Source organism: Canis aureus, chromosome 8, assembly GCF_053574225.1.
Source record: "Canis aureus isolate CA01 chromosome 8, VMU_Caureus_v.1.0, whole genome shotgun sequence".
NCBI lineage: Eukaryota > Metazoa > Chordata > Mammalia > Carnivora > Canidae > Canis > Canis aureus.
In genome coordinates, this window is record NC_135618.1 from 36,421,774 (window position 1) to 36,541,294 (window position 119,521).

General features: G+C 40.1%; 1 protein-coding gene and 2 pseudogenes across 1 annotated transcript; 2 read left to right on the forward strand and 1 right to left on the reverse strand.

Annotated features, from left to right (window-relative positions):
• Positions 1–1,365: 1,365 nt before the first annotated feature.
• On the forward strand, positions 1,366–2,017 carry LOC144319172 (FXYD domain-containing ion transport regulator 4 pseudogene; annotated as a pseudogene).
• Positions 2,018–38,580: 36,563 nt separating this feature from the next.
• On the forward strand, positions 38,581–91,761 carry LOC144318680 (olfactory receptor 11A1-like). The gene is made up of 3 exons (XM_077905826.1): positions 38,581–38,895; positions 86,946–87,050; positions 89,038–91,761. The coding sequence occupies exon 3, from the start codon at positions 89,201–89,203 to the stop codon at positions 90,152–90,154; it is 954 nt and encodes a 317-aa protein (XP_077761952.1). The 5' UTR covers positions 38,581–38,895; positions 86,946–87,050; positions 89,038–89,200; the 3' UTR covers positions 90,155–91,761.
• On the reverse strand, positions 73,492–75,047 carry LOC144318679 (mediator of RNA polymerase II transcription subunit 4 pseudogene; annotated as a pseudogene).
• Positions 91,762–119,521: the final 27,760 nt, after the last annotated feature.

Sequence of the window (119,521 nt, forward strand, 5' to 3'; positions counted from 1 at the left end):
ATCTATAGTTAAATTATGAGAACTAAAATATGAGCTCAGCCAAATTTCTGGTATAGTAAATACATAAAATCAACTTTGTATCTGTATATCAGGGCAAAGAAAATAATAATATATTATACTTAAAATAGCTTAAACATATAGCACCTAGGGACAAATCTCCAAAAATGCACAAGACCTCTATGAAGACAACTATAAAACACTAGTGAGGTAAATTAATAAAAAAATCTGAATAAGTGGAAAGAAATAATACTCATTATTCATAAAACTCAATTAAAAATCCCACTCTTTGTGATGTGTATGTGCACACACGTCTGTGGACCATAACAATTTGATTATAGAATTTCTACAAAAATGAAATGATAAAGAATAGCACTTCTCAGCTAGAAAGAGTTCTTCTCACCAGGAAAGCAATAATGAATGGGGCGACTGGGTGACGAGCACTGAGGGGAGCACTTGATGAGCCCTGGGTGTTATACTATATGTTGGCAAATCGAACTCCAATAAAAAATATACAAAAACCCCAATTAATATCTCTGGGAGACCTCCAAAGTCCACTTAAGAAGTTTAAGCAACAGGGGATCCCTGGGTGGTGCAGCGGCTTAGCGCCTGCCTTTGGCCCAGGGCGCAATCCTGGAGACCCGGGATCGAATCCCACGTTCGGGCTCCCGGTGCGTGGAGTCTGCCTCTCTCTGTGACTATCTTGAATAAATAAAAACAGAAAGGATTTATTTCAAAATATTAAAAAAAAAAGTTTAAGCAACACAATGGAACAAAAAATCTTGAAAAGAGAAAGAAGGCAGCTTCATTCTGTCTTCATGATCCTATTGCACAAGCCACCATTATTCAGCACCAAGAACTAACCTCAGCTAGAAAAAATTCTTCTTACCAGGAAAGCAATACTGAAGTGAGGGACCAGCTTCTCTTCTCTCACGGCACTGTGCAAAGGTTTCCCTTTGTTTTCACCCCACCCAGACTGGCAAAGCTGAGATACAGACAGCTGGTTAGGAAGAAGGAAGACAAGCAGAGGCTATTACTAACAAGTCACAGTGAGAATAATTGCAGTTCTGACAGAACTACTTTGCAGACAAACTCAGTACATTTTGCTACCAAGAAAGCCAATAGCCAGTGCAACCACTACAGACCCCCTGCAGATTTTGCCAGCTTTCTGTCCCACAGGTATCCATGTTCACTAAAACCAGCCACCTGAGTCCCTTCTTGCTTCCTCCCCACTTTTTCACTCTACCTCAGGAACCACGTCAGAAATCATCCAAGCCCTCTATGGCTACATGAGTAGAAGATGCCACGTGAGATTCCCCCCATAAATCCTCACTGCCAAGCTCATGCTTACAGCCCCTCTGGCTGTGCATGTCCACCCACTGGTGTAACCCACCTCTACAACAGCACATATGCCCCAGGGAGAAGTGCACATACAGCCATGGGTGAGTATACCAACACAGGCCCTCACAGTTGCTTGTGGGCCCAAATTAGTTCTGCCTTCTGTCACTGGCCAGCCTCACTGTGCCCACCTGTCACTAGTCCCTCCAGTTGTGCATCTGCATGACCCCAGACCAGCCCCTCATCATCAACATCTGCTACAGTATGCACACCCAGGGGAGCTACAAGAGGGCATGTGAGCATCCAGGGCCTCTGCAGCTACCAATAAGTCCATAGTTGACCTTGGCCTTTGCCACCTGCTTTGGCCTCCATCACTATGTGTGTGCAGCCTTTCCAGACTGCGTTCTGCTCTCAGTCCCCCTCTGCAGCTGTATCATGAAGAGAGTGATGCAGGACCTGCTCTTCACACTTGCAGGCCTGCCTTGGAAGCCAGTGACCTGGTTGATAAAGACAGTCCCTTATACTATGACTGGGAAAGCCTGCAGCTGGGTGGGATGATTTTTGGAGGACTCCTGTGCATCGCTGGAATCTTGATAGCCCTGAGTGGAAAATGCAAATGCAAATACCCTTACCGGAGAAAGCCACTCCACTCATCACTCCAGGCTCTGTCAGTACCTGCTGAGCACAGGCACTCCTGGTACCATCTCCCATGCTGTTCCCTCCCCACTTGGTGGCCTTAGCTTCCATAATGGCCTTTTACCCCAAGAAAGGCTCTCTTCTGATCAGGAGGCTGTCCAAAGCTTATTTCTCAATTAAACTGTCTCATCCCTCCCTCCCCCCAAAAGAAAACTATCCCCTGCCACTACATGGATACCTGAAGCTGGCCCCTCCAGCCAAGTGTGTGCACACCACTGGCCCTGGCCACCACTGCTGCTTACTCTGGTCCCTAGCTACTGGACTGGAGGTGCTTCTGAGGACCCCAAGCAAACCTCCTGCAAACCTCCTCCAGTGCTAACCAAGGACCACACAGTTGTCAATGCTGTGAAGGCCATTGGCCTGAGCCAAAGAGATCATATCCCCCAGAACCCAGTGCCACCATATGACCACACACTTGGCACCCTGTACCACCAGATTCATGATCCAGCATGCTCCCACACATGGGTGAAAAGTTTCCTTTAAAGTCTGAAAGAGATGACTGCTTTTGCAAATGTGCAAACACATGCAAGATTATAGGGATCATGAAGAATCTGGGAAACATGACTCCATCAAAGGAATTACAGTAAATCTCCAGTACTGGGGCGCAAAGAAATGGAGATCCAGAAATTACCCTACAAAAATTCAAGATAATTGTTCTAAATATGGGCAGAGAGCTACAAAAGAGCACAGATAAATAATTTAATAATACCAGGAAAACAATATAAGAACAAAATTAGAAGTTCAACAGAGATAGAAAACATAAAAAAGAACCAAACAGAAATTTTGGAACTGAAGAATATAATGACCTAACTGGAGAATTTAATAGAGTTTCAATGGCTGACTGCATGAAACAGAAAAAAGTATACATAAACTAGAAGACAGATCAACTGAGAATAATGAAAAAGAATGAATAGAGCCTACGGAACACCATCAAAATAAATAATATATTCATTACTGGAATCCCAGAAAGAGAGAGAGAGAGAAGGGTAGAAAGCTTATACAAAGAAATAATGGCTGGCAACTTTCTAAACCTGGGAGAGATTTGGACATCCAAAATCATGAAGCTAATAGGTAACATCACACTTTCAACCCAAAATGATATTCAAGGTGATTTCTCCATGAATCTCTTCTGAGAAAGAAATCTAGAGGACAAAGTGAAAGAAGAAGAAATGGCCAGTTCTCAGGGACTGCTGACATTCAGGGATGTGGCCATAGAATTCTCTCAGGAGGAGTGGGGATGCCGGAACCACACTCAGCGGGAACTGTACAGGGATGTGATGTTAGAGAACTACGGACACCTCCTCTTCTTGGGTCTTCTTGTATGAAAGCCAGATCTGGTCATCTTTTTGGAACAAGAGAAGGAGCTCTGGGATGTGAAGAGAAAGGAGACCGTAGACTTCCACCCAGGGAACAAACATGGAATAGTGCTGAGTAGATGTTCCAGTTTAGGAAGAAAACAACATTCTTTTGGGAGACATGATGCAGTCCAAGGAATGTGAACAGAAAGTGTACTTGGGGTGATCCCAGGAAGCTCAAGGAAGGTATTAAGAGAAGGGAGACGGAAGAGAAGGAAGCCAAGATAGACTCTGTTAGAGTCCGATTCATTTATGAATAAAGAAAATGTGTATTGTAAAAAAAATGATATTCAAGACAAATAATAAAACTGTCTAAAATCAAAGACAAAGAGGAGACAAAGGACATTCTAAAAGCAGCAAAAGAAAAATATTCTGTCATACAGAGGAACCCTCATAAAGCTACTAGTGGATTCTCAACAGAAACCTTGTGAAGAGAAAACCAAATATGTATTCGAAGTGCTGAAAGAAACTGCCAACCAAGATTGCTTACCCAAAAAGCCATCCTTCAGAAATGAAGTGTAAAAAAGACTCCTTAACAGGGGTTCCTGGCTGACTTAGTTGGTAGAGCATGTAACTCTTGATCACAGGATCATGAGTGAAGTTCCATACAGAGTATGGAGTTTACTTAAAAAGTAAAAAAATTAAGTAAATAAAACTGCATAGAAAGACTCCTTAATAAACAAAAGCTGAGGGAATTCAATACCAATAAACCTGCCTTATAAGAAATGCTGAGTGGAAGTCTTCTTCAAACTAAAACAGAAAGACGCTACTTAGTAACTTGAAAAAATATGGAAAGTTACAACACACTGGTAAAGGTAAGTATATAGTCAGGTTCAGAGTACCCTAATACAGTATTGTTATGATGTTAGGTATTAACTACATAATCCTAATATCAAGGTTAAAGGACAAAATTATTAAAAATAGCTATAGCTTCAACAATTTAATGGATACACAACATGAGATGTAAATGGTGACATCAAAAACATAAAAGGTATATCCTTAAGATGGTTGTGGAGAAGAAAGACTAGGTTTGTCTTATCCCTTGTGTATTTAGTTAACAAATCATTCTAAATACACCAGAAATCAACCTGAAGACTGACAGAAAAACTCCACAACTAAAGAGAGAGAAAAAGGCACATTGAGGAAGGTAGGAAGTGCAGATGGTTTGGAAGAGAAATGGATCATGGGAGCTGTGGAGAGGAGGAAGCAGTGGTCATGGAGAAGGGTGAAAGAGAGAGGAGCACACTAGGAGAACATTTTCCCAAAGCTATTGGCTGATTATCATGAGTTCTTGCAACTACTGGAGATTAAAGACTGAAATTTTAAAGGTTGGTGGGCTTGGCTAGGATAGAGCCCTGAGGGTGCTGCCCTATTCCTGTAAAGAAGGCATGCAAACAACCCAAGGCATGGAAAAAGTGATCTGACAAATGCTTAGGATACATTATTCACTCTTCTTGGCAAGCATCCCTGAGAGACAGAATTCAGGAAGATGCCTTTCTGGGACAGAGAAGCCAGCCAGTGCCATTTCCCTGCCCCATAACATAAACACAGAACCACCTGTGGAAAATCGGCTAGGCTCTGACAATGGCTACCTAACTTGTTTAAACCAAGTCACATGCCCCTGTGCTCTCATGCAACTGCCTTTTGTGTTCAAGCTTGCTTCAATTTGGCACGGTGGAGCCTTCCCCCAGAAGACTGGCACAGGCCCCTGCCCACACAATAATCTCAGAGCTTGGAGTTTCAAAAGTCAGCAGGATTGGCTGGGATGCAGCCCCAAGTGTGCTGCACTGCTCCTGGAGAGAAGGCAGGCAAACAACTGGGAGACAGATAATGTGGAAATAGCAATCTGAAAAACACCTGGGACACACACTGGGGAAATTATTTACTCTTCTCAGAGTGCTTCCCTAAGCAGCATCATGCATGAAAGTGCCTCTCCAGTGACAAGGCTGCTGGCTGGCTCCCTTGCCCCTCAGCTCAGCATAAACAGAACCACCTGTGCTAAGCAGCACAGTGCCAACACTAGCTGCCTAGCCTGCTTACATCAAGTCTCACAACCTTGACTCAGGTGGTCCCATCCTTTTTGCTCCAGTTGGCCTCAGTCCCAGCATGCAGAGCCCCTTCCACAGATGACCAACAAAAAACACTGCCTACACCACATCTCCTGAACGGAGAGTTCTGCAGAGCTTCAGTTCTAGTGGTAGTATCAGGTCTCATTTCACAAGTAAACCAGAGCACACCCCTAGATAAAACTCACCACATTCTGGCCAGGGACCAAACACTGCCCGTTGCAGGCAAGGAGAGCCTCTGCAGACAACTATCTGAAGGATAGTGCAGCCAAAACACAACAGCAGAGCACCTGAAGCACATACCATAGATACTCCCTGAAGCACCAGGCCCAGGACACAATATGACCTCTTTTCCATAAAGTCATTATTCTCAGGAACAGGAAGCATAATGGGCTTTCCTAACACACTGAAGAAGGCAGATACAGACAAAATTCCAAGAAGAATTTATTTCAAATGAAAGAACAAGATAAGGCCACGGATAGATATCTAAGAGAAGGAGAGATACAAATAACATGGCTGATGGAGAATTTAAAGCAAAAACCATGAGAATACTCACTGGGCTTGAGAAAAGAAAGGAAGGCCCTTACTGCAGAGATAGAAGTGTTAAAAAAAGAATCACTCAAATGAAAAAATGAAATAACTGAAATTGGACACAGACGTGATGCAATGAACACAAGGCTGGAAGAAGCGGAGGAATGAATAAGTCATATAAAGGAAAAATTAATGGAAAATAATGAAGCTGAGTAAAAGAAAGAATTATGGAACATGAGAATAGATTTAGGGAAGTCAAACACTATCAAACATAATAACATTGTATTATATGAGTCCCAGAAGAAGAAGAGAGACAAAGGGGCAGAAAATTTATTTGAGGAAATAACAGCTGAAAACTTCCCTAAACTGGAGAAGGAAATAGACATCCAGATCCAGGAATATAAGAACTCTCATCAAAGTCAACAAAGGCCAAGGCACACCAAGACATATTGTAATTAAATTTGCCAAATATATTCATAAAGAAAAAAATCCTAAAAGCAGCAAGACAAAAGGAGTCCTTAACTTACAAGGGAAGACCTATAAGGCCAGCTGCAGATCTTTCAACAGAAACTTGGCAGCCAAAGGAGAGTGGCAAGATGTATTCAATGTGCTGAATGGGAAAAATCTGTAGCCAAGAATACTCTATCCAATAAGGCTGTCATTCACATTAGAAGAGGAAATAATTTCCCAACAAACAAAACCTAAAGGAGTTCATGACCACGAAGCCAGCTCTGCAAGAAATACTAAAGGGGGGAGGAGGAGCAAGATGGCAGAAGAGTAGGGTCTCCAATCACCTGTCTCCACCAAATTACCTAGAAAACCTTCCAATCATCCTGAAAATCTATGAATTCGGCCTGAGAATTAAAGACAGAACACCTGGAATGCAACAGTGAGAAGAGTTCGCGCTTCTATCAAGGTAGGAAGAAGGGGAAAAAGAAGTAAAGAAACAAAGGCCTCCAAGGGGGAGGGGCCCCGCGAGGAGCCGGGCTGAGGCCGGGGCGAGTGTCCCCAGGACAGGAGAGCCCCGTCCCGGAGAAGCAGGAGCTGCACCGACCTTCCCGGGCGGAAAGGGGCTCGCGGGGAGTTGGAGCAGGACCCAGGAGGGCGAGGATGCCTTCGGGCTCCCCGGGACAGTAACAGCAACTGCGCGCCCAGGAGAGTGCGCCGAGCTCCCTAAGGGCTGCAGCGCGCACGGCGGGACCCGGCGGGACCAAAGCAGCCAGGAGGGGCTCGGGCGGCGGCTCCGCGGAGGGGGCTGCGCGGCCCCGGGAGCAGCTCGGGGGGCTCGGGCAGAGGAAGAGGCTCCGTGCGGAGGGGGCTGCGCGGTTCCAGGAGCAGCTCGGAGGGGCTCAGGCGGCAGCTCCGCGGAGGGGGCTGCGAGGCGGCGGCCCGGGAGCGCGAATCCACCAGCGCAGGCTCCGGAGCACAGGGCGCCGGGACACAGCCCAGGATCCGGCCTCCCCCCGGGACAGGCAGAGGCCGGGAGGGCCCAGGACAGCAAGGAAGCTCCTGCCCCAGCTGAGCAGATCAGCGGCCCCGCCCCAGAGCCTCCAGGCCCTGCAGACGGAGTTCCTGCCGGAGCTGAATCCAGGTTTCCAGAGCTGGCCCCGCCACTGGGGCTGTTCCTCCTGCGGCCTCACGGGGTAAACAACCCCCACTGAGCCCTGCACCAGGCTGGGGCACAGCAGCTCCCCCAACTGCTAACACCTGAAAATCAGCACTGTTGTGCTGGCCCCTCCCCCAGAACACCAGCTAGACTGACAACTTCCAGGAGAAGCCAAGGGACTTAAAGTATACAGAATCAGGGATCCCTGGGTGGCGCAGCGGTTTGGAGCCTGCCTTTGGCCCAGGGCGCGATCCTGGAGACCCGGGATCGAATCCCACGTCAGGCTCCCGGTGCATGGAGCCTGCTTCTCCCTCTGCCTATGTCTCTGCCTCTCTCTCTCTCTCTCTGTGACTATCATTAATAAAAAAAAATCTTAAAAAAAAAAAGTATACAGAATCAGAAGATACTCCCGGGTGGTTCTTTTTTTTGTTTTGTTTTGTTTTGTTTTGCTTTTTGATTTGTTTCCTTCCCCCACCCCCTTTTTTTCTCCTTTCTTTTTCTTTCTCTTTTTCTTCTTTTTTTTTCCTTTTTTTTTCTTCCCTTTTTTTTTCTCTTTCTCTTTTCTTTCCTTCTTTCTCTCCTCTCTTTTTCTCTTTTTCCCAATACAACTTGCTTTTGGCCACTCTGCACTGAGCAAAATGACTAGAAGGAAAACCTCACCTCAAAAGAAAGAATCAGAAACAGTCCTCTCTCCCACACAGTTACAAAATCCGGATTACAATTCAATGTCAGAAAGCCAATTCAAGCACTATTATACAGCTACTGGTGGCTCTAGAAAAAAGTATAAAGGACTCAAGAGACTTCATGACTGCAGAATTTAGAGCTAATCAGGCAGAAATTAAAAATCAATTGAATGAGATGCAATCCAAACTAGAAGTCCTAACGACGAGGGGTAACGAGGTGGAAGAACGAGTGAGTGACATAGAAGACAAGTTAATAGCAAAGAGGGAAACTGAGGAAAAAAGAGACAAACAATTAAAAGACCATGAAGATAGATTAAGGGAAATAAACGACAGCCTGAGAAAGAAAAACCTACGTTTAATTGGGGTTCCCGAGGGCGCCGAAAAGGACAGAGGGCCAGAATATGTATTTGAACAAATTCTAGCTGAAAACTTTCCTAATCTGGGAAGGGAAACAGGCATTCAGATCCAGGAAATAGAGAGATCCCCCCCTAAAATCAATAAAAACCGTTCAACACCTCGACATTTAATAGTGAAGCTGGCAAATTTCAAAGATAAAGAGAAGATCCTTAAAGCAGCAAGAGACAAGAAATCCCTGACTTTTATGGGGAGGAGTATTAGGGTAACAGCAGACCTCTCCACAGAGACCTGGCAGGCAAGAAAGGGCTGGCAGGATATATTCAGGGTCCTAAATGAGAAGAACATGCAACCAAGAATACTTTATCCAGCAAGGCTCTCATTCAAAATGGAAGGAGAGATAAAGAGCTTCTAAGACAGGCAGCAACTAAAAGAATATGTGACCTCCAAACCAGCTCTGCAAGAAATTTTAAGGGGGACTCTTAAAATTCCCCTTTAAGAAGAAGTTCAGTGGAACAGTCCACAAATACAAGGACTGAATAGATATCATGATGACACTAAACTCATATCTCTCAATAGTAACTCTGAACGTGAACGGGCTTAATGACCCCATCAAAAGGCGCAGGGTTTCAGACTGGATAAAAAAGCAGGACCCATCTATTTGCTGTCTACAAGAGACTCATTTTAGACAGAAGGACACCTACAGCCTGAAAATAAAAGGTTGGAGAACCATTTACCATTCGAATGGTCCTCAAAAGAAAGCAGGGGTAGCCATCCTTATATCAGATAAACTAAAATTTACCCCAAAGACTGTAGTGAGAGATGAAGAGGGACACTATATCATACTTAAAGGATCTATTCAACAAGAGGACTTAACAATCCTCAATATATATGCCCCGAATGTGGGAGCTGCCAAATATATCAATCAATTATTAACCAAAGTGAAGAAATACTTAGATAATAATACACTTATACTTGGTGACTTCAATCTAGCTCTTTCTATACTCGATAGGTCTTCTAAGCACAACATCTCCAAAGAAACGAGAGCTTTAAATGATACACTGGACCAGATGGATTTCACAGATATCTACAGAACTTTACATCCAAACTCAACTGAATACACATTCTTCTCAAGCGCACATGGAACTTTCTCCAGAATAGATCACATATTGGGTCACAAATCGGGTATGAACCGATACCAAAAGATTGGGATCGTCCCCTGCATATTCTCAGACCATAATGCCTTGAAATTAGAACTAAATCACAACAAGAAGTTTGGAAGGACCTCAAACACGTGGAGGTTAAGGACCATCCTGCTAAAAGATAAAAGGGTCCACCAGGAAATTAAGGAAGAATTAAAAAGATTCATGGAAACTAATGAGAATGAAGATACAACTGTTCAAAATCTTTGGGATGCAGCAAAAGCAGTCCTAAGGGGGAAATACATCGCAATACAAGCATCCATTCAAAAACTGGAAAGAACTCAAATACAAAAGCTAACCTTACACATAAAGGAGCTAGAGAAAAAACAGCAAATAGATCCTACACCCAAGAGAAGAAGGGAGTTAATAAAGATTCGAGCAGAACTCAACGAAATCGAGACCAGAAGAACTGTGGAACAGATCAACAGAACCAGGAGTTGGTTCTTTGAAAGAATTAATAAGATAGATAAACCATTAGCCAGCCTTATTAAAAAGAAGAGAGAGAAGACTCAAATTAATAAAATTATGAATGAGAAAGGAGAGATCACTACCAACACCAAGGAAATACAAACGATTTTAAAAACATATTATGAACAGCTATATGCCAATAAATTAGGCAATCTAGAAGAAATGGACGCATTCCTGGAAAGCCACAAACTACCAAAGCTGGAACAGGAAGAAATAGAAAACCTGAACAGGCCAATAACCAGGGAGGAAATTGAAGCAGTCATCAAAAACCTCCCAAGACACAAGAGTCCAGGGCCAGATGGCTTCCGAGGGGAATTTTATCAAACGTTTAAAGAAGAAACCATACCTATTCTCCTAAAGCTGTTTGGAAAGATAGAAAGAGATGGAGTACTTCCAAATTCGTTCTATGAGGCCAGCATCACCTTAATTCCAAAACCAGACAAAGACCCCACCAAAAAGGAGAATTACAGACCAATATCCCTGATGAACATGGATGCAAAAATTCTCAACAAGATACTGGCCAATAGGATCCAACAGTACATTAAGAAAATTATTCACCATGACCAAGTAGGATTTATCCCTGGGACACAAGGCTGGTTCAACACCCGTAAAACAATCAATGTGATTCATCATATCAGCAAGAGAAAAACCAAGAACCATATGATCCTCTCATTAGATGCAGAGAAAGCATTTGACAAAATACAGCATCCATTTCTGATCAAAACTCTTCAGAGTGTAGGGATAGAGGGAACATTCCTCAACATCTTAAAAGCCATCTATGAAAAGCCCACAGCAAATATCATTCTCAATGGGGAAGCACTGGGAGCCTTTCCCCTAAGATCAGGAACAAGACAGGGATGTCCACTCTCACCACTGCTGTTCAACATAGTACTGGAAGTCCTAGCCTCAGCAATCAGACAACAAAAAGACATTAAAGGCATTCAAATTGGCAAAGAAGAAGTCAAACTCTCCCTCTTCGCCGATGACATGATACTCTACATAGAAAACCCAAAAGTCTCCACCCCAAGATTGCTGGAACTCATACAGCAATTCGGTAGTGTGGCAGGATACAAAATCAATGCCCAGAAGTCAGTGGCATTTCTATACACTAACAATGAGACTGAAGAAAGAGAAATTAAGGAGTCAATCCCATTTACAATTGCACCCAAAAGCATAAGATACCTAGGAATAAACCTAACCAAAGATGTAAAGGATCTATACCCTAAAAACTATAGAACACTTCTGAAAGAAATTGAGGAAGACACAAAGAGATGGAAAAATATTCCATGCTCATGGATTGGCAGAATTAATATTGTGAAAATGTCAATGTTACCCAGGGCAATATACACGTTTAATGCAATCCCTATCAAAATACCATGGACTTTCTTCAGAGAGTTAGAACAAATAATTTTAAGATTTGTGTGGAATCAGAAAAGACCCCAAATAGCCAGGGGAATTTTAAAAAAGAAAACCATATCTGGGGGCATCACAATGCCAGATTTCAGGTTGTACTACAAAGCTGTGGTCATCAAGACAGTGTGGTACTGGCACAAAAACAGACACATAGATCAGTGGAACAGAATAGAGAATCCAGAAGTGGACCCTGAACTTTATGGGCAACTAATATTCGATAAAGGAGGAAAGACTATCCATTGGAAAAATGACAGTCTCTTCAATAAATGGTGCTGGGAAAATTGGACATCCACATGCAGAAGAATGAAACTAGACCACTCTCTTTCACCATACACAAAGATAAACTCAAAATGGATGAAAGATCTAAATGTGAGACAAGATTCCATCAAAATCCTAGAGAAGAACACAGGCAACACCCTTTTTGAACTCGGCCATAGTAACTTCTTGCAAGATACATCCACGAAGGCAAAAGAAACAAAAGCAAAAATGAACTATTGGGACTTCATCAAGATAAGAAGCTTTTGCACAGCAAAGGATACAGTCAACAAAACTCAAAGACAACCTACAGAATGGGAGAAGATATTTGCAAATGACATATCAGATAAAGGGCTAGTTTCCAAGATCTATAAAGAACTTATCAAACTCAACACCAAAGAAACAAACAATCCAATCATGAAATGGGCAAAAGACATGAACAGAAATCTCACAGAGGAAGACATAGACATGGCCAACATGCACATGAGAAAATGCTCTGCATCACTTGCCATCAGGGAAATACAAATCAAAACCACAATGAGATACCACCTCACACCAGTGAGAATGGGGAAAATTAACAAGGCAGGAAACAACCAATGTTGGAGAGGATGCGGAGAAAAGGGAACCCTCATACACTGTTGGTGGGAATGTGAACTGGTGCAGCCACTCTGGAAAACTGTGTGGAGGTTCCTCAAACAGTTAAAAATATACCTGCCCTACGACCCAGCAATTGCACTGTTGGGGATTTACCCCAAAGATACAGATGCAATGAAACGCCGGGACACCTGCACCCCGATGTTTCTAGCAGCAATGGCCACGATAGCCAAACTGTGGAAGGAGCCTCGGTGTCCAACGAAAGATGAATGGATAAAGAAGATGTGGTTTATGTATACAATGGAATATTACTCAGCTATTAGAAATGACAAATACCCACCATTTGCTTCAACGTGGATGGAACTGGAGGGTATTATGCTGAATGAAGTAAGTCAGTCAGAGAAGGACAAACATTATATGTTCTCATTCATTTGGGGAATATAAATAATAGTGAAAGGGAAAATAAGGGAAGGGGGAAGAAATGTGTGGGAAATATCAGAAAGGGAGACAGAACGTAAAGACTGCTAACTCTGGGAAACGAACTAGGGGTGGTGGAAGGGGAGGAGGGCGGGGGGTGGGAGTGAATGGGTGACGGGCACTGGGGGTTATTCTGTATGTTAGTAAATTGAACACCAATAAAAAATAAATTAAAAAAAAAGAAATACTAAAGGGGACTATTTGAGTGGAAAGAGAAGATGAAAAGTGACAAAGATAAGAAAGGATCAGAGAAAATCTCCAGAAAGGACAACAAAACAAGTAATTAAATTGCACTAAATACATACCTATCAATCATTACTTTAAGTGTAAATGGAATAAATGCTCCAATCAAAAGACATAAGGTGTCAGAATAGATAAAAAAATAAGACCCATCTACATGCTGCCTACAAGAGACTCATGTTAAACCTAAGGAAACCTCCAGATTGAAAGTGAAGAGATGGAGAAATATTTATCATGCAAATGGATGTCAAAAGAAAGCCAAAGTAACAATGCTTACACTGGGTAAACTAGACTTTAAATCAAAGATTGTAACAAGAGATGAAGAATGGCACTATATCATAATAAAGGGGACTACCCAACAAGATCTAATAATTGTGAATATTTAAATATATAGACAGTTAACAATAAAAATAAAGGAAATACTGATAATAATACAATAATAGTATTAACACCTCATTCACATGGATGGACATAACTAAAGCCAAAAATCAACAAGGAAACAGTGGTTTTGAATGACATACTGGACCAGATGGACTTAACAGATATATTCAGAACATTCCATCCTAAAGCAGCAGAATACACACTCTTTTTTTTAAAGATTTATTTATTTATTCATTCAAGAGACACACACAAGGTGGGGGGGGGGTGGACAGAGACACAGGCAGAGGGAGAAGCAGGCTCCATGTAGGGAGCCCGACGTGGGACTCGATCTCGGGACTCCAGGATCGCGCCCCGGGCCAAAGGCAGGTGCCAAACTGCTGAGCCACCCAGGGATCCCCAATACACATTCTTTTTAAGTGCACATGAGAAATAGATGTTTATAGCAGCATTATCTACAATTGCCAAATTATGGAAAGATACCAAATGTCCATCAACTGATGAAAGGGTAAAGATGTGGCATACACACATGCACACGTGCACACGCATGCACGCATGCACACACACACACACAAACACTGGAATATTAGTCAGCCATAAAAGAATGAAATCTTGTCATTTGCAATGATATGGATGGAGGTAGACGTATTATGCTAAGCAAAATAAGTCAAAGAAACACAAATACTATTAAGATTTTACACATATGTAGAATTTAAGAAACAAAACAAATAATCATAGGGGAGAAAAAGAAGAAGGCAAACCAAGAAACAGACTCTTATCTATAGAGAAGAAACTAATGGTTACCAGAGAGGAGGTGGGTGGGGGGATGGGTTAAATAAGTGATGGGGATTAAGAAGGGCACTTGTGATGAGCACCAAGTGTCATATGTAAGTGTTGAATCACTATTTTGTACACCTGATACTAATATTGTATGTAATAACTAAGTGGAATTTAAATAAAGACTTTTAAATGTAAAAATAAAAAAATAACAAAGTAGGGAAGAATAAGGAGTAAAAAGATTGAGTTTACACACACAAAATATATAAATTGTCTGCACTTCTAGAAAATATTTTACTTTATTATTAATTTTTTAGGATATATATATATCACATCTTCTTTATCCATTCATCAATCAATGGACATTTTGGGCTCTTTCCATTATTTGGCTATTGTAGAGAATGCTGCTATGCTGCTATAAACATTGGGGAGCATGTCACCCTTTGAATCAGTATTTTTGTAACCTTTGGTGTAAACACCTAGAAGAGCAATTGCTAGATTGTAGGGTAGTGCTATTTTTAACTTTTTGAGAAATCTCCATAGTGTTTTCCAGTGTGGATGCACTAGTTTGCATTCCCACTAGCAGTGTAGGAGGGTTCTCCTTTCTCCACATCCTCACCATCTGTTGTTTCCTGTTCACGTTAGCCATCCTGACAGGTGTGAGGTGGAGTCTTGTCGTGGTTTTGAGTTGTATTCCCTGATGATGAGTGATGTTGAGCATCTTTTCATGTGATTGTTAGCCATCTGGAAGTCTTCTTTGAAAAAATGTCTATTCATATCTTCTGCCCATTTCTTAAATGGATTATTTGTTTTCTCATTGTTGAGTTTGATAATACTAACCTTTTATCAGATACCTTTTCCCATTTGCAAATATCTGTTCCCATTCCAAAGGCTGCCTTTTAGTTTTGTTAACTGTTTCCTTTGCTGTGTAGAAGCTTTCTATCTTGATGAAGTTCATTTTTGCTTTTATTTCCCTTGCCTCCAGAGACATATCCAGTAAGAAGTTGCTACAGCTGATGTCAAAGAAGTTGCTGCCTGTGTTAGCCTCTAGAATTTTGATGGTTTCCTATCTCACATTGGGATCTTTCATCCATTTTCAATTTATTTTTGTGTGTGGTGTAAGAAAGTGGTCCAGTTTATTCTTTTTCATGCTGCTGTCCAGTTTTATGAGATTATTTGTTGAAGAGATTGACTTTTTTCCATTAGATAGTCTTTCCTGCTTTGTTGAAGATTAGTTGACCATAAACTGTGGCTGCATTTGGGGGTTTCTTATTCTGTTCCATTGATCCATGTGTCTGTTTTTGTGCCAGTACCATACAACATTGTAGTATAATTTGATGTCCAGAATTGTGATATCTCTAGCTATGTTTTTCCTTTGCAAGACTGCTTTGGCTATTTGGGGTCTTTTCTGATTTCATACAAATTTCAGGATTGATTGTTCTAGCTCTGTAAAAAATACTGGTAGTATTTTGGTAGGGATTGTATTAAATATATAAATTGCTTTGGGTATTTTACCGGTATTTGTTCTTTTAATCCATGAGCATCAGATGTTTTTTCCATTTCTTTCTGTCATCTTTAATTTCCTTCATAAGTGTTCTACAGTTTTCAGAGTCCAGATGTTTTATATCTTTGGTAAGGTTTATTCCTAGGTATCTTATGGGTTTTGGTGCAACTGCAAATGGGATCTATTCACTGATTTCTTTTTCTGGTGCTTAATTATTGATGTATAGAAATGTAACAGATTTCTCTACACTGATTTTATATCTGTGACTTTGCTGAATTCTTCTATCAGTTCTAGCAAGTTTTTGGTGGAGTCTTTTGGATTTTCTACAGAGTATCATGTCATCTGCAAACAGTGAAAAAGTTACGGTTTTTATGATGTTAAGGTATGTTCTCTCTGTATCCACTTTGTTGAGGGTTTTTATCAAGAATGGATGCTGTATTTTCTCAAATGTTTTCTATGCATCGATTTACAGGATCATATGGTCCTTATCCCTTCTTTTATTTATTTTTAAAGATTTTTTATCTATTTATTTGACAGAAAGAGAATAATCCTGGGGAGGGGCAGAAGGAGAGGGACAAGCAGGCTCCTCACTGAGCAGGGAGCCTGATGCAGGGCTCCATCCCAGGACCCAGGAATCATGACCTGAGCTGAAGGCAGATGCTTAACCCACGAAGCCACCCAGATATCCCTTACCCTTTCTTTTATTAATGTGGTGCATTGGGGAGAGGCAGGGCAAGATAGTGGAGGAGTAGGGTCCTCAACTCACCGGGTCCCCCCAACTTACCTAGATAACTTTCAAACCATCCTGAAAACCTACAAATTCGACCTGAGATTTAAAGAGAGAACAGCCGGAACGATACAGAGAGAAGGGTTTTCACTTCTAACAAGGTAGGAAGGTGGAAAAAAGTAAAATAAAAAAGAATCAAGTTGGGGAGGAGCCCTGTGAGCAGCTGGGCTAAGGGGGGCGGCGAGAGCCTCCGGGACAGGAAAGCCCAGCCCCAGAGAAGCGGGGACTTAAAAATCTGCACCAGATCTTCCCGGACTGAAAGGCGCTTAGCAGGAAAATCGAGCGGAATCACAGGAGGGTCAGTGGAGCCTCCAGTCTCCACGAGTCACTAATAGAGGAGGTGCGCCGAGGGAAAGCACCCCGCACCCCGCAGCTGGATCCCGGTAACGGGCGGGCGCACCCCGGGGTCTCAGAAGCAGCTCATGCAGGGGCTCCGGGTGGAGGCGTGACTGTGGCCTTTAGGAGCTGCGGCCGGGAGCGTGATCCCAGGGCGCGGGGACACAGCCCAGGATCCTGTGCTCCCCACCCTGGGACAGGCGGAAGCGGGAGGGCACAGGACCGTGAGGACGCTCCTGCCGCCGGGTGTCCCCGAGCTGCGCAGGTCAGCGCCTCCCAACTCCCGCCCTGGGAGCACCTAGGCGGGTGTGGACCGGGAGACTGCGGGAGTTACTGGGGGAGCTGACTCCAGGGCTGGAGACCAGGCCGCTGCTAGTGTTGCTCCTCCTGGTGTCACCTCCTGCCTGGGAGGGGCGGGGCTGCCAGGGAACTGAGGCCTCAGGCTGACAGCAGCTCCCACTGAGCCCAGCACGCGGCGGTACACACACCTGAGAATCAGCACAGCAGCCCCTCCCCCAGAGACCCGCTGGAAAGACAGGGGGAGAGCAAGTTCTGAATCAGGCGGAGCTGGAAAGCTCCAGGGGAGGTCGAGGGATTTACAGTATATAGAACTAGAGGGTACCCCTCCTATTTTTTTCTTCCTTTTTTCCAGTACAACTCATGTTTATATCAGACTATAAATTTCCAATGTTTTTTTCTTTTTTCCTACCTTAACTACAATATTTTACCACCTTTTCATTTTTAAGATTCTTCCTTTTTGACTTTTGTATTTCTACAATTACAGGTTTTAGATACATTTTCCACTTCTACATTCCTTTCAACATACTGAACTTAATTTTGGGAGATATACAAGATGTGTTTTTTTTTGTTTTGTTTTGTTTTGTGTTTTTTCTTTTCTATGCCTCATTTTGTTCTACAATGGTGGAAGTTAATACCTTCTATAACATGACCAGCATGCACCCAGAACCAAGTGAAATACCATGCTGGTTCATTCTGTGAGATTCCTCATTCCTATTCTGGCCCCATCTTTTATCTCATTTATCCTTTGGTGGTCAATGGTGGGGCCTTCTACAAGTATTTCTGGTTTATATAAATTTGGGACTGACCATCTTCTAACAATCAGAACTTAATACACTAAGAAACAAGAGGATAACCCTCTGGGACCCCTCAGGTAGACTACATTCTCCCTCCACTACAACTTCATCACCACCACCATCCCCCAATACCCTCCATTTTTTCTTTTTTCTTTTTTTTTTCTCTTTACTTTTGCTTTTCTTTCTTTTTTTTTCCTTTCTTTTCTTTTTATTTTTTCTTCTTTGGGATTCTTGGCCTTTTATTTTTTACTACTTTGCTTTAAAATTTGTTTTTCACTGTAGTGGTCCTTTCAGTTTTTTTGTTCTGATTTTTTTTCAATTTCTGGTCTCTGACCTTGTCAGAATCATCTAGGTTGAAATTTACTTAGGTCGTAGTTGATATTCTTGACTCAACCTGCTCATACAGCCACTCTGTACTGAGAAAACTGACTAGAAGGAAGAACTCACCACAAAAGAAAAATCAGAAACAGTACACTCTGCCATAGAGTTAGAGAATTTTGATTACAATTTGATGTCAGAAAACCAATTCAGAAGCACAATTATAAAGCTACTGGTGGCTCTGGAAAAAAAGCATAAAGGAATCAAGAGACTTCATGACTGCAGAATTTAGATCTAATCAGGCCAAAGTTAAGAATCAATTAAATGAGATGCAATCTAAACTGGAGGTCCTAATGATGAGGGTTAATGAGGTGGAAGAAAGAGTGAGTGACATAGAACACAAGTTGATGGCAAGGAAGGAAGCTGAGGAAAAAGAGAAAATTAAAGGATCATGAGGAAAGGGTAAGGGAAATAAATGATAGCATCAGATGGAAGAATCTACATAAAATTGGGGGTCCAGAAAGCACCAAGAGGGCCAGATGGCCAGAAAACATATTTGAATAAGAACTTCCCTAATTTGGGAAGGGAAACAGGCATTCAGATCCAGGAGATAGAGAGGTCCCCCCCCCCCCAAATCAATAAAAACCTTTCACACCTCGACATTTAATAGTGAAACTTGCAAATTCCAAAGATAAAGAACAAATCCTTAAAGCAGCAAGAGACAAGAGATCCTTAACTTATATGGGGAGAAGTATTAGGGTAACAGCAGACCTCTCCACAGAGACCTGGCAGCCAGAAAAGGCTGGCAGGATACATTCAGGAACTAAATGAGAAGAACATGCAGCCAAGAATACTCTATCCAGCAAGGCTCTCATTCAGAATAGAAGGAGAGATAAAGAGCTTTCAATATAGGCAGAAACTGAAAGAATATGTGACCACCAAACCAGCTCTGCAAGAAATATTAAGGAGGACTCTGTAAGGATGCCCAAAGAAATAATCCACAAAAACAGGGATTGAATGGGTATTACAATGACACTAAATTCATATCTTTCGCTGAAAGATACTGAATGTGTATCTGAACGTGAATTGGCTAAATGATCCCATCAAAAGATGCAGGGTTTTGGGATCCCTGGGTGGCGCAGTGGTTTGGCGCCTGCCTTTGACCCAGGGTGCGATCCTGGATATCCGGGATCGAATCCCACGTCGGGCTCCCGGTGCATGGAGCCTGCTTCTCCCTCTGCCTCTCTCTCTCTCTCTCTTTCTCTCTGTGTGTGACTATCATAAATAAATAAAAAAAATTCAAAAGATGCAGGGTTTTGGACTGGATAAAAAAGCAAGACCCATCTATTTGCTGTCTAAAGAGACTCATTTTAGACCTAAGGACACCTCCAGCCTGAAAATAAAAGGGTGGAGAACCATTTAACATTCAAATGGTCCTCAAAAGAAAGCAGGGGTAGCCATCCTCATATCAGATAAATTAAAGTTTATCCCAAAGACTGTAGTAAGAAATGAAGAGGGACACTATATCATACTTAAAGGGTCTATCCAACAAGAAGACCTAACAATCATGAATATTTGTGCCTCTAATGTGGGAGCTGCCAAGTATATCAATCAATTAATAACCAAAGTTAAGACATACTTAGATAATAATACATGGTAGGAGGCTTCAGCATGGCACTTTCTGCAAATGACAAATCTTCTAAACACTATATCACCAAACAAACAAGAGCTTTAAATGACACACTGGACCAGATGCATTTCACAGATATATACAGAACTTTGCATCTGAATGCTACTGAATACACATTCTTCTCAAGTGCATATGGAACTTTCTCCAGAATAGTCCACATACTGGGTCAATACAGGTCTCAATCCATACCAAAAGATTGGGATTGTCCCCTGCATATTTTCAGACCACAATGCTTTGAAACTAGAACTCAATCACAAGAAGAAATTTGGAAGAAACTAAAACACGTGAAGGTTAAACAGTATCCTGCTAAAAGATGAATGAGTCAAATACGAAATTAGAAAAGAATTAAAAAGATCAATGGAAACTAATAAAAATGAAGATACAACCATTCAAAATCTTTGGGATACAGCATAAGCAGTCACAAGAGGGAAATACATCACCATACAAGTCTCCCTCAAAAAATTGGAGAAAACTCAAATACGCAAGTTATCCTTGCACCTAAAGGAACTGGAGAAAGAACAGCAAATAAAACCAACACCAAGCAGAAGAGAGTTAACAAAAATTTGAGCAGAACTCAATAAAATAGAGACTAGAAGAACTGTGAACAGATCAACAAAAACAGGAGTTTGTGCTTTGAAAGAATTAATAAGATAGATAAACAATTAGCCAGCCTTATTAAAAACAAAAAAGACTCAAATTAATAAAATCACTAATGAAAAAGGAGAGATTGCCACCGATACCAAGGAAATACAAATAATTTTAAAAACATATTATGAGCAGCTATATCCCAATAAATTAGACAATCTAGAAGAAATGGATGCATTTCTGGAAAACCACAAACTACCAAAACTGAAACAGAAAAGAAATAGAAAACCTGAACAGGCCAAAGAGCAGGGAGGAAATTGAAGCAGTCATCAAAAACCTCCCAAGACACAAAAGCCCAGGGAGGGCCAGATGGCTTCCCAGGGGAATTCTATCAAAGTTTAAGGAAAAAACAATACCAATTCTACTAAAGCTGTTCTGAAAGATAGAAATGGACAGAATACTTCCAAACTCGTTTTATGAGGCCAGCATCACCTTAATTCCAAAACCAGACAAAGACCCCACCAAAAAGGAGAATTATAGACCAATATCCTCGATGAACACAGATGCAAAAATTCTCAACAAGATACTAGCCAATAGGATACAACAGTACATTAACCACCATGACCAAGTGGGATTTATCCCCGGGATGCAAGGTTGGTTCAACACTCATAAAGCAATCAACATGATAGATCATATCAATAAGAGAAAAAACAAGAACCATATGATCCTCTCAATAGATACAGAGAAAGCATTCGACAAAATACAGCATCCATTCCTGATCAAAACTCTTCAGAGTGTAGGGATAGAGGGAACATTCCTCAACATCTTAAAAGCTATCTATGAAAAGCCCACAGCAAATATCATTCTCAGTGGAGAAACACTGCAAGCCTTTCCCCTAAGATCAGAAACATGACAGGGATGTCCACTCACACCACTGCTATTCAGCATAGTACTAGAAGTCCTAGCCTCAGCAATCAGGCAACAAAAAGAAAGAAAAGGCATTCAAATTGGCAAAGAAGAAGTCAAACTCTCTCTCTTTGCAGATGACACTGTACATAGAAAACTCAAAGACTCCACCCCAAGATTGCAAGAACTCATACAGCAATTTGGCAGTGTGGCAGGATACAAAATCAATGCCCAGGAATCACTGGCATTTCTATACACTAACAATGAGACTGAAGAAAGAGAAATTAAGGAGTCAATCCCATTTACAATTACACCCAAAAGCATAAGATACCTAGGAATAAACCTAATGAAAGAGGCAAAGGATCTATATCCTAAAAACTACAGAACGCTTCTGAAAGAAATTGAGGAAGACACAAAGAGATGGAAAATATCCATGCTCATGGATTGGCAGAATTAATATTGTGAAAATGTCAATGCTACCCAGGGCAATTTTCACATTCAATGCAATCCCTATCAAAATACCATGGACTTTCTTCAGAGAGTTGGAACAAATCATCTTAAGATTTGTGTGGAATCAGAAAAGACCCTGAATAGCCAGGGAAATACTGAAATAGAAAACCAGAGCCGGGGCATGATAATGCTGGATTTCAAGTTGTACTACAAAGCTATGATCATCAAGACAGTGTGGTACTGGCACAGAAACAGACAGATCAATGGAACAGAATAGAGAATCCAGAAATGGACCCTCATCTCTATGGTCAACTAATATTCAACAAAGCAGGAAAGACTATCCAGGAAAAAGGGCAGTCTCTTCAATAAATGGTGCTGGGGAAATTGGACATCCACATGCAGAAGAATGAAACTAGACCATTCTCTTACACCAGACACAAAGATACACTCAAAATGGATGAAAGATCTAAATGTGAGACAAGAATCCATCCAAATCCTAGAGGAGAACACAGGCAATACCCTTTTTTAACTCGGCCACAGTGACTTCTTGCAAGATACATCCATGAAGGCAAGGGAAAAAAATGAACTATTGGGACTTAGTCAAAATAAAAAGCTTCTGCACAGCAAAAGAAACAGTCAACAAACTAAAAGATAACTTACGAAATGGGAGAAGATATTTGTAAATGACATATCAGATAAAGGGCTGGTATCCAAGATCTGTAAAGAACTTATTAAACTCAACTGCCAAGAAACAAACAATCCAATCATGAAATGATGAAGATGATGTCTTTTGACATGAACAGAAATTTCACAGAGGAAGACATAGACATGGCCAATAAGCACATGAGAAAATGCTCCACATCACTGGCCATCAGGGAAATACACATCAAAACCACAATGAGATACCACCTCACACCAGTGAGAATGGGGAAAATTAACAAGACAGGAAACAACGAATGTTGGAGAGGAGGTGGAGAAAGGGGAACCCTCTTGCACTGTTGGTGGGAATATGAACTGGTACAGCCACTGTGGAAAACTGTGTGGAAGTTCCTAAAGAGTTAAAAATAGAGCTACCCTACAACCTAGCAATTGCACTGCTGGAAATTTACCCCAAAGATACAGATGCAGGGAAAGACCAAGACACCTGCACCCCAATGTTTATAGCAGCAATGTCCACAATAGCCAAACTGTGGAAGGAGCCTCGGTGTCCATCGGAAGATGAATGGATAAAGAAGATGTGGTCTCTGTATACAATGGACTATTACTCAGCCATTAGAAATGACAAATACCCACCATTTGCTTCAACGTGGATGGAACTCGAGGTTATTATGCTGAGTGAAGTAAGTCAATCAGAGAAGGACAATCATTGTATGGTATCACTCATACAGGGAATGAGGTTGACGGAACATGAGAGATTCCTAACTCTGGAAAAGGAACAAGGGTTAGTGGAAGGGGAAGTGGGCAGGGGTGATGGGGTGACTGGGTGATGGGCACTGATGGGGGCACTTGACTGGATGAGCACTGGGTGTCATACTATACATTGGCAAATCGAACTTCAATAAAAAATATACACAAGAAATTAAGAATTTGGAAAATCTGACGTAAAAAACATAATCATGCAGTGCATGATGTTGATTGATTTGGAAATATTGCACCATGCCTGCAGCCCAAGAATAAATCCCACTTGATAGTGGTGAATAATTGTTTTAATGTAGTGTTGGGTTTGACTTGCTAGTATCTTGTTGAGATTTTTGCACTCATGTTCATCAGGGATATTGGCTTGTAATTCTCCTTTTTGGTGGGGTCTTTGGTTTTGGAATCAAAGTAACGCTGGCCTTGTACAATGAGTTTGGAAATTTTCCTTCCTTTTTTTTTCTTTGGAGCAGTTTGAGAAGAATAGGTACTAACTTTTTTAAGTGTCTGGTAGAGTTCTCCTTGAAAGCCATCTGGCCCTGAGGTTTTGTTTGTTGGGAGATTTTTTTTTAATAATAAATTTATTTTGGGGCAGCCCCGGGGGTGCAGCGGTTTAGCGCTGCCTGCAGCCTGGGGTGTGATCCTGGAGACCCGGAATCGAGTCCCACGTCGGGCTCCCTGCGTGGAGCCTGCTTCTCCCTCTGCCTCTGTCTCTGCCTCTCTCTCTCTGTGTCTATGAATAAATAAATAAAATCTTTAAAAAAATAATAAATTTATTTTTATTGGTGTTCCATTTGCCAACATACAGAATAACACCCAGTGCTCATCCCGTCAAGCGCCCCACTCAGTGCCCGTCACCCATTCACCCCCACCCCCCGGCCCCCCTCCCCTCCACCACCCCTAGTTCGTTTCCCAGAGTTAGGAGTCTTTATGTTCTGTCTCCCTTTCTGATATTTCCCACACATTTCTTCTCCCTTCCCTTCTATTCCCTTTCACTATTATTTATATTCCCCAAATGAATGAGAACATATAATGTTTGTCCTTCTCCGATTGACTTATTTCACTCAGCATAATACCCTCCAGTTCCATCCACGTTGAAGCAAATGGTGGGTATTTGTCGTTTCTAATGGCTGAGTAATATTCCATTGTATACATAAACCACATCTTCTTTATCCATTCATCTTTCTTTTTTTTTTTTCCATTCATCTTTCGATGGACACCGAGGCTTCTTCCACAGTTTGGCTATTGTGGACATTGCTGCTATAAATGTTGGCAGATTTTTGATTATCATTCAATGTCTTTGATGATTGGGCCTGTTCAAATTTTCTGTTTCTTGTTTCAGTTTTGGTAATTTGTATGTTGCTAGGAATTTATCCATTTCCTCCAGGTTGCCCAGATTTTTGACACATAATTTTTCATTATATTCTCTTATAGTTGTTTGTATTTCTATAGTGCTGTGATCTCTTCCGTTTACTTCTGATTTTATTTGTTTCATAAAACAAATTGTTTTATTGTTAGAAAACTCTTCTGTTACTCTGGCTAGGGGCTTATCACTTTTATTAGTTATTTCAAAGAATCAGCTCCTAGTTACACTGCATTTTTCTACTGGTTTTTGTTTGTTTGTTTCCATATCATTTATTTCTTCTCCAATCTTTATTATCTCTCTTCTTCTGCTGGCTTTAGGCTTTATTTACTGTTCATTCTCTAGGTCCTTTAGGTGTAAAGTTAGGTTGTGTATCTGAGATTTTTCTTCCCTCTTGAGGAAGGCCTATATTGCTATATTTTTCCCTCTTAGGACCACTTTTGCTGCATTGCTAAAGTTTTGGACTGTCAGTTTTTCATTTTAACTTGTTTCCATGTATTTCTCTATTGCTTCTTTAATTTCCTTGTTGATTCATTCATTCTATAGAAAGAAGTTTAACTTCCATGTATTTATGACCTTTTCAAATTTATTTTTGTGGTTGGTTTCAAGTTTCATAACATTGTGGTCTGAATATATGCATGGTATGATCTCAGTCCTTCTGTATTGGTTGAAGCCTGATTTGTGACCTAGTATGTGATCTGTTCTGGAGAATGTTCCATGTGCACTTGAAAAGAATGTGTATTCTGCTGCTTTAGCATAAAATTTTCCGAATAGGGCAGCCTGGGTGGCTCAGTGGTTGAGCGTCTGTCTGTCTGTGATCCTGGGGTCCTGGGATTGAGTCCCACATTGGGGTCTCTGCATGGTATCTGCTTCTCCCTCTGCATATGTCTCTGCCTTTCTGTGTCTCTCATGAATAAATAAATAAAATCATTAAAAATATTCCATTTTTAATTCTTTGAGGAACCTCTACACAGTTTTCCAGAGTGGCTGCACCAATTCACATTCCCACCAACAGTGCAAGAGGGTTCCCCTTTCTCCACATCCTCTCCAACATTTGTTGTTTCCTGTCGTGTCCTTTTCACCATTCTGACTGGTATGAGGTCGTATTTCATTGTGGTTTTGATTTGTATTTCCCTGATGGCAAGTGATCCTAGTACTCCAGGATCACACCCTGAGCTGAAGGCAGAGGCCTTAACCGCTGGGCCATGCAGGTGCCCCTGCTTTTAATATTTTATATGTTTTAACCTCTTATATTTTTACTTCTGTATTGCCAAAATAATCATTTTTTCCCAAGAATAAACAAAGCTAGATTGAAAAATTACACAAATACCTGACTAACAAAATAAGCATTTGAACTTTCATGCATCTTTGTCACTTTCTCTCCCATACAATCTTTAGTAAATATTTCTAAGTAGGCAGAAGATATAAAAAACAATCTTCAGGGGCACCTAGGTGGCTCAGTTGGTTAAGTGTCTGCCTTTGGTTTGGGTTGTAATCCCAGAATCCTGACATTGACACTCGTAGAAAAAATATATATACAATAAAAAGAATGTTCCGAATATATCTGTAAAGTCCACATGGTCCAGTATATCACTCAAAGCCATTATTTCCTTGTTGATTTTCAGCTTAATAAATTGTCCACTGCTGAGAGTGGGGTGTTAAAGTCCCCTACTATTATGTACTATTGTCAATGAGTTTTTTAAATAAATTTATTTTTTATTGCTGTTCAATTTGCCAACATACAGAATAACACCCAGTGCTCATCTCCTCATGTGCCTGTCACCCAGCCAACCCCACCACCCCACCCACCTCCCCTTCCACCACTAGTTCCTTTCCCAGAGTTAGGAGTCTCTCATGTTCTGTCTCCTTTTCTGATATTTCCCACTCATTTTTTCTCCTTTCCCCTTTATTCCCTTTCACTATTTTTTATATTCCCCAAATGAATGAGACCATATATGTTTGTCCTTCTCCAACTGACTTACTTCACTCAGCATAATACCCTCCAGTTCCATCCACATCGAAGCAAATGGTGGGTATCTGTCGTTTCTAATGGCTGAGTAATATTCCATTGTATACATAAACCAAATCTTCTTTATCCGTTCATCTTTCGATGGACATCGAGGCTCCTTCCACAGTTCGGCTATTGTGGACATCGCTGCTATAAACATCTGGGTGCAGGTTCCCGGTGTTTCATTGCATCTGCATCTTTGGGGTAAATCCCCAGCAGTGCAATTGCTGGGTCATAGGGCAGATCTATTTTTAACTCTTTGAGGAACCTCCACACAGTTTTCCAGAGTGGCTGCACCAGTTCACATTCCCACCAACAGTGCAAAAGGGTTCCCTTTTTCTCTGCACCCTCTCCAACATTTGTGGTTTCCTGCTTTTTAATTTTCCCCATTCTCACTGGTGTGAGGTGGTATCTCATTGTGGTTTTGATGTGTATTTCCCTGATGGCAAGTGATGCAGAGCATTTTCTCATGTGCTTTTTGGCCATGTCTATGTCTTCGTCTGTGAGATTTCTGTTCATGTCTTTTGCCCATTTCATGATTGGATTGTTTGTTTCTTGGCAGTTGAATTTAATAAGTTCTTATAGATCTTGGAAACTAGCCCTTTATCTGATACGTCATTTGCAAATATCTTCTCCCATTCTGTAGGTTGTCTTTTAGTTTTGTTGACTGTATCCTTTGCTGTGCAAAAGCTTCTTATCTTGATGAAGTCCCAATAGTTCATTTTTGCTTTTGTTTCTTTTGCTTCGTGGATGTATCTTGCAAGAAGTTACTGTGGCTGAGTTCAAAAAGGGGTGTTGCCTGTGTTCTCCTCTAGGATTTTGAGGATTCTTGTCTCACATTTAGATCTTTCATCCATTTTGAGTTTATCTTTGTGTATGGTGAAAGAGAGTGGTCTAGTTTCATTCTTCTGTATGTGGATGTCCGATTTTCCCAGCACCATTTATTGAAGAGACTGTCTTTCTTCAAGTGGATAGTCTTTCCTCCTGTGTCGAATATTAGTTGACCATAAACTTGAGGGTCCACTTCTGGATTCTCTATTTTGTTCCATTGATCTATGTGTCTGTTTTTGTGCCAGTACCGCACTGTTCTGATGACCACAGCTTTGTAGTACAACCTGAAATCTGGCATTGTGATGCCCCCAGCTATGGTTTTCTTTTTTAAAATTCCCCTGGCTATTCGGGGTCTTTTCTGAGTCTACACAAATCTTAAGATGATTTGTTCCAACCCTCTGAAGAAAGTTCATGGTATTTTGATAGGGATTGCATTAAACATGTAAATTGCCCTTGGTAACATTGACATTTTCACAATATTAATTCTGCCAATCCATGAACATGGAATATTTTTCCATCTCTTTGTGTCTTCCTCAATTTCTTTCAGAAGTGTTCTATAGTTTTTAGGGTATAGATTCTTTACCTCTTTAGTTAAGTTTATTCCTAGGTATCTTATGCTTTGGGTGTAATTGTAAATGGGATGGACTCCTTAATTTCTCTTTCTTCAGTCTCATTGTTAGTGTATAGAAATGCCACTGACTTCTGGGCATTGATTTTGTATCCTGCCACGCTGCCAAATTGCTATATGAATTCTAGCAATCTTGGGGTGGAGGCTTTGGGTTTCCTATGTAGAGTATCATGTCCTCAGCGAAGAGGGAGAAGTTGACTTCTTCTTTGCCAATTTGAATACCTTTAATGTCTTTTTGTTTTTTGATTGCTGAGGCTAGGACTTCCAGTACTATGTTGAACAGCAGTGGTGAGAGTGGACATCCCTGTCTTGTTCCTGATCTTAGGGGAAAGGCGGCCAGTGCTTCCCCATTGAGAATGATATTTGCTGTGGGCTTTTCGTAGATGGCTTTAAGATGTTGAGGAATATTCACTCTATCCCTACACTCTGAAGAGTTCTGGTGAGGAATGGATGCTGTATTTTGTCAAATGCTTTCTCTGCATATGATGAGAGGATCATATGGTTCTTGTTTTTTCTCTTGCTGATATGATGAATCACGTTGATTGTTTTACAAGTGTTGAACCAGCCTTGCATCCCGGGAATAAATCCTACTTGGTCATGGTGAGCAATTTTCTTAATGTACTGTTGGATCCTATTGGCTAGTATCTTGTTGAGAATTTTTGCATCCATGTTCATCGGGGGTATTGGTCTATAGTTCTCCTTTTTTGGTGGGATCTTTGTCTGGTTTTGGAATTAAGGTGATGCTGGCCTCATAGAACGAATTTGGAAGTACTCCATCTCTTTCTATCTTTCCAAACAGCTTTAGTAGAATAGGTATGGTTTCTTCTTTAAACGTTTGATAGAATTCCCCAGGGAAGCCATCTGGCCCTTGACTTTTGTGTCTTGGGAGGTTTTTGATGACTGCTTCAATTTCCTCCCTGCTCCTTGGCCTGTTCAGGTTTTCTATTTCTTCCTGTTCTAATTTTGATAGTTTGTGGGTTTCCAGAAATGCGTCCATTTCTTCTAGATTGCTTAATTTATTGGCATATAGCTGCTCATAACATGTTTTTAAAATCGTTTGTATTTCATTGGTGTTGGTATTGATCTCTCCTTTCTCATTCATTATTTTATTAACTTGAGTCTTCTCTCTCTTCTTTTTAATAAGGCTGGCTAATGGTTTATCTATCTTATTGATTCTTTCAAAGATCCAACTCCTGGTTCTTTTGATCTGTTCCACAGTTCTTCTGGTCTCGATTTCGTTGAGTTCTGCTCGAATCTTTATTAACTCTCTTCTTCTGCTGGGTGTAGGATCTATATGCTGTTTTTTCTCTAGCTCCTTTAGGTGTAAGGTTAGCTTTTGTATTTGAGTTCTTTCCAGTTTTTGAGTGGATGCTTGTATTGCGATGTATTTCCCCCTCAGGACTGCTTTTGCTGTATCCCAAAGATTTTGAATGGTTGTATCTTCATTCTCATTAGTTTCCATGAATCTTTTTAATTCTTCCTAAATTTCCTGGTTGACCGCTTCGTCTTTTAGCAGGATGGTCCTTAACCGCCACGTGTTTGAAATCCTTCCAAACTTCTTCTTGTGATTTAGTTCTAATTTCAAGGCATTATGGTCTGAGAATATGCAGGGGATGATCCCAATCTTTTGGTATCAGTTCAGAGCTGATTTGTGACCCAGTATGTGGTCTATTCTGGAGAAACTTCCATGTATACTTGAGAAGAATGTATATTCAGTTTAGTTTCGATGTAAAGTTCTGTAGATATCTGTGAAATCCACCTGGTCCAGTGTATCATTTAAAGCTCTCGTTTCTTTGGAGATGTTGTGTTTAGAAGACCTATCGAGTGTAGATAGCGCTAGATTGAAGTCACCAAGGACAAGTGTATTTTTATCTGAGTATGTCTTAACTGGTTATTAATTGATTGATATATTTGGCAGCTCCCACATTCGGGGCATATATATTGAGGATTGTTAAGTCCTCTTGTTGGATAGATCCTTTAAGTATGATATAGTGTCCCTCTTCATCTCTCACTACAGTCTTCGGGGTAAATTTTAGTTGATCTGATATAAGGATGGCTACCCCTGCTTTCTTTTGAGGATCACTTGAATGGTAGTTGGTTCTCCAACCTTTTATTTTCAGGCTGGGGTGTCCTTATGTCTAAAATGAGTCTCTTGTAGACAGCAAATAGGTGGGTCCTGCTTTTTTATCCAGTCTGAAACCCTGCGCCTTTTGATGGGGTCATTAAGCCCGTTCACGTTCAGAGTTACTATTGAAAGATATGAGTTTAGTGTCATCATGATATCTATTCAGTCCTTGTTTTTGTGGACTGTTCCACTGGACTTCTTCTTAAAGGATAATTTTAAGATTCCCCTTAAAATTTCTTGCAGACCTGGTATGGTGGTCACATATTCTTTCAGTTCCTGCCTGTCTTGGAAGCTCTTTATGTCTCCTTCCATTCTGAATGAGAGCCTTGCTGGATAAATCATTCTTGGTTCCATGTTCTTCTCATTTAGGACCCTGAATATATCCTCCCAGCCCTTTCTGGCTTGCCACATCTCTGTGGTGAGGTCTGCTGTTACCCTAATACTCCTCACCATAAAAGTCAGGGGTTTTTTGTCTCTTGCTGCTTTAAGGATCTTCTCTTTATCTTTGGAATTTGCAAGCTTAACTATTAAATGTCGAGGTGTTGATCGGTTATTATTGATTTTAGGGGGGGGATCTCTGTATTTCCTGGATCTGAATGCCTGTTTCCCTTCCCAGATTAGGAAAGTTTTCAGCTATGATTTGTTCAAATACATATTCTGGCACTCTGGCCCTTTTGGTGCCCTCGGGAACTCCAATTAAACGTAGGTTTTTTCTTCCTTAGGCTGTCATTTATTTCCCTTAATCTATCCTCATGGTCTTTTGTTTGTCTTTTTTCCTCAGTTTCCCTCTTTGCCATCAACTTGTCTTATGTGTCACTCACTCATTCTTCCACCTCGTTACCCCTCGTCGTTAGAACTTCTAGTTTGGATTGCATCTCATTCAATTGATTTTTAATTTCTGCCTGATTAGATCTAAATTCTGCAGTCATGAAGTCTCCTGAGTCCTTTATGCTTTTTTCTAGAGCCACCAGTAGCTTTATAATAGTACTTCAGAATTAGCTTTCTGACATTGAATTGTAATCCAAATTTTGTAACTCTTGTGGGAGAGTGGACTGTTGCTGATTCTTTACCTTGAGGTGAGGTTTTCCTTCTAGTCATTTTGCTCAGTGCAGAGTGGCCAAAAACAAGTTGTATTGGGAAAAGGAGAAAAAGAGAGGAGAGAAAGAAGGAGAGAAAAGAAAAAAAGAAAAAAGAAAAAAGGAAGAAAAAAAGAAAAAAGAGAAGAAAAATAGAAAGAAAAAGAAAGAAAGAATAAAAAGGGTGGGGGAAGCAAACGGAAATCAAAAAGAAAAAAAACAACAACACGGTGGAGTATCTTCTGATTCTGTATACTTTAAGTCCCTTGACTTCCCCTGGAACTTGTCCGTCTAACTGGTCTTCTGGGGGAGGGGCATGTTGTGCTGATTTTCAGGTGTTAGCACTTGGGGGAGCTGCTCTGCCCGCTGCCTGCAGGGCTCAGTGAGGGTTGTTTACTCCTTGAGGCCCCAGGAGGAACAACCACAGTGGTGGCGGCCAGCTCTGGAGCCCGGGATTCAGCTCCCGCAGTAACTACAGAGCTCTCAGCCTGCAGGGGCTTGGATGCTTGCTGTCCTGGGCTCTCCTGGCCTCTGCCTGTCCCGGGGGGAAATCGGATCCTGGGCTGTGTCCCCCGGCGCCCTGGGCTCCTAGGCCTGCGCTGTTGGAATCGCGCTCCTGGGCATGCAGCCCCCTCCGTGGAGCCACGCCCGAGCCCCTCCCGGGTCCAGCCTTGCGCACTGCAGCCCTTTAGGGAGCTCAGCGCACTCTCCCCGGGGCGCAGGTGTCTGTTAGTGACCCCGGGAGCTTGCGGCATCCCGCCCCTCCTGGGGTCCTGCTCTAACTCCCTGCGAGCCCCTTTCTGTCCGAGAAGATTGGTGAAGCTCCTGCTTCTCCAGGCGGTGCTTTCCTGTCCTGGGGGCACTCGCCCCGGCCTTAGCCCGGCTCCTCGGGGGGCCCCTCCCTCTTGGATGCCTTTTGTTTCTTTATTTCTTTTTTCCCTATCTTCCTACTTTGATAGAAGCGTGAACTCCTCTGACTGTAGCATTCCAGCTGTCCTCTCTTTAAATCTCAGGCTGAATTCGTAGATTTTCAGGGTGATTTGAAGGTTATCTAGGTAATTTGGTGGGGACAGGTGACTTGGGGACCCTACTCTTCGGCATCTTGCCCCTCCCTCTGCAAATGAATTTTGTATGGTGGAGGTGCAATTGATTCCATGCTCCTCCCCAAGCCTCTGTGGAAGAGATGATTTAAAATGGTTTAAATGTTACATTACATTTAATTTTATTGCCCTGTGGATATTGATCAGTTATACACCTATTATTAAATTATATCTATTAGCATTTAAACAGTATCGATTGCCTAAACAGATATCTGTTCTTGGGATTTTGTTTTGGATCTACTTTAACATCCTAATGGTTCCCTTATTAATTAATCAATTAAGTGAAATCATAAATACGGGTTCATTTAATTTTGCATAAGAGCTATAGTTTCACCTTTTCAATTGTCCTTTAGCAGTTCAAAATTCCATTGTTGTTTTTTTTTATCAACGTTCTATCGGGATATCCGATGCCAATACAATTTTTTTTTTGCCAATACAATTTTTTTTAATGCTTGCTCATTCGTAGGTGACTGCATGATGGCCTCCAATGATCCCCACCTCCTAATATTCACATTCATGTGTAATCAACTCCTTTTGAGTATAGGCTGGCCTAGTGACTCTCTTCTAACCAAGAGAATTCATCAAATGTGATGGGATATCAATTCTATGTTTAGGCTAAGTAAGATTATAACCTTCATCTTGCTATTTGACTCTTTCTTATTGACTTTGGTAAAGCAGCTGCCAGTTTGGGAGGCTCTGAGTGCCGATGAGCTTTCAGAACATAAAGACTCCATCCAAATCTCTGCACTAGGAGACAGCCAAACCCTAGTATGACTTTAACAACATAACCAAAGCTGTGTCCTCAGGATGACTTTAACTACCCCTTAAAATGCCTGCCTGAGAAAATGCTATACTACCGGAAGAATTTACTCTCTGTTCTAACCAATATCTAATGAAGGTTCCTGGCCTCCCTCTTATAGCATTTTCTAAAAAGGGCTTACAATTTTGAATCATTCCTCTGTCTCTTTGAGATATATATGTATCTTCTACAATTCAGATGTGTGTTTTTCAGGACCTGAAAGTCACTGCTTTGAGATATAATCAGGAAGTATAGGGCCTCTGTCTCCCAGTCTCTGGGGGGCATAGAATTCTATCTTTGATCGTTCCCAGCTAGCAGACACGGCTAGCCTAATTGCATTTACTCTGACCCACCTTTTGTAATTTTTCACTTCATTGACCCCCCGCTTGAGCCTTCACTCACCCCTCCCTCACACTCTCTTAAAATAACCAATCACTTCTGCACAAATTGGAGTGGGTTTCAGATCTTTCTCGTACTATCAGTAGTTACTGGATAAAATCTTTTTGGTAGTCTACATAGCAAAGAACTGAGAGAAACCTCTGGCAAAACAATCAGCAAGAAAGTGAGGATCTTAGTTCAACAGTCACAACGAACTGAATTCTGCCAACCACCTTAGGAGCTTGAATTTGGATTTTTGACTAGTTGAGCCTTCACGTGAGACCCCAGTCTTGGCCGATACCTTGATTGCAGCTCTGTGAGAGACCTGAAGACAGGTAAGTCAGCTTAGCTGTGCCTGGACTTCTGGCCCACAAAAATTGTGAGATAATAATTGTGTGGGAGTTTTTGAGCTGCTTAATTTATGGTAATTTGTTATGCAGCATTATATAACTAACATATTCTTCCTCTCTGGAAGCTTTAAAAATTCTCTTTATCTTTAATATTCTTAATATTCACTACTTTCAGAGGCACCTATGTGGCTCACTTGATTAAGTGTCCAGCTCTCGGTTTTGGTTTTGATCTCATGGGTAGTGGGATCAGACCCACCTCAGGCTTGTGCCCCATGGGTAGTCTGCTTGAAGATCCTCTCCCTCTGCACACCACCTCAAAAAAATAACAAAATTAAGACATATATATTTTAAAAATATTCACTATTTTTATACATTTTTTTCTTATCTCCCTTACTCATTTCCTTTTAAGCTTTTATTTATTCATTCATGAGACACACAGAGAGAGGCAGAGACACAGGCGGAGGGAGAATCAGGCTCCCTACGGGGAGCCTGATGTGGGACTCGATCCCAGGACCTCAGGATCACAACCTGAGTGAAAGGCAAACGCTCAACCACTGAGCCACCCAGGTGTCCCTCCCTTACTCATTTCTTGGTGGCTCTTTTCATCTACAGCTTTCTACTTTCTTTAATACTGGAAAATTAGTTTTTAGAGCTTAAAAAATTGTTTTTTTCTCCTTCTGCAACTCATATTATCTAGATATTGGCACTTGTACTTTCATCTTTTATTTTAAACATTTTCTTTTCCCAGGTTATCTCTACATCCAACATGGGGCTCGAACCCACAACCCCAAGATTAAGAGTCCCATGCTCTGCTGACTGAGCCAGCCGATTGCTCCACTTGTACTTTTATCTTACACAGATATTAACTTTTCCTTTTATATTTGCTTCCTTTTATCCTTCCCTACTGCCCTTCAACATTTCCATTCCTCTGTTTCCTAAGTTTTTCTTTGTATGCAATCTACCATTAATATCATGTATTTTATTTTTTAACTCATATGTCTTATACCCTGTATTGTTCATTTTGTTCTTTTTCTGTATTTTACTTGGGGCAGTTTCCTATTGCTTTAATTTTCCTTATAATCTTGATTGATAATGCATATTATAAATTTTGGTATGGTTTAGTAACTCTTTTTCAGGTGGTATTGTGTTTCAATCATTCCAACCTCTTTCTTCGGAGGGGCTTGTACTCCTTCAGTTTTTAGTTACTTTGGTTTGTGATGTCCTAGTTTCCTGTTGATTTTGGCTGCTTTACCTGGTAATGTGTTTTGGGCAAGGGCCAATGGCCTGACCTTTATCTATGCCATTTTCTAGTAAAATGGAGGGGGTGAGTTTGAGCTCTAGGACACAGAATTCTAGGTATCTCCAAATCAGTTAATAATTCCCACTTGCTGCCTACCCCCAAACCAACTCCTCCAGTCAAGGTATTGCTGGACTTAAAGACGGAAATTTGAAAGAGGCTGTGTCCCTGTGATCTGTCTTAGGATTTTGAGGAAGAGAGATATAGAAAAATGAATGCCTGAGTCTCGTGGTAAAATTAATTTATTTTATTCAATGCTTCACCTCAGTTTCTTTTGCTGACTTTCCCAGAGGTCTGGATTATTTCCTTAAATTTCTTCTGAGGAGACATTGATTGTCCCAAGACAATGTGAACAGCCTTTCTCTAGCCTGTTCTTTCACTGTGTCCTGTTCTCCACCCCAGACTGCAGCTACCTTCTTCCCTTGCCATATACATTCATTTCTTTAAAACAGCCTTCAGCTCCCTCAGTTTTCAAAATTTGTCTTAGTTCTTAAAATGTTTCTCTTTTGTAAGTTAGATAAAGGAACCAGCAGCTAATGGTAGTTAATCATTGTAGCAGGATTCAGCAAGTGGTGTGTTATAACTGCTGTTCATAATACTTGCAAAAAAAAATCTGTTGTATTTATAGTATTTATAGCTATTTTCCCTTTTTATTCTGGATTTTGCTTACTTGTATCTTCTTTTTTTCTTGCTCGATCAATCTTGCTAACAGTTTATCTTTTTTTTTTACAGATTTTATTTATTTATTTATTTTGGGGGGCGGTGACAGAGGGAAAAGGAGACAATCTCAAGCAGACTCTGCACCAAGCACAGGGCCTGATGCAGAACTCGAGCTCATGACCCTGACGTCATAACCTCAGCTGCAAAAATTACTTAATGAATTTTAAAAATAATAGTGAACTATATACCTTGAATGGAGTTATTTACACATCTACTGGCTTGATCTCATTTTTTGTTTAGAAATTTGATACCTATGCCACTTTTTTTGTCTGCTTCAACTATTAATTTCTCAGAGATGTATGTAAAATCATCCTCTACATGTGCTGACTTATGAATCTTCTCATTTCTGTCAGTTGTTCCTTAAATTTGTCACTATCATTTGCTATCAAGATACATACTTTAACACACTCTAACTTCTCTTAATTGGCACGTAGTATTACATAAGTGTTTAGTCAGTATAGCAATGCGTAGAAGTGGTGATTGAAGCTATGAGCATGCCTGAAATCACGTGAGACATAACAGTTCGAGAAAATAAGGGGATCAATGATCAAGACTTAAGAAACTCTTTTATTTAATGGCTGAGAAGGAAGGGATAAGCCTCCAAAAAAAGAATGAGGAGTAAGTAGACGAAAAAGGAGGAGGAAAACCAAAGAAGCATATTCCCAAATGCACCCAGAGTGAAGGAATAATTAATAGTGCTGCTGAGTACAGATCCGAATGAATGTGAGATAAATGGAATTAATTACAACAGTTGAATGAGGGATTTAATGACTACTGCGGATGCTGTGATGTACTTCTGGGGCCTCCCTCGAGGAATAAAGGTCTTATTCCACCGGTTGCTGGGAGTGCTGCCAGCAGACACGTCTCAGCTACCAGCCTCCTTGAGTAATTGCCTTGGCTGAAGAGAACCTCCTTGCCTAACTAAGGTCACACAGCTTTCCTTGGCAAGGCCTGCATTCCTACTGGGGAAAACGTTGAAAGTCCATCGTATTCTAGAGGTCTCTGTGGGATAGGCTAAGGCCTTTGTTGAGAGGAGGCACCACAACCGAACTACTCCGTCTTCCCAGCTTCACTTCCTTTCCCTCCCCTCCCCAATACTGATCCCTGATAAACTTCCCTCACGCCAAAATACACCGGACAAAGTCCGTTTCCCAGGGAAACCAACCTGTGACAATGAGTTTTCGTACATAGGAAGAGATGATGGGTAGGAGGAGAATTGAGTGTGGAAGGTAAGAAATAAATGATGAAGCAGGGAAGAAGCCAAGAATGGGCAACTTATTCAGATCAGAGAATGACGGAAACCCAGCCCCTATGAAGGGCTGAGCACCTCGCCCCCTTTTAGTGCGGGACATACTCGACTGAAAGACAGACGCCAGCTACACACGCAGGATTCTGTGCCACCGAAACTACCACAGAGCACCGCGCTCAGGAAGTCGTGCTTTCTCTTAACCTGTCGGAACACTGTCGTTTCACTGCGCTTACCACGGAGCTAGGGGATGAGGGGCCAGGGGACTCGGCCCCCGAGGCCGGACAGTCAGTATGCGCCAGTTCACACTTCCACCGCCTGTCCCTCATAAGACGCCCTCGTCGGCCGCTCCTGCCGCCGCCTCCCTGCAGCCCCGGCTGAACGACACCGCCCGCCCTTCCACCAGGGGCTTGGCCGGTCTCTCGGATGCAGGATTCAACACCGGGAGCCGGGAGACTTCTGAAAAGAATTTCTCCGGAGAGCCAAGTGAAGAGGAAAAAAGATGTCTATGGAGGGCGAACTTTCAGAGAACTAGCCGATTAACTCTGACGATGACTTTGACCGAGGCATGAGATGAACGCGCGGTGGAGGGAAAGGTCAGGTTAAGAAGAGAGGCAAAACTTCAAGAAAGAGGAAATGAACGAGAAAGCGCAGGAAGCGGCAATAAACAGAGCGCTGCCCACGGGCAGGCGTCTAAGAGGCGCGCACAGCGTCAGGCACTAGTCCAGAGCCGCCGCCGACGTCTCCTCCGGCGCTGGCGGGAAAGAGAAACGTGCAGGAGCGGCGAGCGCATTGGCAGAAAATTTACCAATGACCCCGGAAGCGTTTTATTTTGCGTAGGCATCTTGAGCATATCCTCTCGTGATTCGTTCGTTGATCCGGAAGAAGAGACACCAAACGTCCTCTGCGATTGGATCGTAGCATCGGGGCGGTGCTTTAGCGAGCCAGTCACCTCGGCGACCGGATGTGACGATGCCGGAAGCCGCTGACTGAGCTGGGCCTGGCTGGCGGCTGCGGTGGGCGGGGTCGGCCGAGCCCGTCCGGCGCGGTCTTCCCCACGGACCCAGCGCTGCTGGGGGCGGTGCCATTAGGGCCCCGCCTCCCGCGTCGACTCCGATTGGCTCTGGCGCGACGCTGTCGGCTCGCGGGGGGCGGAGACTCGGGCCGCTCCTCCCAGAGGCCGGGGCCGGGCCGCGTCGTCAGCCGCTGCGGTCCTTCCGGTTTCTGGCAGCCGCGTCGCCTCCTTCCGAAGGCTGGGGTCCTCCTTTCGCAGCGAACCCGTTGGGCGCCGTCCAGCCCAACACCGGGTCGCTCCGGGTCTCGCCCCTCGGGAGGCCCTCGGCCCCTCGTTGCCCACTTCCCTGGAGGTGCCGGCCCCTCCCGCCCCTCTAAAATGTCCAATCACCTCCAGAGGGTCTTCCTGAAACCCGCAGAGGAAAGCTCGGGCAACGCCTCGCAGTGGTAAGTACTGGCTGCGACTCCCCCTCAACACGCCTGCCCCGGCCCGCCTCTTAGCAGGGTGCCCAGGCGGCCTTCTCCTCCGGGCGCCCTGGCCCCGCAGTGGGCGCGCCTTGGGGGCGAGCGCCGGCCGGCGGGGCGCTCACGGCCCTGGAGCCCTCCGAGCGCTCGAGCGCGCCCCTCCTGGAAACATGCAGCCTCGGCCCGCCCCGGCCCCGCACGACTCCTGCGACGGAGCAGCTCTCCACGGGAGAGGAAGACCAACATGGCCGGCGCGCCCGCGTGGACGGACGCCTTCTGGAAGGTTCTCGCGCACTCGCCGGAAAACACGCAGCGCGCGCGCGGACCAGCAGGTGCCGCCCAGGTGGTGCGGCCCAGATGGTGCGGCCCAGGTGGCGCAGGCCCTCCCGTGCGGACGGCTGTTCCTTCAGAGGAGTGAGAAGGAAAGGAAGAATGTGTGCAGGGGATGCTTAGGATATGAAACCACAACCTGAAAAATTGATCTCGTCTGAGGGAATGGATCTTTTCTTTTTTGAAAAGGATTTTGCTTATTCATGAGAGACACAGAGAGTTAGAGACCCAGGCAGAGGGAGAAGCAGGCTCCCTGCGGGGAGCCCCATGCGGACCTCGATCCCGGGACCGGGCTCTCACCCTGAGCCGAAGGCAGGCGCTCCACCACCGAGCCACTCAGGCGGCCCTGGATTTTGTTTGTAAATTTTAAATAGTAGTTTTATATGGAAAGGAAGAAAAGTAGAATGATTGCCACGTGAGATCGGTGGTTGGGAACAGAGTCTTTGAAGCAGCTGTAATGAGAACGCCCTCTCTCGTTGGATATCTCCCTATTTGACATAGGGAGATTCCAGGATTTCTTTTAAAAAGGCGTACGTGGTTGCACATTTCCAAAACAGTTTATCACTAAGTCAATTTTTTTTAAAGTTCTGTTAGTCAACATGAAATAAAAGGGGAACAGAACTGTTAGGGAAGATCGACTATTTTAAGTTGTAGACTCCATGGTTAGTGGATATAATAAGTGGTGAGAAAAAAACTTAATGAGTCTCTGTGGAAGGAAAATGTGAAGGAAGATGGAAATTGAGAGGTAGAATTCATCTCTGGAAAACTGTGTTGATATTCCTCAAGAAGTTAAAAATAGACCTACCCTTGGACCCAGCAGTTGCACTACTGGGAATTTACCCCAAAGATAACAGAGGTAGTGAAATGACAGAACACCTGTACCATAATGTGAATAGCAGCATTGTTGACAATAGCCAAACTGTAGAAGGAGCCAAGATGTCAATTAGCATATGAATGGATACAGAATATGTGGCATATACACACGTGCATACACATACACACATATATATATATACACACACACAATGGAATATTAGTCATCAGAAAGGATGGATACCTACCATTTATATCAACATGGATGGAACTGGAGGGTACTATGCTGAGTGAAATAAGTCAATTGGACAAAGACAATTATCATATTGTCTCACTCATATGTGGAATATAAGAAGGGAAAAGAAAGGAACGAGGGAAACTAAGTTTCCTAAACTATAGGGGAAATCAGAGAAGACAACAAACCATGAGAGACTCCTAACTCTGGGAAACAAAGGGTTATAGAAGTGGGGGCAGGTGGGTGAAATGGAGTGATAGGTGTTATACTATATGTTGGCAAATTGAATTTAAATAAAATTTAATAAATAAAACTTGAAACTATAATAAATAAATAGATCTGCCAAAAATTCACCATAAGGATGTCCATACCAAGACACATTGTAATTAAAATGGCAAAAAAAGTGATTAAAAGGGATTTTGAAGGTTGTAAGAGAAAAGAAGATACCTACATACAAAGGAAACTCCATAGACTGTCAACTGATTTTTTCAGCAGAAAATTGCAAACGAGAATGGAGTGATGTATTCAAAATGCTAAAAGGGAAATATCTGTAGTCACAAATACTTTATCTAACAAGGCTGTGATTCAGAATAGGAGGAGAGATGAAGAATATTTCAGACAAACAAAAACTAGAAGAGTTCATGACCACTAAACCAGCCTTATAAGATATATTAAAGGGAAGGAAGTCTTTTGAGTGTAAAGATCATTGGGGAGAATGTAAAAAGTAAAAAACACACAAGCAGTAAATTAAGAATTTCTGTGAAAATCACTTAAAGGATTCATAAAATAAAAAGGATGTAAAATATGATGCCAAATATCTGAAACGTGGAAGGGGGGCATGTAAATAATGAGTTCAAAATTAAGTGACCATCAACTTAATACAGGCGATGATATGCAGAAGATCTTTTATATAAAATAAATGAAATTACAAATCAAAAATTAAATATATGCAAAAAATAAAGAACAAGGAATCTAAGCATATCACTAAAGAAAACCAAGAAAAGGAATGAGAGAAAAACTACAAAACAATCGTAAAACATATAACAAAATAGCAATAAAAGCACATCTACTAATAATTACTTTGAATGTAAATGGAATAAATGCTCCCATCAAAGGATACAGGATGACAGAGTGAATTAGAAAATAAGACCCATCTTTATGCTGCCGAAAAGAGACTCATTGCAAGCCTTAAAAAGTTATCTACATATTGAAAGTAAGAGTAAGGCATTAAGATGGTGGAGGATTTGTGGGACCCTAAGTTTGTCTCCTTCCTCAAATACAACTAAATAGTTATTAAATCATTCTGAACACCCAAGAAAGCAATCAGAGGTCTGAGAGAACAAACACTGCAAGCCTATAAGTCAAAAAGCAACCATTTTTTGGAGGGTAAGAGGTGCAGAGACTTGAATCTGGTGTGATATAGCTGTAGATACAGCATTGGGAAGGGAGCTTGATTAAGGAGGCTACTGCAAAGTATTCCGAATGGAGCACAAAATCGGAATTTTTAGAAGTCTGTTACAATGGGAGTCATGCTGGTTTAAGGGTGTTCAGGTGATGAAACCGGGTGAAATCCCAGGTGTGACATCATGCTCTGAGGATCCCCTGAGTCACAAGAATTGGTGGTGGCTAAGTGCTGCACTGTACCAGGTATAGGAGCATGGAAGCCAGCTGAGAAACCTTAGTCTAGGTGCCAGCTTTCTGCTCTGTGTTGCCATAAACTTCAAACCACTGTGTGGTCCTGTGACTGCTTTCCTGGGACAGGTTCAGCAAAGGCAGAAGTGTGGCAAGACCCTCCCCGGGAGGAAGAGAGTGGATTGGTACCATGGGAGTCCCTACAATTTGTAGTTTTGAAACTCAGTCATGTGCCTGATATAAAAAAAGCTCAGACACAGGCAGACTTCTGATGGAAACAGGAGGGACAAGACTGATTGATTGCTTTTCTGTGAGAAATCACAGAAGAGTGAGGGGTGTGAATTTTCAGGCCCAGCTATCAGTGCTGAAAGCCTTCAGGGAGCAAAGCAGTGCCATCTAGTGGAGTCTGGAGCCACTTACACCAAGCCCTGCATCCCTGTGCCCTGGAAGCACAGCCCCGCAAGGGCAAGTCCACCTGCAAATCAGCACAACAGGGCCCTCTCCCAGAAGATCACAACTTGTTCACATCAAGTTTACTGATCAGAGAGGGCTGCAAAGCTTCAGCTCTAAGGGAAATAGGATCTAGCATCCTTTATACTTTTATCCTTTATTTTTAAAATTATTGTCAGTAATTTTCTCTTTTCAATTCTTTTTCTACTTCTAATTTTTATATATGCTTTTTATATATTTTTTATTTCCTTTCACTGTGTTTTATTATATATATGTGTGTATATACATATATATATGAAATAAAAAATATAAAGGAAATATATATACACACATATATATGCATGCCTTCTTTCTTATTTTAGGATATAGTTCCTTTTAACAAGCAGACCAAAACACACCCAGGATCTAGGTTTTTGTTGTTCCTGTTTCTCCTGTTGTTGTTATTGCTGTTGTTTTTCTTCTTTTCTGGACAAAATGACAAGATAGAATTCATCCCAAGAAAGAATAGGAGGTAGTATTCATGACCAGGAATTTAATCAATATAGAGATAAGTAAGATGTCTGAACTAGAATTTAAAACAATGTATATAAAGATACTAGCTGGGTTTGAAAAAAGCATAGAAGACACTAGAGAATCCCTTACTGTAGAGATATAAGAACTAAAATCTAGTCAGGCTGAACTAAAAAATGCTATACCCAAGATGCATCCCAAGTGGAGGCCATAAAAACACGGATGACCAAAGCAGAAGAGTGAAACAATAATAAAGAAGATAAAATATTGAAAATAATGAAGGTGAAAATAAGGAAAGAAAACTATTAGATTATAAAGGCAGACTTTGGGAACTCTGCAATTCCATAAAGTAAAACAATATCCATAACACTGGAGTTCTAGAAGAAGAGTGGGAAAACAGAACAGAAGGTTTATTTGAACAAATTATGGCTAAAAACATCCCTAATATAGGAAAGGGAACAGGCCTTCAAGTCCAAAGGCACAGAGAACTCCCCTCAAAATCAACAAAGATAGGGTGACCAAGACATATCATAGTGAAACTTGCAATTTACAAAGATAAAGAGAAAATCCTCAGAGCTCTTCGGGGATGAGGTCCTTAACCTAAAGGGTAGACATATAAGGCTGGCATAAGACCTTCCAGAGACCTGGCATGCCAGAAAGGACTGGCATGATATATTCAATGTGCTAAATGAGAAAAATACGTAGTCAAGAATACACTATCCAGCAAAACTGTCATTCAGAATAAGAGAGATAAAGAGTTTCCAAGACAAAAACTAAAGGTATTTGTGAACACTAAATCAGCCCTGCAAGAAATATTAAAGGATACTTTTGAGTGGAACGAGAGCTCCAAAATAACAAATACTAGAAAGGAACAGTTACTTTATAGGTAATACAAGGACACCACATACATATCATTCAGTAATTACTCTGAATGTAAAGGGACTACATGCTGCAATCAAAATACACAGGTTATCAGAATGGATTAGAAAACAAGATGCAGGGATCCCTGGGTGGCGCAGCGGTTTAGCGCCTGCCTTTGCCCCAGGGCACGATGCTGGAGACCCGGGATCGAATCCCACATCGGGCTCCTGGTGCATGGAGCCTGCTTCTCCCTCTGCCTATGTCTCTGCCTCTCTCTCTCTCTCTCTCTCTCTCTCTCTGTGACTATCATAAAGAAAAGAAAAGAAAAGAAAAGAAAACAAGATGCATTGATATGTGGCTTAGAAGAGACTCATTTTACCACCAAAGGTACCTCCAGATTGCAAGTGAGGGGGTGAATAATCATTTATCATGCTAATGGACATCAAAAGAAAGCTGGAGTAGTCATACTTCTATCATACAAAATAGATTTTAAACCAATAACTAATAAGAAATTAAGGACACTATTTCATAATATATCCTTGGTCTATTCAACAAGAAGACCTAACAATTGTAATATTCATGCCCCTAACTTGGGGGAAGAGCCAAATACATAAATCAATTAATAACACTTAGAGAAACTCATTGATGATAATAAATACAATAATAGTAGGGAACTTTAACACCCAACTCACAGCAATGGACAGGTCATGTAAGCAGATCAATAAGGAAATGAGAACTTTGAATGACACTTAACATGTATTCAGGACATTTTATCCTAAAGCAGCAGAATACACATTCTTTTCAAGTGCATATGTAATATTCTCCAGAATAGATCTCATACTAGGCACAAATGAGAATTCAACTGGTACAAAAAGATTGAGATCATACTATGCATATTTTTAGGATACAATGCTATAATACTTGAAGTCAATCACAAGAAAAAAGCGGAAGAGACCACAAAGGTTAAAGAACACCCTACTACAGAGAGAATGAATCAACAAGGAAATTAAAGAAGAAATAAAAAATACATAGAAGCAGATAAAAATGAAAACATGACAGTTCACGACCTTTGAGATGCAACAAAGGTGGTCCTAAGAAGGAAATATATAGCAATACAGGCCTTAAGAAGACAGGAAAATCTCAAATACACAACCTAACCTTACACCTAAAGAGGCTGGAAAAAGAACACCAAATAAATCCTGCTGCCTAAATCCAGCAGGAGAAGAGAAATAATAAATATTAGAACAGAAATCAATGATACAGAAATTTTAAAAAACAGATCAAGAATCAACAAATTAGTTCTTTCAAAGAACAGATTCTAGTTCTTTGAAAGAATTAACAAAATTGATAAATCCTTAGCCAGAAATATCAAAAAGAAAAGAGAAAGGACCCAGATAAATAAAATCGAGTGAAAGAGAAGAGATCACAAGCAACACCGTAGAAAAATAATTTTAAGAGAATATTATTAGCAATTATATGCCAACAAATTAGGCAATCTGGAAGAAATGGATCAATTCCCAGAAACATGTAAACTACTAACTGAAACAGGAAGAAATAGAAAAACTGAGCAGACCCATAACCAGCAGTGAAATTGAATCAATAATAAAAAGTCTCCCAACAAGTGAGTCAAGGGCCAGATGGCTTCCTAAGGGGATTCTATCAAGCTTTTAAAGAAGAAATCATACTTATTCTTCTGAAACTGTTCCCAAAAGTAGAACTGGCAGGAATACTTCCAAACTCATTCCATGGTGCCAGTATTACTTGATTCCAAAATCAGACAACTGCATTAAATAGGATTAAAGACCAGTATCTCTAATGAATACAGATGCAAAAATTCTCAGTAAGATACTAGCTAATCAGATCCAACAGTATATTAAAAGAATTATTTACACTATTAAGTGGTTTTATTCCTGGGCTGTTAGGCTGGTTCAACATTTACAAATCAATCAGTATGATACACCATATTAATAAAGGAAGGGATAAAAACCATATGATCCTCTCAATAGATAAATAAAAAGCACCTGACAAAATTCAGCACCCATTCTTTATAGAAACCTTCTACAATGTAGGGGAAAAGGGATCATATCTCAACATCAAAGAGGCCTTATATAAAAGACACACAGCTAACATCATCCTCAATTGAGGAAAACAGAGCTTTTCCTCTAAGGTCAGGAACATGACAGCGATGTTCACTCTACCATCATTGTTCAACATACTATTGGAAGTCCTATCTTCAGAAATCAGACAACAAAAATAATTAAAAGGCATCCAAATCATCAAAGAAGAAGTGAAACTTTCACTCTTGGCAGACAATATGATACTCTATGTAGAAAGCCCAAAAGACTCCACCAAAATTTGCTAGAACTGATACAGGAATTCAGCAAAATTACAGGATATAAAATCACAGAAGTCTGTGGCATTTGTATTCACTAACAATAAAGTAGCAGAAAGAGAAATCAAGAAGTTGATCTTGTTTACAATTGCACCAAAAAATAAGATACCTAGAAATAAACCTAACCAAAGAGATAAAAGATATAGTATGAATACTATAGAACACTTATTTAAAAATTGAGGAAAACACAAATAAATAGGAAAACATTCCATGTTCATGCATTAGAAGAACAAATATTGTTAAAATATCTATACTACCCAAAGCCATCTACACATTTAATGCAATCCCTATCAAAATGCCACGAGCATTTTTCACAGAGCTGGAAGAAACAATTCTAAAATTTGTATGGAACCAGAAAGACACTGAATAGACGAGGTAAGTTGAAAAAGAAAAGCAATGCTGGAGGCATCACAATACCAGACTTCAATCTGTATTACAAAACTGTAGTCATCAATACAGTATGCTGCTGGCACAAAAACAAACACATAGATCGATGGAACCCAGAAATAGACCCTTAACTCTATGGTCAACTAATCTTTGACAAAGCAGGCAAGAATAACCAATGGAAAAGCAAATGGTGTTGGAAAATCTGGACGGCCACATGCAGAAGAATGAAACTGGACCACTTTCTTATACCATACACAAAAATAAATTCAAAATGGATGAAACACCTAAATATGAGATAGAATCCATCAAAATCCTAGAGGAGAACATAAGCACCAGCCTCTTTGACCTGGGCCACAGCAACTTCTTGCTATACCTGTCTCCAGAGGCAAGGGAAACAAAAGGAAAAAAGAACTATTGGGACCTCATCAGGATAAAAAGCTTTTCCACAGACAAAGGAAACAATCAGGAAAACTAAAAAGCAACCTAAATAATGGGAGAAGATATTTGCAAATGACATATCATATGAAGGGCTAGTATCCAAAATCTCTAAGAAGAGCTTATCAGTCTCAACACCCCAAAACAAGAAATGCAGTCAAGAAGTGGGCAGAAGACATGAACAGACATTTCCTTAAAAAAAGATAGAAATGGCTAACAGACACTTGAAAAAATGCTCAATATCACTTGGCATCAGGGAAATACAAACCAAAGACACAATGAGATACCACATTACACCAGTCAGAATAGCTAACATTAACAAGTCAGGAAACAACAGGTATTGGTGAGGATGCAGAGAAAGGAGGACTCTCACACTGCTGATGGGAATGCAAACTGGTGCAACCACTCTGGGAAACAGTAAGGAGTTTCCTCAAAAAGTTAAAAATAGAACCCAGCAATTGCACTACTAGGTATTTATCCAAAGGATACAATTTGAAGGGGCACATGTACCCCAATGTTTATAGCAGCAATGTCCATAACAGCCAAAATATGGAAGGACCCAGATGTCCATCAACTGATGAATGGATAATGATGTGGAATATATATATAATGGAATATTACTCAACCATCAAAAAGAATGAAACCTTGCCACAGAACTGGAGGATATTATGCTAAGTGAAATAAGTTAGTGAAAGGAAGATGAATATCATATGATTTCACTCATATGTGGAACTCAAGAAACAAAACAGATGAACATAGGGGAAGGGAAGGAAAAATTAAAAATAAAATAGGATGAAAACAGAGAGGGAGGGATGCCTGGGTGGCTCAGTGGTTAAGCGTCTGCCTTTGGCTCAGGGCATGATCCTGGAGTTCCAGGATTGAGTCCTACATTGGGCTCCCTGCATGGAGCCTGATTCTCCTTCTGCCTATGTTTCTGGTGCGCTCTCTCTCTCTTTCTCTCTCTGTGTGTGTCTAATGAATAAATAAATGAAATCTTTAAAAAAACGGAGGCAAACCATAAAAGACTCAACTACAGGGAACATACTACTGAGGGTTGCTGGAGGAGGGATAGGGTAATTGGGGTGATGGGCATTAAGGAGGGCACTTGACGGAATGAGCAACAGTTATATACAACTGATGAATCACTAAATTTTACCCCTTGAACTAATAATATACTATATTTTAACTAAACTGAATATTTATTTATTTGTTTATTTATTTTTTACTAAATTGAATTTAAATAAATTTAAAATAAAAGGAAATATGGGCATGAAAAGTAAATAAATAAGATTAAATTTACAAGGGCACAGAGAAACATTTATCATATAAATGGACATCAAAAGAAAGCCAGAGTAGCAATACTTACATTGGATAATTAGACTTTAAATCAAAGACTGTAACAAGATATGAAGAAGGGCTCTGTATCATTATAAAGGAGATGATCCAACCAGAGATTTAACAACTATAAATACTTATGCACCTAAGATAGGAGTACCTACATATACAAAACATAACAATCATAAAGAAACTAACCCAATAATAATACAATAATAGTAGGATACTTTAATACTCTACTTACATCAATGAAAAGACCATCCAAACAGAACATCAACAAGAGACCGTGGCTTTAATTGATGCACTGGACCAGATGGATTTAACAAATATAATTCAGAACATTACATCCTAAAACAGCAGAATACACATCCTTTTCAAGTACCCATGGAACATTCTACAAAAGAGATCACATATTAGGACATAAACAAGACTCACAAATTCAAAAAGATCAAAGTCATACCATACATCCTTTCTGGACCACAATGCTATGAAACTAGAAATCAGTCACAAGAAAAAAAACTGTGAATACAGAAAGAGAGAGAGGAGAGGGGGAGAGAGAGAGAGAGAAGAAGGAAGGAAGGAAGGAAGGAAGGAAGGAAGGAAGGAAGGAAGGAAGGAAGGAAGAAGGAAAACAGAGACAAGTATAGAAAATTAGGAGAATGAAGTCTTATGCATACAAAATATCAATAAAAAGGGATTATAAAAAGAAAATGAACAGAAATTTTGATGGTAAAATGTTTAATAACTGTGATTGAAAGTTTACTAAAGGACTGAACAGCAGCAGAAGCAGATTTGAGCAGGCAGCAGAAAGAATCAGAGAACTTGAAGGTAAGCCAATTAAGATTACCTAGTCTGGGGAAGAAAAAGTAAAGAAATTAATAAAAATGAACAGAGTTTAAGAGACCTGTGGGACACTGGGAAGTGTACCAACATACATGCTAGGATAAGCTCAAACAGCCACACCAGACAATTATAATAAAACTGTTGAAAACCAAAGACAGGAATCCTGAAAGCAGAGAAGTGATTCATCACAAATAATCAATGTTCACTAAGATTAACAGCATACTCCTCACTAGAAACCACTGAGGCTGTAAAATAGTGGGATAATGTATTAAGTATTAACTATATTTTCTGTATTCTTGATGCTCCACGGTCTTGGGTCTTACAAATTTTGGGAGAAACTTCCCCTTCCAGTGTTAGCTAATTCCTAGATATAGCAAGTGACTTGCCTGTGAATAGTTCTGATACACAAACAAACCAATCCAAAGCCCCCATATCTCCCCACAACTTCTTTACTGATTTCCTACACTACAAACCTCTATTTCCCCTTCCCTAATCACTCTAAGGTACTTGACAACCAGAAACAGTCTCTACATCCTAGAACCCACTGAAATTATTCAGCTAGCCAATCTTAAGCCAGCTTATCCCATGTACCCCTGCCTTGTCCATTCCTTCCCATAAAACCATGATCAATGCTTGTTTTCCTTGTGTGGTCTTGCATGGCATGCCATGTGTCCTGATTCTAGGGAACTGTGAGTAAAGATTCCTTCCTTCACGATAGTTACTTCTGTGGCTATGTTCTTGCTAACCTGATTAAAACAAGTCCAGGTACATTTTAAAAACCGATTGCATGCTCAAGAGAAAAAAGTTTTTAAACAATAATTCCATATCTGGCAAAATTATACTCCAAAAATTGAGAAATTAAGACATCCCCTAATAGGCAAAAACTGAGAAATATGTGACTGGTAGCCTCCCCTACAAGAAATGCTAAAGGGAATTACTTCAGGCTGAAATGAAAAGATAATAGACAATTAGACAATAAAGAACAACAAAGGTAATTATATAGATAAATATAAAAATCTGTATCAATGTGTTTTTAGTTTGTAATTTTGCTTTTTTTCCTATGAGATTTAGGAAGAACTACATAAAACGATTTTATGAACTTAAGTTAGTAGGCATACAATAACAAAAATCAAAGGGGGGAGGGTAAGTATATAAGAGCAAAGTATTTGTGTACTATTGAAACTAAGTTGGTACTCTTTGAACTACATTGTTATACACATTAAGTTAATTGTAGTCCACAAGGCAACCACCAATAAAATAACTTGAAATTTTATACCCAAAGAAATAAGAGGGGAATCCAAAATAGTACGTTAGAGAATATCCAAAATAAAAGACAGTAATGGAGGAACTAAGGAATAAAAAGTATTTAAGGCATATAGAAAACAAATTGTAAAATGGTAGAAGTCTGATATTATCAGTAATCACTAGAAATGTAAATATATTAAACTAACTAAAGGGCATAGATGAGAAGAATAGGTTTGAGAAATGATCCAAATATATGCTGTCTATAAGAGATCCACATTTGATCTCAAGATACAGACAGATTAAGAGTGAAAGGATAGAAATATATATTCCATGTAAACAATAACTAAAAGAGAGTTGAAGTAGTTATATTAATATCAGACAAAATGACTTCTAAGGCAAAAACTCTTGAAAGACATAGAAGGACATTTTATAACAATAAAAGGATTCATCCATGAAGATGTAATACATATGCACCTAAAAATAGAGCCCCCAAATATCTGAAATAAAAACTGACAGATTGAAGGGAGAAACACATACTTAATTATAATAGTCTTTGACTTCAACACCTCACTTTCAATAATGACTGGAAGAAGTCCACAACCAGAGATCTAAGCCAAAGAGATATATAAGTAACATGCCTGATGGAGAATTTAAAGCAGTCACCATAAGGATACTCACGGGACTTGGGGGAAAAAATGGAAGGCATCAGTGAGACGCTTACCATAGAGATAAAAGAATTAAAAAAGAATCAGAGATGAAGAATATAATAAATGAGATTAGAAATAAATTTGATGCAATGAACACAGGCTGAAAGAAGCAAAGGAACGAATTAATGACCTACAAGACAAAGTAATGCAAAGCAATGAAGCTGAACAAAAGAGAGAAAGAAGAATGCAACATGAGAATATACTTAGGGAACTCAATGACTCCACAAAACATATTAACATTTATATTATAGGAGTCCCAGAAGAAGAAGAGAGAGTAAAGAAAGCAGAAAATTTATTTGAAGAAATACTCACTGGAAAGTTATCTAATCTGGGGAAGGAAACAGACATCCAGATCTAGGAGGCATAGAGAGGTATTATCAAAATCAACAAAAGCAGGCTTAGACCAGACATATTGTAATTAAATTTGCAAAATATAGCCATAAAGAAAAAAATCATTTTTTATTTTTATTTTTTAATTTTTTTAAGAGATATTATTTATCTATTCATGAGAGACACAGAGACAGAGAGAGAGGCAGAGACACAGGCAGATGGAGAAGCAGGCTCCATGCAGGGAGCCTGATGTGGGACTCGATCCCGGGACTCCAGGATCACGCCGTGGGCCGAAGGCAGGCGCTAAACCACTGAGTCACCCAGGGATCCCCAGAAAAAAATCTTAAAAGCAACAAGACAAAAGAAATCCTTAACTTATAAGAGAAAACCTGTAAGGCTAGCAGGATATCTTTCAACAAAATCTTGGTAAGCCAGAAAGGAGTGTCATGATATATGCCAAGTGCTGAATGGGAAAATCTGCAGCCAAGAATAATCCATCCAGCAATGCTATCATTCTGAATGAAAGAAGAGATAGTTTCCCCAACAAAGAAAAACTAAAGGAGTTTGTAATCACTAAACCAGCCTTGCAAGAATTATGAAAGGAGACTCTGAGTAGAAAGTAGAGACCAAAAGTGACAGTATAAAGACAGGAAATATAAAGCAGTAAAAACGAATATTTCTGTAAAAAAAATTGGCCAAGAAACTTACAAAAAGGCATATAAAATATAACAATATATACCTAAAACATGGAGGAAGAGAGGAAAAAAGAATGAGTTCAAGCTTGAACGACCATCAACTTAATACAGACTGTCATACACAGAAGAGGTTATATACAAACATAAAGATAACCATATAGCAAAACCCACGAATAAACATGCAAAAAGTAAAGAGAAAGAAACCCAAATATATCACTAAAGAAAATCAGCAAAACATGAGAAAGCCAAGAAAGGATCAGAGAAAATCTCCAGAAACAACTACAAAACAACAAAATAGCAATAAATACACACTTACCAATAATTACTTTGAAGGTAACTAGACTGAACATTCCAATCAAAAGTCATAAGAAGACAAAATAAATTTAAAAAAAAAGACCCACACACATGTTGCCAACAAGACTCATTTAAGACCTAGAGACACCTGCAGATTGAAAATGATGGGATGGAGAAACATTTATCATGCAAATGAATGTCAAAATAAAGCTGGAGTAGCAATACTTATATTGGAAAGCCTAGACTTCAAAACAAGCGCTGTAACAAGAGATGAAGAAGGGCACTATATAACAATAAAGGGGACAATCCAACAAGAAGATATAGCAATTGAGCTATTTATGCACCCAATATAGGAGCACCAAAATATATAAAGTCATTTATAACAAACATAAAGGAACTCATTGTTAATAAAATAATAATAGTATAGAGCTTTAATACCCCAATTTTATGGATGGACAGATCATCTACACAGAAAATCAACAAGGAAACAATGGCTTTAAATGATGCACTTGACAAGATGGACTTAACAAATATATTCAGAACATTTCAGCCCCAAACAGAGAATTATACATTCTTTTCAAGTGCACGTGGAATGTTCTCCAGAAGACATCACATATAAGGTCACAAAATAGTCCTCGACAAATACGAGATTAAAGTCATACCATGCACCTTTTCTAATCACAACACTATGAAACTAGAAGTCAACAACAAGAAAAAAAATTGGAAAGCAAATACTAAACAAAAAAAAGGGGGGGGGGGAACCAGGAAATCAAAGAACAAATTTTAAAAAATACACGTAATGAAATGAAAAGGAAAATACAATGGTGCAAAACCTTTAGGATGGAATCTGTAATCAAAAATCTCCCAAAGAAATTCTATCAAACGTTTAAAGAAGAAACCATACCATTCTACTAAAGCTGTTCGGAAAAATAGAAAGAGGTGGATACTTCCAAACTCCTTCTATGAGGCCAGCATCACCTTAATTCCAAAACCAAAGACCCCACCAAAAAGAATTATAGACCAATATCCCTGATGAACATGGATGCAAAGACTCTCAACAAGATACTAACAATACATTAAGATTATTCACCATGACCAAGTGGGATTTATCCCCAGGATGCAAGGCTGGTTCAACACTCATAAAGCAATCAATGTGATTGATCATATCAGCAAGAGAAAAAACAAGAACCATATGATCCTCTCAATAGATGCAGAGAAAGCATTTGACAAAATACAGCATCCATTCCTGATCAAAACTCTTCAGGGTGTAGGGATAGGGAGGGAACATTCCTCAACATGTTTAAAAGCCATCTACAAAAAGCCCACAGCAAATATCATTCTCAATGGGGAAACACTGGGAGCCTTTCCCCTAAGATCAGAAACATGACAGGGATGTCCACTTTCACCACTGCTATTCAACATAGTACTAGAAGTCCTAGCCTCAGCAATCAGGCAGCAAAAAGAAGTAAAAGGCATTCAAATTGGCAAAGAAGAAGTCAAACTCTCCCTCTTCACTGATGACATGATACTCTACATAGAAAACCCAAAAGACTCCACCCCAAGATTGCTAGAACTCATACAGCAATTCAGCTGTGTGGCAGGATACAAGATCAATGCCCAGAAGTCAGTGGCATTTCTATACACTAACAATGAGACTAAGAAAGAGAAATTAAGGAGTCCATCCCATTTACAATTGCACCCAAAAGCATAAGACTAAACCTAACCAAAGAGGTAAAGGATCTATACCCTAAAACCTTCTGAATATTTCTGAAAGAAATTGAGGAAGACACAAAGAGTTGGAAAAATATTCCATGCTCATGGATTGGCAGAATTAATATTGTGAAAATGTCAATGCTACCCAGAGCAATTTACACATTTAATGCAATCCCTATCAAAATACCATGGACTTTCTTCAGAGAGTTGGAACAAATTATTTTAAGATTTGTGTGGAATCAGAAAAGACGCCGAATAGCCAGGATAATTTTAAAAAAGAAAACCATAGCTGGGGGCATCACAATGCCAGATTTCAGGTTGTACTACAAAGCTGTGGTCATCAAGACTGTGGTACTAGCACAAAAACAGACACATAGATCAATGGAACAAAATAGAGAATCCAGAAGTGGACCCTCAACTTTATGGCCAACTAATATTCGACAAAGCAGGAAAGACTATCCACTGGAAAAATGACAGTCTCTTCAATAAATGGTGCTGGGAAAATTGGACATTCACACGCAGAAGAATGAAACTAGACCATTCTCTTACACCATACACAAAGGTAAACTCAAAATGGATGAAAGATCTAAATGTGAGACAAGAATCCATAAAAATCCTAGAGGAGAACACAGGCAACACCCTTTTTGAACTTGGCCACAGTAACTTCTTGCAAGATACATCCACGAAGGCAAGAGAAACAAAAGCAAAAATGAATTATTGGGACTTCATCAAGATAAGAAGCTTCTGCACAGCAAAAGAAGCAGTCAACAAAACTAAAAGACAACCTACAGAATGGGAGAAGATATTTGCAAATGACGTATCAGATAAAGGGCTAGTTTCCAAGATCTATAAAGAACTTATTAAACTCAACAGCAAAGAAACAAACAATCCAATCATGAAATGGGCAAAAGGCATGAACAAAAATTTCACAGAGGAAGACATAGACGTGGCCAACAAGCACATGAGAAAATGCTGCACATCACTGGCAATCAGGGAAATACACGTCAAAACCACAATGAGATACCACCTCACACCAGTGAGAATGGGGAAAATTAACAAGGCAGGAAACCACAAATTCTGGAGAGGATGTGGAGAAAGGGGAACCCTCTTGCACTGTTGGTGGGAATGTGAACTGGTACAGTCACTCTGGAAAACTGTGTGGAGGTTCCTCAAAGAGTTAAAAATAGAGCTACCCTATGACCAGCAATTGCTCTGCTGGGGATTTACCCCAAAGATACAGATGCAGTGAAACGCCGGGACACCCGCACCCCAATGTTTGTAGCAGCGATGTCCACAATAGCCAAACTGTGGAAGGAGCCTCGGTGTCCATCGAAAGATGAATGGATAAAGAAGATGTGGTCTATGTATACAATGGAATATTACTCAGCCATTAGAAACGACTAATACCCACAATTTTCTTTGACGTGGAGGGACCTGGAGGGTACTCTGCTGAGTGAAATAAGTCAATCAGAGATGGACAAACATTATATGGTCTCATTCATTTGCAGAATATAAAATATAGTGAAAGGGAATAAAGGGGAAAGGAGAAAAAATGAGTGGGAAATATCAGAGAGGGTACAGAACATGAGAGACTCCTAACTCTGGGAAATGAACAAGGGGTGGTGGAAAGAGAGGTGGGCGGCGGGTTGGGGTGACTGAGTGACGGGCACTGAGCGGGGCACTTGATGGGATGAGCTCTGGGTGTTATGCTATATGTTGGCAAACTGAATTCCAATTAAAAGAAATTTTAAAAATTTCTGAAGAAACAAAAGTCCATGACCAGATGGCTTCACAGGCAAATTCTACCAAACATTTACAGAAAAGTTAAGAGCTATCTTCTCAAACTATTACAAAAAATAGAAAAGGAAAGTTCCACATTCTATGAGGTCAGTATTACCCTGATACCAAAGCCAGATAATTACATGACAAAAAAAAAAATAGAAGTACAGGCCAGTATTGCTGTTGGACATAAATGCAAAAATCCTCCACAAAATACTAACAACCTGAATTCAATAATACATTAAAAAGAATCGTTCCTCATGATTAAGTGGGATTTATTCCTGGATTGCAATGGTGTTTCAATATTCACTAATCAATCAATGTGATATATCACATTAATAAAAGAAAGGATAAGAACCACATGATCATTTCAATAAGATGCAGAAAAAGCATTTGGCAAAGTACAACATCCATTCATAATAAAAACTTTCATAACAAAGTAGGTTTAGAGGAAACATACCTCAACATAAATAAAGGGTATATTTGAAAACCCCACAGCTAAAATTACTTTCAATGGGGAAAAACTGAGTGCTTCTCTATGGTCAGGAATAAGACAGGGATGCCCCCCCAACCCTGTTACTTAACATAGTACTAGAAGTCTTAGCCAAGCAATCGGACAACAAAGAGAAATAAAAGAATCCAAGTCAGCAAGGAAGAAGTAAAACTTTCATTATTTGCAGATGACATGACACTATATAGAAAACCCAAAAGGCTCCACCAAACAAACTACAAGAACTGATAAGTGAATTCAGTAAAGTCACAGGACACAAAATCAAAACAGAGAAATCTGTTGTGTTTCTATACACCAATAATGAAATGGCAGGAAGAGAAATTAAGGAATCAATCCCATTTACAATTGTGCCAAAAACTATAAGATACCTAGGAATAAATCTAACCAGAGAGGTGAAAGACCTGTACTTTGAAAACTACAAAACACTGATGAAAGAAGATGATACAAATAAATGGAAAGACATCCCATGTTCATGGACTAGATGAAGGAATATTGTTAAAATTTCTATACTACCCAAAGCCATCTACATATTTAATGCAATTCCTATCAAAATGCCAAAAGCATTTTTTACAGAGCTAGAACAAACAATCCTAAAATTTGTATGGAAACATAGAAGTCTCCAAATAGTCAAAGCAATTTTGGAAAAGAAAAGCAAACCTGGAGGCATCACAATTCTGGACTTCAAGTAATATCACCAAGCTGTGGCAATCAACACAGTATAGTACTGGCACAAAAACAGATGCACAGATCAATGATACAGAATAGAAAATCCAGAAATGAAAGTATAACTGTACAGCCAATTAATCTTTAACAAAGCAGAGAAGAATATCCAATGCAGAAAAGACTATCTGTTCAACATATGGTATTGTGAAAACCGGACACTAACACGCGAAAGAAACTGGGTACAGACCTAAATGTGAGACATAAAATGTAAAAATCCTAGAAAACAACGCAGATAGTAACTTCTTAAACATCAGCTACAGCAACTTCTTTCTAGATGTGTGTATGGGAGGGAGGGGAAACAAAAGCAAAAATAAATTATTGGAAATACATCAAGATAAAAAGCTCCTGCACAGTGAAAAAACAAAAAACTAAAAGGTAGGTTGCAGAATGGAAGGAGATATTTTCAAATAATATATCTGATAAAAGGTTAGTATACAAATTATATTAAGAATTTATAATACTCAGAGGGGGGCAAGATGGCGGAAGAGTAGGGTCCCCTAGTCTCCTGTCCCCACCAAATTACCTAGATAACCTTCAAACCATCCTGAAAATTACGAATTCGGCCTGAGATTTAAAGAGAGAACAGCTGGAATGCTACAGTGAGAGAGTTCAGGCTTCTATCAAGGTAGGAAGACGGGGGAAAAAAAGAAATAAACAAAAGGCATCGGGGGGAGGGGCCCCGAGGAGCCGGGCTAAAGCTGCTGGCGAGTGCCCCCAGGACAGGAAAGCCCATCCAGGAGAAGCAGGAGCTTCACCAATCATCTCTGACGGAAAGTCGCTAAAGAGGGAGATGGAGCAGGATCCCAGGAGAGCGGGGTTGCCCTCAGGCTCCTGGGGGCATTAACAGACCACCTGCGCCCGGAGGAGAGTGTGCCACACCCCTGGCCGAGCTCCCTAAAGGGCTGCAGCGCCCGCAGCGAGGCCCTGGGAGCAGCTCGGGGGGCTGTGCAGCCAGGAGCACCATTCCAGCAGCGCAGGCCCAGGAGCACAGGGCCCTGGGGACACAGCCCAGGATCCCGCCTCTCACCAGGACAGGCAGAGGCCAGGAGGGCACAGGACAGCAAGGACGCTCCTGCCCCAAGCTGAGCAGATCGGCGGCCCCGCCCCCGGAGCATTCAGGCCCTGCAGATGGAGAGCTCTGTAGTTACTGCGGGAGCTGAATCCCGGGCTCCAGAGCTGGCCGCCGCCACTGTTCTTGTTCCTCCTGGGGCCTCACAGGGTAAACAACCCCCACTGAGCCTCACAGTGGCCTCACCGCATAAACAGCTGAAACATCTTTCACCGAGCCCTGCACCAGGCAGGGGGCTGAGCAGCTCCCCCAAGTGCTAACACCTGAAAATCAGCACAGCAGGCCCCTCCCCCAGAAGACCAGCTACCCAACAGGGGAAAAAGAAATTATTGACCAAGCAGCACTGGAAATTTCCAGGGGGAAGTCGAGGGATTTACAATATACAGAATCAGAGGATACTCCCCCTTGGTTTTCTTTTTCTGTTTTTTTTTTTTTTTCCTGTTTGCTCCCACCCCCTTTTTTTCTTTTTTTCTTTTTTTCTCTTTTATTTTCTTTTTTTCTCTTTTATTTTCTTCTTTTTTTTTCTTTTCTTCTTTCTCTTATCTCTTTTTCTCCTTTTCCCAATACAACTTGTTTTTGGCCACTCTCCACTGAGAAAAATGACTAGAAGGAAAACCTCACCTCAAAAGAAAGAATCAGAAACAGTCCTCTCTCCCACAGAGTTACAAAATTTGGATTACCATTCAATGTCAGAAAGCCAATTCAGAAGCACTATTATAAAGCTACTGGTAGCTCTAGAAAAAAGCATAAAGGACTCAAGAGACTTCATGACTGCAAAATTTAGATCTAATCAGGCAGAAATTAAAAATAAATTAAATGAGATGCAATCCAAACTAGAAGTCCTAACGGTGAGGGTTAATGAGGTGGAAGAACGAATGAGTGACATAGAAGACAAGTTGATGGCAAAGAGGGAAACTGAGGAAAAAAGAGACAAACAATTAAAAAACCATGAGGATAGATTACGAGAAATATATGACAGCCAGAGGAAGAAAAATCTATGTTTAATTGGGGTTCCCGAGGACGCCGAAAGGGAGAGAGGGCCAGAATATGTATTTGAACGAATCATAGCTGAAAACTTTCCTAATCTGGGAAGGGACACAGGCATTCAGATCCAAGAAATACAGAGATCCCCCCTAAAATCAATAAAAACCATTCAACACCTCGACATTTAATAGTTAAGTTTGCAAATTCCAAAGATAAAGAGAAGATCCTTAAAGCAGCAAGAGACAAGAAATCTCTTTTATGGGGAGAAATATTAGATTAACAGCAGATCTCTCCACAGAGACCTGACAGGCCAGAAAGGGCTGGCAGGATATATTCAGGGTCCTAAATGAGAAGAACACGCAGCCAAGAATACTTTATCCAGCAAGGCTCTCATTCAGAATAGAAGGAGAGATAAAGAGGTTCCAAGATAGGCAGGAACTGAAAGAATATGTGACCACCAAACCAGCTCTGCAAGAAATTTTAAGGGGGACTCTTAAAATTCCTCTTTAAGAAGAAGTCCAATGGAACAATCCACAAAACAGGGACTGGATAGGTATCATGATGACACTAAACTCAGATCTTTCAATAGTAACTCTGAACGTGAATGGGCTTAATGACCCCATCAAAAGGCGCAGGGTTTCAGACTGGATAAAAAAGCAGGACCCACCTATTTGCTGTCTACAAGAGACTCATTTTAGACATAAAGACACCTACAGCCTGAAAATAAAAGGTTGGAGAACCATTTACCATTCAAATGATCCTCAAAAGAAAGCAGGGGTAGCCATCCTCATATCAGATAAAGTAAAATTTATCCCGAAGACTGTAGTGAGAGATGAGGAGGGACACGATATCATACTTAAAGGATCTATCCAAGAAGAGGACTTAACAATCATCAATATATATGCCCCGAATGTGGGAGCTGCCAAATATATCAATCAATTAATACCCAAAGTTAAGACATACTTAGATAATAATACACTTATACTTGGTGACTTCAATTTAGTGTTTTCTACACTTGATAGGTCTTCTAAGCACAACATCTCCAAAGAAACAAGAGCTTTAAATGTTACACTGGACCAGGTGGATTTCACAGATATCTACAGAACTTTACATTGAAACTAAACTGAATACACATTCTTCTCAAGTACACATGGAACTTTCTCCAGAATAGACCACATACTGGGTCACAAATCGGGTCTGAACCGATACCAAAAGATTGGGATCGTCCCCTGCGTATTCTCAGACCATAATGCCTTGAAATTAGAACTAAATCACAACAAGAAGTTTGGAAGGACTTCAAACATGTGGAGTTAAGGACCATCCTGCTAAAAGATGAAAGGGTCAACCAGGATATTAAGGAAGAATTATAAAGATTCATGGAGACTAATGAGAATGAAGATATAATCGTTCAAAATCTTTGGGATACAGCACAAGCAGTCCTGAGTGGGAAATACATTGCAATACAAGCATCCATCCAAAAACTGGAAAGAACTCAAATACAAAAGCTAACCTTACACCTAAAGGAGCTAGAGAAAAAACTGCAAATAGATCCTACACCCAGCAGAAGAAGAGAGTTAATAAAGATTCGAGCAGAACTCAACGAAATCGAGACCAGAAGAACTGTGGAGAAGATCAACAAAACCAGGAGTTGGTTCTTTGAAAGAATTAATAAGATAGATAAACCATTAGCCAGCCTTACTAAAAAGAAGAGAGAGAAGACTCAAATTAATAAAATCATGAATGAGAAAGGAGAGATCACTACCAACACCAAGGAAATACAAACGATTTTAAAAACATATTATGAGCAGCTATACGCCAATAAGTTAGGCAATCTAGAAGAAATGGACATATTTCTGGAAAACCATAAACTACCAAAACTGGAACTGGAAGAAATAGAAAACCTGAACAGGCCAAAGAGCAGGGAGGAAATTGAAGCAGTCATCAAAAACCTCCCAAGACACAAAAGTCCAGGGCCAGATGGCTTCCCAGGGGAATTCTATCAAATGTTAAAAGAAGAAACCATACCTATTCTACTAAAGCTGTTCAGAAAGATAGAAAGACATGGTGTACTTTCAAATTTGTTGTATGAGTTTCCAAGATCTTATAAAGAACTTCTTAAACTCAACAGCCAAGAAACAAACAATCCAATCATGAAATGGGCAAAAGATATAAACAGAAATCTCACTGACGAAGACATAGACATGGCCAACAAGCGCAGGAGAAAATGCTCTGCATCACTTGCCATCAGGGAAAAAAAATCAGAACCACAATGAGATACCACCTCACACCAGTGAGAATGGGGAAAATTAACAAGGCAGGAAACCACAAATGTTGGAGAGAATATGGAGCGAGGGGAACCCTCCTGCACTGTTGGTGGGAATGTGAACTGGTGCACCCACTCTGGAAAACTGTGTGGAGGTTCCTCAAAGAGTTAAAAATAGACCTGCCATACGACCCAGCAATTGCACTGCTGGGGATTTACCCCAAAGATGCAGATGCAATGAAACAGCGGGACACCTGCATCCCGATGTTTGTAGCAGCGATGTCCACAATAGCCAAACTGTGGAAGGAGCCTCGGTATCCATCGAAAGATGAATGGGTAAAGAAGATGTGGTTTATGTATACAATGGAATATTACTCAGCCATTAGAAATGACTAATACCCACCATTTGCTTCGATGTGGATGGAACTGGAGGGTACTATGCTGAGTGAAATAAGTCAATCGGAGAATGACCAAAATTATATGGTCTCATTCATTTGCAGAATATAAAAAATAGTGAAAGGGAATAAAGGGGAAAGGAGAAAAAATGAGTGGGAAATATCAGAAAGGGAAACAGAACATGAAAGACTCCTAACTCTGGGAAATGAACTAGGGGTGGTGGAAGGGGAAGTAAGCGGGGCGTGGGGGTGACTGGGTGGCGGGTACTGAGGTGGGCACTTGATGCGATGAGTACTGGGTGTTATTCTGTATGTTGACAAATTGAACACCAATAAAAAATAAATTTATTACAAAAAAGAATTTATAAAACTCAACACCCAAAAAATGAATATTCCAACTTAATAATGGGCAGAAGATACAAATAGACATTTTCCCAAAGATATACAGATGGCCTACAGACACATGAAAAGATACTTAATGTCAGTTATAATCAGAGAAATATGAATCAAAACTCAAATGAGATATCACCTCAGACCTGGCAAGATAGCTAAAATCAACAACACAAAAAACAACTGGTGTTGGCAAGGATGTGGAGAAAGGGAAACACTATAGTGCTGTTTTGGGGAATGCAAATTTGTGAAGCCACTGTGGAAAGCAGGAAGAAGATTCCTCAAAAAGTTAAAAATAAAAAAATAAAAAAAAAGTTAAAAATAGAACCACTCTGTGATCCAGAAATTGCACTATTAAGTATTTACCCAAAGAACAGAAAAATGCTAATTCAAAGGGATTGACATATCCAGATGTTTATAGGAGCATTGTCAGCAATCCAAATTATGGATTGCTCTAGTGTCCATCAGCTAATGAACGGATAAAGAAGTGGTGTATATATACGATGGAACATTACTTAGCCATTAAAAGAATGAAATCCCACCATGTCAGTCAGATAAAGACAAATACCATATGATTTCATTCATGGAATTTAAGAAACAAAACATAAAACAACAGGGGAAAAAGAGAGAGAAGCAAACTAAGAAACAGACTCTTAACTATAGAGAACAAACTGATGATTAGCAGAGTGGAGGTGGTTGGGAGGATGGGTGAAATAGGTGATGGGGATTAATGAGTGCACATGTCATGATGAGCACCTGGTGTTGTATGGAAGTGTTGAATCACTATATTGTACACCTGAAACTACTATGATAACTGTATTTTAACTAATGAATTTAAATAAGAACAAAAAAAAGAAAATCAATGTAATGTAATATATCAATGGAATGAAGGAAAAACATCAAATGGTTGTCTTAAGTTATGTGGAAAAAAGCACTTGAAAAAATCTAACAACTCTTAATGATAAAGGAAACCCACAACAGACCAGGAATTGAAGGGAACTTTCTCAACATGATAAAGGCCATATATGAAAAATTCATTCCTATCATTATATTCAATGATGAAATCTGAAAAATTTCCTCAAAGATCAGTAACAAGAAAAGAATGTCCACCCTTGCCTCTTCAATTCAATATTGTACTCAAAGTTGTGGCCAGCACAGTTAGGCAAGAGAAAGAAATAAAAGGCATCAATACTGGAAAGGAGGAACTAAAATTATTATAAGCAAATGACGTTACATAGAGAAAATCCTAACATATCCATACACAAAATAACTGTTAAGAGTTAATGAAGAAACTTAGCAGGGTTCAGGATATGAAATAAACATACAAAAATCAATGTCTAAGCATAAACAATGAAATCTGAAAATAAAATTAAGAAAAAATTCATTTACAATATGATCGAAAATAATAAACTTAGAAATAAATTTAACCACAAAAGTATAAGATTTGTGAATTGGAAACTACAAAACATGGCTGAAAGAATTAAAGAACTAAATAAGGGCAGCCCGGGTGGCTTAGTGGTTTAGCACCACCTTCAGCCCAGGGCATGATCCTGGAGACCCAGGGTCGAGTCCCACATTGGGTTCCCTGCATGGAGCCTGCTTCTCCTTCTGCCTGTGTCTCTGCCTCTCTCTCTCTCTCTCTGTTTCTCATGAATAAATAAATACAATCTAAAAAAATAAATAAAGACCTAAATAAATGAAAATTTATCTACATTCATGGGTTAGAAGACTATTTTTTTTAAGGATTTTATTTATTCATGAAAGACACAGAGAAAGAGGCAGACACAGGCAGAGCTCCCCACCAGGAGTCTGATGCAGGATTCAACTCCAGACCTTGGGATCACGCCCTGAACTGAGGGCAGACGCTGAACTACAGAGATACCCAGGGGTCCCAGAAGACTTAATATTGTTAAGATATTGTTAAGACAACACTCCCCAAAGAAATATACAGATTCATAACAATCCCTATCAAATCTCTAATCGTGTTTTTGCAGAAATGGAAAGATGATCCTAAAATTCATATAAAATCACAAGAGACTCAGAATACTCAAAACAATTTTTAAAAGAATAATAACATTGAAGGACACACAATTCCCAATTTCAAAAATTATTCCAAAGCAATAGTAAATCAAAAATATTGTGGCACTAGCATAAGGACAAATGGTAAAGGAGTTAGTGGGGCTCTGGGCTTGCCTCCTCCCTTAAACACAACTAGATAAATAGCAAATCATTCTGAACACACATGAAATTGATCTGAGGTCTGAGAGAACAAACTGCACAACTAGAGATTAAAAATCAAGTCAAATAAAAACCCTGCCACATTGTGGAAGGTAGGAGCTACAGAGTTGATCTGGGGGAGAAAAGAGCTACAAGTGCTGTGGAGGGGAGGGAGCCCTGTTCATGGAGAGAGGAGAGAGAAAACGTGCAGAGGAATGCATGAGAAAAACTCTTTTCTAAAACCATTCACTGGGAAAAGAAGAGGGTCTGAATACTGTAAGCCTTAATAAGCAATGGAGTGCAAAGTCTGAAGTTTTAGAGGTCCACACCATCACAAGAGTGTCACCTGGTGGGTTTAGCAGTGCACCAGTGGAAAAGGAGGGCAGAGACCCAGGAACAGGCATCATGTTCTGAGGATCCCCTGCATCACAATGGGAGAAACATTTCCCTTTTTGAAGTGCATTTGGGAAAGGTGGCACAGCCATTTTAGGGACAAAGTGCCTCGTGGCACCATTGAGCTGCCCCATTCAGTAACAGGAAGGGGGACACCAGCTGAGGGTAGTGAACCTTGATGCAACTCGCTGCTGAGATTTACCTTCAATTCTGAGCTGCTGCATACTCACAAGACCGTTTTCTGTGACAAGCTGGCCACAGTGTGGCAAAACCCTCCCTCAGAGGATCCACCCTGGGCAGATCAATAGGATTTGGAGTTTTGAAAGCCACCCACATGTCTGAGATAAAACACAGGAAGGCTGTACTACCTGGCAGGTGGATGGCTCAGACAGAGGCAGGGTGTAGGTAGGGCCATGACAGAAGGTGGGGACACAGGAGGGGTGATTGCTTGCTCTTCTGTGAGGGCTTCCTAAGGAGTGGCAGCTGTGAGCTCCCCACTCCCGGGAGGTGTTTTCATTTTTCCCCATGCCCATCGACATTGACCAATTTCAGTGAACAAAACAGTGCCACCAAGTGGAGGCCAGAACCTCTTACATAAAGCCCTTCTGGGCTGTGCCCTGCAGGTGTATCTCCATTAGAGCAAGTTGGCCTGAGAATCAGCATAGCAGGCCCCTACCCCAGAAGACCAGCACAAACGCCTCCCATGCCGCCAAATCTATTGCTCACAGAATGCTGCCAAACTTCAGCTCTAGTGGAAATAGGATCTAACTTCCTTTGTTTTTTTTATTTCTTTTTTAATTTTCAAATTTTAGATCTAGTTTCTTTTAACAAGTAGACCAAAGCACACCTAGGCTCTAGCTTTCTTTCTCTTTTTTTTTTGTATTATTTTTTATTTTTATTTATTTATTTATTTATTTATTTATTTTATATATATTTTTTTTTAATTTCTTAGATCAAGCTTCTTTTAACAAGCAGATCAAAACACAGCTAGAATCTAGCTTCCTTTAAATTTTTTTTAATTTAAAATTTTTTCTTATTTTTTTGGATCTAGCTTTTTTTTTTTTTTTTTTTAGAGATAGAGAGAAAGCACACAAGTTGGAGGGGAGGGGCAGAGGAAGAGAGAGAGAGAGAGAATCTTAAGCAGGCTTGACACCCAGCTTGGAGCCTGGCCCTAAGATCATGATGTAAGCAGAAATCAAGAGTTGGGCACTTAACTGAGCCACCCAGGCACCCCAGATCTAGCTTCTTTTCACAAACAGATCAAAACATACCTAGGACACCTGGGTTCTAGCTTCCTTTTAAAAAAAAAATCTCTTCTTAGTATAGCAATTACTCTCAGGAGCAGGAATACAAAATGGTTTCTTAACTATAATACCAAAACAAAACAACCCATATAAAATGACAATATGGAGGAATTCATCCCAAAAGAATGAACAGGAAGTCACTGCCAGGGATTTAATTAATACAGATACAAGTAAGATGACTGAACCAGAATTTAAAACAATATCATAAAAATACTAGCTGGGCTTGAGAAAAGCACAGAAGACACTAGAGAATCCCATACTGCAGAGATAAATAACTGAAAGCTAGCCAGGCCAAAATAAAAAATGCTATAACTGAGATGCAAAACTGAATGGATGCAATGGCAATGAGTATAGAGATGAAGCAAAGGAATGAATCAGTGAAATAGAAGATAAATTATTAAAGATAATGAAGCCGAAGAGAAAAAGGTATTGGATCACGAATGTAGACTTAGGGAACTCAATGACTCCTTAAAGTATAATAACATTCATATCATAGGAGTTCCTCAAGAAGAAAAGAAAGGAAAATGGGAAGAAGTTTTATTTAAGCAAATTATAGCTGAAAACTTCCCTAATGTGGGGAAGGAAACAGACATTGAAATCCAAGAACCAAAGAGAACTCCCATTAAATTCAACAGAAGCCAGCCTATCATAGTCAAATTCACAAAATGCACAGACAAGGAAAGAATCCTGAAAGCAACAAAGGGAAAAAAAGTCCTTAACCTCACAGGGAAGATATCATATTCACCACAGATTCATCCACAGAAACTTGTCAGCGTAGAAGGCAGTGGGATGATATATTTAATGTGCTAAATAGGAAAAATATGCAGCCAAGAATACTTTATCCAGCAAAGATGCCATTCAGAATAGACAGATAAAGAGTTTCCTGAGAAACAAAAGCTAAAGGAGTGCATGACCTCTAAACCAGCCCTGCAAGAAGTCTTAAAGGGGAAGGGAAAAGAAATACCAAACTATAAAGACTAGAATGGAACAGAGAACATCACCAGAAACACCACCCTTACAGGTAACACAATGGCACTAAATTCATAACTATCAACAATCACTCTAAAAGTAAATGGACTAAATGCTCCAGTCAAAAAATATAGGGTATCAGAATGGATTAAAAAACAAGACCTGTCTATATGCTGCCTACAAGAGACTCATTTTACACCTAAAGACATTTGCAGAATCAAAGTGAGGGGATGCTAATGGACATCAGAAGAAAGCAGGAGTAGCTATACTTGCATCACATCACTACACAAACTACATTTTAAACCAAACACTGTAATAAGAGATGCAGAAGAGCACTATACTATACTATACTATACTATTATTATAACACTATACTATAATAAAGGAGAAAATCCAATAGAAAGATCTAACAATTATAAATATTTATGCCCCCCATAATGGGAGCATCCAAATATATAAATCAACAAGCATAAAGAAACTCACTGATAAACATACAATAACAGTAGAGGACCTTAACACCCTACATAAATCAATGGACAGATGATATAAACAGAAAATCAACAAAGCAATGGGTTTGAAAAATACACTGGGCCAGATGGACTTAATAGATATATTCAGAATATTCATCCTAAAGCAGCAGAATACACATTCTTTTCAAGTGCACATGGAACATTCTCCAGAACAGTTCACATACTGGGTCACCAATCAAGTATAGCAAGACAGAATATCATGCATATTTTCAGACCACAATGCTTTCAAAGTAGAAGTTACCAAAGGAAAACAATTGGAGACACCACAAACACATGGAGATTAAAGAACATCCTACTAAAGAATGAATGGGTTAGCCAGAAAATTAAGTAAAAAAATACATGGAAGCAAATGATAATGAAAACACAACAGTCCAAAACCTTTGGTATGTAGTAAATGCAGTCCTAAGAGGAAAGCATAAAAATAAAGGCCTACCTCAATAAGCAAGAGAAGTCTCAAGTACACAAACTAACTTTACACCTACAGGAGCTAGAAAAGGAACAGCAAATAAAGCCTAAAGCCAGAAGAAGAAGGGAGATCATAAAGATTAGCGCAGAAATAAATTGTATAGAAATGAAAAAGACCCGGTATAACAGATCAATGAAACTAAGAGTTGGTTCTTTGAAAGAACTAATAAAGTTGATAAACCTCTAGCCAGACTCATCAAAAAGGAAGAGAAAGGACTGAAGCTAATAAACTAATAAAAACACACATGAAAAAGGAGAGATCACATATATATATAATGGAATATACTACTCAGACATCAAAAAGAATGAATTCTTGCCAATTCCAATGACGTGGATGGAGATAGGATATGTTATGACAAGCAAGGTAGTCAGAGAAAGACAAATACCATATGATTTCAGTCACATGTGGCATGTAGGAACCAGAACAGATGAACATATGAGAAGAGGGGAAGAAAAGAGAATGGAAACAAACCATAACAGACTATTAATAATAGAGAACAAACTGAGGGTTGATGGTGGGATGTGGTAGGGTATGAGTGATGGGTATTAAGGAGAGCACTTGTTATGATGAGCACTGGGTGTTATATGTAAGTGATGAATCACTAAATTCTACTCCTGAGACCAATATCACACTATACTTTATCTAGTTAATTGTTAACTAACTAGAATTTAAATAAAAACTTAAAAAGAAAAAAATTAGTTTTTTATTTAATTAAAAATTAGTATATAAGATTATTTTAATTAACTTCATTAAATAAATTCGGTATTTAAATAAATTAATAAAATACAATTTAAAATTAGGTTTAAAAATTTAAATAAAAATTCTAATTAAAAATAATTAAAAAATAAAGCCTATTTTGATAAAAGAGGATGAATATACAGGCCAATAAAATAAAATATAGAGTGCAGACAGAAACCCTTACATCAATGGTCAATTGGTTTTTGAGAATCATGCAAAGGCCATTCAATGGAGCAAAGAAATAAACTTTTCCATAATTGATGATGGAATAATTAGATATTTACAAACAAAAGAATGAGGTTGGATCCTTACCTCACACCACAGATAAAATTTAACTCAAAATGGTTCAAAGAGCTAAATGTAAGAGGTAAACAATAGAAACTCTTTGAAGAAAACATAGGGATGCATCTCCATGACCTTGGATAAGCAATGGATTCTTAGATACAACAGCAAAAGCAAAATATTTTTTTAAGATAAATTGGGTTTAATGAAAGTAGAATGTTTCTGCATCAAAACACATCACCAAGAAAGTGATACAACCCACAGAATTAGAGAAATTTGCAAAGCATATTAAAAATACTTGCAGGGGATCCCTGGGTGGCTCAGCAGTTTAGCACCTGCCTTTGGCCCGGGGCGTGATCCTGGAGCCCTGGGATCAAGTCCCACATCGGGCTCCCAGCATGGAGCCTGCTTCTCCTTCCGCCTCTGTCTCTGCCCCCCACCCTTTCTATGTCCATCATAAATGAATAAATAAAATATTTTAAAAAATAAAATAAAATACTTGCAAATTATTTACCTGATAATCTAGTATATAGGATATATAAGAAAGTCTTACAACTCAACAACCAAAAAATAACCTGATTGAAAAATTAACAAAGGACTCGAATAAACATTTCTCCAAAGAATATATACAAATAGCCATTAAGCACATGAAAAGGGACGCCTGGGTGGCTCAGTGGTTGAGCATCTGCCTTTAGTTCAGGGCATGATCCTAGGTCTGGGAATCAAGTCCCACATCAGGTTCCCTGTGTGAAGCCTGCTTCTCCTTCTGTACATGTCTCTGGCTCTCTCTCTTTGTGTATCTCATGAATAAATTAAATAAATAAATAAATAAATAAATAAATAAATAGTAAATAAAATAAAAAAATAAACACATGAAAAGATGTTCAACATTATTCGTCATTAGAGAATTGCAGATAAAAACCACAATGATATACTATATCACTCTCACAGGGATAGCTCTAATGATAAGAAAAAAATAGTAAGTGTTGACAAAGATGTGAAGAAATTGGAAATTTCTTTTTTTTTTTTTTTAGAAATTGGAAATTTCATACATTGCTAGTGAAAATATAAAATGGTACAAACGTTGTCAAAATGCATTAGCAGTTCCTCAAAATGTAAAAATAGAATTACCATAATACCCAGCAATTCCAGAGATTTGAAGACAAAACAGAAATGTGTACACAAATGTTTATAGCAGTACTTATGACAGCCAAAGAATTAAGATAGAAATATTAAAGTTACTCAAATTTTCATCAACTGGCAAATGGATAAACAAATTATGATATAGCGATATAATACAATATTAATTGACCATAAAAAATAATAAAGTACTGATATGTACTACAATATGTATGAATCCTTAAAATATGTAATGCTAAGTGAAAGAAGCCAGACCCAAAGGTCACATATTGGGAGAAAACTGGAAATGCTATTTTGGAGATGGTTATTAGCCAGATAGTTGAGCAAACTAGGATTCAGGATCTGGTCCAGTGTATACGCATGTAAGAAGACCTCAAAGACAATAGGATTCGAATCTAACACAGACAGATGTATATGGACACAAGACATGTGTTTGTTCTTGACAAATCAAGTTTCAAGTGACCCCTCCCGCCCTCTTTTTTTTTTCTTGATAAGAATTACCTCCTTGAAATTTTCTTAACAAAGATGGTTTTCATGAGAATCTTTGAGACTACATAGAACATTAACACATCAAAGGCACAGGAAAAGAATGCAAGCTTCTCTAAGAAGTTTTGCTCCTTAAAGGCCAGAATTTTTACAATACTAACAAGTCTTTTGAGAAAAGTAGGGAAGGTTTGGAGATTGGTAAAAGTGATTGATGACTTTGGATTGTTTCTGGAGCAACATCACTGGTTCTATAGACCAGATTGCAAAACAAAAACAATTGTTCTTGAAAGCATGGAGATGCTGCCTAAGTTGGACTGACACACCATCCACCTATGTTGGTATATTTCTCTTTCCCTCAGTGTAGTTAGCTTAGGAGAGAAGACCTGAAAATATTTCTATCAGATTCTGAATACCAGCTTCAAAATTGGTAAAAATTTTAATCATAAAGTTCTTAAATCCTTTCAAATACTGTGTCAGGTTTCACCCAGACAAACAGAAATATTCCTGGCTGTATAAAACAACCGTATGGAACCAAGAGGCATCCTCAAAGAGGGTGCAAAAGATACTATCTTCACAAGATCTAGAGCCACTTCCAAAGAGAGTCAAAGACAGAACCTACAACCTACATGCCCAGAAATCCAAGGCAGAAATCCAAGGCAGGTTCTTAGAACATAAAAATCAGACAAGCAAGAAGGCAATAGCTATCCTGGGAGAGAAGGATCAACAATCGATTGGTCTGGATTTGGAAAGAAAAGCCAAATGTGAAATTTTATTTTCTTCTCTTAATGCGGTTTAGGAGGTAATCTATTTATAAAAAATTTTGAGGATCCTCCATGGGTTGAAAAAAGTTCTTTAACTAAAGCCCTTAGTTTGGTATTTGACCAAGGAGTAAAAGATACCTGAAGAGGTCTGCCTGTAGCCTAGGGTGGTCTTATTTTAAAGGGTAACTTTTTCATAGTTTCTTCAGAATTGAAAAGCAACTTAGAGGATTCCTAGAAGGAGTACTCAAACAAAAGAAGGTAGAGGGGAACGGTAGGGGTTACTCCTTATAGTCTTACTGTCTTTCATTTTCAGTACCTTTTATCTCTTTTTCATTAACCGTTTGCAATGAATCTTTCAATGAAACCATTTTGGAATATTGAAAACTCTTGGAGGCTTCTGCATGACAATTTAAGAGATATCCCATTCTGTTTAATTTGGGAATGTTTACTTTCAAATATACATCTTAAATGGTTGTATCTAATTTAATTAGGAGATTCCTTGTAATGGGCGCTGTAATTCTAGGTTCTGTTTAGTAAGATTTTTTTTTTCATTTTCATAATTATCTATAGCCTCCAGGACCATAGTTTTTATACCTAAAGGGTGGCACACTCAACTCTTTGGATAGAAAGAAACTCATTTGTTTTAAGATAGGCTTTTGGGTTTCTCTTAGCAAACTCAGACGTAAGTGAGATGTGCTGTGGGGAATGGAGTTGTGGGATATTTTATACTCATTGCATGGAAATTTTCTTGATGATGGCAGGAAACCTAATCTGACCAGTTATAGGACCAACTTATCCTACTATGGGAGTGTTCCTGAGGTAGCAAGTGCTCTAGCAGCCTTTAAATGTTTGATACTTCCCCATCAATTTTTTTTTTAATTTTTAAAAATTTTTTATTTATTTATGATAGTCACAGAGAGAGAAAGAGAGAGAGGCAGAGACATAGGCAGAGGGAGAAGCAGGCTTCATGCACTGGAAGCCCGATGTGGGATTCGATCCCAGGTCTCCAGGATTGCGCCCTGGGCCAAAGGCAGGCGCCAAACCGCTGCGCCACCCAGGGATCCCTCCCCATCAATTTTTTGCAGCTTTCTGGCTTCTGAGATCCCTGTTGACAAGAGCCTTTACTAGACTCAGTCCAGCTGGAGTCAAACCCAGTCCAACCTCGGACCTAGTCAGACGCAGTCTGACTCTAACCTGCAACCACCATGAAGTTCTATACACCTCTGGACTGGGAAAAACCATTGAATCAGCAGATTTCAACAAATGGGACTGTGAACTGATTCCAAGCAAATGGGAAATTGAAGCTACCACTAGCAGTTCCAATATGGAATCTGGGGCTCTGGGGACAAAGCCAAGGGCTAAGGGTTTCCCATCAAATGGGGCACTGACTGGAAAGCCAATTAGATCAGGAGCTTGATGCAAAGAAAACAGAGCTCAGAACCTAGAGAACTCACCCATGACCCTCAGAAATAGTGAGAAAGACAGTGAATTCAAAGGGTTGACAGGGTGCCACATCTATGTTTCTCATTGTCTTCAAATGCCGTCAAAATTTTGCTTGGATGTTGTTGCTGCTACCAATTGTTTTTTTTTAATAACTTTATATTTTATTGGTGTTCAGTTAACCAACATATAGAATAACACCCTGTGCTCATCCCATCAAGTGCCCCCCTCAGTGCCCATCACCCAGTCACCCCCACCACCCGCCCACCTCCCCTTCCACCACCCCTGGTTCGTTTCCCAGAGTTAGGAGTCTCTCAAGTTCTGTTTCCCTTTCTGATATTTCCCACTCATGTTTTCTCCTTTCCTCTTTAATCCCTTTCACTATTTTTTATATTATGCAAATTAATGAGACCATATAATGTTTGTCCTTCTCCAATTGACTTATTTCATCAAGCATAATACCCTCCAGTTCCATCCACGTCGAAGCAAATGGTGGGTATTTTTCATTTCTTTTTTTTTTTTTTTTCGGAGTACAAACAAGAGAGTTTATTTACAAAACTTACAATAATTACAGATAGTACAAATTGAGACAATTTACCCCGTTACTGTGACCGAAGCTACCAGCCTTCACTTTAAAATGAGGGTTTTGTTATTCTGAGATACAAAAGACATTCAGTGATCCACTGCCCTTATTTAAAATGCTTTTCTAACTAATTCCAGGGGCTGATTAGTGTATGTACAGCGGTCACTTCCCTCAACGTGTATTTCCAGACCTACTATGTACAAGTCCAACATAACTGGAATATAATGGCATAGAACAGCACTGAGTAATTTTTTTCCCAACAATAAATTTTGATTATTCTTTAAATATTCATTTAGTGGTTTAGAACTGAAACCATGATTTCTGGCTTTTAAAAGAAAAGTCCAGTGATTCTTGATGGGCCGCACCATTCCGCTATAGCCAGTATTACCCGGCTATTTTTTACAGGTTTACAATAGTTTTAGAAAACAGAATTCCACAGCATTCAATTCTGTTTTGTTTGGTTTTTAGAGAGGGAGAGAGGCAGGGGGAATCTTCAGAGAATCTTCAGCAGACTCCATGCCCAGCACAGAGCCAGATACGGGGCTCAACCTCACAACCCTGAGATCAAGACCTGAGCCAAAATCAAGAGTCTGACACTCAGCCGAGCCACCCAAGTGCTCCCCATGGTATTCAATTCTGTATGAATTATGTCTTTTATGTTTTTAATCAGAGTCACTGCTACTGCTCGAGGAGTCTGTTGACATAACTTCTACATCATCTTCATTTTCTTTATTATGCCCCGGAGGTTCCAACAAGAAGTCATTACTGTGATTTGGTGGTAACATATTCATTGACATGTCATTTGACTGCCATGGGTACTGCGAGGCAAGGACATCTGGCAATCTGCCTGCTGCAAGTGCATCCCCTGGTAAATGACCATTTACACCATTCGTGGAAGGATTGTTCATTTGACCCAATAATCCACTTCTCATCTCTAAATCAGTTGGGTATGGTCTCCGTGGGTCCCCTGGAACCCAGGTCAGTGGAGCACACACAGCATTACTTGCACTTATTCTATGTGCATATTTAATTATTTCTTCAGAGGAGATGGCACCTTTTCTTGCCTTTTCTATTGATTTGAGTTTTTCTTTTGCTTGGTAAACAGCTGTTGCCAGTATTTGCTCTGCTTCCTTTAGCTGTTTCTGTAGTTGCTGAATATCACTGTCCCTCTTCTCCACTTCCTTTTCTAAAACTTGCATTTCATGATGGATTTTTCCCTGATTAAGTGCCAACTTCATCAGTTCTTGAAATTCCCCATCTCTATGAATTAACTCCAGGACCTGGTTTTCCTCATCAGGCGGCAACAACTTTTGGTTTCTTGAAATTGCCAGCATTTCTATAAGTTCTCTCGACAAGACCTCCAGGTCCTCCAGCGCAGACAGCAGCCGCTCCTGCGTGCTGTTCCCGCCCGCCCGCCGCGCCCGCGCCGCCGCCCCCCCACCCCCCCCGGGCCGCTCCTTCTCCTTCTCTGCACCTGAGGCCGCCGCCATGCTGCTCGCGGGCCGGAAGCCGTATTTGTCGTTTCTAATGGCTGAGTAATATTCCATTGTATACATAGACCACATCTTCTTTATCCATTCATCTTTTCATGGACACTGAGGCTCCTTTCACAGTTTGGCTATTGTGGACATCGCTGCTACAAACATCGGGGTGCAGATGTCCCGGCGTTTCACTGCATCTGTATCTTTGGGGTAAATCCCCAGCAGTGCAATTGCTGGGTGGTGCAGAAGATCTATTTTTAACTCTTTGAGGAACCTCCACACAGTTTTCCAGAGTGGCTACACCAGTTCACATTCCCACCAACAGTGCAGGAGGGTTCCCCTTGCTCCACATTCTCTCCAACATTTATGGTTTCCTGCCTTGTTAATTTCCCCCATTCTCACTGGTGTGAGGTGTATCTCATTGGGGTTTTGATTTGTATTTCCCTGATGGCAAGTGATGCAGAGATTTCCTCATGTGCTTGTTGACCATATCTATGTCTTCTGTGAGATTACTGGTCATGTCTTTTGCCCATTTCATGATTGGATTGTTTGTTTCTTTGCTGCTGAGTTTAATAAGTTCTTTATAGATCGGATACTGGCCCTTTATCTGATACTTCATTTGCAAATATCTTCTCCCATTCTGTAGGTTGTCTTTTAGTTTTGTTGACTGTATCCTTTGCTGTGCAGAAGCTTCTTATCTTGATGAAGTCCCAATAGTTCATTTTTGCTTTTGTTTCTCTTGCCTTCATGGATGTATCTTGCAAGAAGTTACTGTGGCCAAGTCCTTTCTTGCAAGAAGTTACTGTGGCCAAGTCCAAAAAGGGTGTTGCCTGTGTTCTCCTATAGGATTTTGATGGATTCTTGTCTCACTTTTAGATCTTTCATCCATTTTGAGTTTATCTTTGTGTATGGTGAAAGAGAGTGGTCTAGTTTCATTCTTCTGCATGTGGATGTCCAATTTTCCCAGCACCATTTATTGAAGAGACTGTCATTTTTCCAGTGGATAGTCTTTCCTCCTGTGTCGAATATTAGTTGGCCATAAATTGAGGGTCCACTTCTGGATTCTCTATTTTGTTCCATGGATATATGTGTCTGTTTTTGTGCCAGTACCACACTGTTTTGATGACCACAGCTTTGTAGTACAACCTGAAATCTGGCATTGTGATGCCCCCAGGTATGGTTTTCTTTTTTTAAAATTCCCCTGGCTATTCGGGGTCTTTTCTGATTCCACACAAATCTTAAGATGATTTGTTCCAACCCTCGGAAGAAAGTCCATGGTATTTTGATAGGGATTGCATTAAATGTGTAAATTGCCCTGGGTAGCATTGACATTTTCACAATATTAATTCTGCCAATCCATGAGCATGGAATATTTTTCCATCTCTTCGTGTATTCCACAATTTCTTACAGAGTGTTCTATAGTTTTTGGGTATAGATCCTTTACCTCTTTGGTTAGGTTTATTCCTAGGTATCTTATGCTTTTGGGTACAATTGTAAATGGGATTGACTCCTTAATTTCTCTTTCTTCAGTCTCATTGTTACTTTATAGAAATGCCACTGACTTCTGGGCATTGATTTTGTATCCTGCCACACTGCCAAATTGCTCTATGAGTTCTAGCAATCTTGGGGTGGAGTCTTTTGGGTTTTCTATGTAGAGTATCATGTCATCGGTGAAGAGGGAGAGTTTGAGTTCTTCTTTGCCAATTTGCCTTTTATGTCTTTTTGTTGTCTGATTGTTGAGGCTAGGACTTCTAGTACTATGTTGAATAGCAGTGGTGAAAGTGGACATCCCTGTCTTGTTCCTGATCTTAGGGGAAAGGCTCCCAGTGCTTCCCATTGAGAATGATATTTGCTGTGGGCTTTTCATAGATGGCTTTTAAGATGCTGAGTAATGTTCCCTCTATCCCTACTCTGAAGAGTTTTGATTAGGAGTGGATGCTGTATTTTGTCAAATGCTTTCTCTGCATCTATTGAGAGGATCATATGGTTCTTGTTTTCTCTCTTGCTGATGTGATGAATCACATTGATTGTTTTATGAGTGTTGAACCAGCCTTGCTGGGGATAAATCCTACTTGGTCATGGTGAATAATCTTCTTAATGTATTGTTGTATCCTATCGGCTAGTATCTTGCTGAGAATTTTTGCATCCATGTTCATCAGGGATATTGGTCTGTAATTCTCCTTTTTGGTGGGGTCTATGTCTGGTTTTGGAATTAAGGTGATGCTGGCCTCATAGAACGAGTTTGGAAGAATTCCATGTCTTTCTATCTTTCTGAACAGCTTTAGTAGAATAGGTATGGTTTCTTCTTTTAACATTTGATAGAATTCCCCTGGGAAGCCATCTGGCCCTGGACTTTTGTGTCTTGGGAGGTTTTTGATGACTGCTTCAATTTCCTCCCTGCTCTTTGGCCTGTTCAGGTTTTCTATTTCTTCCAGTTCCAGTTTTGGTAGTTTATGGTTTTCCAGAAATATGTCCATTTCTTCTAGATTGCCTAACTTATTGGCATATAGCTGCTCATAATATGTTTTTAAAATCGTTTGTATTTCCCTGGTGTTGGTAGTGATCTCTCCTTTCTCATTCATGATTTTATTAATTTGAGTCTTCTCTCTCTTCTTTTTAGTAAGGCTGGCTAATGGTTTATCTATCTTATTCTTTCAAAGAACCAACTCCTGGTTTTGTTGATCTTCTCCACAGTTCTTCTGGTCTCGATTTCGTTGAGTTCTGCTCGAATCTTTATTAACTCTCTTCTTCTGCTGGGTGTAGGATCTATTTGCAGTTTTTTCTCTAGCTCCTTTAGGTGTAAGGTTAGCTTTTGTATTTGAGTTCTTTCCAGTTTTTGGATGGATGCTTGTATTGCAATGTATTTCCCACTCAGGACTGCTTGTGCTGTATCCCAAAGATTTTGAACGATTATATCTTCATTCTCATTAGTCTCCATGAATCTTTATAATTCTTCCTTAATTTCCTGGTTGACCCTTTCATCTTTTAGCAGGATGGTCCTTAACTCCACATGTTTGAAGTCCTTCCAAACTTCTTGTTGTGATTTAGTTCTAATTTCAAGGCATTATGGTCTGAGAATACGCAGGGGACGATCCCAATCTTTTGGTATCGGTTCAGACCCGATTTGTGACCCAGTATGTGGTCTATTCTGGAGAAAGTTCCATGTGCACTTGAGAAGAATGTGTATTCAGTTTTGTTTGGACGTAAAGTTCTGTAGATATCTGTGAAATCCACCTGGTCCAGTGTATCATTTAAAGCTCTTGTTTCTTTGGAGATGTTGTGCTTAGAAGACCTATCGAGTGTAGAAAACACTAAATTGAAGTCACCAAGTATAAGTGTATTATTATCTAAGTATGTCTTAACTTTGGGTATTAATTGATTGATATATTTGGCAGCTCCCACATTCGGGGCATATATATTGATGATTGTTAAGTCCTCTTCTTGGATAGATCCTTTAAGTATGATATCGTGTCCCTCCTCATCTCTCACTACAGTCTTCGGGATAAATTTTACTTTATCTGATATGAGGATGGCTACCCCTGCTTTCTTTTGAGGACCATTTGAATGGTAAATGGTTCTCCAACCTTTTATTTTCAGGCTGTAGGTGTCTTTATGTCTAAAATGAGTCTCTTGTAGACAGCAAATAGGTGGGTCCTGCTTTTTTATCCAGTCTGAAACCCTGCGCCTTTTGATGGGGTCATTAAGCCCATTCACATTTAGAGTTACTATTAAAAGATATGAGTTTAGTGTCATCATGATACCTATTCAGTCCCTGTTTTTGTGGATTTTTCCATTGGACTTCCTATTAAAGAGGAATTTTAAGAGTCCCCCTTGGGCAGCCCCGGTGGCCTAGTGGTTTGGCGCCGCCTGCAGCCTGGGGTGTGATCCTGGAGACGCAGGATCAAGTCCCACATCGGGCTCCCTGAATGGAGCCTGTGTCTCCCTCTCCCTCTGCCAGTGTTTCTGTCTCTCTCTCTGTGTCTATGAATAAATAAATAAAATCTTTTTTTAAAAAAAAAAGTCCCCCTTAACTTTCTCACAGAGTTGGTTTGGTAGTCACATATTCTTTCAGTTCCTGCCTATCTGGGAAGCTCTTTATCTGTCCCTCTATTCTGAATGAGAGCCTTGCTGGATAAAGTATTCTTGGCTGCATGTTATTCTCATTTAGGATCCTGAATATATCCTGCCAGCCCTTTCTGGCCTGCAGGTCTCTGTGGAGAGGTCTGCTGTTAATCTGATATTTCTCCCCATATAAGTTAGGGATTTCTTGTCTCTTGCTGCTTTAAGGATCTTCTCTTTATCTTTGAAATTTGCAAGCTTCATTATTAAATGTCGAGGTGTTGAATGGTTTTTATTGATTTTAGGGGGGGATATCTCTATTTCCTGGATCTGAATGCCTGTTTCCCTTCCCAGATTAGGAAAGTTTTCAGCTATGATTTGTTCAAATACATATTCTGGCCCTCTGTCCCTTTTGGCGCCTTCGGGAACCCCAATTAAACATAGATTTTTCTTCCTCTGGCTATCACTTATTTCCCTTAATCTATCCTCATGATCCTTTAATTGTTTGTCTCTTTTTTCCTCAGTTTCCCTCTTTGCCATCAACTTGTCTTCTATGTCACTCACTCGTTCTTCTACCTCGTTAACCCTCGTCGTTAGGACCTCTAGTTTGGATTGAATCTCATTTAATTGATTTTTAATTTCTGCCTGATTAGATCTAAATTCTTCTGTCATGAAGTCTTTTGAGTCTTTTATGCTTTTTTCTAGAGCCATCAGTAGCTTTATAATAGTGCTTCTGAATTGGCTTTCTGACATTGAATTGTAATCTAAATTTTGTAACTCTGTGGGAGAGAGGACTGTTTCTGGTTCTTTCTTTTGAGGTGACATTTTCCTCAATCAAGGTCAATAATTTGTTTTTCCCCTATCCGTCTAGCTGGTCTTCTGGGGGAGGGGCCTGCTTTGGTGATTTTCAGGTGTTAGCACTTGGGGGAGCTGCTCAGCCCCCTGCCTGGTGCAGGGCTCGGTGAAAGTTGTTTAACCTGTTTATCCGGTGAGGCCACTGTGTAGCTCAGTGGGGTTTTTTTTATCCTGTGAGGCCCCAGGACAAACAACAACAGTAGAGGTGGCCAGCTCTCCAGCTCTAGAGTCAGCTCCTGCAGTAACTACAGAGCTCTCAGTCTGCAGGGGCCTGGATGCTCCGGGGCGGGGCTGCTGATCTGCTCAGCTCCGGGCTGCCCGGAGGCTGGAGCGTTCTTGCTGTCCTGGGCCCTCCTGGCTTCTGCCGGTCCTTGGAGGAACGAGGGATCCTGGGCTGTGTGTCTCCGGTGCCCTGTGCTCCCGGGCCTGTGCTGTTGGAATCACACTCATGGCCCGCAGCTCCCTCTGCCTGAGTGTCTGCCCGGCGTCTCTTCCTAGAGCCTCTGCCGGAGCCAGACGCAGCTGCTCCCAGGCCCGCGCAGCTCCCTCCACTTGGAGCCGCCTCCGAGCTGCTCCCGGGTCCAGCCGGGCATGGGCTGCAGCCCTTTAGGGAGTTCGGCTGTGGGGTGTGGCACACTCGCCGTGGGGCGCAGATGTCTGTTAGCGTCCCAGGGAGCCTGAGGGCATCCATGCCCTCCTGGGGTCCTGCTCCACCTCCCTGCGAGCGCCTTTCCGTCCGGAAAGGTTGGTGAAGCTCCTGCTTCTCCAGGCGGGGCTCTCCTGTCCTGGGGATATTCGCCACGGCCTTAGCCCAGCTCCTCGGGGGCTCCTCCCCCTTGGATGCTTTTTGTTTCTTTTTCCCCGTCTTCCTACCTTGATATAAGTGTGAACTCTTTTCACTGTAGCATTCCAGCTGTTCTCTCTTTAAATCTCAAGCTGAATTCATAGGTTTTCAGGATGATTTCAAGTTATCTAGGTAATTTGGTGGGGACACGTGACTTGGGGACCCTACTCTTCCGCCATCTTGCCCCGCCTCTCACTGCTACCAATTGTTAAACAACAAAATTTCAAGTAAGTAAATTTAAACATCTAGTTCGTTTTATTCAACAATTCCTGAGTCAGGTGGAATCCCATCTAGCAAATAAAAGGCACCTTTGATGAGCTGTATAAAATGGAAGGATTTTATAAGCAGAAACTGGGCAGGGCAAGGAGGTTATTAGCAAAATAAAGAATTGTTTCAGGCAAGGTCATCTTTCTGTAGGGAAAAAGCAGGGAGTCTCATTATACAGATGATCTAATAGTGCTGATCAGGAAATTCAGGATGATTGGTTTAAATTTCCACTCCTGGGAGAAGCTGAAACTGAAATTGAGTTAGATAATAGGTCTTGGTAGGGCTTAGCACAAGTGACTCCATTCAGGGTCTGTTTTTTTTTTTCTTTATACTGTAAATAGTTATTATTTACTATGTGCTAGTTATTATCTACTTAATGGAGATATACACAGTCATCTGCACTTGGATCCAGCTGCAAACAAGAAAGAGTTTCCTACAGTTCTGTGGGGGAGACGGTCAATAAAGAAGTAAGCAAATAAATTGAATTCAAATAAAGATACACAACACATCGACATAAAAACAGTGTAGACTCTAGGCAGAGTTAATAATTACAAAGCCTCTGAGATAGAATGGGGCATGGGGTTCCTAAGGATGGGGACAAAGCAGAAAAAGTAAAAAATAAAAGGCAGCCAAACATGCAGGTAATTTTATATTATAGCCAAAAGTTACATTCCCAAATATGTTGATTATATAAGTAAAGTGAATACAGTAGGCTCAAGAATGCTTTATTTCAATGTTTTTTTATTTCCATTTTTTGTGTCATCCTCAATTTCTTTCACCAATGTTTATATTATTGGTGTTAAGATTATAGATCTTTCTATAATCCAATGTTTAGATTATAGATCTTTCACCCTCTTGGGTTACGTTTATTTCTATTCCTAAGTATTTTATTCTTTTTGGTACAATTGTAAATGGAATTGTTTTCTTAATTTCTCTTTTACATTTATTTATTTATTTATTTATTTATTTATTTATTTATTTATGTTCAATAAAATACCTCAATTGAGGTATTTTTTTATTGAGGTTCAATTTGCCAACATATAACATCCAGTGCTCATCCCTTCAAGTGCCCCCCTCAGTGCCTGTCACCCAGTCACCCCATCCCCTGCCCACCTCCCCTTCCACTACCCATTGCTCATTTCCCACAGTTAGGAGTCTTATGTTTTGTTTCCCTTTCTGATTTTTCCCACTCATTTTCCCTTCCTTCCCCTATAATCCCTTTCATTATTTTTTATATTCCCTGTATGAGTGAAACCATATAATGTTTGTCCTTCTCCAATTGACCTACTTCACTCAGCATAATACCCTCCATTCCATCCACATCGAAGCAAATGGTGGGTATTCGTCGTTTCTAATGGTTGAGTAATATTCCATTGTATATATTGACCACATCTTCTTTATCCATTCATCTTTCGATGGACACCAAGGCTACTTCCACAGTTTGGTTATTGTGGACATTGACATTGCTGCTATAAACATTGGGGTGTAGGTGTCCCGGCATTTCACTGCATCTGTATCTTTGGGGCAAATCCACAGCAGTGCAATTGCTGGGTCATAGGGTAGTTCTATTTTTAACTCTTTGAGGAACCCCCACACAGTTTTCCAGAGTGGTTGTACCAGTTCACATTCTCACCAACAGTGCAAGAGGGTTCCCCTTCCTCCACATTCTCTCCAACATTCGTTGTTTCCTGTCTTGTTAATGTTCACCTTTTTTTACTTCACTATTAATGTATAAAAACACAACTAATTTCTGTGTATTAATTTTGTGTCCTGCAACTTTACTGAAATAATTTATTATAAAGCTTGTATTCTTGAATATTTTTGGATCAGTGGCTTGATTGCCAAAAAATAAGTATCTTTTCAAGAGTAGAAAATGGGTTCAAAATCCCATTAGGGAATTAAAAAATCCCTTAGGGATGACTGGGAGGCTCAGTCGGTTAAGACTCAGGTCATGATCCCAGAGTCCTGGACTGGAGCACTACCAGGGGCTCCCTGCTTAGCGGAGAGGAGCCTGCTTCTCCCTTCCTCTCTACCCTTCCCCCCTGCTCGTTCTCTCTCTCTCTCTCTCTCTCTCTCTCCCCCCCCCTCTCAAATAAAAAACTAAATAAATAATCTTTGGGAAAAAAACCTCTTAGAAACTGTAAAGTAGGCTTCCTGGCTTCCTGCAATATAACTAATTGGCTTAAATACTGAAGCAAGCTTCTTCTAAATGACCTCATTCTAAATAAAGTTATCTTTGCTGTTTTTAATCAGTGGCCTTTTACTTTTTTAGGTATAATTTGCCATTTAAAAACAATCAAACTCCAATAAAAAAAATACCCCCCCACACACACACATTTTTAGCATCAAGAACTACTTCCATAACCTATTCACAGTCTCAATTCAGGTACTAGAGCACCCTCCATCCCCATCCTTTCTTTAAGATAAAAATTTATCGAATACACCACCAGGGGGCAGCGGGAAGGACAGCAAGGGAGAGACTGCCCTACAGTCCCTTTTAAACTTGAGGGAGTAACAGCACCATTGCACAGTCTGGAGGAAGGGGCTTCCTAAAATAGAAAGAACATTACATTTGAAGGCAGACATTTGCTCACATATTTATTCAGTTTGTTTATAAATATTATCTATATTTTATATTAAAATTTATAAATATTAATATAGTTTTTATAAATCTTAGTATATGTTAGGTTCTGAGGTATATAGAAAAGTGAAGACTCCACTGCTTTCATGGAGCGTTCAGTCCAATCACAGCCTCCTCATATTCTTCTGCTTGGGTAATTTTGAACAAGTAATTTCATCTCTCAAAGCCTGGATTTCCTCATTTGTAAGATGGGTAATACACACAAAGGTTGTAAGGATTATAGGGAGTACAGGCTTAGCTGAAAACCTGGCATATATTGGTAGGCTATAGATTTCTAGGCAGTAGATTTCTATGAGGACATCCTAGCCAAAAGCCTCATATAATCAAATATGTGTTCATTCATGAGTTCAAATAGTGGCAAATGCCAAGGTTTCAGGAAATCTGGGTAGTAGTCCATAGAAAAAATACTTCAGTTCTAAAGAACAAATGAGATCATTTCAATTCATTGATTGTTTTATCATTTCATTTGTTATACTTATCAGATAGCTGTATTAATTTGTTAGCTGGAGCAAATCTCTCTTCAGTTTGTGATGCTTGTCAGTAGATGATAATTTTAATTCCATAAGGTTGTCAATCACAAACTTACATTTCCCAGAACAAGGCTAGCCTTAGTTACAACTTTTAATAAATAACAAGTATCCAAGATGACACAAGTTCTTTAGAATCATAATTACTGGTTTTGACAATAAATGTTTGCTATCGTAGGTATGTCTCAGTTCTCTACCAAATCTACATAATAAGGACATGCCCAGCAATTTTTTCCAGAGGATAGAAAAAAATTAAATACTTCTTTCAAAATATTGTTTTAACCCATTCTCCAAAGCATAATTATGCATTTTAATCACTAAATTAAAGCTCTTTATACAACTAATATTAATACAAATAGTCATTATTAAAATAGAAGCTTAAAGCAAAGGAAAACAAAGGAAAAAAGATTTCCTTTAAGGTAAAGGTAAACTGGTTTCACACAATTTGCAAAGTAAACAGCAATTCCCCTCTAGAGTCATTTGGGAAATGCCCATGAGCACCAATATCAGGGGAGGTGATGGCTTTGCCCACAGAGGAACTCAAGTTTACACAGAGAAATGTTGAGATGGGAGCAAAATTTAAGCGGCCTCCTAGGTTCATGTGGAAAGACAGCCCCAATTTAGTTTTTGTCAAGGGAGGTAGCTCTCTGGATAAAAGAAAGATTTCAGTTGTGTAGCCCAATTCTCTGAATCCAGGGGAGGTGGGTATGCCATTGTCTCTGTGGCCTGGCTCCCCAAAGTAGGAGTGGACCCCTCTGAGGCACAGGTAAAGCTCATCTATTCTGCTGGTATACACTTCCGTGTTTCCTGTTTTGGTCTCTTCTTTGCTATATGAGGCCAGGGGTACAATCCCCTAGCACACTAAATCCATTATCAGTTTAGTAACAAAATCAAACTGTCTGTCTGGTTGACCAACTGATCTCCTGAATTCACCAGCAGCTGGCAATAGTCAACACCCTTATCAAAAAGCCAAATGTTGGCTGAATTGATTGGTTAGTTGCACTTAATTCAGCTAAGAGAAAGGATCCCATTCAGATAGCATCTGAGTCATTTCCTGTTCCCCTTGCTTTTTTGTTTGTAGATTCCTTACTGAGTGTTTTTGCTTTATGAGAACCCGCTTTCCTACAAATTTGCTTTGTGTGTATCTTGGGGGAATGGAATGTTTCCCAGTTGTGTGGGGGGGACCTCAACTCTGGAAGGGACGGAAAAATCATCAAATCACAATAAGTCTCCTTAAGTCTTGTTTGTCTTCATAACTTGAACATCTCCAGTGAAGGGAAGCAGATATCTTCCTAAAAGAGTTAATCTACATTTAGATAGCACTAATTGTGCTTACATAACTGGGGAGAAAAGAGGGAAGAGCAGAGAAAGAGAGGAAGAGGAGGGAAGGGAAGGCGGGAGGGAGAAAGCTCTACCACTTACTGAGCATTGACTCCAACCCCAGCCCTATGCCAAAATGAATTACAGGTATATTGTGTTGTTTGGGCTTGTGGCTCTAGAGTCAATCAGTATATAGGAGCAGAGTTAACAGAGGAGCATGATTTCCTCACTTCTGCTAAGGAGACAGAGCAAGAGATATTGGCCGCATGCTAGGGTGGGGAGGCCAGGATCACAGACCTCTCTGCTGCCCTATGAATCCTCATTTGCACCCCCTGAGGAGCATAAGAGAAGAGTTTCTCTTCCCTTAAAGGTTATAAAATGCCTTTGCTTAGATGTCTCTGTGGTTGGCAGGGATTGGAATCCAGGCCTGTTTAGTGTTAGAGCCTGTGAGTTTAGTAAGACATCACTAGCTAGTTCTGTCCTACCTTTGCCTAGTTTTCTTTCTTTCTTTCTTTCTTTCTTTCTTTCAGGATTTTATTTACTTATTCATGAGAGACAGAGGGAGAGGCAGAGACACAGGCAGAAGGAGAAGCAGGATCCCTGTGGGGTGCCAGATGCAGGACTAGATGCCAGGACTCCAGGATCATGCCCTGAGCCCAAGGCAGATGCTCAACTACTGAGCCACCCAGGCATCCCCTTGCCTGGCTTTCCATTCTTCCTCATGTCTCTGCACTGCATCGACTGGTGCAGCATCCTGGCGGCAGAAATGTAATGGCGTGGTAGAAGGGAAGTGGTAATTCCCAGTGCACACGTTCAAAAGTGTTCTTGGATTGTTTTCTTGAGGCAATAGGCTGACCTGATATATATATATATTTTAAGATTATAAAGAAAAAACAAAAGTAGTAGTGTGAAAGCAAGTCCAGGTGACAGGTAGAGAAGATTATTCTATCCCTGTAAGGGATGGCTCCTTCAACAGCCAACAATGTAGATAGACCTCTCTCATGATAGGCTACGTTGTAGAAGCTTTCCTCTTCCAGCCTCTGTGAGACAATGCAAACTAGCTTATGTACTCAGGGCCCATGAAAAGCAGTGTCCGTGCTTAGGAGTGAAGGATTGAGGGCAAATCTGAATCTCATCTCTGCCACTTTCTAGATGATGACCATGGGTAAGTCATTTAACTTCTCTGTGACTTCATTTGGGAAGGAAGGATAAGAAGTAAGGGTACTAACCTACCAGAGGGTTGTTGTGACGATGGAGTGACACTTTTTTCAGCACTTACGACATGCCTGGGATCAAATAATATCCTCATCACTGGCAGGAATAGCGGCAGGAACCAGGAGTCTGGCTGTGATCTGTCAGAACCAAAGCCCTCCCTCTGAGATATCAGATCCTCATTTGTGTTTTTCAGGGATGGAGAGAAGTTCTCTCCATGCTCTACTCCATGGGCTCAGAATCTGAAATCACCAGTTGCCAAGTGTTCGCTGGGCACCAGGACTCTCAGCACAAATTCCAGGTTAGTTCTCTGAAAACCACTTGGAAAGCCAGAACTAGGGCCCCACAGAATGATACCCAGGACACTGAGTCCGTTTGAAAATGGGATTAATGTACTGCCAAAAGCTCTTAGTATGATTAAGAGATCCGTGGAGGGCAGCCCGGGTTGCTCAGCGGTTTAGCGCCGCTTTCAGCCCAGGGTGTGATCCTGGAGACCTGGAATCGAGTCCAACAGCTGCCTGCATGGAGCCTGCTTCTCCCTCTACCTGTGTCTCTGCCTCTCTCTCTCTCTTTCTCTGTGTCTCTCATGAATAAATAAATAAAATAAAAAAAAAAAGAGATCGGTGGAAGAGCTTAATGACTCACACAGTTACATCCACAAACACTGGCAGGATGTGGCAAAACGAACTGGGGGACTCATTGCCAACGCCCCCTTCAAAGGAAAGGCAATTTCTTGGTAAATTTACATAACGTCGGCAGCCTGGGAAAGCCAGCCATCTCACGATCTTTGTGTTTATGTTTTTGCATAATCTAGGCACATGTTAAATTCTTCTCCCTCCTGGTATCCTATTTTATGGATGAGAAACTGTGTCTCAAAGATGTTAAACAACTTGTTCAAAGTCTGACCCTTATAAGGCCACACCCTAGGCTTTGTATAGGGCTCTCTGGCTATGCCCTGCTACCTCATTATTACCCTGGCCCGGTGCTTTCTGTACCTGCACCTGGGGTTTCCCATCTCCACCTGCAGCAGTATGCTCCCTCCACAACTATCTAAGAAGGTAATGAATGGATCCAGTACAAGGTGGTTGAGAATAGTCAAATGGTTTCAGCCTCTGCCCTGTCGGAGGATAGCAGTATTTTTTGGGCAGGTTCTCTATCTGTCCTGAATTTCAGGGTAGGCCTATGGCTTGGACCTTGGATGGAACTGAGGAGGAGGCCTGGGTCTTCTTATTTCATTCAAAAGAATCTGAAGCTACCTTATACTCAGTTGGCTGGTTGCACACAGTGCCTTAGGCCACTTGGGTCTGAATCTTCTTCCATTTACTGCTGCCTAACATTAAATAGTTTTTTAAAAAAGATTTTATTTATTTATTTGAGAGAGAGATAAAGAGCTTGAATATGCGCACAAGCAGGAGGAGGGGCAGAAGAAGCAGCAGACTCCCAGCTGAGCAGGGAGTCCCACTAGGGGCACCATCCTAGGACCCTGGGATCATGATCTGAGCTGAAGGCAGATGCTTATAACCAACTGAGCCACCCAGGTGCCCCTCAACATAAAATTTTTTTAATGACCTGATTTTTTAAAAATATTTTATTTATTTATTTATGAGAGACACACAGAGATAGGCAGAGACATAGGTAGAGGGAGAAGCAGGCTCTATGCAGAGAACCCGATGAAGGACTGGATCCTGGATCCTGGGATCATGACCTGAGCTGAAGGCAGACACTCAACTAACTGCTGAGCCACCCAAGCCTGATGACCTGATTTTTAAGATTGTGAGAATGCACTCCTGCCTCTGAATTACACCAGCATGAGCACTCACATGATTTTCTCTTGCTATTGTTCTGGAAACTGTAACAGAAGTAAGAAACTCACTTCTCAAATCACTGAGAAGCTGAAAGGAGAAAAATTCATAGTAGATATGATAGGGACCATATCCCTGCACGTAACCAGTGTTTAAGGAGGGAGGGGAGGGTTCTTTGTCTTGGCCCTTGATTGTCTAGGTTCTAAGAGTTCATACTCTTTGGAATGTGCCTATCTCCCTTTCAGATCTTCTTTTCATTCTGTAAGTCCTCAAGCTACCACAGGATGAGCACAGAGCAGATGATTCTCCTTCCCTTTCCTTTTCCTTTGTCCTTCCTCTCAGTTTGTATTCTTTTTCCTCTTTCTTCAATTTCCTGCTTTCCCCAAAGCCTGACACTGCTCCTGATAAGATGAAAATACAGGTAGGAGAAGGAGGATTGGGATGGTCACAAGTTCTTACCGCAAATTCTTTTCTTTCCCATTTCAGGCTTTGGAAGAAAAGATGATACTCCTCTACCCAAATAAAAAAACCTTCCAAAAACATGAGTTGGGAATGAAAATCACCCACTGTCAGCTGCCCATTGATGGGTAAGCTAGGACTTTCTGCATTTAGCACTTCTGATCACTGGGTGTCCTAAGGAAGCCAAGGCATGGTGATCCTGCCCTGGGAAAACCAAACAACCATAGTGGAATTTATGCTTCAAGGATTCTCCTCTATCCGACAGCTAAATATGTTTCTCTTTATAATGTTTTTAGTTTTCTATGTCTTAGTCATTTCTGGCAACATCCTCATTGTTCTGCTAGTTTTGTTCATCCATCACCTCCACACCCCCATGTACTTCTTCCTGGTGAACTTGTCCTTTCTAGAGATCTGCTATACCTCCAATATTGTCCCCAAGATGTTACTGATCACCATAGCTGAACAGAGGACTATCTCTGTTGCTGGGTGCATGGCACAGTTCTACTTCTTTGGATCCCTGGCTGCAACAGAGTGTCTTCTGCTGGCTGTGATGTCCTATGACCGATACCTGGCCATCTGCCAACCTCTCCACTATCCCATCCTCATGACTGGCCCCCTTTGCATTAGGCTAGCTGCCAGCTCTTGGCTCTGCTGCTTCCTTCTTACAGCAATCACTATGGTCTTACTATCTAGATTGACCTTCTGTGGACCTAATGAAATTGATCACTTCTTCTGTGACTTCACCCCTCTCGTCCACCTCTCCTGCACAGACACCTCACTGACGGAGACCATCGCCTTTGCCACCTCTTCGGCAGTAACTCTGGTTCCGTTTCTCCTCATCGCAGCCTCCTACTCCTGCATTCTTATTGCTATCCTAAGAATTCCACCTGGCACAGGTCGGAGAAAGGCCTTCTCCACCTGCTCCTCCCACCTCACCGTGGTCACAGTGTTTTATGGGACACTGATTGCCACGTATCTTGTGCCTTCAGCCAATTCTTCACAACTCTTGCGCAAAGGATTCTCTCTTCTCTATACCATCCTGACACCCATGTTCAACCCCATCATCTACAGCCTAAGAAACAGAGACATCCATGAAGCCCTGAAGATGTGCTTGAGTAAGAAGCCAGGATTCCTCCTTAGATGATACAAAAAGGAAAAGTTCGATATTTGTTCAAGGATGACGAACTGGATTGAGTAATTTAGATTCTGTGCGAAAGTACTACCTGTCATCAGGAGTTATTTTAAAGCCAGATCACCAGATGTCTTTGAGCATGGCTGTGAATGCTGCCGAGTTCTGACAGCCTTGGGTGAACTAGCATCCCAGGAATGGCCTCAGTGGGTCAAAGTCTGATCCATAATCTTTAGTAGATCTGGATCCTTGTGTAAAAGCTCACCTGCAAAATGAGCTGCTAAGGCTGGTTGCTCATTTACTCAAATATTCATCAAGGTCTACTATGTCCAAGGCACTGTACTATAGATAGCTGATAAAACAGACAAAAAACAGAGTCCCTGCTTTCACTGAACCCACAGTCTATAGGGGGATGACAAACATTAATCAAATAACTAACATAAAACTACATATAAAATATAAAACTACACTTGTGTTTCAAAATCAAAAATGATAAGACGACTAGTACTTATCTAAAAGAATGGCCAGAATATAGAACACTGATAACACCAAATACTGGGGAAGACATGGAGCCACAGGAACTCTCATTCATTGCTGGCAGGAATGTAAAACAGTACAACCACTTTTAAAGGACAGTTTGGAAGTTTCTTACAACTACATGGACTTTTAACGTACAATCCAGTTATCACACTCCTTGATATTTACCCAAATGGGTTTAAAAGTTATGTCCACACAAAAAACTTCACATGGATATTTATAGCAGCTTTATTCATAATTGCCCAAACTTGGAAGCAGCTGAGATGTTCTTCAATGGATGAATGGAAAAATAAACTGTAGTACATTCAGACAGTGGAATATTATTTAAAGTTAAAAAGTAATGAGCTATCAAGATCTGAAAGACATGGAGGAAACCTGAAATAGACATTTTTAAGTGAAAGAAGTCAATCATAGACATCATATGATTGCAACTATATGATTTTTGAAAAAAGGCAAAACTATGGAGTCAGTAAAAAGATCAGTAGTTGTCAGAGGTTAGGGTCAGGGGAGGGATGAATAGAGAGCACAGCACTTTAGGGCAATGAAACTATTCTGTATGATACTACAAAGTGGACACTTGTCATTATACACTTGGCAGAACCAACAGAGTATACAACACCAAGAGTGCACTCAAAAGTAAATTATGGACTTTGGGTGATAATGATGTATCCGCGTAGGTTCACTGATTGTAACAAACGTGCCACTCTGGTGGGAAATGTTGATAATGGGGGGAGACTGCAAATGTGGGGTATTACCTGAAAACTAACACTGCCAGTTATCTTACCAGCAAAATTGGGTTTATTTGAGAATAGCAGAGAATTGCAGTCTAGATCAACCAAGCTATGGCAGAACTGTAGGCAAGTGTGCAGAACAGGAGAAGAATGCTTTTTTACAGAGGAAAGGGGGAAGTTGGGAAGGTTGTGAAAAACAAAATGTCCATGACAGTAAACTGGGAGCTCAAAGTATAGAGGCTTTTCATTAGCTGGACTGTTGCAGGAGAGGAAGAGAAGCTTCTTTCCTCCTGCTGAAGTAGTAAAGTAGTATCCATATGCAAGATCCATCTCTCCCTGTTGGGTCACCAATTGATGAGTGGTAGGGCATGAGTGCTCTTTCTGCTGGTTTCCCAACTCCATTCTAAATCATATTTTCTTTTGTTAATTTTCACCTTTCCCCCTTTTGATCAAGATCTCTCTTTGAAAGCATTGCTGATCAAGAGTCAGGTTTTCCATATTTAGTGGTTTTGTCCCTCAGTGTCAGGAATGACCTTTCCTGGTTGTCACGTCCTACATCAGAGGAAAAGTGCACAGCAGTTGGAAACCACATAAGGCCACATTTGAGTAACAAGGAAAATTAGGAGGGAAGAACTCAGGTACTCCAACTTAAAGCCTGTATCTTGTCAAGGTCATATGTTTTGGAGATCATCTCAGAGCTCTGAGATAGCTTATTGGGTACATCATTTTTTAGAGAGTTAGACGGCAAAAAAATATAAAATGTAAAATAATTATGAAAAATAAGAGACATAACGTAACAATTCCAAACTGTGTGATGGTTCTAAACCAGGAGTCTAAATTTGAAAAGTAGCCAACTGAAATATTTATTGGCACTTATTCTGACTTATGGGAGAAAAGGTTCTCCTTATAAAGGCAAATTCCCATAGTATGCATCCTGAAAGTCACAAAAGCAGAATAGTAAGTATTGTGAAAACACACTGAAAGAATTAACCAAGGGCATTTGGGAAGACACAGTATAGGTGTAAAGCAGCAGCTGATGAGCCTTTTTGAAAACTTCAAAGACATTTTAAAGAATGATGTTATCTCAAAAGAACTGTTTAGGACCAAATATATTATCAATAAATACAGTCAGTAAAGTTGAAAATCCAGAGACCATGAGTATGGAAAAGACTTTTAAGTCAGTTAATAGTTCAGATGAAAGAAAACTTTTGTGAACTGTTAACTTGCTAACCCTTCAGAGAAAGCAAGTGAAAGGTTAATTAGTCCCAGGATCATGAGGCTATTTCCAAAAGGCTATAATCAAAATAAAAGGTTTCCCCCCTTTGCAAGGGCTTGGGAAATGCAGACAGGGCACTGTCTTCTCATAAAGAAGAGAGAGGAAGCATAGGAAGAAAAGGTATACAAGCCTGGTCTGGACACCTTGGAAAAGCTCTCATCAGATGCCTGCTTCAATTCCTAGGAATCTTTACTTCCAGATCACCAGATGGCATGAAGTTCCAGTCAGGCTTTGGTGCTTTCTTTATATGCATCACAGTGATCCATGATTCTATTCCTTGGAGTTTGGTGGCACAAGGGTTGGTTAGCAGTTCCTGGTAAGGACCACGTCCAGTGAAGTTGAAGAGTCTTTCTGGAGGTATCTTTTCCAACAGATGAAATCTCCAGGTTGCAAGGTGTTTAAGTTCATTGTCTTCTAGGAGTCCAGTATGAATAGACTGCTCCACCAAGCATGGCTTTTTTTTTTTTTTTAAGTAGGCTCCATACCCAGGATGGAGCCCAATTCGGGGCTTGAAATCATGACCCTGAGATCAAGACCGGACCTAAGCTCAGGAATTGGATGCTCAACTGACTGAGCCACTCAGGAACCCACCAAACATAACTATTTTTAATAGAACCAATTAGGCCCTTACATTGTTGAAGTATATTCCTATCTTCTTTTTATCAACTGTGGGTTGAAGGAGGCAGAGACAAGTGCATTGGACACTTTGTGACTCTCTCAAAATAGGAGACTATAAGTTCCCAAGGGGATAAATCTGAGATTTAAAAGATCCAATGGCAATGCTTGCAGCCCAGGTATTTGGAGGGTCTCTACAAATTTCACCAGTTGAATCCTAGCACATAACTTAGTGCATATATGAATAATTCTGAGGATTGAGGATGATATGCACAACAAAAGTGTAAAACCAGCCAAAGAGCACAGAACTGTCAAAGCACCTGACTAGTCAAATGGCTTCTGTGATCACTATGAGTTCTGAGAGAGTTTCCTCAGGTAAGGATAATCTTCTCTAACAGAAGCAGCATTGTCATGTCTATAGAGAAAGCCCTTTTTTTTTTTTTTTCTTAAATCAAGCCAACAATTACTAAGTTTCCAATGTTGTTTTTTCTCTCTGGGGCCAACTGTTGGGTATCTTTTGTGAACTTTTCCAAAATTTATCATTTGGGAGGATATCACTTTTGACCATGACAGAGATTTGGCTGTTGATTTCCTTGAGAGTAGTCATTTTGGTGGAAATATCAGTGAGATAAATTACTTTGACCTCCTGGGAGTTGAATCTGGAATGCCTAGGAACTGTAATTGCCAAAGCAGCTGTCAACAGTATGGCATATAATACATTTTGGACATATGAGCCATTTTAAATGTATTCACACTGAAGTTAAGGACACTTTGTTGGTTCCATAATATTCCAAAGTCATGAGCTACATCATAGGCATACCAACTATTGATATAAATGCAGTTTACCCTTGGCTAATATACTACATTAAGTAAGGGCTTATATAACTCAGTGTGCTGGGTGGAAGTGAAGTAGCCAAATATAAAGAGGTGCTGTTTCAATGACTTTAAAAGGAGCTAAAACAGCATACCTAAACTATTGTTTAAGATTTTTATTCTTTAAATAAGAACTACCAGTAAACTATGAAAAATTTGCATTGGTTAGAGGAGTTTCCTATAAATTATCACAAGGATTCAAAAGGTAATCTGTCAGCATTAAGCAGTCGTAAGGGATTTCCATCTGAATCCAAATGCAGTCCTTATTCTGAGGTGTCATAGGAATCAAACCTGAGGTTGAACAAACTATAATTTTTCTTTGGAAAAGAAAGGCCAAAGGTTTTAGCAGATGGAAGCTATCTTAACTGTGCACAGGTTTGAGAAGGGGAGCAGAGAAGCAAATCATGTAGTATTATAACCAAGTACAGCCTGCAGAAAACTTTCTATCATCCAAATCAGCTCCTAAGGTTTATGAAAAATGAGGAGGATTCTTGGTCAAACCCTGAGGCACTACTGTCCAGGCTTATTTCCATTCTTCCCAAGTGAAAGCAAAAAGATATTGGATATCTATATCAACTGGAATACTAAAAATGTACCACATAGATCAATTACAGTGAAAAATTTGCTCTTAGTGGAAGAATATTTGTAGCATAGAGTAGTTAGGAAAAAGAGTGCCAATGGATAACAGCAGTATTTATTGCTCAGCGGTCCTGGAAAAACTTCCATCTTCTGCCACTGGGTTATTTCACAGGCAAAACAGGGCTATTACTAGTGCAGGGGATAATGAGGGCCTGAGACTTATAATCTTCTATTATAGGTTCGATGCCTTGAAGAGCTTCTTTATTTATAGGGTAGTGATCAATTATGGGAAGAAGTTTTGAGGGATCTATTTGAATCTTGATGGCAGGTGTGCCGTGAGTTTTGCCAATATCAGTTAAGTACTTTGCCCATAAAGAAAATGGTATCTAATTCAACAGGAATAAAAAATCAGTGTCCCTAGACTCAGCTATAATGTCATCAGAGACATAACAAATAAAAGATGTCAAAGGATTATTTAATTCCCCTCATTGGCTATTTTGATGACTACTGTCAAATCTAGAATTCCTTCCTCTTTCTGGGAGAAAGAAATTCTGGCATGATATTTTCCTGAGAAATTTCAGCCCAATACTGGAAGGAGGTAGAGCAACTAAGGAGAAAGGGGGATGTATCTCTCAAAGAGTCTACACAAAAGGGAATCGTTTCAGAGACAGGAACTTGTTGAAGTTTATTGGAGAACCCCACAATTTGTTTTTTGTTTTGTTTTGTTTGTTTTTTTGTGTTTTTTTTTTTTTTAAGATTGATTTTATTTATTCATGAGAGATAGAGAGAGGCAGAGGGAGATGCAGGCTCCATGCAGGGAGCCCGATGTGGGACTCGATCCGGGACTCCAGGATCACGCCCTGGGCCAAAGGCAGGCGCTAAACCGCTGAGCCACCAGGGATCCCCGAACCCCACAATTTGAACTCCTAATACTTTGAGGCAGGGGCTAATTTATAGCAATGGGGTTAAGCACCAAGATGTAGTTTCCATGTCAATAGGGATAGAAACTAATTTCAAATCCAGAGAGTGACTTCTCTGAGCTGATTGAGAAGGAGGATTGGGAAGAGCCCCTGTAGCCCCATCACTGAGAATTGCGAGGCCACCAAAAAGGCTAACTAGCAGGTGGATGGTGCCTTGAGCACTTAAACTCATAATAATCTTTTTTCTAATGCCTTGGCTTTTGTCTGGGGGCCTTCATTTACCTGAGTTGAAAACTGAGAATTTTTGCAGTCTTTCTTTTAGGTGACTTACCAAGGATATAAGAGAATCAGTTTGCCAAATGAACTTAATCTGGAGTGGGTAGTTTCCCATTCCATCCTGGCCCTTCTAACTAAAAGAGAATGAACCTGGTTCAGCCCGTTAAAGAACACAGAGTTTGCTTCGACATGGATAGAATTGCAGGGTATTATGCTGAGTGAAATAAGTCAATCGGAGAAGGACAAATATTATATGGTCTCATTCATTTAGAAAAATTAGTGAAAGAGAATAAAGAGGAAAGGAGAGAAAAAGAGTGAAAATATCAGTGAGGGTGACAAAACATGAGAGACACCTAACTCTGGAGAACAACAAGGGATAGTGGATAGGGAGGTAGGGGGGAGGTTGGGGTGACTAGGTGATGGGCACTGAGAGGGGCACTTGGCGGGATGAGCATTGGGTATTATGCTATATGTTGGCAAATTGAACTCCGATAAAAAGAAAAATTTTTAAAACCCCACAGAGTTAAATGCCACCCGGGTGAATTCAACATCTAAAGGAAGACAAGAAATTTCTTTAAAGACAATTTAGAGTTGATCTAATAGTTATGGACAGGTTCATCAGACTTTTGTGTGTGTGTAAACCTGAATTTTGTTTCCATCAACAGGCTTAGGAAAAGCTCCTGCAATTGCTCAGTGTTTTCCAGCAAGTATTCTAACATACTGCCAAAAGTTAGGGGTTTGTTTCTCTAAATCTCCTTCAGGATATTTCCTTCAGGCCAGTTTCATCCAATGTTTGGCCTGGTTCTCACCAACAAGCATGGAGCCTAATGATATAAATCTGAGAAAACAGGTTGCTAAGTCTGAATAATGAGTTTTAGGTCTTGAAACTCTATGACTCACAATTTGGTCTTACTCCAGGGAACGTACAATACTTGAGGTTTATCCTTAGGAGACTTAACTTTAATAGGCTCAGAAGAGGAGGGACCGGAGAAAGATTCAGTGGAAAACAGATGTTTGGCAGAGATGGTGCCAGGGACGGGGCCTGAGCGCAAGGTAACTGCTACCTGCCTGCAGATGAAGAAGATAGTGTGGTGGGGGAAGCAATGGGGGAAGCCTCAGAGGTCATATTTTGATGTCTTTCAATTGTTTGCCTCACTTAATTTAGAAATAGTATTTTGCAGGAGGCAGACTTAGAATTCTGAAAACATCTGGAAAGCCTCAAGGCACCATTTAAAATAGACACTCCATTCAGTTTTCTGTTTGCTTGATTGTTCCGAAACCACAGCTTTTCAATGTAATTTTGAGTAAAACAAGTTTGAGGAGACTGCAATTTTCCATAATGGCCATTGAAGTTCTAAATTATTTTGGTTAAGTCAATCCACTTAAGCCATAAATGTGCAGGAGGAGGGACCATAGTTTTTTGTTTTTTGTTGTTTTAAAATATTTTACTTATGAGAGACACACAGAGAGACAGGGAGAGACACAGGAAGAGGGAGAAGCAGGCTCTCTGTGGGGAGCCCGATGTGGGACTCGATCCTAGGACCCCAGGATCACAACTTGAGCCAAAGGCAGATGATGCTCAACTGCTGAGCCATCCAGGCATCCCAGGGGACCATAGTTTTTAAACATAAAACCAGCCAGTGCCCAAGGGGGCGAATGCCCTCAAGACATACAGTGGGATGCTATTTGTCAGAGGTTTTTCTCTAGAGTAAAGAGACATTCCTAAACAGCACAGTTTCAACAGGTACAACCTGGTCCTAGAAGAAATCAGACCAACCATCAGCACAGTTCCCATTAGGAACAGTCTGATTCGTAAAGAAGTCATCCTAAAGGTCAAGTGAGTATTCTCAGAGAAAATGTATACACACACACACACACACACACACCCCAAAAAGCAAAGCCTTAAAACAGATCCCAAATAAGGTTTTACACAGAGCAAGATGGAGTCACCCCTGTCAAGCAGTTACTCTTGTCAAGCAGTAACACAAGCAGCCAAACATGTTGCAGCTTTGGCTGGTCAGATATCACTGACCCCACACTGTATGGCAGCATCCAGACCTAATGATAACCAGCAAAGCCAAGAGAGCCTAGAAGACCTGAGAGTGATAATCACTAGAACCAGAAGAAACCTGCCAAGGCCCAAGACCGATTAAATCCCTTTAAAGGTGGAGGAATAGTGAAAGGGAATAAAGAGGAAAGGAGAAAAAATGAGTGGGAAATATCAGAAAGGGAGACAGAACATGAAAGACTCCTAACTCTGGGAAACGAACTAGGGGTGGTGGAAGGGGAGGAGGGCGGGGGTTGGGGGTGAATGGGTGACGGGCACTGAGGGGGGCACTTGACGGGATGAGCACTGCGTGTTATTTTGTATGTTGGTAAATTGAACACCAATCAAAAATAAATTTATTATTAAAAAATTTTAAAAATAAAAAAATAAAAAGGTAAAGACTTTAAAAAGCTGGTAGAAAGAGGTCATACACTATTACTTTGTATAGAAGACCCAGGGTACTCCATGGAGTTGGAAGTCAGAAAGAAGCTCACAAATAGGACCCCTAGGAGATGGAATCATAAATCTAAAACTCAGTGTTCTGAGTGCCCCCTTCACAGGTTCCCATCTTACTGATGAAAATCTTGCAGCAAGACTAGGACCAAAAAAGGAGCAAAGAGCTAGCTAACAGAGTGATAAGGAAGGCCAAATCAGTGAATAATTTCAGTTTAAAGGACAAACCACCCTAGGGATCACAGGATCCCCATCCTGAGGACCCAGGAGACTGATGATAATCCTGAGTGTGTGTGGCAATTATAACACCATCAGGGACAGAAGAAATGCATCAGGTATCTTCTTTAGTGGAAACTCCCTCATTAAACCATGCAGTTCTGGAAATAACAGTGAAATACATCACAAAGATTCTATCTCTTTGGGACTGGATTGCCTTGGCATAGAAAGGGTGAACTCCTATCTATATTCCACCAAATCTGGAGATAAACTAAATTAAATTGGACCATCTAGAACAGACCTGGTTACACTGCTGAAATTGGCTATTCTGGCAAAGATACAGAACACTCAGGAAAGATGATGACACTATTTGAGGTGCCGGTTACTGATGAGATCAAAAGAGCTCTTCTGTTAGGAGCCCTTGGGAATTAAACATTTCAATTATGAATGTATAACATGCATTTATGCAAGATGCCACAGGATGCCATAACATGCAAGATGTAATAGATGCATTTAGATTGTCAGCTGAGCTATCAGGCACATTCAAGATAGCATTATGGCCCAGAAAACCCCAAATCCACCAGATGAGGACTGTAAGAGATATGAGAACATATACAGACTGTCACTGATACTTACATGCCTTGCTCATACAAATGAACATATACTCAATCATCCACTGAGAAAGACCACACCAGAAGAGTTACATTTAACACTACTTGCAAGTTTATGGGAACAAAACAAATAGACCATTTGATAGATATAGAACACAGAACTATCAAAATAATCAAGGAAGAGGGAATAGAGAGTATAACCAAAGATATCCAGGGAGAAATCAACAAAGAAGCACAGGAAATAGAAATCAATATAGAAACAGGAAACAAAGAAATGAGAAAGTTACCAGAAATGCATGCAGAAATCAAGACAGAAGAGAGAGAAAAGAAATGTCTCATCTAAACCACCAAGAGAGGAGGAGAATTACTGACAAAAGGAACAAGAAGAATTTTCCCAAAACCTTTTTTTTTTGTAAAAACAAACACTAGAGGATGTTCCAGGGTGGCACAGCAGGCCACCAAAATCAGAGATAATAGGCCATGCTTACAATTAGCATTGAGATTAGGAAAAGAACAGATACATTTTCAGTAGATACAAGATCTCAAATATCAAACATTATTAAGGAAAGAAAGACCCAATAAAGGAAAAACTATTAACACTGGAGAATTAGGAGGAAAAATAACCAAAGGAATACCCATAGAAAGAGAAGTGCTAATGTATGATGTGGAAGCCATAAAACACATCTTTGTGAATGTGCTGCTACTGGAAAGCATTATAGGAAGGAATCTGATCCCAAAGTTATATGAAGAATGTGCACCATTGAAAATAAATTAAAAATAAGAAGGCATGCTTAGCACAAGTGAAAATAGATCCCAAAGAACTCTCAAGACCTAAGAAGAGATCATTTACTAAACAATACCCATTAAACAATAAGGAAATAACAGAAAAGATAACGGAATTATTAAAAAAGGAAATAATCATTTCAGGGATAGTTTTAATAGTCCATAAGACTAGTATTAAAATCTAATGGACATATGCTACTCAAAGCAATCTACACATTCAATGCAATCCCTATCAAAATGCCACCGGCATGTTTCACAGAGCTGGAACAAACAATCCTAAAATTTGTATGGAACCAGAAAAGACCCCAAATAGCCAGAGTAATGTTGAAAGTGAAAACCAAAGCTGTAGGCATCACAATTCCAGACTTCAAGCTGTATTACAAAGCTGTGATCATCAAGACTGGATGGTCCTGGCACAAAACAGACACATAAATCAATGAAACAGAATAAAGAACCCAGAAATGGAATCTCCACTCTATGGTCAACTAATCTTGGACAAAGCATGAAAGAATATCCAATGGGAAAAAGATAGTCTCTTCAACAAATGGTGTTGGGAAAACTGGACAGCCACATGCAGAAGAATGAAACTGAACCAATTTCTTACACCATACACAAAAATAAGTTTAAAATGGATGACAGACCTACATGTAAGAGAAGAATCCATCAGAATCCTAGAGGAGAACACAGGCACCAACCTCTTTGACCTTAGCCAAAGCAACTTCTTGCTAGACATATCTCTAGAGGCAAGGGAGACAAAAGCAAAAATGAACTATTGAGACTTTCTCAGGATAAAAAAACTTTTGCAAAGCAATGGAAAAAAGACTAAAAAGAAGAAGATACTCACAAATGATGTATCAGATAAAGGGCTAGTATCCAGGCAGCCCAGGTGGCCTAGCGGTTTAGCACCGCCTTGGGCCCAGGGCTTGATCCTGGAGACCTAGGATCAAGTTCCACGTCGGGCTCCCTGCATGGAGCCTGCTTCTTCCTCTGCCTGTGTCTCTGCCTCTCTCTTTCTCTCTCTGTCTGTCTCTCTCTCTGTATGTCACTCATGAATAAATAAATAAAATCTTTAAAAAGGGTGGGGGCTAGTATCCAAAATCTCTAAAGAAATTCATTACCCCCAAAACAAGAAATCCAGTCAAAAATGAGCAGAAGACATAGACATTTCTCCAAGGAAGACATACAAATGGCCAATAGACACATGAAAAAATGTTCAATATCATTCATCATTAGGGAAATATAAATCAAAACCACAATGAAATATCACCTCACACCAGTCAGAATGGCTAACATTAACAAGTCAGGAAACAACAGATGTTGGTGAGGATGCAGAGAAAGGGGAACCGTCTTACACTGTTGGTAGGAAAGCAAACTGGTACAGCCACTCTGGAAAACAATATGGGGGTTCCTCAAAAAGTTAAAAATAGAACTACCCTACAACCTAGCAACTGCACTACTAGGTATTTATGCAAATGATACAAACACAGTGATTCGAAGGGGCACGTGCACTCCAATATTTATAGCAGTAATGTCCATAATAGCCATAATATGGAAAAAAAACCCAGATGTCCATCAACTGATGAATGCATAAAGAAGAGGTGATTATACACACACACACACACACACAAACACAAATGGAATAATAATAATTATTCAACCATCAAAAAAAGAAAATCTTGCCATTTGCAATGATGTGGATGGAACTGGAATATATTATGCTGAGCAAAATAATCAGTCAGAGAAAGACAAATACCATATGATCTCATATGTGAAATATAAGAAACAAAACAAATGAACACAGGGGAAGTGAAGGAAAAATAAAATAAGACGAAAAGAGTGAGGCAAACCATAAGAGACACTTAACTATAAAAAACAAACAAGGTTGGTGGAGGGGAGGTGGGTAGAGGTGGTGATGGTCAGTTAGGACAGCATTTGATGTAATGAGCTCTGGGTGTTATACGCAACTGATGAATCACTAAATTCTATCCCTGAAACCAATAATATACTATATGTTAACTAAATTGAATTTAAATAAAACATTTTTACAAAAACCTAATAGACAATAAAGTAAAGGGTAATGGTAGATTATAAAATTATAAATAAAGCAACACCAAAATTAATGGGTACATTACTTGTCACATAAGAAGAGATGAACAAGGGGATCCCTGGGTGGCTCAGCGGTTTAGTGCCTGCCTTCAGCCCACGGCATGATCCTGGGGTCCCGGGATCGAGTCCCGCATCGGGCTCTCTGAACGGAGCCTGCTTCTCCCTCTGCCTGTGTCTCTGCCTCTCTCTCTGTGTCTCTCATGAATAAATAAATAAAATATTAAAAAAAAAGAAGAGATGAACAAGATAACTAGTAATAATGGAAAATATCATGTGACCATAGATACGTCAGATACGTTCTTTGCAATACCTATTACAGAAGAAAGCCAGGAATATATTATATTTCCATGGGAAGGCAAAAAATACCAATCCGTGAGGCTGCCTCAGGGTTATTTAAATAGTCCAATAACAGCATATACTCTATTATCCACCCATATAGATGAGTCACAGTACAATTCTCTAGTGATATCTTATACTGATAATATAATAATGGTAATAATAAGGAGCAATTATAACAGGAAGAGTAAAGACTGGTAATCTATTTAAGGGAATAGGGATGGACCATTAATAATGAAAAAACATCAGATTCAGACACTCATTGCAAGTTTCTAGGAATCCAATGGTCTTCTGAAGAAAGGAAAGTGCCAGATAAGGTAATAGATAAAATACTAGCAATAGGATCATCTAGAGGTCAGACAGAAGGATTTATAAGGCTTATTTGGATATTGGAGGCAACATATACAATACTTAAATATAATTCTAAAACCCATATACAAAATAAGTAGGAAAGCACAAGATTTTGAATGGATAGAACAAACAAAAGCCATTAGATATATTAAATTATTTCATCAAAACATTCCAAATAATACACTATCCAGTGCCAAGAGAGCCATTACAGATATAAATACTAATAAGTAGAGAATATGGCTCATTGTCCCTTTAGACAAAAAAAGAACACAAGCCTAGTTTTCCAACAGTGGGTTTTTGGTTATAAAATTCCCATATTCAGAACATAAATATTTAATATTTGAGAAGTAAATATGATTGATATATGAGGCTTTAAAGAATACAGAACCCCTAGTGGGAACCCAAAAAATAGTATGGAGTCATAAACCTTTGTCCTATTGGATAAAGTTGAGCCCAGAAGAACAAACAGCTACCTGAACATGATCCCAAATTGCCTGCTTGGAAACGGTATATCCAAGGGAGAGATACCTCTTTCCAGGGACAACCAGGACTTGTCACCAAGGGAATACATACGATAGAAGTGGACTTAACCAGAATTTATTCTGAGGGAAGGGCAAATCCATACTCAGAACTTAGGCAAATGGGGCCTATCCTGGTATAAAGATTTTTCAAATACCTGGTTAACAGATCAACCTCCTTAGTCTCTGGAAAAACAGAATGGACAGGCATGGCATTGACACCCTTGGACAATCTGATCCTTAAAAGAAAGGAAAGACATGCTTGGCACCACATGTGGAATTAATTGCTGTAATATTGGCTGAAAGAAAATCCAAGAGGAAAATAAAAGTACCATGTATATTGACTCATATGCAGTAGCAAATGGAATAGCCCCCATGGTCAGGAAAATGGAAAAGAAATGACTTTAAAATAAATGGCAAAGACTCATGGTCAAGAAAATATTGGAAAGAACTATATAAAGCCTCAGAGAATATTAAAATACATGTCACATGTGTATCAGCACATCAAAAAAGACAATACAGAGGTAATGAAATATAACAATGAGGTTGATGCATTGACAGGAATCACTAAGGCGACAGAAACAAAGAAGATTAAAATTAAAGTTTAAAAAGGATAAAAAAAAATGGAGACACACTGCCACCAATAACCTTAAAAAGGGACATGGATGCATTCATCAGTTGATGGACAATTGGGCTATCTCTATACTTTGGTTATTGTAGACAATGCTGCTATAAACTTTGGGGCGCATGTATCCCTCTGAATTAGTATTTTTGTATTCTTTGGATAAACAAGATGTAGTATATACATACAATGGGATATTATTTGGCCAGAAAAAAGAATGAAATCTTGCCATTTATAACAACATGGATGGAGCCAGAGAGTATTATGCTAAGCAAGATAAATCAGTCAGAGGAAGACAAATACCATATGATTTCATTATGTGGAGTTTAAGAAACAAAACAAATGAGCAAAGGGGGAAAAAAAAGAGAGAGGCAAACCAAGAAACAGACTCTTAACTATAGAGAACAAACTTGTGGTTACCAGAGGGGAGGTGAGTGGATGAATGGGTCAAATAGGTGATGGGAATTAAGGGGTGTGCTTGTTATGATGAGCATTGGATGTTGCATGGAGGTGTTGAATCACAATATTGTACCCCTGAAACTAATATACTGTAAGTTAACTAACTGGAATTTAAATTATAATTTTATGAAAGGGCATAAAGATGGAAAATGGGAAGTACCTAGAGTATCACTATTAAAACTAGAAAGAGGGATACCTGTGTGGCTCAGTGGTTGAGCGTCTGCCTTCAGCTCAGGTCCTGACCTGGGGTCCTGGGATGGAGTCCCATCAGGCTCCCCGCAGGGAGCCTGCTTCTCCCTCTGCCTATGTCTCTGCCTCTCTCTGTGTGTCTCTTATGAATAAATACACAAAATCTAAATTTAAAAAAAGTGAAAGGTTAAAAAAAAACTAGAAAAAAAAGAGACCAATATCACATAAATAAGGAAACAAGTACAATTAACTCCACAAATCATTGTGGTAATGCATACACAGAAAGATCTCATGGAAATATATGCCTTATATATGGTGGTTCACAGAAATCTCAAGGCTACCTTTAAAAAGGCATTACATTGATTTATGTGTCTGTTTTGTGCCAGTAGCATACTGTTCTGATTACTACAGCTTTGTAATACAACTTGAAGCCTGGAATTCTGATGCTTCCATCTGTGCTTCTTTTTTAAAAGTTTTATTTATTCATTTATTTATCCACACAGGGAGAGAGAGAAAGGCAGAGACATAGGCAGAGGGAGAAGCAGGCTCCATGCAGGGAGCCCGATGTGGGACTCGATCCCAGGACTTTAGGATCATGCCCTGGGCCGAAGGCAGGCGCTAAACTGCTGAGCCACCCAAACGTCCCTATGCTTTTCTTTTTCAAGTTTGCTTTGGCTATTTGGGGTCTTTCATGGTTCCATAGAAACTGTAGGATTATTTGTCCTAGCTCTGTAAAAAATATTGGTGGTATTTTGATAGGGATTGAATTAAATGTGTAGATGGCTTTGAGTAGTATATACATTTTAACAATATTCTTCCAATCCATGAACATGGAATGTCTTTCTATTTCTTTGTGTTGTGTTTATTGTCTTTCATAGTGTTTTATAGTTTTAAGAGTACAGGTCTTTCACCTCTTTGGTTAGGTTTATTCCTAGCTATCTTATGGTTTTTGATGTGACTATAAATGGGACTGATTCCTTAATTTCTCTTCCTGCCACTTCATTACTGGTATATAGACTACTCAGTCATAAAAAAGAATGAAACCTTGCCTTTTGCAAGGACATGGATGGAGCTACAGAGTATTATGCTAAGTGAAATAAGCCAGTCAGAGAAAGACAAATATCATATGATTTCATTCATATGTGGAATTTAAGAAACAAAACAAATGAGCAAAGGAAAAAAAAAAGAGAGAGAGAGGCAAATCAAGAAACAGACTCTTAACAAACTGATGGCTACCAGAGGGGAGGTGGATGGGGACTGGGTTAAATAGGTGATAGGGATTAAAGGGTGCACTTGTGATGAGCACTGCATATTATATTAAAGTGCTGAATCACTAAGTTGTACACCTGAAACTAATATTATACTATGTTAACTAATTGGTATTTAAATAAACCTTAAAAAAAAAGAAAATTCTTACTGGAAACAAAAAGGGATGGAAATACTGTCTTTCAAAAAATAATTTTGAGAATATATAATCTATCTTTGAAAAAAATAAAATTTTCAGAATCAGAAAAAATTTAAAACAGTACCATCCTACATAATTTCACCACACAAGCCTATGTACCCAACATAGAGCTATACACACTGCAGGATGTCTAGACATCACATGCATTAACTTTATAATACACTTGTACAAATCTTCATCAACACATGGTATGAATTTGGGTACTAACCAGGTTTGGGACAAAGGATATATATGATGAATATAAATATCCTGAAAATACTCCTAGTATTAATGAATATGATAAATATGAATATCTTGAAAGTACTATTACTACTAAACCCTCATTATATCATTTACCATACTTTAACCCACCTCTAGACAAGGTTCCAATGCCAACTGGAAACCCAAGGATTACAACATCATATCCACAAATGAAAACATTACATATTATGATTATTATTTAACACATTTTCCAGGTTTTCTATCTTTTGGCAATTTTTGTGTGAGACATAAAGATACACAATGAAACAACACACATGGCACTTGATACCCCAAGGCTTCATCAACCTACTTAACATCTGAAGAATTTTAGAAAAGAGGAAATGGAACATTTGTACCTACAGAATTAGATTGGAAATTAAAAATAGGACCAACCTTGCTTACACAGCCGGATCACCACTTCATACATCAAGCTAGACCTGATTTACATGTACCAAAAAACACACATTATTAGATGAAGCCATTATGCCACAATTGGCATTGCCTAAGTGGCTTTAAAGGTAATTTTACCACCCACTTACACAGGGACAATGCTACAAGACCAATGCTTTTAAAAAACCAATTTGTGTATGCTTTCTATTGAACCTCACAACAGGACACATGATGGAACATTTTTATGCAGAATATTCAGAACCAGCACCTAAGCTAACCATTTGGAACAATTCACACTTTAAAACATTGGTTTACAGGGCATGGATATTACCCTGAAAGATAAACTGCCCTAAAGTAAGAAAGATAACCTCAAAGTCAGTCTTTGAAACTTTCTGCATATCAAATAATAATGGGACAGAATCAAAACTCTTGAGCAATACCATGATTGATCAACTTCTGCTTAATGGGATAGCTGAATTTAAGTTACATTTCATTAACATGGAATATAGTACACAATAGCATGATGACACAAACAAAGGTTATACATGGATACCAAATGACACCTCAATCCTTTTTTTAAATTAAATTAAATTATTAAAGAGAGAGAGCAACAACACATAAGCAGGGGGAGTAGGAGAGAGAGAGAGAGAGAGAGAGAAGCAGGCTCTCCACTGAGCAGGGAGCCTAACGCAGGGCTAGATACCAGGGCCTGGAATCACAATCCTAGCTGAAGGCAGACACTTAACTGACTGGACCACTGAGGTGCCCCAACACCTCAATCCTTGAAGACATCCTCACAGGATATATCATTATTATACCACACTCTCATGGAGTTGACATCTCTTCCAATGATAACACTTCTAGATATGATCCAAACTTATAAAAAAAAACTTATCAAAAATTGAATGCAGTATTACATAGTGGAATATTTCTAGAGATAATGTTTATGGCTTTAGGGATTACTTGTAATGGAGACCCCTACTACAAGCTAATATCACAACTTACAAATTACCAGTTGATATAACTAATTGTTGGAAATCTGGTCACCCTGTAATTAAGGCAAAACAGTTCCCCAAACAGTCTATGACACCTATACATTCATACCTAAATAAGTTTCAGTACAAGAAAGGTAAATGGGGTAATACAGTTTTCACCTGTGATCACAGGCTAGATAATTTTAATAACCTTGTACCTATGAGTCCAGTCATCTTAGGTCCTTTCACACCTATGTAGTATAAGATACAGCTCAACTGCCAACACTATAATGCTATCTTAATATCAAAATCTAAAGTCAACCTATATAAGAAAGGAAGTCATCATATTTTTATGTCCATTAGAACAATTAGATTCAATATATTTTTATTATCCCTTGATTAATAAGACTCAATTATACATGGAAGATCATAAGCATGGTGGGAAACATTAGGAACTGATCTTAATGCAGACCTAATGACACAGATTGATCCAGGTATACAACAGTATTACTTTTCATTGATCCAAACATCAGATGCAGAATGGGTAGAATACACATGGCTGGCACAGCACCCTATCTATGAGAAATAACCATAAATGACTCATCAATACCAATCTACATAGTGAAAGGAGTTACCTTTGACCAATGTGATGTATCACCCAATGGTGCAGGCCCATCCCTGCATTATTGAGAGGGGATGTTGGAATACTACACATTGTATGAAAACTTTTCAATGGAAAGCATAATGGCCATGGACACATAGCATTAGCAACCCAACACCAAAAATTCTCAAACCAAATATGTTTGAACCCATATTACTTAATGCTAGGAGAACTGCATACAAACCTATGCCACAGAAAGTTAAAATAAGCTTCCAAAAGGAACAATTCAATTTGCTCTATATACAACCTGAATGTAAGATTTGTGCAACAGAGGTGGGAACAGCCACCCAGGAATTGCCCGACTTACCACCCATTGACAGGATTAGATTTAGAATACCCCTACAATCCTGGTAAGACAAGGCATCATCTCTAAATTATTTCTAAAACTCAAGAAACAAAAATTTAGGCCATTAAAAAGGTGCTATTAAAAAGGAGCTAAAAAAATTAAGAAATAAAAATAAAAAGGAGCTATTTGCATTTTTTAAGAAAACATACGAACCCTCTACTTAATGCAGTAGGAAATTTGAGTTTCAAAATCTCCCCAGCGCTCAGAGAACTACATCCCATTGTCTCAACTATGCATGGTTACTATGCCTACCAACTGGAGTTTAACTATAACATTGACCATAAGGTTCAGGCCCTCCAACAGAATTTACTCTATCTTAGAAATTTCTACATAAGAAAAAAATTTAAAAATCACTGCTACAAAATCAATAACCTACTGGAAAGAACACAGAATGATATGAGAAACATTATTTTGACAGGTAAAATGTGTTTTTTAGACTGGTCTCTCTGACAGACACCTCCAGACTATCCGGTTGTGATAATACAGGAGTTTAATTGTTAAGATTTAGGAGGAAGTCAAAGTCTATTAGCATATGACACATACACATATGATGAGTATACCAGCATAGCTATTTTGGCAACCCACACACCCTTATGAATTGATGGATATTTACTACCCAAAGAGATGATATTTCAACAGTCTAATGACATGTATTATGCCCATCATGAATTAGAAATCAATGCTAATCTATATTCTTAACAAGAACATCCATGGAAAAGTTTTTCTTAGACATGGGACATTTTAACTGGACAATGTATGCTAAGAACTTCTCAGAGGTCATGTACTTTAATCACATTAGGATGAAGGATGTTCCTCACCATGCAGTGTCCATCACCATGAGTGTATAAATATATTGTATGCTATTAAGGTGATATTTAATGTTACCAAGATGGGTACTTTTATCTCAGAATATTCATATAAAGATTTCCCAACATCCTATCATAATTAAATAACAGAACTACCTTGAGTAAAATCTGACAGAACAAACTTTCAGATGAAAGCTTCTAAGGGCTCAAAGTGGCCCATGAAACCTGACCTGCAAGCTAACCCACTTTGAAAGGGCTGCACAAGCTACTCATGCGGCCTAGGCACTCGTCAACACCAACCTAGCTGCAGGAAACAGAGATATACAAAATTTACATAAGAAATGTTCATTTCTAGAATTGTCATTTTAACATGTGATTTGTTCTGGCTGATGGTCGACTAGAATCTTCTAAAATACTTAGATATGAGATGGAATTATTTCTCTGCTCATGTTTGGGAATCCATTAAGGAAATCCTTCTATTGCTTTTAGCTATTATTTATATCCCATATATTATTAAACATGCTATTAGAATGCACCCTCAGGATAAGAAAGGAAAATTACAAAAAAAAAAAAAAAAAAACCTATTTTTAACCACACTCTTGCCATTGTTTTCTGTATGCACTAAGAGCCTATGCTGAAGATTTCATATGAATTTTTGGACTTCTACCTACCTGTACTTGATAATGATTCTCATTTGATTTGATTGCTTTGTTGATAACTTACCATAATTAAGTTCAGGTTTAGTTCGGCTTTTTTACTTGACTTCTTATTAAATGTGACTTTGGGTTTGAGTTTTGATTCTTTTTTTGTATGTTTTTTTTTTATTGGAGTTCGATTTGCCAACATATAGTATAACACCCAGTGCTCATCCCGTCAAGTGCCCCCCTCAGTGCCTGTCACCCAGTCACCCCATCCCCCCGCCCACCTCTCCTTCCACCACCACTTGTTCATTTCCCAGAGTTAGGAGTCTCTCATGCTTTGTCACCCTCTCTGATATTTCCCACTCATTTTTGTCTCCTTTCCCCTTGAATCCCTTTCACTATTTCCCCGTATGAGTGAAAACATATGTTTGTCCTTCTCCAACTGACTTACTTCACTCAGCATAATACCCTCCAGTTCCAACCATGTCGAAGTAAATGGTGGGTATTAGTCATTTCTAATGGCTGAGGAATATTCCATTGTATACATAGACCACATCTTCTTTATCCATTCATCTTTCAGTGGACACTGAGGCTTCTTCCAGTTTGGCTACTGTGGACATTGCTGCTATAAACATCGGGGTGCAGGTGTCTTGGTTTTTCACTGCATCTGTATCTTTGGGGTAAATCCCCAGCAGTGCAATTGCTGGGTCTAGGGCAGATCTATTTTTAACTCTTTGAAGAACCCCCACTCAGTTTCCAGAGTGGCTGCACCAGTTCACATTCCCTCCAAGAGTGCAAGAGGGTTCCCCTTCCCCCAAGTCCTCTCCAACATTTGTGGTTTCGTATCTTGTTAATTTTCCCCATTCTCACTGGTGTGAGGTGGTATCTCATTGTGGTTTTGATTTGTATTTCCCTGATGGCAAGTGATGCAGAGCATTTTCTCATGTGCTTGTTGGCCATGTCTATGTCTTCCTCTGTGAAATTTCTGTTCATGTCTTTTGCCCTTTTCAGGATTGGATTGTTTCTTTGCTGTTGAGTTTAATAAGCTTTATAGATCTTAGATACTAGCCCTTTATCTGAGATCTCATTTGCAAATATCTTCTCCCATTCTGTAGGTTGTCTTTTAGTTTTGTTGACAGTTATTTTTGTTGTGCAGAAGCTTTTTATTTTGATTAAGTCCCAATAGTTCATTTTTGTTTTTGTTTCCCTTGCCTTCACAGATGCATCTTGCAAGAAGTTGCTGTGGCCAAGTTCAAAAAGGGTGTTGCCTGTGTTCTCCTCTAGGATTTGGATGGATTCTTGTCTCACATTTAGATCTTTCATCCATTTTGAGTTTATCTTTGTGTCTGGTGTAAGAGAGTGGTCTAGTTTCATTCTTCTGCATGTGGATGTCCAATTTTCCCAGCACCATTTATTGAAGAGACTGTCTTTTCTCCAGTGGATAGTCTTTCCTGCTTTGTCAAATATTAGTTGACCATAGAGTTGAGGGTACATTTCTGGGTTCTCTATTCTGTTCCATGGATCTATGTGTCTGTTTTTGTGCCAGTACCACACTGTCTTCTTGATGATCATAGCTTTGTAGTACAACTTGACATCTGGCATTGTGATGCCCCCAGCTCTGGTTTTCTTTTTCAATATTCCCCTGGCTATTCTGGGTCTTTCCTGGTTCCACACAAGCCTTAAGATAATTTGTTCCAACTCTCTGAAGAAAGTCCATGGTATTTTGATAGGAATTGCCTTCAATGTATACATGGCCCTGGGTAGCATAGACATTTTCACCATATTAATTCTTCCAATCCATGAGCATGGAATATTTTTCCATCTCTTTGTGTCTTCCTCAATTACTTTCAGAAGTGTTCTGTGATTTTTAGGGTATAGATCCTTTACCTCTTTGGTTAGGTTTAGTCCTAGGTATCTTATGCTTTTGGGTGTAATTGTAAATGGGATTGACTCCTTAATTTCTCTCTTCAGTCTCGTTGGTGTATACAAATGCCACTGATTTCTGAGCATTGATTTTTATATCCTGCCACACTGCCTCCGAGTTGGGGGTCTCCTCTGGATCCTGCTTCAGATCAACAAGTAATGTGAACCTTAAATATAAAACTTCCAGTTATCTTGCCAGTAAACATGGGTTTGAGACTAGTGCAGAATTGACATCCCCTACGAGCCAGATACGACACAACCATGCATGGGCAAGTCCAGAGAACAAGGCAGAGGCAGCCTCTTCTATAGAGGAAAGTGGGAAGTTGGGAAGGCCCTTCTAAACAAAAGACTCATTTAGGGTAAACTCGGAGTTGGAAGTGTAGTGACTTTTCATTGGCTGCCTTAGCATAGTCTGTCATTGGGTGGGCTGTTGCCAGGCGAGGGGAGAGCCTTTTTTCGTACTGCTGGAATGGTAAAGTATCCAAGCGCAAGTATCCAAGTCTTCCTGTGGGGGCGGCAGTGGACAGAGGTAGGGTGTGAGAGCTCCTCCTGCTGGTCCCTAACTCCGTTCCAAACAATGTTTCCTTTTCCTAATTTTCACAGGGGCCAGGAGATAAATAGAGCTCTCTGTACTTTCCGCGCAATTTTGCTGAGAACCTAAAACTCCTCCAAAAATCAACTTACTTTAAAATAATAATAGCAATAATTATAAGAAATCAATTATTCATCAAGAATGTGGAGCTTCAATTTCTTTCTCTGGAGTAGATTTGGTGGATGCAGATCATTTTCTAATCCCTTGCACTCTAGAACTTCACGGTGGGAAGTGAAGGTTTGGGGAGATGCGGCTACGCAGAGGATCCACAGCACCATCCGCAGCGCAGCGTCTCCCGTGGCGCTCTAGTGGCAGGTTTAGAGGAAAGCTGAGGCTTTTCTTTGAGTGCCGCCTCCCCTGCCAGGCCCTCTGCCAGGCTCTGGCCCACACTCCCCTTTCTGCTGGCATGTGCTCTGAGTACTTAGAACATAGGGTGTGGTGGGCATGTGTTTGTCCTTCGGTCTATGCAGCTCTAAAGAGCTGAGTTGACTTCAGAGTAGAATAACTGAAGTCAGCAGCACACTCAGATGCTGCCTGCCTCTGGCTCCTCAGATTATGCTTCCCTGGTGCTGAGGATACAAATATGTCTTGCCTGAATCTTTCTTTTGAAGCATTTTGGGGTTTCTTTCTGATGTGAGCAAAGAGATTATGCTCACTATTCACTCGTGGAGTTTAGTCAAAGCCCTGGCTAGGAAATAGCACAGAGGAGTCTGTGCTGGGTGTCTGAAAACATCCTCAGGCTTTGCTTTATGAACTGCTTTATGAAGAGAGAATTGCCCTCTTCTTGCTCCTCTTGTAAACCTGGGAAATACTGAGAGATCACCTTACCAGGTGTTCCTGGTGAAAGTAAACATTGTAAGCTTGCAATTATCCACAGGTGCAACAAGGGTTACACTGATTAGCTCTGGCAGAAGCTGGGTTGCTGGAGAGGTGAGCAGGCTTTTGTGTCATGGGCATGCTTTTCATTCGGGCTTTGCCATTTTATAGCAGTGTGCTTTGGACAGGTTAGGGGGACTCACTGATCCTAACCTTTCTCTAGTAAAGGAGGAAATGCCATGTTTATTCCCCGCTACTGCTAAATAGGAACATGTAGAGCACACTGTCTGACCCACAGGAACAGCTCCGTAAATGGTAGCTCTTCTAACCCTGCTTCTAGGCTCCACTCTCTGCACCAAATGCTAACCAAACCACTATATTTTAGGTATTCATATTCGATATTATAAAGTGATAAATGTGCAGAAATTTTAAGGCCCAGAGAGAATGTGTGGATTACCTAGTCTATTTTCTTCCACAGACAGGGAAGTGATCCCTTAGGGGATTAAATGGACTTTCCCTGAGTAATTATAGAACAAAGACTAGAATCCAGCACTTCTGTTTCTGAGTCCAGGCCTCTCTCCCCTGTACCACACCACCTACCAACTCTGGCTTTTCTCCTTGCCCTAGACCAGAAGAAGCCCACTGCTGTATGCCAGAATTGCCTGTAGGAATACCATTTTGCTATACTTGGCGAGGAGAGAGTGTGGTGTATCACAGTGCACATAGCTGTTGACATCCCACACCAGCCCCAAGCCCCACCTTGTGTCTGGTACAAGTTCATGGCCTCAGATCAGGAGAGGAGGCCTCAGGGTGTTTGTGGCCAGTACAATTGCTGTCAGCTGAGAGAAACATGTCCGCATTATCCTCTCTGCAGGCAGCCACAACTCCCAGCCTTCCCATGGGGAAGAAGAGCTATAGGGTTAGAACTGGCTTCCTATTTGCATTGAACCATAGCAATGGAACTTTCTCCAAGCTAGTGAGGTTCAGCAGGGCTGCAGGAACAACAGCCCTGGTCCCACAACTGAAAACAAACCCCAACACTGGCAAGAGAACCGGGGACCGGTGCTTTTCTATCCTTAGTGTTGGTCAAAGAAGCCAAGAAGCCACCAAAGGGGGAGAAGGATGAGCCCCACCCCTGTGTTCTCCATGCAGTTCTGCTTTCATCTCTCTGAGTTATTGCTGTTCCATTTTCAGCTTTATTTGAATAAAGAGTTTTGCTGCTATATATGTATACTCTACATACACATACATATACACACAACTATTTTTTCGGCTAGATCTTTTCATTTTAGCTTCCCTTACTTTTCCTACTGGAAAGATACACAAAAAGAAGGAGCTCACAGTTGGAATAATTTATGCCCTGTAAAGCCAAGGGCAGTTGGTGTACCCTGAGAGGAGAATAAGGGGAGAGTATTTAGAGACAGCCACAGCTTCTGAGGTAACCAACTTCTATAGATGATTTTGTGTCATTGTTACTGGCCCTGCATTTTTTAAGCCTCTAAATATCTGTAACTGACTTGTCATCTACAAGTCAGGTCTCAAAGCAACACTTGCCAGTGACACCTCCAGGCTTATCAAGGGATGCCTGTCCTTGTAGGGCCCTGGATACCCCAAGTTAGCAAGCTGACACCCTGACACATTTGTCCTTCTAGCCTCAGGAGTGAATTGGCCTGCAAAAGGAGTCTCTTGTCACTCTGATTTAGATCCTTTTGGAGGAGAAGGGAAGGGAATGCTGCACTATGAGCTGATTCTTGGCCTAGGGCAGTGCAGTCCTTTGCTGATGGATGGGAAGAGATATAGACGTACAGTCAGGGTTGGATGAGGGGTCAGGAGAGGAATTCATAGCCACTTCTGACAACACAGAGAGTAGCTATGTTTTCAGAGAGACCTGTCACCCTGCTTTCTCTGAGGTCAAGCAGGAGGGCAAGAAAGCCCATTTTGTCTGTGCTACAGTGTCATACAATCTTGGTAGGTTCTCATTTATCCATACTCACTTGACCTCAAAGAAGATAAACCTTAGCAAGAGAGTCCTTTCATGTGGAAATTATGAGTCTTCAGCAAAAGGTGCCACTTCTGATGCATCCTCCTGGAGCCCAACCTCAGAGTGAGCCAACAGTTGTGATATCTGCTTAGTTCCTATCTAAGAAACTTTCCCACTGGCAGAACTGGGACAGGAAACAGATTCTCACCAGACACCAAGTCTTCTGGTGCCTTGATTTTGGACTTTCCAGTCTCCAGAACTGTAAGAAAAATATTTATGTTGCTTATAAACTACCCAATCTATGTGGTATTTTTGTTATAGCAGCCAGAATGGACTAAGACAGTATGTTATTTTATTATAGTTATAATACCAATCATGATATTGATTTGCTCTTGGAGCTTAATGTAATACCACATAGATTGGCAAGCTTGCATGCAGGGTAGCCCCCCACTGATATCATTGCCCCACAAGCCATACTGCCAAACGGTTACATAATGTCTGTGATATAGCTACTTAATTTAAACCCTAGGAATGATATGGGCACCGATAATATATATCCAATTGCTGAAACCCAGATTTTGAATTTGCTTCTCAGTATGAATGGTTTTTTGAAACTCCAGAAATATCCAAAATATATGAAGCCAAATGTTAGAATTTTGAGTGTTTATATTCACTTCTAAGCTATAATAGCAATCAAATTGTATGGAGAATTCTCTTTCTACAAGTGATATTCTGTTGTACTGTCTTCAAAACTCTAACCTGAGTTCATAAGCAAAATCCACTGTGCCACTAGTTTAATCCTCCATTTGAAGGAGGATTAATCTTATAATTCTCAAGCATCTATCCCTCCCAAACTCTAATATTCTTGCATATCTGAGTAACTTGAGGAGAAAAATTTAGGACTTTCGTTTTCCTCTTCTATTTTAATAGTGACTTTTCTCAATAATAGCAAACTTACTCCACTAGAAAGTTAAGAAAGAAAAAAAAAGCCCAAAAGAGAACCAGTGATTTCTCTATGTCTATATGAGATCCAGCATACATTTTGGCAGGTACTATTGTGTGATAATGGAACATTCATAATTTGTATTCCCACTCATTGGCTGGCTGAATGCAGGTCTCCTAAACTCCCAGGCACCACTGTTACTCCGACACTTGATCCAATATACCATGCATCAAGAAGACCAAAACATGAGTCTAGGCTTCTGCAAATCCCTTTCCTGATTTCATTTTTCAAAGTGTTGGAGCATTCTTTAGGACTATTCAACAACACAGTCTGCCCTGACATTACCTTATTCTTGTTTTTTTCCCCCTTGTCTCCCCAAATGGATTGTAAACACCTGATGGTCAGAAATAGCGTTGGTTCCCAATAGAATCTTGTAGATTTGGGTCTAAGCAGATATGCAATTCTCTACTCTTACCTGATACTCAGGCACAGCCACTTCTGGTTGTCAGGCACTTGGACCAGCCCTTCATTGGGATGCAGAGAGGAGTACGTTAAAGGAAAAAGTTTTCTCCATTAAAGCAGTCATCCAGTTCTGTGAGCAACTCTTATCTTGAGATATTCTTCCTGATAATCCTAAAATGCCCTCTTCTCCCTCAGATGTTCACTCTACTACGTCTCTCTTTCTGGTACTCTCTCCTCCCATCCAAGTCTCCAGTTCCCCTAATTTTCAGACCTTACACTACCAGAAGCTATTCAAATATGTATAATGCACCTCTGATGCACCAGACACCATCACCCAACATCCACAGAGCAACAGAGCAACACAGAACCTACCTTTGGAACTTTGTGTCAATATGGAAAAGAGACAAGTAGGAAAACAATGAATGATAAAAGGGTGTATATGGGTATGAGAGCATGTAGTAGGAGTATCTAGTCCTGTTTGGAGGGCTTCCCAAAGGAACTGAGATGTGGAGAATGTGGAGGGATTTGTCAATTGAAGAGTTGAGAAGATATTCCAGAGAGAAAGAGAGAGAGAGAGAGATACTGATTTGTTCAAGCAACTCAAAGTAATTCAGTATCTAGTGTGGCAGGGCCTTGGGGTTGGGAGTGGGCAAGGAGAGGCTAGCTATGAGTACTAGGTATTAATGGGGCTGCTTAAAGCCTAAGGCAGCTCCTGGCTGGCTCAGTCAGTGGAGCATGAGACTCTTGATCTCAGAATCATGAGTTTGAGCACCTCGCTGGGTGTAGAGCTTACTTAACAAAAACAAAACAAAACCAAAAACCTAAAGGGAAACCATTGAAGAGCTGTAAGCTGGGGAATGACATGATTAAATCATCACTTTTAAAAGGCTTTCCTTGTCTGAGCTGAGTGAAAAAATATCCAAGCTGATCTTGAAAAAGGCTGGGGTGCAGTGAAACAGGTGAGAGATAAGGATTAGTGTGTGGCTTTCAAGTTAGAAAGAAGTTGCCCGATTTGAGAAATATTTAGGCAAAATTACAATCTATAGGACTTGGTGGTTGATAACATTCCATGATGTGGGTAGCCTAAGAGAGTAGCCCAAGAGGACACAACAGGGAAGTAGTGGGGCCTTTCCCTGTGATGGTGAATATGGGAGAAGAGCAGGTTTCAGCAGAAGAATGCCCAGTTTCCTCAGTTGAATATTGTGTACCGGATTTAAGGTAACTGCATGGAACTCAATGAGAACTCGAATTATGTATATAGATTTGTGAATCTTTGGCAGATACTAATGGAAGCCACAGAAAACGTGAGCCAAGCAAGAAGTCTTTCCTCAGTTCCTCTATATCAGGGACCTGTCATGGTGATAACAGCCTGAGTGAGGGGCCCTGACTCCTCAAACTGATGCCACACGAAGATAGGAGAATTTACAACAGCATTGCCTAAGGTGCAGTTAGGCTGAAAAACTGTTCCCCGAAAAAAAATCATACACCCAAACACACACATGTTGTTCAATGATCAAATAAATTTGGAAAAATCTGTGCACTTAGAGAATATTAATGACTGACAAGTTCTGCAGTAAAGATCCATTTCCTCTTTAATTTAGCATTTTCCATAAGCCAGCCCTGGTCACAGGTGATTCCAGAATCTGAGTGTGTCCGGTTGAAGGAAGACAGAGAAAGCTAGCTTTTCCAGATACATGTTTCTTTTCACCGTTGTCGTCTTCTTTCTTTCTTTCTTTCTTTCTTTCTTTCTTTCTTTCTTTCTTTCTTTCTTTTTCTTTTTTTTAAAGATTTTATTTGTTTGAGAAAGAGCAGAGAGAGAGCACATGAGAGGTGAGGAGGGGAAGAGGGAGAGGGAGAAGCAGACCCCTCACTGAGCCGGGAGCCTGACGTGGGGCTCCATCTCAGGACCCTGGGATTGTGCCCCGAGTCAAAGGCAGCCACTTAACTGACTGAGCCACCCAAGCGCCCCCCTCCGCCAGATGCATGTTTCTAAGTTGAGGATTGGGGAGAATGTCTAGTTCTTCATTTATCAGATAAAAAAATTGTGACTCAGTGGTAGGTTCCACAGCTCACAGCTGGCTAGGGATTTGTTGGGGTTATCACTTAGCCCTTTACCATTTCAATCTAAGAAAATCCCAGTAGGCACAGCAGAGAGAAAACTGGATATATAATTTTCAAAATCTACTGGTCATAGTTTTTTTTTTAAATAGCAATCTCTATGACTTTTTTTTTAAGATTTTATTTATTTATTCATGAGAGAAACAGAAAGAGAGAGGCAGAGACACAGGCAGAGGGAGAAGCAGTCTCCATACAGGAAACCCGACGTGGGACTCGATCCTCGGTCTCCAGGATCACGCCCTGGGCTGAAGGCAGCACTAAACCGCTGAGCCAACTGGGCTGCCCCATTCTCTGTGACTTTGAATTTGAGTCTCTGTGACTTTGAATTTGAATTTGAAAAACTGCTGTTTTTTTTTTCATTTATTTGTTTATTTATTTAAACTTTTAAAAATATTTTATTTATTTATTTAGAGAGAGAGAGAACGCACAAGTGGGGGAGGAGCAGAGGGAGAGGGATAAGCAGACTCTGCACTGAGCATGGAGCTGACATGCACTCCATCCCATGATGCTAAGATCATGAACTGAG

What these genes read in the sequence shown, in the direction of transcription:
- LOC144318680 (XM_077905826.1), top strand. Translation starts at nt 89,201, where the DNA reads ATGGTGATCCTGCCCTGGGAAAACCAAACAACCATAGTGGAATTTATG.